The following is a 144,179-nucleotide window of genomic DNA, read 5'->3' as shown; positions in this document are numbered from 1 at the left end:
AGCTCTTCTCTGGGCTGGCCGAGGCTGGAGGCGGCTCCCTCCCCTTGTGGGAGGTATGGAGGGGGAGGCACGGCGGGGGGAACCGGGGCTGCACCCGGCGCTTGCGGGCCCGCTTGAGTTCCGGGTGGGTGTGGGCTTGGCAGGCCCGCACTCAGAGCAGCCAGCCAGCCGGCCCTGCTGTACCCAGGCAGTGAGGTGCTTAGCACCCAGGCCAGCAGCTGTGAGGGTGCACCGGGTCCCCCAGCACGGCTGGCCCACTGGTGCTGCCCTCGATTTCTCGCCGGGCCTTAGCTGCCTCCCCGCGGGGTAGGGCTCCGGACGTGCAGTCCCCCATGCCTGAGGCTCCACACCCCTACCCCCGCCCGCCCTCCGCCGCTGTCCTCACAAAACCGCCCCCCCCAACCGCTCCCACCTACCCAATCCCTCCTGCCACCCCCCTCTGTCCCCGCCATCACCCCCCCTCCCCACCATGGGTTCCTGCCTGGCCTGAGCCTCCCCAGTGAGCACCGCCCCCTGTTCAATGGCACCCGGTCCCATTGACCACTCAAGGGCTGAGGAGTGTGGGCGCATGGTGAGGGACTGGTGGGCAGCTCCACCTGCCTCCCGGTGTGAAATCCACTGGGTGAGGCCAGCTGGGCTCCTGAATCTAGTGGGGACTTGGAGAACCTTTGTGTCTAGCTAAGGGATTGTGAGTGCGCCAATGAGCACTCTGTGTCTAGCTCAAGGTTTGTGAACACACCAATCAGCACCCTTTGTCTAGCTCAGGGTTTGTGGATGCACCAACCGGCACTCTGTATCTAGCTAATCTGGTGGGCACTTGGAGCATCTTTATGTCCAGCTAAGGGATTGTGAATGCACCAGTCCGCACTCTGTGTCTAGCTCAAGGTTTGTAAATGCACCAATCAGAGCTCTGTGTCTAGCTAATCTGGTGGGGACTTGGGGAATCTTTATGTCTAGCTAAGGGATTGTGAATGCACCAGTTGGCTCCCTGTATCTAGCTCAAGGTTTGTAAATGCACCAATCAGCACTCTGTGTCTAGCTCAGGATTGTAAATACACCAATCGACACTCTCTATGTAGCTAATCTAGTGGGGATGTGGAGAACCTTTTTGTCTAGCTCAGGGATTGTAAATGCACCAGTCAGCATCCTGTCAAAACAGACCATTCAGCTCTCTGTAAAACAGACCAATCGGCTCTCTCTAAAATGGACCAATCATTTGTCCAGGATGTGGGTGGGGCCAGATAAGAGAATAATAACCATGGAAATATTTTGAAAACTGTTGTGCAGATGTAGGTAGTCATTCTTGTTGACACATTGATGAAGATGCTAATAACCCATGAGACCATCTTAAAAGGGGCTGGTTGGTAGGAAGGAAAGCCTGAATTAGTGCAAGGTCTGAATAATTGGGTTTCTTCTTACTTTTAAAAAAAAATCAAACTTAATTGTTCACAGCAGTTTAGAAATACATTTCAAGGGCTGCCACTTAGAGGCGAATTTTAACAAAGAAAGGCCAGGCACAGGGGATCGTGCCAGTAATCCCAGTACTATGGGTGACTGTGATGGAAAGATAACTTGAGGCTAGAAGTTTGAGCCAGGGCAACACAGTGAGCCCCTGTCTCTACAAAAATTAAAAATTAAAAAATTGCCAGATATGGTGGCATGTATCTGTAGTCCTGACTATCTGAGAGGCTGAGATGAGAGGATTGCTGGAGCCTGAGATTTGGAGGCTGCAGTGAGATTTGATCATGTCACTGCACTCCAGCCTGGATGACAGAGCAAGACCCTCTCTAAAAAAAAGAAAGAGAGAGAGAGAGCCAAAATTTCAGTCCCAGTAGCTCACTTACTTAGGTGGTTTGAGTATCATTAAATTCATCAGGGTCACCAAACAGTTAATTAAGTAGATAAAGAGTCCTCCATTTTATTGATACCTTTTGTTTATTAAAAATTTCCTTTTTCTTTTTCAACATTACTGTTAAGCTCTATTCCTTCCCCGGGAGAGTTCTTGCAATATTAAATTGGTAGGATCTGAATTCATACCTGTTTTGGATAAATCTATCAAATTTAAGAAGGAACCTAGGAAAGAACAACTTGAGAGGTGGCCGTAGAGCAGACAGGAGCCCTGTATGACATTGATCATTTGGAGGCCACCTGGCCTCCACTTCTCTCTGTGACTGCCTCCTCTTGAGGGATTTTCCATTGTGTGGGGCTTTGGGAGGTGAGAACACAGCTGGGGAAGAAGACTCTACCACTTGGGCTCAACTTTTCCTGAAGACTCTGAATCCTGTAAACACGGGGCAAGCAGTGGCCTTGGGTACATCTCGGACTGAGGAGAAGCTCAGATCGGGTAGTTCCTACGACAAGGCCCTCTTCAGGAGCTCCCTGATTCTGGGACCCCCCTGGCCTAAAATCCAGTTAGTAAGCCCCAGGTATCCTCCAATTACCCTTCTTTTCATTCAGGAGAGCCAAAAATCGGCTTTTATTTGTAAGTAGATAACATGGCTAATAAGGTGTCCTTTTCCAAACAATTTTTCACCTACAAACAATTTTTGTGTGTGTGTGCTAATCTGTAATGTTGCTGAATGAATTGTTTAACAAGAAGCACATCAGAGTGATTTTAGCAACAAGAGCACTCATTCCTGTCTCGGTCTAGAACTCCTGAGATTTAAGATGGATCTGAAAAATTCTGTGTTCTCTTAAAGTGTAGTCACGTTTTCATAATCGGTGTGTTGTGCCTTTTTCATATTCTTTATCGGCATGCAGCTGTTCAAATTTAAAGGAAAGTTTCTGTCCCAAAAGCGTAATTCCTCGACAGAAAGTTGTTTGTTGGTTTTTGTTTGTTTGTTTGTTTGTAAGTCATAATCATGTTTTTGAGAATGTTTATTTCACTTTACCGTAGCATCATACAATTCAACCTCATGGGCATTCTTTATTCTGACACTTATAACTCTGAGTAAGAACACCATCTCTCTTGGGAGAAAAAGCAAAAGAAAATGTTTCTTTAATAAATATGCTTAATGTTCAATTAAAGTGTGTCTGTGGTGGAGAAGAGGGACAATAGATTTTTTCTTGAAATTTGTAAAAGGCTAAATTATTCAACACAGACAGTCTACCTTGAATAAACTTTATCATCTAAAAACATTAAGAATTTGGGCCTCTGGGCCTCTCAACAACAACAACAACAACAACAACAAAAAAAAAAAAAAGAAGAAGAAGAAGAATTTGGACCTCTGGATGCTGACATTCTTAACCTTGGATACAAACCCAAGGGAAGTGATTGCAACACCAATTGTTATAATTTGGCTGTGATATTCAGTCTGAAGAGACTAATTGTGAATGCAACTCTGCCTTTTTGTGTGTAAAATTATTTAGCTTACTATCATAATTTTCGATTCAGCTCTCTTTGCTAACCACCCAGTTTAATCCATTCTCTCAAGTGATTTTCTTCTCTCTGCACCGTATTGGTTGAGGCTGCCTCATCTCCTGCTCATAGTAACATGGCACATTTTTATCTGATTCTGTCACTCTCTTCTCACTCCAACTCGTCTTCTCCAGTCCATTTTCAATAGCTACAGAGACCTGTTAAAACACAAATCTGGTCACTTTATCTTCTGCCAAAGATTAATGTGCTCCCATTGTTCTTAGGATGAAAACCGAAGTCATTAATTAATATGCTAAGGCCAGCATTATCACTTTATTTTTAACATTAAACAAAACCTAAAAGGTTTGTCATATAATTGATATCTACCATATCCTATAGTCAATTATTTCAAACAAATTAACCAGAGATGGATTTTGAAACTTGAAATCTGCCACAGCTTCATCTTTCCATAACTCTATCAGTAAATAATTGGTCAAATTTCATGCTTTTGGTGGAGAAAAACTGCAAAGCCACAGAAACATCTAGTTTTGCCCCAAAACTAAGCAAAAACATGTAATTTGCCAAAAATTTGAGCCAAGAAACCATGGAGAAAACAGCCAAGCCCATCCATCAGGAAAGGCTTGGTTAGTGCCCATATCTGGACTGGAATATACAATCCCAAGAGTTGAAAAATGTGTGGGCAAAATGTAAGTTTGAGCAATAGTCACTTTCTTTTTCTTTTTTTTTTTTTATTTAAAGAGGTATGTGCTTGTCAGTGGGAATAAAAATAAAATGACATGATTTTGGGATAAAATTGCTATGGCTGCAATATCTTCCTTAGTGGGTAATTGGCCATGCATCATAAAGAATGCGGCACCAGAAGGAGATCTTTAATACCACATCTTTAGTATCATGGCCCTATTAACCTTGACTTCAGATGGATTGGCCATGGGGTTCACTTACTCCAGAGACCCAGCCTACAGAAAAAGACTTATGCAAAGCTAGGTTTATTTTTTATTACTCTAGAGGGAAGGGATGTGTCGAATGTATAAAGATCCACTGCTTTCTCTAGGTAGAGGTTCAGAACTGCAAAATGGTGTGGTTGGAGCTGCAAGATCATTGATCTGTGCTAGGATGTAAAATTCAGAGAGAGCTGAATCAAAAATTAAGATGATAAGCTAAAATTATTTAGCTACAATTATTTAAAATTATTATATATTAGGGACTTCCCATAAGCCACACTGTGCTGTTTTATCTCATTAAATTTTCACAATGTAGCCACAGTTTTCCCCCACTTTACAGGTGACAAGATACAGTCCCAAAGAGAGAAGAGACATCTCTGTCCTCCCCATGCTCAGCATCCTTCGCCCTTTTTCTGGTGCCAGCATCCTGGCTTTCTTTGAGGGACGTGCTTCCTTCCCCTGTGTCGGTAGACAGATGCCTGGAAGCTACCACTCACGGTATCCTGCTCTCCCCTGGCCAGCCGTACCCTCTTCCCAAAGAACCCAATCATGATTAAATAACAGGCAGGGATAAAAGGTTTGAGAAAGATCCATCTCTCCCACAAGTACCTTCTGCCACCATCCCCCTTCTTCCCTTTCTGTCTTCTGGTTCTTCAGTTTATCTTCCTTTTGGCTTAGGTTGCCCAGAGTGGATTTCTGTTGCTTGCAGTGAGCTAACTGTGGCTGACATAAGAGGGTTAGTAGTTTTTCTGCACACACACATTCCAACTGCTACTTTCCTCACCCTTTCTGCCTCATCTCCCTGCTGCCTGTGGTAGTGATTGCTGGGCAGTGGGTGCTTGATGCATGTGCATCCTGACCCTCCTTCCCACACTAGGATAGTGGAGGAGGTGGTATGCTTTGGTCTCTGGGCACAAGCAACCCCAACCCAAGACTTTGGGTTGCTGTTTCTCTGTACTGCTGGACTGCACAAAAACCGAGCTTCCGTCTCAGTGTGGTTTGAAGGTGGCCAAATGGCCATTAACTGGGTGCTGGGTCCAGCAGTATCACTCAATTCCACATGTAGAAAAAGTTAGCCAAGGGATAAGAGCTAAAACACCTACAGAATGGGATGAAAATATGTCAAAATACCCTCTGTGGCTCTGGCACAGGCAGGACAGTAGCATCATCAGGCTGCTGGGCCCACCAGTATGCAATAATTCCCTCTTTATTCAGTGTCGTAGCAGAAGTGTAACATCCTCTGTGCGCAAATCGTCAAAATTTTTCTTTGTGGGCATGGTTCAGATAAAAACAGGAGAGTCACATGACCTAAATGCTGTGCTCAGCAATATGTCACAATTCCACCATTTGAAAGGCCCAGGCAGGGAAAGAGAGTCATGTCAGTTAGGTTATGGCCTCAGAGATATGTCCCAGTGTCCCCATTAGGCAGGACTCAGGCAGAAAAGGAGAGTCTTATCACCTAGGTTCTTCTTTAGGTATACGTCACAGTATAAGACATAGACAGAAACCAAGCAGAAGAACCACATCAACCGGGTGTTGGGTCCTGAGATATGTTGCAAGGCTCCCTTAGGACAGAATCAAGGTGAAAGAGTTACATCACCTTGGTGTAGGTTCAACTTTTATGTCACAATGCCTTATGTGGGTGAGGCCCAAGCTTTGAGTCACATCACTTCGGTAATATGCCCAAAGATATGTCACAATGCCCTGTTTAAAACACAGCCCTGGCAAAAGAGTACCGTCACTTGTGTGCCTGGGCCTAGCAATATGTTACTACCACCTGCTGTGTTCAGGGTCCTTTCCAGAGAGGAGAGTTACATTTCCTAAGTGGTGGACACAGTGATATGTTACAATGATGTCTGCGGAAATGGCACAGGCAAGAATGTAACATCATCTGGGTGTTAGATCTGGTAATATTTCACAATCCTTAGAGAATGGCAAAGGCAGGATGGTCACATCCTCTAGAAGCTGTAACATCACCTGGGTTTTACATCCAGTGATATGTCACAATCCTGAGAGGACATCCAAGGGAGGAGAGTCATATCATCTAGAAGTTGGCCCAGGTAGAGATCACAATCCCTTATGTGGGCTGAAACCAATCTAGAGGGTCAAATCACACAGATGCTTGCAAATATTTGTATCACATTCACACTGGTAGAATATACCAGAGATGAGATTTATAATACCACACATGTCCCGTTTTCATGAGTGACAATGTGAGATCTGACAGTCCTTACTTTAAGGTGGGTGTGCATGTGAAACTTACAATTTCATCCTTCTGGGTTCTGTTAAGACACTCTCTGTACAAGTCATGGGCTTTATAAAATATCTGAGGCTGTTATAATCTTCTGTGGCCTTTTTACCAGAAAGAGATCTAAGACATCACTCGTGTTTCTAGAGCAAGTTACAAAAGTCAAATTAACTCCTGTTTCTGGGGTCCGCATATCAGAGTCATTATGATGCCTGTGAGCTGTGCCAAGTCATATGTCAAAATTTACTCTGTGGTAATGAAACAGGCACGACAGCCATATAACCTAAATGCCGAGGCAGAAATATTCCAATATTCTCTTTTCAGGCAAGTTCCTGGCAGAAATGTCACATAACTTTGGGGCTACGCCTAACTCTGTGGCACAATGGCCCTTGTAGGCAGTTTCCAGGCAGAAGAGGAGAGTCATATCACCTAAATAATAGGCCCAGAGATATGTCACAATGCCTCCTGTTGAAAGTGGCAGGAACGTATTAACGTATTATTTCTGATTATATCCATCTGAACTGGAGTAATCTGGTATCTTATTGTGGCTTTAATTTGCATTTTTCTAATAATTAATAGTGTTGACCATCTTTGCAGGTACTTGGCCATTTGTATGTCTTCCTTGGAGAAATTTCACTTAAGGTCTCTCATGTATTACTAAATTCTGGTTATTTTTGCTTTTGTGTTTGTTATATATTTTGTGTGATTATCCCTTGTCGTATGTATATTTTGCAAATATATCCTCCCACACTGTAAGTTGTCTCTACTCTATTAATTTATTTTTGCTATGTAATATTTTTCAGATTCTGTTAAATTCACTTGCCTGCTTTTGCTTTTGTTGCCTATGCTTTTGAGTTCTTATTTACATTTTTTTCCTGTCCTATTTTGTAAATCATTTCCCTATGTTTTATTCAAATAGTTTTTAAGATTGAGTTGTACCTTTAAGTCTTCTAATTATATATAATTAAGTTGTTTTAATATGGTAGGTAACCAGTTGGCATCTAGTTATATTCGTTTAAATAATCAATTTTCCTAGCACCATTCATTGAAAAGATTGTCGTTTCTTAAGTGCGTATTCCAAACAGCTTAAAAATTACTTGGCCCTAGGTTTCTGAATTTATTATTGGGATCGCTGCATACTTTGGTCTATGTGTCTGTTTTCTATGCCAGTGTCATGCTCTTTTGCTTGTTGTAGCTTTGTAGGATATTTTAAAGTCAGGTGCTTTGATGCTTTCAGGTTGTTCTTTTTTCATAGGATTACTTTGGCTATTTGGAGAGGTTTTCTTTTGTTTTCTATGAATTTTTGGCCTGTTTTTTCCATTTCTGTGAAAAAAATGTCATTTGGTATTTTATAGAGTTTGCATTGAATCTGTAGATGCCCTTGAGTGGCAAAGCCATTTTAACAATATGTTTTATAACTAATGAGCAAAAATATCTCTCAAACTTTTCATGTCTTACTTTCTTTATAAGTGTTTTATGATTTACAGTGTGGACAGTGTTTATTTTTTAATTAGTTTTACTGCTAGGCACCTTTATTTTTTATTCCAGATGCAAAAAAAAAGTATTTGGAAAAGTTTAACATGCCTTTGTGATTAAAGCAACAGAAGAAATTAGGTATAGATGCTATCTACCTGAATACAATTAAGGCAAAATATGAAATTCATTAGCTGATATCACACTGAACAGGAAAATAGGAAAGTTTTTCATTTGAGATCTGGAGCAAGACAATGATGTCTACTTTTACCACTTTCATTCAACAGAGTACTGGAATTCTCAGCCTGATCATTTTGCAAGAGAAAGAAATAAAAGACATCCAAATGAAAAAGGAGAAAGTCAGATTGTCTCTGATCGCAGATCATACAATTTTTTATATAGCAGAACTAAATAGTACACTAAAAATCTTGAGAATTAATAAAGAAATTCAGTAAAGTGGCATTATATCAAATTCACATACAAAATTAGGAGCATGTTTACATGCCAAGAATGAGCCATCTGAAAGAAAAGTTCAAGAAAAAAATTATTTACAACAGCTATAAAAATAAGTCCTGTTTCATTTTAAGTTCATCCTTCTGGTAAGGTTCAAAAATTGTTTTTTTGTTTGCGTATTCAGTATTCTCTACCTCATTTGTTAAATAAACTGTTCTTTTTTCATGTGAAGTCATAGAGACCAGAGATAGCCAAGGGACCTTTTCTCATTTTGAGTAATAGAGACAGGAGACAGTCAAGAGTCCTGGCCAAAACTCCACTTTTAAGCCTAAAACAGCCTAAAGGCTGATAAATTGAACTGCTGATTTCAGATAAAATCGGCCCTTTCCTGACTGTTTCTCTCTGAGTAATGCCCACACGCGCACTGGGAAAAGGAGGTGGAGCCATGGAAATGTCAAGGAAGGGGAACAAGCAAAGAAAAAAATGGGTGCATGAGAGGCCAGTAATTCAATCAGGAAATTGGCAAATTTAAAATCTTATAGGTACCGGGTTTTTCTTCTGCCTGTATGTGTGTAAAAGAGCTCCAATAAATTTACTGAAAAAATGATAAGCACTTGGATCAAATATTTCTGAAGGAAAGACGAAAGATGTGTATGTTTTAGTTCACATGACTTTAATGCTTGAGAAATAAAAACAGCCTTAAGATTATCAGTAAAACACAAATGTCATCAATATGTGAGTAGGTGGACTAAATTATGCAGGTCAGATACTAGGTTTGCTGAATGTTTTAAGGTTATAACTGCTTTTTTGGTTTTTGAAAACAGTTCAACTTTGCTTCACAATTGGTCAAGCCTGAGGAAAAATGGAACTAAACACACCCTTAATTATGGCTGCTCCTAGCACATAATTAGGACAATTTACCTGGCTTTACATTAAAGGTAAAATTGCTAAAATTTACCATGATAATATGTAATTGAAACCACTGGAAGTACATTTCCAGACAAGGTGTGTAAGGACGGTAAAATGTGTTTTTAATACAAGATTATAAGAAGGCATGCAAATATAAATTCTTGCCTAGGATCAAACAACCCTTTTGAATTACAGATGATAAAGCTGAAAGTTCAAACAAGTTATGGAAGAATTGTAAAAATAAATCTTTCCAAGAAATTCTGTGTGTGAACATCAATTAAATTCAAGAGGATATTATATGTTTTTTTGTTTTTGTTTTTTGTTTTTTGTAAATTGAGCATTGAAATGAAAGCACAAAAAGTACTCTTAAGGCACTAATCTGCTCTGAAGGAAAATTTTTAAATAATGTAAAAGTTTCTGCCTTTTTATTTATAGGTCATTATTTTTGTTAAATAAATAATTTATGGTAATCTGGAATTTTATTTTATAACATCAAGCATTTTAAACTCCTAACATGTAATATCCTTCTCAAAATCAAACTTTGATTACAAAATGGTCTTTCCTAATTCCTGGTTTTTGAATGCTAAAGAGGGTGCCTGGAGTATCCACGAGAGCTTTATACAGGATCATACAACGTGTTTAGTTACAAGGAATCCCAAAAATGGTTTTCAATATTCTTTAGATGGCATTTTCGTGAATAATACTAATACATGTTCCTAAATTGTATGGAATTTCTAAAATTCTAATGTCTGACGTATATGCTATCAACCACAATTAATGCTGTTATGTTAAGTTATTGCAAACCATAGACGTAACCAAAATTTTTGTCAATCATCTTTCTGACTGTAACTACTCTGGATGTTTTGTTAAACACAGACAATTGTCATCTGGTTTTGACATTTTTCCAAAAATGTTTTTAAATCAGCTATAGAACTTTGACTGGTGCTCACAAATGGAGGCTTCTGAAAACTTTGGAGCTGTGACAGGAATACAAGAAAAACCTACCAGGACCCATGAAGAGCTAAAATGTTTATGAATATTAAACAAAACAAGAGTTAACTGAATGGACTGGACTGATAGAAACATGAAGTAATCTTTCCTATTTTTGCTTGTAACATTACTGACTCATGTATTGTTTACCATAGTCAAGGAAACTTATTTTGAGCTGTTTACAGCCTTTAATATTTGAGTAAGGTGTACTCCTGTGAAGAAAATTTGAATCATGTTTATCTCTCTCTTCCTGGCTTCTTCAGAATTTGAAAAATAGTTATGAGTGTTCTTAACTTATGGCAATATAGCTCTTTGAATCAGTGTAATAATAGTCTATTTTATTTGCAACAGGACACAGTTAGAGAAACTGGTTGCTTTATCAAGGCCTTGATTGAAAAGTTCTGCTTCCCTTTAAGCAGTCAAGCTCAACTTGCAGAGCCAATAATAGCCCCTTGGATAAACTGGCCTTATACCTTATCTACAGAGTCCTTGTGCGGGGTTCCAGATCTGTGGTAAGTAAAGAATGACACTTTGGACAGGCCCAGGAGCTCCAAGTTTATTTTGGGACCATAAGAGAAGAGGATCACCCAACTCATAGCTAACTGATGGTACAAAACCATGGCTGGGTTTGACTTCAGAAAGTCCTCTCTGAAATTTCTTGTGGAAGAGTTCTATTAAAGCCAATGTAAAATACCTATGTAGGAATAATTTTTCTTGCTGCGCTTTATGTAAATAATGAATCCAAGCATACGACTAAAGCTGATTTCACAAAGAACTCAGTTCTATCATTATTTGTTTCTAACAACAACAACAAAAGAACTGAATGGAAAAGATTATTTGTCAAAACTAATTATATGGTTGTCATTAAATCCTAAACTCATTAGATTTGCATTTTTCCTACATTTTCGAACAAACCGGCTTATTCTTGTAAGCCAATTAGTGATATTCAACTGCAGCTCAGAAGAAATGAAACTGGTAAAAATCTGGATTAATATTCTAGTTCTGGGCAATTATCCTGCAAACCCTGCATTGTTATGGGAATAAATAGTGTGCCCACCCAAATCTTAGCAAGCATAACTAGAGCCACTAGATATCTGGGTGTGTTACAAGACATTATTTCTCTCCCTCGTGGAAAGAGGACTCAATCCCACAGCTTCATCTAAAAATTCAGCTAATTATATGGAGTCCATGCAAATCCCTGAGCCACATTTTTGTCCCAACCTCAATTTCAAGCTTCAGGTTGAAGCCCTAGGAAATAACACCGGATCTGAGAAATCCAGAAGGAGATGATAATGGAGGATAAAAGGCACAGTGCAGGTGAGCATGACAAATTCCAGACAATTAAGCCAAGCCTCCCATTTCATCGATAAAGATTATGCTAGTGTCCTTGGCATAAATAAAGTCTAGTGAACCCCAGAACTACTGACAGCAGAGTAGATAAGGCATACCTGGGTAAGAGCAGACATTTCAACCACCCTAGTTCTCTCCGTTAACATGGGTGAAAGCTGCTTTGACACCCATGGATGGACCTTGTTACAATCGCTGGGACTCGGGGATAGAAGAATAGGAGCAGGAAAGAGAAGATTTTTTCTCCTATCCCTCAACATACCCTGGAAATTTGCAAGAAAGAGAACGGAACCAGGGACAACTGCTTCTCTCTTTCTAGATGAGTAGCCATTTGTCTTCAGTCTATGTGCCTTTTGAATGCAAACTAAACCCTTGGGACTTCTCTGAAAATAATGTTTTTTTGTTTTTTCTTTCTCCTCTGTCCTCTATTTACAGATAGGTAATCATGTCTTCATACTATGGGACACTTTCCTCAGATGCATCCTCGAAGCCTGGAAGAGTTAATTTCCCAAAATTTAGACTGGTTTGCTTAGGATCGAACTCAAGGCAAAAGAACCCAGAAGACTGACATGCTGGCCAAACAATTTTTTTTTTTTTCCATTTGAGTTTTTGTCCTTCCTCTTTCTAGGGGAAAAGACCTTCCCTTTTCAAGGGAAAAGACCTTGGAAATTTTGAGCTGACCTTGCCATTTGCTCCTTGTGTCATTTCAGTACATGTTTTTTAATAACCCAGTTTGATTCTTTTTATTTTCAGCCTACCAAAGTTCAAAAAGTCACTCAACCAGAGCCTTGAACAGTGGCCCATTTCACTGGGGACAATTAGATAGGCCTCTTAGTGAGATCTGATTGCCATTTTTTTCCACAAAAAAAGTGCCCCCTCTCAGCAGGAAGCACTTAAAAGTGGTTTTTGTCCTAATCCTTATCCTTATTCTAATGGCAGTCAGATGTACTCATTTAAAGGGGGCAAATAACGAGTTAGAAAAGAGCCAAGGGTCCTTGGCAAAACCACACATTCAAGCTTAAAACAGCCTGAAGTCTGAAAAATCAGACTGTTGGCCCCAGATAAAGCCTTCCTTTTTCCAACTGATTTTCTCTCGGTAATATCCACCTGCACAACTGGGGAAGAGAGTGGATCCATGGGAAGTTCACCCCTTGTGCAGGGAGGAGAAGCCTGGACTCTTCAGTTTCCTGTGATGGTCTGGTGTTCATCAATTTGGGCGGTGGGGGCCTGTAAACAGGACTCCAACTCATTTTGTTAAAAGTTTTCTTCTTCTTCTTCTTCTTCTTTTTTTTTTTTTTCCATTTTCCCCAATCAACTCTACTCCTCATCCTTCAGAGTGTCCCTGACTTAATATTTTCTAGTCATGTGACCAGAACCCAATTTTTTTGATGTAAGGACAGTGTTCTGCAACATGGGGATTTGCAACCCTCGTTTAAGATAAGCTGAGTTAATGCATGTGGGTTACTTTCTGGCTTCTCTTACCTCTTTCAACATTTATTTTTCTGTCTTTTTCCCAGCACCACACTGTTTGATTACTGTAACTTTGCAATATGTTTTAAAGTAAAAAATATATGACTCTGACTTTATTATATTTTCCCAGGTTGTTTGTCTACTTGTGGTTTTTGAGCATTTATAAAAATTATAGGGCAATATTTGGTGGCTCACTCCTGTGATCCCAGAACTTTGGGAAGTCAAGGCAGGTGGATTGCTTGAGTCCAGAAAGTTTGAGACCAGCATTGGCAATATGGTGAAACCCTGTCTCTACAAAAACCCCCAAATCTTGCTGACTGTGGTGGCATGCACCTGCAGGCCCAGCTACTTGTGAGGCAGAGGTGGGAGGATCAATTGAACTTCAGAGCTCAAGGCTACATGCAGTGAGCCATGATTAGGACACTGCACTCTAGCCTGGGTGACACAGCCAAATATTGATGCCAACACTTCAGAATATTTTAGTACTTCTGGAAAAACTACCATTGGTTTTTTGAAAGAGGTCTCATTGATCTGTAGATCATTTTGAATACCATAAACGTCTAAAGAAACGTGCATGTTCTAACTCTTTTAAAATAGCGTGCGGAAGAATTTGTCTACTTTTCATATACATGCAGACATGCTAGCTTTCTTTTGGTTTTGGACCTCCAGTTATATTTTACTGTAGTCAGAAGTAATACTTTCTTATAACCATTTGTTCAAATATGCTAAAACTTGCATGCTAGCTAAGAAGTTTGCCTATCTTAGGAAATAAACTGTATGTAATTAGAAATATTATGTATTATGCTATCGTTGCGTGAAATGTTTTGTAGATTATCCCTAGATCTTATTTTCCTTTTTAATCTTTTATTTTTCTGTACATTTGTCTTTGTTTTTATCTTGTTTCTCTTTATTTTTATTTACTTTCATTTTTTTCTATTAATTTAATTTTATTTCATTTTTTATTTTTTGTTTTTTCATTATAGTCTCAATTTCAAATTTTCTAGATTTTTGTCATTTGTAATTTTATTCAATTTCTTGTTTCTTTTATTTATTTCCATGCATATCTCTTTGTTATTTTATTTTTTCTCTGCATTTCTTTTTTACTTTCACTTGTCTCTTCTTATTCTTAAAATTTTCTTATTTCTCAATTTTATTGTATTTACTGTTTATCTTCATCTTGATTTTATTTTCACTAATCTTAGTTATATTTTTCTTTACTTTTCTCTATTTTGTTTCAGTTTATTTTATTTGCCCTTACTATTTTCCAATCGCTTTAAATTTATTTTTAAATTTTATTTCTCTTGAATTATTTTTTCTTTATCTGTCTACATTTTGCTGAGGCAGGGTATAGTCAGGGGCTCCTATCAGAACTGCTGTTATCCCTGGACAGATCTTTTATTGTTACAAGCCCATCTAGCATTCAGTTTTACGGGCCATTTCCACTGCTTTCGAAAGCCCCCTGCAAGCCTCAGTATTGCTAGGCTGAAGCCCTGATTGCCTCTTTATTTGTGTACCAATGGATTCCCTACACACAATCCAGGGCACTGATTGCTCTTCCTACTTTACAAGGACAGAGCCACACCCACTCCACTCCAACAAGTAATGTCTGCACCATATGTGAATCTTTTTGCCGTTAAAAAATAAAATTTTGAGACAGAGTCTTGCTGTGTCACCCAGGCTGGAGTGCAGTGACGTGATCTCAGCTCACTGCAACCTCTGCCTTTCAGTTTCAAGTGATTCTCCTGCCTCAGCCTCCAAAGTAGCTGGGATTACAGATGCCAGGAATTTTTTTTTTCTTTTTTGTATTTTTAGTAGGGACGGGATTTCACCACGTTGGCCAAGCTGCTTTCAAACACCTGACCTCAATGATCTACCCTCCTCAATCCCCCAAAGTGCTGGGATTGCAGGTGTGAGCCACTGCACCCAGTCAAAAAAAATTTTTTTAAGTTTTAACTTGACATATATTTGATTTATTTTGAATATATTAGCTTTATGGGTAGATACACATTCATATATGTACAAAAATGCAATTGATGTGAGAAGATGAATATTTCTACATTTTATCTTATGATTTCATGGAGTTGCTATTTTACCTTTTCCTTTCTTTATCTTTATATGTTTAATGGGAAGATCCTCAGTGAAGACCCCTCACTGTGATAGACAAAATATTGTACAATAAATCATGGATAGATGCAGTGAAGTAACTTCTGGTTTTTATTTGGAGATCTCATAGCTGGGATTAAAAACTCTTGGTGGTAAAAATCACCTGATGAGGACTTTTAATATGCTGTCTTCTTCTGCACATTTTCCCACCATCACAATTTTTTGAATTTCCCAAGAAAAAATGTGGAAAATTATTTCCCTCATACCTACTCATCTCCCTTTTATAGGTTTTCAGGTTATGCTTTGTGCAGATTGCTTAGAAGCTCACGATCACGGACATCATATTTGTCAAGAGAAAGCTTTGTTGAACCAGGATTAAGTGTAGGTGTTTACCTCCTAAGGGCCCATGGTTCCTCTAGAGGTTGGATGGATCTTCAAAACCATTACTGAATCCAGGAACTGAAGACAGAATTTGAGGGCAGTGAAAAATGCTCCCTTTTGATTTCCAAGTGGTCACTGCTTATTCTGGCATTAATCTTGATTGTGACCACGATGTTTCTCTTAGTCATCTTTCCTGGTACACTACTGATTGTGCATCTAAGGAAAAGAGGCCTGAATGAGAGTGGTAAAGAGAACAACAGCATCTTTCTTAGCTGATGCCTCGGTGAGCTTTGAAGCACATTGAGCAGAGTCTGAAATCCTTCCTTAATATGGGATAAGTTGCATCAAATTCAACTCCCATAGAAATGGCACCAGGTTCAAGATGTCAAAGAAGAGACTTAGAACCAGTGAATGAGATACGGAGTTTTACTGGGGACTTAAAAAGAGGGGAAAAGGTCCACTGTCAGTGGGCTTAGCATGATAACCATTCCCACTTACAAAAAGCATGCAGTTTGTATAGCATTGTTATTTAGCACTTTTTTCAACAACTTTTCACCTGTCAGCATTTATTTAACAAAAAAGGAGTGGCCTCAGTCCCCTGTGTGGCCTGTATTCCATGCCACAGGATGGAACAGACCTGGTACTGAGATATTCCTCATAAATAAAGAATAATTTTCAGGTCAGCCACTACTAGGTTTTTTATCTTGGATCTCTGGGCACTCAGAAGCTTTTTTTTTTTTTTTAATACAAGGTCAGTCTCCAGGTATGCCCAAGTCAAGTTAACACTGTCAGTTTCATCCATCATACAGGCTGGTTAAGGCAGTGGAGGGTCTTCTTCCTGAGACTCTAAATTCAAAATGGTTTGATTTTTCTTAAATCCTTGAGTTGACAGTTTACCAAAAGGCCCATTGTGTGTGCACATTGCTGGTATGGTTGTCTAAGATAATGAGATGGCTTCTTAGTTGGTAGGGTGTGTTTCTGTTACAGGTGTGACTGGGTTTGTACAGGCTGCTGAGGTGCCCCTTCTCCAGACTGTCATTGGATCATGACATTCTGGGGTCCCAGTTCCACTATTTTCCAAGGTGGGACACGCTGACGCAGAACCTGAAATTGTGATTCACGGTGACTAGGCTGAGGCTGGCCCTTAAAAGGCAGAACTGCCAGGTCTGTGTCTTAATTTCTTTGTCATTCTAATTTATCTTTTGGTATGGAGAGCAGAAAACAGTCTGACGATGTGACAGCCCTCCTCCTAGAGTTGGCACTATTTATGCATGGTTCTTAAGTGTCAAGGTAGGTTGAGAGATCTCTCTTCCTGGCACAGCCTGAGTGGGCTAGAGTGCTGTGACCCTTAAGTCTAGTCATGCAGCCTTCAGAGGAATTTCAAAAACCACAGGATGTGGGGGATAGAGAAAGAGCTGGTACAAATGACAAGTTGTAGGTAAAATAATTGGAGACAGGAAGAGAATGGGACCTGCTTGGGTCAGTACACACACTGCATGGGTACAGCTTAACAGTCAATCCATTTCTCTGATTTGGCCCTTGTGTCATGGAATTAACATGTCCACTTCTGCTCTGGCCTCGGAGCTGAACTCTTTGTTTCTAGAACCAAATTTAAATTCTCATCTCTGGAATTACATTTGGGTTTCACAGGCCACTGGAGTGGGGAGGCCCAGGTGCGCCCACAAAAGAGGCTGTTGTTGGGCTTTCCTCACATGACTTTTGTGCCTACGCTCACAAGGATAAGGGATCTTCTTCCTCAAGGCATGCCAGGAAGGCTTATGGGAGCCAGTGAAGAAAAAAGGTGATGCCTCAGCCGAGTGCTCTTGCCCCTCCTGGCTTGTGGCTTTGGGCTCTCAATCATGCTCACCAGAAAAATGAGCAATGAAAGCCCCTCAGTGACTGACTGCTTACCCCACCTTTACCATGCCACAGGACAGTGCCACCCCTGAAGCTCCAAGTACAGCCTGTGCTTCAAAAAACTGAAGAATCTGTTCAGGGCCCTAAGAGGGTTCTCCCCTGCAGGGAACTCTGATGCCTACCCCTCCTTGCCCAACTGACAGCTAAGCATGTCTGCTGTGTTGCACCCTTGTTGCCTGCTCTTATCAAGCCCGTGTCTCCATGAATTGACTAGGGGCACAGGCTCACTGAAGCCCAAGTGACCTGTCTAACACTCCTTCAACGCACAGCCTCAGGCATGTGCCATACAGGTTTCTCCTAGAATGTAATCTTAGGGTGTCACACCACCAAATTCTGCTCTAACTTTTGGACTAGCTAATCAGTAAGTCACTTAATGTTCCAAGATGGGTGTGAGCCTTGACTCTCTTTATCTCCTTCCTCTAGTGGGGCTGCATTGTGGGTTGCCATCCTGATTTCTTTGTGGAAAAAGATAGCAGATGAGGCAGGACCCAAGGGCCAGGGACAGGACAGAACACCTAGGCTGGCCTCCCCTAATGCCCTCTGAGGTCCCTGCAGGAGAGAGGGCTCAATGGAGTTCCAGGCCCCTTTTCTAGGATGGTGGGAATAGCCCCTTCCTGGACCACCAAGAAAAGCCTACTGTTTCTGCAACCTGCACCTACTTGTCTCTAGGAGATGAGCATCCGTTTATCTTTGTGGTCATGGCCTTCTGCTTCATTTCCATAAGATATTCTCCTGGAAGAAATGCCTAGGGAATCCTGGGCCTATAGTGAAGGTTCTCAAAGTGCTAAAGTCCATAAGATTCTCAAAAACAGAATTAATAGTATTTTCTACACATTGCTATCTCAGGGTTGATTTTGCCAAATAATGTGTAAAAACAAATATTAAAATTTTTATCCTTTACATTATTTTAATTAGATCATCATACAAAGCTTTTATTTTCTGAAATTTATTGTTATACCAATCATTGAATTTTTCTTTTCTTCTTTGTCCAAATCGTTACCTGTTTTAGACACCAAATCTTAAAAAAAATGCTGCACAAATGCTAATAGGTGACAGCAATTTATTTAAAATTTAATCAAGTTTCTTAAATAAGTAAATAATTTCAGTAAACTTAGTTTATGTTATTTACATAAATTATTTTTCATCTTATCCTCAATCTTAAAATAAGGTTATCTTGGTATGCAATTCAAAATCAACAGATTTTTTTAAATAGGCAAATTAAAAACATTTTTTGGACATGTTGGGTAATATAATTCTCAAATAGCTTATCTTTCTCAAGTAAAAAAAGAAATCAATGCACTTGAAAATTGATATTCATAGTATCTTTTAAAGTTACATTATGAATATGCTTTTATAGTTGCCAAAAACTTAGTAAACCTAAATCTAGTCTTCCACAGTAAAACTTAAAGATTATACAAAGGAGATTAAATTTACAGGCTAAATTTCCCACAAAAAATTAAACAGATTCTTTGCTTTATCTTTCAGTATCTGATAATAAGCAGATTTTATGACATTCAGAATCTGCTTGAGTAAAGAAATAAGGCTAAAGAGCTCTTGTGAAAGAATCATTAAAAAATATACAGAGCAAACCTATTATGTGTATTATTTTTAAAAATCACCCAATTCATATTTCAAACAAATACTAATTTTACTGGGTTTTACTACTTGCAGAAGGTGGATTGACTTAGAACCTGATGGAATGTAACCGCTCTTTATATACCCCCCCAATTGCCCATAATCTACCCAGAATTGAAGGCTGATCCTTCCAGTTCCTAAGAAGACAAACTTGACGCACACGGAATTCTCATTTAGGCTTGTTTCCCACTTCTGCCTTCCAGTAATGTCTGCCAGCCCTACACTTCTGAGAATCCAGGACAGCAGGGCACAAACAAAATCTCCTTGAACTGTAATAAATGTTTGGCTTTGTTCTTCCATATTACACAGCTTTTCTATCTGCAGAAACATTAAGTTGAAAATGTGCTGTGTCAAGATCTAGAATCCAGTCTGGGCATGGTGGCTCATGCCTGTACTCCCAGCACTTTGGGAGATCAAAGAGGGAAGATCATAAGGTCAAAATATCTAGACCCTCCTGGCTAACATGGTAAAACCCAGCCTCTGCTAAACATATAAAAAATTAGCCAGGCGTGATGACACACACCTGTAGTCCCAGCTACTAAGGAGGCTGATGCAGGAGAAGCACTTGAACCTGGGAGGTGGAGGTTGCAGTGAGCCAAGATCATGCCACTGCACTGCAGTCTGGGTGACAGAGTGAGACTCTATCTCAAAAAGTAAGTAAGTAAGTAAGTAAGTAAATAAGTAAATAAATAAATAAATAAATAAATAAATAATCTAGAATCAAATCTACATGAAATGGCTTGATAATTCTGTCTAAGCCAGAATTTAGAGGACGAAGACAAAAACAATACTTTGTTAATCTAAATGAAAAGAGTTCAGGGCATTTTAGGTGTCAATACCTGTGGTGAATACTGTTAACATGTGTCAGCCATTTCAAGTTTGACTGGATAGACTTGTGCACTACTTCTCTCACTAAATGTTTAAATGCAGAAACATAATCTGAAAATTTTACAACGTTTTCACTTAGTTTTGCTAAAACGTCCATCTCTTAATCTTGTTTCAATTGTGAGATTCACTAGTGCAGCATTGGTTACAATTATGCTCTCCTCGTATGCAGAATTAATGTCATTTATTTACTATAGATATTTTAAATTTCTCACTGGAGACCACAGGCTAATTTTAAAAGGAATATTTATTTCTAATTACATAGCTTGCATTACGTACCTAGTATTGTATTTGTTTACTTCATGTGTATGTCAAAAAGACCTCGTGACTTACTAAACGTTCTATTGTTTACTTAAATATATTGGCCCAATAAAATTAATAAACTCAATTCTGTCAACTTTATAGAGTAAAATAGTCAATAAGTAAACAAAAATTGGATTAATAGAATTCTAAAATTGAAAAAATACAAAATATACTAAATAAATAGCATACCATGCACGCACTGTAAAATTACTCACATGTAAAAATTATTTTCCGAATAGCATTACATTTTATCAAAGTCACTTTCATAATTTCTGAGGGGATTGTACAGAGAATGCCTTTTCGTTTGTTTGTTTGTTTTGAGATGAAGTTTTGCTTTGTTGCTCAGGCTGGAGTGCAATGGCACCATCTTGGCTCACTGTAATGTTCATGCCCTGGGTTAAAGTGATTCTCCTGCCTCAGCCTCCTGAGTAGCTGGGATTACAGGAGCCCGCCATCATGCCCACCTAATTTTTGTATTTTTAGTAAAGACAGCATTTCACCGTGTTGGCCAGGCCGGTCTGAAACTCCTGATCTCTGGAGATCCACCTGCTTCAGCCACGCAAAGTGCTGGGATTTCAGGCGTGAGCCACCAAGCACAGTCCAAAGAAAGTGTTATGAACTTTGATGAAAAGAAAATTATATATTATGTCTAGGGTGAGCAACAGGCAAACCTACAAAAAAAGAAAAATTTGCGGAAGATGATTCTAAGCCACTAGCAATCACATTTTAAATCAAGGAGCTTAATACAAAGCAGAGAAAATAGATTTGCTTTGAAAATCTTTGAAGTTTCTGGCTTGCTGGTAAGATGTCAACACTTGTAAAAGGATTTGTTTCATTTTAATATTTTTATTTTCTTCTCAATGTAACCAACCATAAATAAATATGATTATTTTCTATAAGTTTGTTACATACCTAGAGTTTATTTTACAGTAATATATTTCTTATATTTAAATTCATGTAAATCAAAACTAAAGGTCTGTGTGTGTTTATCAGAGCAGAGCAGTCATACCTTTAATAGAGAAAAAGTAGGATCAAATTTTATAAATAGTTGTTCAGTATTCAGAAACATAGAGCTCCATTATACTAATATGATCTTCATTACAACCATCATAATAACCTGTAGTTACAAGGAAAAAAAAATGTAAGTTGTAAAAACCACACTTTCCAAATTATTTCATTTTAAAAACCACTGACAAAGGAATCACTACAGATGTTATTCCACTGTCTCTCAGTAGTATATTGTTACCATCAGTTACCTACAGCCTTGGTTAAGATGGGATAACTTATCATCAGTTGCAAGATACACATTCAATGTCAAATAGCTTTAACAAAATAACAATATTGATTTACTAAAAGAAATTAAGTCCACACATTTTCATTAAAAAAGCATTTTGGAATTCACTTTATTCCAATTACCTTAATTTGCAAATGGTAAAGCAATGTCCAACTAAAAATCAAATTGTTTCTCTCACTATGCAGAATGTTGCCCTTACTCCACTCCTACCATCCTGTCATTTATGATACTGTCGTAAACCAACAACTAAGTTGCCTTTGTACATAGAAATTCTTCAGGTATCTTAGATTTCTGTTTTCTTAATCTTCCATGGAAAAGTGTATAAATCTGTCCTTGTAATATAGAAGAAGCTCTCATAATCCTGGTGCAGCAGCTATTGACCATGCTCTTTCACATAAATTCTAGAAATAAAGATATATCACCAAAGGTAAGAGATGAATTACATCAATATTTGCTTTTGAAAATATATGTTCTCAAAAAATATTAAATTCTTTTAATATAAAAAGTAAATTCCTTTTAGAGGAAGGTGATCAAGATTGCTGACTAGAAAGAGGCAGCTAGACTCTGTAGTTCTCATAGACAGGAATGCAAGGTGTGCATAAATACGTGACTTTCAGCTGAAACACCAGGTAATTGCATTGAGACTAATCAAAGAAGCAACTTAACATAAGGAGAATGGAGTAAAGCAAGGCAGGACACTGGGACACCTGAAAGCAACATGGAGCCAGGGACACCTTCACAGCCAGTAAGGCAGTAAGTGAATGCATGATCCTGGGAACCCATGATTCTTCCACAGATCTTTGCAACCCTCAGGTAAGGTGATCCCCTAATAAACCCACTTCACCGGGGCCTTTTGTATAATGCACATAGCTACAGGGAGTCTCAGCAGAGCAGCCACTCAAGACTGCAGTGATTCAAGAGCCTTAGATTCGCTGACTTTCTAGCCTTCCCAGAAAAATTCGCTGGAACTCCAGCAAAGCAGGAGGTTACAATCTTGAACATATCCATAGGAAAAAGGCAGAATTCAGGGTGCTTAGCACTGATGGTCTGTAGGACGCATTTTCTCAGTGCCTCACAGGGTAAGATGTACTGGCTTAGAATTCCAGCCAACCATTGGTAGCAGCACTGCATCTCCCTGGGATGGAACTACCAGAAAGAGGAGTGGGCCGTCATCTTTGCTGCCTGGGAAACTTAGCCATTTCAGCCATCAGGCTTTGAAGAGCCCAAGCTGACTAGAATCACAAAGCATAATACAGGTGCTCTAGAAAGACATGGCTAGACTAGACTGCCTGTTAAAGCAGGTCCCCAATCTCCTTCTTCCTCACTGGAAAGTACTTCCTGATGAGTTTCTCCAGCTAACACCACTGGTACTCTTTGGTTGATGGAATTTTGAAAATTTTTTGGGCTGTAGTTCCTAGAGCAAAGAGTGAGCTGCAATTTTTCCTGTTCGTGTCACTTACCTGTTCCATCCTTCTGGCTTTGGAGAATCCAAATAAACTGGATGGAAGTGGTACCTCTGCACAGCAGACCTGTTCTACAAAAGATGGTTACAGTCCTTCCTCCCTTCCTTCCTTCCTTCCTTCCTTCCTTTCTTTTTCTTTCCTTCCTTCCTTCTTTCTTTCTTCCTTCCTTCCTTCCTTTTCTTTCATTTTCTTTCTTTCTCTCTTTCTTTCTTTCTCTCTCTCTTTCTTTCTTTCTTTCTTTCTTTCTTTCTTTCTTTCTTTCTTTCTTGTCTTTCTTTCTTTCTCTCCTTCCTTCCTTCCTTCCTTCCTTCCTTCCTTCCTTCCTTCCTTCCTTCCTTCTTTCTTGAGACAGAGTGTCACTTTTGTTGCCCAGGCTGGAATGCAATAAAGCAATGTCAGATCACCACAACCTTTGCCTCTTGAGTCCAAATGATTCTCCTGCCTCAGCCTCCAGACTAGCTGGGATTACAGGCGTACACAAACACACCTGGCTAATTTTGTATTTTTAGTAGAGATGGGGTTTCACCATGTTGGTTCAGGCTGGTCTCCAACTCCGGACCTCAGGTTGATCCGCCCACCTCAGCCTCCCAAAGTGCTGAGACTACAGGCAAGAGCTGCTGCACCCAGTAGGCTGCTTTCTTAAGTGGATCCCCAGTCATTTTCTTTTCACTGGGGAAGACCTTTCCACAGGCATTTCCGGCTACTTCCTACAAGTGCTTTTGGGCTGAAAACAGGTCTATACCTCCCTGGGATGGAGCTCCCAGAGAAAAGGGCATGTGCCATTGTTGCTTTTTTTGCACACTCACTGGTGATAACTTCAGGTACCGGAAAATCTGAGGTGACTAGATACTGTAGTGGACACCCAGCGTATTGCAGATGCAGCAGCTTTTCACAAAAGGGGTCAGACTGTTACATGTGTTCCTGTTCTTATATATTCTCACTGGGCAGGTCCTCCAGGCCTGGGCCACTAGCCAATCATTGCCAGATCTATTGAGCCAGCAAAAACTTAGGAACTCCATGGACACAGCTTCCAGGGGCAACTGAATATATTTCATCATTGCCTGTGCAGAAGAGCTGTCCCTGCTACCCTCAAACTAATGAAATATCCCAAACCCTAATTGCCTTATTCACACCTCAAACGAGCTGCATTATACCCAAGGAGAGGAGGTTAGACCATCCTCCATGGGGCTCACAAACTCCCCGGTGCTCCTCACCAGACAGCGAGCCCCTAACTTGGCCGAAAGCACATATTTTCCATCCAGGGCTGACTGCACCGAGGGATTGATGACCTACATCTCTCTCAAGTGCAGCCCCCCAGAAGACCAGCAAAGAGGTGGGGCAGTAAGCCAGCTCATATGGTTTCCAGAGGGTTTGGTGCAAGAGCATCTATAGTAAAATAAGGCCAGTGATGGCCATTTCTATAGACTAAACTTGCTCCCATAAGAGACTTTAGCCTGAGGGGAACTAATTTCTACAGGATAATGTTGCAAATCAGAAGGGGTGGTCCAACCGAGCACTCCTTGGTCTTCGGGCCTCTCCCAGGATCCCAGTCTAGCTACAGTTGCTTACAGGGCAGTCTCAGTTACCCTGGAAGATAATACCACAGCATCGGCAATGGTAATCCATGCCTGACCCCTGAAGAACTACAGCAAGGCAGACCCTATCACTGCAGCTTACATGTATCTTCCCCATTCTGCAGCCCACTTGTATCTTCCTCATACTGTAGCTTCCCCTGATACCATGGCAACTCTCCATATTACTTTCCTGGCATATGTCTGCAAAGGTGGGTTTGGCTTTGCTTGCCCCAGCAGCAAGTGGGAATGCAGTATGCCTCTGCCACCCTCAGCAACTTCTACTGTAGATAAAGCTCTGGTGGGTAGAGAACCAGAAAGCCTCACCCCTGCTTTTCTGCTAACACTGTGTGGTGAGCAGTGTATCCTCCCACACTATGAACAATTAGAACTTCATGAGGGGGCACAAATAAGGCATCAAAACATTCACTGGCCAGCATCCTGCCCAACGCAACACCAACTTTAGTGCAACAGCACACACAGTCTCCAGCAGATACAGCCTACTCCCCTCTTAGCTGCTTTGTTCCTGCCACTGAGGTGAATGCCCAAAGACAGGCAGAAACCCCATATCCACTAACACTCTTCTGAAGCTGTGACACATTAGTCACAAAGAGTGGTGGACTCTAAATATCAAGGAGCCAGAGAAGACAGCTGGAGCTCAATACAGGTTCCTAAGAGTATGAAGCCTCCGAGCAGTGAGCTGAGCATAGCCGCTCCACCACCAAAAAAAAAAAAAAAAAAAAAAAAGAAAAAAAAATCTCCCAGGAACAAAGCCTGTTAGTTGCAAACACCTTATTCCACATCAAATACTCAAGACCATTAAATAGGATCAAAAAAAAAAAAAAAAAAAAAAACCCAAAACCCCATTCAAAGGTCAGCAATCTCAAAGATACACACACAAAGATTAGACAAAATCAGTGCAAAAATGTTGAAAACACAAAAAGCCACAGTGACATCTCTCATCCAAATGAAAAAATTACATGTCCACCGAGGCCTAAGATGACAGAAGTATAATTCAGAATACGGAAATGAATAAACTTCATTGAGCTACAAATGGAGTTGCAACCCAATGCAATGAAGGGAAGAAAATTGCAGGAATGGATAGAAAAAACTGCCAATCAGGAGGAAAATGTGACCAATCTGATAGAGCTGAAAAAACACAATACGAAAACTTTGTAATGTAATCACAAGTATTAACAGCAGAATAGGCCAAGTAGAGGAAAGAATCTCAGAGCTTCAATACTGGCTTTCTTAAATAAGACAGACAAGACGAGTGAAAAAAAAAAAAAAGAGGAATAAACAAAACCTCTAAGAAATATGGGATTATGTAATGAAACCAAATCTATGATTAAAAAGAGTGCCTGAAAGTGATGGGGAGAATAAAAACAACTTGAAATACTTATTTTCAGATATCATTCAAGAGAGCTTTCCCAGCCTATAGAGAGAGGCAAACATTCACATGCAGGAAATGGGGAAAATCCCAGTAAGATACCTCACAAGAAGGTCATTTTCAAGACACGTAATCATGAGATTCTCCAAGGTCAAAATGAAAGAAAAAAAATGTATTAAAGGCAGCTAGACTAAAAAGCCAGGTCGCCTCTAAAAGAAGGCCATCAGGCAAACAACAAACCTTTCAGTTGAAATGCTACACGTCAAAAGAGATTAGGGACCAATATTCAACATTCTTAAAAAAAAGAATTCCAAATCAAAAATTTATATCCAACCAAAGTAAGCTTCAGAAGTGAAAAATAAATGTGATCCTATTCAGATATGCAAATGCTGAGGAAATCTTTTAGCACAGACCTGCCTTACAAGAGCTTCTAAAGAAAACATTAAATAAGAAAAAGACTATAACGGTCACTACAAAAACACACTAAAAATCGTAAATTGATGACACTATAAAGCAACCACATAAACGTGCAAAATAGCCAGCTAAGATCATAGTGACAGAATCAAATCCACACATATGAATACTAACCTTAAATGAAAATGGGCTAAGTTCCTCAATTACAAAACAAAGTGGCAAGCTGAATAAAATATCAATATCTAATGATGTGCTATAATCAAGACACCCATCTCAAATAAGCTCGAAAAAAGGAAAAAAGAAAAATCTACCAAGCAAATAGAAAACAGAAAAAAAGTAGGGGCTGCAATCCTAGTTTCTGGCAAAACAGACTTTATGTCAACATAGGTTTTAAAAAAGACAAAGAATGGCATTACATAATAGTAAACACTTATATATGTACCCAACAAAAAAGCACTCAGATTATGAAGCAACTTCCTAGAGACTCCCCAGGACCATAAGTTAAATGTTCTTAAACAGTCACTAACTTTATACCGCATTGGTTCAGTATAAAGTCTCTGATGTTGAACCCAAAATGAGGATTTATTGAAGGCTTTTCCACATTTTGAACACTTGTGGAGCTTCTCTCTATATGAATTATCTTATGTCTAATGAGGTGTGAGAATGAGCTCAATGCTTTGCCACATTCTTCACATTTGTGGGGTTTCTCGCCAGTGTGAATTGTCTTATGACTAGTAAGGTCTGAGAAGCACTTAAAGGTTTTGCCACATTCTTTGTATTTGTAAGGTCTCTCTTCCATACGAATTCTCTTGTGGTTAATAAGGGTTGAGGAGCGGGTAAAGGCTTTGCCACATTCTTCATGGATGTGGGGTTTCTCTCCAGTATGAACTATTTTATGTTTACTAAGGACAAAGAACTACATAATACCTCTTCCATGTACATTACATTTGTAGAGTATGACTCTCTAGTATGAATTGTCTTATGTTTACTAAGGTCTGAGAACCACCTATAGGGTTTATTACATTCTTCACCTTTGTAGGTTTTCTCTGCGGTATGAATTATCTTATGTTTATGAAGGTCTGAGAACTACCTATAGGCTTTGTTACATTCTTCACATTTGTAGGATTTCTCAGCAGTATGAATTCTCTTCTAATTAGTAAGGTCTGAGAAGCACTTAAAGGATTTGCCACATCCTTCACATCTGTAGGGTCTGTCTCCAGTATAATTTCTCTTGTGTTTAATAAGGGTTGAGCATCAGGAAAAAGTTTTGTCTCATTCTTTACATTTGTAGGGTTTCTCTCCATTTTAAACTCAAATTTATGTTCAGCAAGGTTTGAGAAATATTGAAGGCTTTGACACATTCTTCACATTTGTACCATCTATCTGCCGTATGAATTCTCTTTTTTATAGTAAAATCTGAGAACAACCTACAGTCTTTGCCACATTCTTCACATTTTCAGCACTTGTCTCCACCAAAACTTTTTTTATGTTCAGTGAAGTTTGAGCACAACTCAAAAGCTTTGCCTTATTTATTAGGTTGACAGGTTTTGCTAAAGGTAATTAACAAACATTGATAAAGCCCATCATAACTGCTTTCTGCACATTGGAATTGCCCACACTTTGGTAGTCTTTCCTTAAATATAAACCATTAAGGTCACAGCTACCATATTTTCTCAGGATCACTTTTTGAAATGATTCTTTTATGTCATACTCCAGCAATAGCTCTACAGTAAAATAAAAAGAGAAAGCTAAGAAAAAAAAAGGACTATAAATCTCTCCCTCGTTAGACTCAGGTGAATACACCTTACAAATATATAATTAAACAAAGCACATTAACAAGGTGACAATAAAATATCACAGGCTCTAATTCCTTAATACAAATTTAAACTTAACAGAAATATACCGATCAAAATGCCTTTGTGAGAAATCTAATAACCAGGTAAAAATTTGCAGCACCCGAAGGGAGCAAAATGCAAAAAACCACATAGTGGTTTAATAAAAGTATTTTGTGTTTACCCACGGAAGCCATTCTTCATCCTATGATGACTTTAAATATCGACTCCCAACTCCTGTCTCCACCGTCCAGTAATAAATAAAATAGTGACACCTGTGTCCATGCTTCTGGGTTTTTGAGACCTTACAATAAACTAAGTTCTATATTCCATGGCAGTGTTGAAAGGAAAGTTGGTAACTGACAGTTTTGGATAGCTGAGACCAAAGTTAAATGACTGTTTCAAGTGAAGGCAGAAAAGGGGTATAGCAACTGACTATAGGATCTCGATAAGAAACATGGAGAATGCCGGGAGCGGTTGCTCGCACCTGTAATATCAGCAATTTGGGAGCCTGAAACAGGCATATCACCAGAGGTGAGAAGTTCAAGACAAGCCAGGTCAACATGGTGAAACCTTGTCTCTACTAAAAATGCAAAAATTAGCTTGGTGTGGTGGCAGGCTCCTGTAATTCCTGCTATTCAGGAGGCTGAGGATGGCGAATTGCTTGAACCCAGGAGCTGGAGGTTGCAGTGAGCCAAGATTGTGCCATTGTACTCCAGCCTGGGTAACAACAGTGAAGCTCCCACTCAAAACAGAAAGAAATACCATTTGACCCAGCCATCCCATTACTGGGTATATACCCACAGGATTATAAATCATGCTGCTATAAAGACACATGCACATGTATGTTTATAGCGGCACTATTCACAATAGCAAAGACTTGGAACCAACTTAAATGTCCAACAACGATAGACTGGATTAAGAAAATATGGCACATATACACCATGGAATACTATGCAGCCATAAAAAATGATAAGTTCATGTCCTTTGTAGGGACATGGATGAAACTGGAAACCATCATTCTCAGCAAACTATCGCAAGGACAAAAAACCAAACACCCCACGTTCTCAATCACTGGTGGGAATTGAACAATGAGAATACTTGGACACAGGAAGGGGATCATCACACACCGGGGACGGTTGTGGGGTGGGGGGAGGGGGAGGGATAGCATTAGGAGATATACCTAATGCTAAATGACGAGTTAATGGGTGCAGCACACAAACATGGCACATGTATACATATGTAACAAACCTGCACGTTGTGCACAGGTACCCTAAAACTTAAAGAATAATAATAATAATAATAATAATAATAATAAGAAGAAGAAGAAGAAGAAGAAGAAGAAGAAGAAGAAGAAGAAAAGGAAGAAAGAAGGAAGGAAGGAAGGAAGGAAAAGGAAAGAAGATAGGTAGGAAGGAAGGAATGAAGGAAAGAAAGAAACAGAGAGAAAGAAAGAAAGAGAGAAGAAGGAAGGAAGGAAAAGAAGAAAAGAAAAGAAAAAAGAAAAATATGGGAAAAACTTTTAAACTAAAAAACACACAAGCCCAGAGAAAACATTTACAGAATAAGCTTTAGAGACCCAAGAATATCTAGCCTAAAAAATGTGTATTTTATTCCCCCAGACAAAAGAAACTTAATACAGATTTTGACATGTCACATTTTATTATACAAATTGCAACCTAAGATTACAACATATATGAAACATCAAGATAATATGGCTCGATCAAAGATAAAAATAAACATCCAGAAATCAATTATTAAAAAACGGGGATGTAAAAATTAACAGAGACAATATGAGTTATAGTCTAGATATATTCTTAAAAAAATTAATTACCCTTAAAAGTTAACATTGCCGATTTAGTGATGCTCCGTGAGTAAAATGGAAATAAATAAATTAAGAAAAAGGAAATAAATGAAATAACAAAAATTAAACCAACAAAAAATAAAAAGCACAAAAAGAAATAAAAATTGTGGAGTGGAAATACAGAAAAAGACTAGTATGTACTTCACCATTAGTAAAAAAAAAATGAGAAAATCAATAAGCTCAGCAAATTTCAAATAAAATTAACATTAAGAGATTTACAACAAGACACAAGTTAAGCAACGTTTTGGAAGTCACATAAAAGAGAATGAAGAATGCAGAAAGAAAAAAAAAACAAATGTATTATTTATATTCACGCTTCTGCAAAATTACCAGTAAATTTATAAACATAAATCTTTCAAGCAAGAAGCGGGTAGGATGACATTGGTAAAACCCTGAAAAAAAAAAGTTCTAAACAAGAATACTATATTTTGCAAAAGTATCCTTCAAAATGAAAAAAAAAAGACCTCTATCACTATCTATAAGAACATCTAACTATGTCATGTCTTCAAAAGACTCATTTCGTATCTAATTTTAAAAGACTGAAAATCACAGGATAAAAATACATTTCATGCAAGTGTTATCCAAATGAGAGGAGAAGAGGCAACAATTCCTTAAGATGAAAACTGCCATATTTCATATAATTTACTTTATGTGAAAATTAACAAGAGACAAAGTAGGACATTCAATTATAGTAAGAGGGTTTATTCACTAAGAACTTATAAATAGATGACAATTTTCCCAAATACATAAAGCAAACATTGACAGAATTGAAGAAAAAATAGACAACCATATAATAATGGACATACATCAATATTTCACTTTCAGTAGTAAATAAATAATGAGAGGCTATCAACGAGGGAACAAAAAACCTGAATGCATTACACAATAGTTACACCTAACAAATGTATGCAGACAACAGAATCACATTCTTTTCAATACCTCAGAAAACATTTTTCTACATGGACCACATGTGACACCACAACAGAAGCCTTAATAATTTTTTAACTAAAATTTTACAATTATTTACAGCCCAAATGGAATGAAACTAGGAATCAGTAACAGGAGAAAAGCTGAAAAATTCAAAACTTATAAAGATTAAGCAACACAATTTCCTGTTTTGTTTTGTTTTGAGATGGAGTATCTCTTTCACTAGGCTGAAGCGCAGTCGTGCAATATCAGCTCACTGCAACCTCCACCTCCGGGTTCAAGCGATTCTTCTGCCTCAGTCTCTGAGTAGCTGGGATTATAGGCATGCACCACCTCACCCAGCTAATTTTATGTATTTTAGCAGAGACGGGGCTTCACCATGTTGGCTAGGATGATCTCGATCTCCTGAACTAGCCATGCATCCTCCTGGCCTCTCTCAAAGTTCTGGGTTAGAGGCATGAGCCACTACCCCCAGCTACAACACACTTTTTATTATGCTCTTTTTCAATGGTGGGAAGACCTAATATTGTGAAGATACCCATGCTGTTTAAAGTGACCAACACATTCAACACACCCTGTTTCAATTTTCAATTATACTTTTGCAAAAATAGAAAAAAACCCCACACAGTTATGTAAGATCTCAAGGCACCATGAAAAGCCTGGCAATCTTTAAAAAGAATTAAAATATTGGAAGCATTATACTTAACAATTTCCAAACACAAAACAAACCTGTAGTAATCAAAGCACTCTGGTACTGGTATAAAAATAGAGCACCAAAGTAATAAAACAGAATGCAGCACAGATATAAACTGTTGAAGAGAGAGTAGAGGCATACCACCTAGGTTTTACATTCAGCCATATGTCACAATTCCTTTGGTAAGCAGGACCCAAGGCAGGAGAGAAGAGTTACATTACATAGATGCTAGTTTCAGTGATATTTAAAACTGTCCTCTGGGAGCAAAGCACAGGCTGGAGAGACACATCACCTAGCTGATAGACCCAGAGATATGTGATAATATTCCCTGTTTACAGGGCCCAGGCAGAGGAGTCAAATTATTATGATTCTAACCCATCGATATGTAACAATGCACCCACAGAAAGGGATTTGAGACAAAAAGTCTCAACACCAGGGTACTAGGCCCAGTGATATGACACAATCCCATCATCTTCGAGGATGACATTTTTAACCTTTAGCTGAGCATGTATATTAGAGTCACAATCTCACATGTATGCTCAGACAATATATAACTTTCTCTACAATATTCGAGGGCTTTATGAAACCTGTATGAGAGTTGCAAACCTCTCTGTGGCCTGCCTGCTCCTATGGACTCACAATCTTGCATATTGCTCTAAACCACGTTTGATAGTCAACAGCTATAGGCAGGGTTAAGGGAGAAGACTCATTATTATGCCTGTGGGCTGGGTCCAGAAATGAATCACCATCTCCCCTGTGGCCAAAGCCACATGTAAATGTCACAATTTTAACTGTGTACTGTATTGTTTTGTTAGACTCAGGACCTCAATAGTGGGAATTATAAATATGGAATGGTGACAACTCTTAATTGCACCTGGGTGTGCAACCAAGAGTCCCATTCTGAACCTTTTGCTGGTCCCTGTTATGAAACTCTTTACCACCAAAGAGTTTATACAATATAAGTTAGTGTTGTAAGCTTATGTGTGTTAGTACAAATATGCAACCCAGGACCTTAAATATTGCCTTAAGCCAAACAATGAGAGGAAAAATATCTCCTATTGGCTGTATCCCAATATAAGTTTGATCTTTGTGCCTGTGAACTAAAGCAAGGTATATGTCATAATTCCATATGTGGGCAAAAAACAAGACAGGAGGGTAACATTACATAGATCATGTACCAAGCAATATGTCGCAATGCCTTCTCTAGGCAGGGTATAAAAATTTGGGTCACATTAACCTGGTGCTGGACCAAGCATTGGACAACATTTCACATGTGGAAAATACCAAACCAAGTTATGAGAGCCAAAACCCCTACATAATGGGCCCAAGATATGTCAAGGTATATTCGGTGGCTCCAGCATGGGCAGGAGAGTCACAGTCATAAGGGTGCTGGGCCTAGCAATATGCAATATGCCTTAATTTCCTCTTTATGCATAATCCAGGAAGAAGCAAAAAATCACCTTGGTGTTGAGCCATTCAGTAGGTCAAAATTTCTTCTTTGTGGGTATAATTCAGGAAAAATAGGAGAGTTACATGTTTTGAGTGCTTGGGCTTAGCAATATGCCAAAATCCACCTATTGTGAAGGCCCAGGCAACAAAAGAGCCACATCACTTAGGTCAAGGGCTCAGAGATATTACAAGGTGTCCCAAGTAGTCAGGGCTCAGGCAGATGTGGAGAGTCATATCACCTAGATGCTGCCCTAGGAATATGTCACAGTGGAACATGAGAGCAGCATGCAGGCAGAAGGTCCACATCACTTGAGTGCTGGGTTCTGAGGTATTTCATAAGGATCTCTTCACATAGCACCCAGCAAAGAGAGTTTCATCAACTAATTGAAGGTCCTCTGCTCATGTCACAATGCTCCATGTGGGTAGGGTCCAAGGAGGGACTCACATCTCCTAGGTGATAGGCCCAGAGATGTGTCACAATATCCTCTATGGAACATAGCCCTGGCAAAAGAGTACCATCACCTGTGTGCCTTGCCTAGAAATATGTCACACTCCAGGTTGACAGGACCCCAACAAGAGTCCCACATAGCCTAGGTAGCAGGCCCAGAGATATGTCATGATTCCCTTCTTTGGGCATGGCTGTGGCAAAATAGTTCTCTTGCCTGTGTGCCTGGCCTTGCAATATGTCTCTATATTTCCTTTGTGCAGGGCCCATTCCAGACAGGAGAGTTATATAACCTATGAGGCGAATACAGGGATATGTCCTAATAATTTTGGTGGGCATGGCACAGGCAAAAATGTAACATCACCTGGGTGCTAGATCCAGTGATAAGACAATCCTTACGGAGAGAAGGGCCCTGGCAGGAGAGTCACACCACCTTGAGGCTGGCGTAAGTAGATATCACAATCCCATATATGAGCTGAAACAAGTCTAGAGAGTCAGATTACACAAGTGCTTGGCAATAATTTATATCACAATCACACTGTCAGAAAATTCCAAAGGTGAGATTTTAAATACCAATCATTTCTTATTTTCATCTTTGACAATTGACTTCATCCATGTGAGGTAATGATAATTCTTACTGTCAGCTGGGTGTGAGTACAAGACTCACAATTTTACCTGTGTGCTGAGCCCGGCTTTGACTCCCTCTGTGTAACCCAAAGACTTGGTAAAATATGTGTGAGTGTTGTAATCTTTTGCAACCTTTGTATAAAAGATGGTCCACGGTATCAGTCATGTCCCTAAAACTAGTTATCTAGTTATAAAAGTCAAAATAGCCTCTATTGCCTGAGTCCACATATGACAGTCATTATCATTCCTGTTAGCCATGCCTAGATACAGGATTTAATTCCCTCTGCAATTATGAAACAGGCAGAACAGGCACATCACCTAAATGCTGGGCCAGAAATATTCCAGTATTCTTTTTGTAGGCAGGGTTCTGTCACAAATATCATGTATTTGTGTGCTCAATTCAGCTCTGTGTCACAATGTTTCTTGTGGGCAGTCTCCAGGCAGGAGAGGAGAGTCATATCACCAAAATGATGGGCCCAAAAATATGTCACAGTGCTTCCTGTGACAGAGCCCAGGCAAGAGATTTATATCATTTGGATGCAGTGTTTAGAAATGCTACAATTACTAAAGGAAGCCAGGTACAGGCAGGAGAGGAGAGTTATGCAACCTAGATGATGGGTCCAGAAATATGTTACAGATCCCCTTGAGGACATTGTTAAGATAGCACAGTCAAATCACCAAGTTACTTGGCTCAGGTACTTATGAAACTATTGTTTTTGGGCTATACCTATGCAGAATCATTAAATCACTTAGGAGCTGGACAAAGGTATAAGACACAATTACACTTGTGGAAAGGCTTAAGAATAAGGGTCACCATCCTGCATATGTCCTGGCTCCACTCATATGAGTTGTTATTAGACTTTTGCTATGGTTTGTGGTATATGGCACAATATTACCTGGCCAGAAGGAAAGCAAGAAATTCATATAACCTATGAGGGTTTGGCTCCAGTGTGATATCACAACTTACTTTGTGGACAGGACACTGGCTGAAGGGTCACATCACCTGAATGCTGATTTCAGTGACATATGAAAACTTTGTGTGTAGGCAAGACTTTGGCAAGGAAGAGACTTACTTCACCTAGGCAATTGGCCTAGATTTACGTCACAATGTCTGTTCTGGGCAGTACAAAAGCTGGAGAGTGACCTCACATTGGTGCTGGGACCAGCAATATGTCACAATCTCCATGTGGTTAGGGTACAGGAAAAGTGAACCAACGTCACCTAGGTGCTCAGCCAAGCGTTATGTTTCAATGCTTTCTGTTGGCAGAATCCCCCCAAAAGAATCACATCACCTGGATGCAGTTATGTGTCACAATGCATTGTAAGTGCAGGGCTAAAGGAGTAGAAGGGAGTCACATCACTTATGTGATGGACCTAGTTATAAAACACAATTCCCTTTGTAGCCATGTTTTAGGCAGATAATTCACATCACCAGGGTGACGATACGAGTGATAAATAAAAGTGCCCTTTGTAGGAGAGACATGGTAGATGCTATATATTGCAAAGGTGTTTGTTATACTTATGGCGCAATTTTATCTGTGGTCTGGGCCTAGAAAAAGAGTCAAATCATTCATGTGCTGGGAAAAGTTACCTGACCCAATCACACTCTCAGAAAAGTTTGCAAATAAGTTTCGCATTCCACATAAGTTCTGGTTTCCTGTATGTAAGTCGTCAACTCTTTCTATGAGTTTGGTGGAAGTAGAGGAGTCAAAATCTCAACAATGGTCAAGATCCATGTATAGGAGCTCCAGTCCCATCGGAAGATTGTGTTCCAGTAGGGGAGACACAGCACCGCAGGCATGCTGAACCATGGTTCAAATGTTGCCAAAACACCTGTGAATCTAATCCCCACATGAGAGTAATGATTTCAATCTTTGATGACTTTTATGTGTGAGATTTAGTATCTCATTACTAGGCCCTGTTTACGCGTGAGAATCACAATTGTATCAACTAGGTGTGCATAGAGAGTCACATTCTTGTCTGGTTGCTGGGGATAGTGACTTATGGCTCAACCATATGTCACTATCCCCAACTGTGTTCAGGGCCCATTCTGAGGAGAGTTATATTGCCTAAGTGGTTGACACAGTGATGAGTCACAATAATTTATGTGGGCATGGCTCAGCTGATTCTTACTGAGAGTGGGGCCCAGGCAGAAGGGTCAAACCACCTAGAGATTGGCCCTCATAGATTTCAAAATAACATCACTCGGCTGGAACCAGTCTGGAGAGTCAAATCACACAGATGCTCGGAAAAGATTTATATCACAGTCAGACTGGCAGAAAATTCCCAGGATGAGACTAACAATACCACATATGTCCCATTTTTATCAGTGACAGTTGGCTTTATATATATGAGACGGTTACAGTCTTTAACTGTCAGCTGGGTGTTCATATGAGACTCACAATTTCACCTTAGTGATAGGTCCTGTTATGACACCCTCTGTACAAGATGAAGGCTTTTTAAAATCACTTATGCTGTTACAATCTTCTGCAATCTTTTTACCATAAAGAAACTTAATCACTTAAATAACTCTAAAGCAAGTTATGAGATTAAAAATTACTCCTATTTGAGGGTTCTACATATGGGAGTCCTTATCATGCCTGTGAGCTGTGCTTAGATATATGTCACAATTTACACCGTGGTAATGAAACAGGCATGAGAGCCCTATAATCTAAATGCTGAGGCAGAAATCTTCCAATATTATTCTTTTTGGCAAATTCCTAGAAGAAAAATCACATAACTTTGGGGCTATGCCCAACTGTATGGCACAACACCCCTTGTGGGCAGTGGTCCAGAAGAGAGGAGAGTCATATCATGTAAATGATAGGTCCAGAGGTAAGTCATAATGTCTCTTGTTGAAAGGATCAGGCAAGAAATTCATATAATTTGAATGCAGTGTTTAAAAATGCTACAATACCCAGTGGAAGCAGAATTCAGGCAGGAGAGGGGACTGAGGTAACCTAGATGATGGATCCAGAGACATACTACAAACGTGCCTGAGGATAATGTTAAGACAGGAGAATCAAATCACCAAAGTGCTCAGCTGAGATATATGTCCAAATCTCAATTGTGCGCTATACCTAGGCAAGATTACTAAATTACTGAGGAACTGGGCAGAAGTATATGTCACAATAACACTGGTAGAAAGTTCCAGGAGTGGGAGCCACCATCATGCATATAACCTGGCTCCAGGTTTAAGAGTCACGATTAGTCCTCTTATCTGGTCTCAGTTGTATGGCACAATATCCCCATGGGCAGACAGCAAGCAAAAAGGTCACATCACCTGGGTGGGTACTGGTCCAGTGAGCTGTCACAATCTTTATTGTGGGCAGACTTCTGGAAGAAGCATCACATCACCTGAATGCTGGTTTAAATGATGTATCAAAATCTCCCTTTTGGGCTTGGCTTAGAAAGGAGAGGAGACTTACTTCACCTAGGCAATTGGTATAGATAAATGTCACAATGGCCACTATGTGCAGGACCAAAGTTTGAAAGTGACCTTAACTTGGCGCTGGATTTAGCAATGTGTCACCATCTCCCCTGTGGTCAGGGCAGGGCAAGAGAGGAGAAACATCATCTAGGTGCTGAGCCAAGTTACATGTTACAAAGCTTTCTGATGGCAGAAACCAAAATGGAGAGTCCCATCACTTGTGAGCAGTACCCAGTTATGTGTCACAATGCACCGTTAGTGCAGGGCCAAGGCAGTAGAATTGAGTAACATCACTACATGATGAACCCAGATATAAGCCACAGTGCTTTTCATAGGCAGGCATTAGGCAAATAATCCACGTTACCTGGGAGCTGTTCCCAGTGACATGTAAAAGTGACCTTTGTATACAGGCCCAGGCACCTACGCTTAGGTGTATGGTCCATGTATATCACAATTTCATCTGTGGTCATGGGCCTAAAGAAGAGAGTCAAATTATTCAGGAGCTGGACTAACTTTTATGTCCTAATCACACAGTAGGAAATATTCAGAAATGTTTCACAGTCACAGAAGTCCTGGCTTCACGTACGTACAGGAGGAGTCAACACCTCCTCTGAGTTGTGTCAAAGCAGAGGAGTCCCAATCTCAACAATGGGCAAAGATCCATGTATAAGATGCCCAGTCCCACTTGAAGATTGTGTTCCAGTAGGGGAGTCACGGCCTCAGAGTTGTGCTGAATCATGTATCACCAAACCACCTGTGTGTCAGATTTGTGTATGAGAGAAACAATTTCAACCTTCAACTGATCTTTTTTGTAACAATTTAGTACCTTATTTGTAGATCATATTTTTGTGAGGGAATGACAATCGTGTCAGCTAGGCATGCATCCAAGAGTCACAATCGCACCTGGTTACTGTTCCCTGTTATGACAGTTTGTGTACCACTCAGACTTTATATGATATGCTTGAGTGTCATAATCCTTTGTGAACTTTATGCAATTAGGAGACTCATTTCTTTACTTATGGCCATGAGACTGACCATGAGAGTAAAAATATGTCTCCCTTCTGGGTAAAGATATGATAGTTATATTTGTGTATGTAAGCTGAACTCAGGTATATGTTAAAATTTCACCTGTGGGCAGAAACAAGGCAGCATAATTGCCTTACTTGGATTCCAAGCACAGAATTCATTATAATCTCCTTCATAGGCAGGCCAAGTCAGAAGAGTCATGTCAACTGAGAACAGCCTCAATGAATATGACACCATGTCGACTGTAGACAAGGTTGAAGAAAAAGAGGAGAGTCACACCTCCTAGGTGCTTAGCTCAGCAATACGTAATAATTTCCTCTATTGGCTGCCTCCAGAATAAAGAGGATGGTTACATTACCTAGGTTTTGCGCTCAGTAGTATGTCACAATTCCTTTTGTGGGCAGAACCTAGGCAAGAGACGAGAGTCACATTTCCTAGATGCTATGACCACTGATGTCACAATGTGCCTAGGGGCAAAAGTACAGGAAAAACAGGCAAATCACCTAGCTGATAGGCTCAGAGAAATGTGATAATATCCCTTGCTGTCAGGGTCCAGGCAAAAGAGTCACACTGTTATGATTCTTATGCAATGATATGTCAAAATACACACACGGGAAACAATTAAAGCAAAAGTTTTAACACCTGCGTACTCGGCACAGTGATATGACACAAGCTCCTCATGTGTGAGGGTGACACCTTTAACTGTCAGCTTGGCATCTGTAACAAAGTCACACTGTCACGTGTGTGTTGGGCCACCGAATGACACCCTCTACAACATCCAAGGGCTTCAAACGGCATCCATTATATTTGCAAACTTCTCTGAGGCCCATAGGCTCATATGGACTCACAATCTTATATATTGTCTTAAATTCAGGTATGATAGTCAATATCTCTAATTTAGGCCACATTCAGGAATGAGAACCATTTTTATGCCTGTGAGCTGGGCCCAAAAATGAGTCACGATTACACCTGTGGCCAGATCCACATGTGAGAGTCACAACTCCATTTTTGTACTGTTTTCTCATGTTAGACTCAGTAACTCCATAGTGTACTTTGTAAATGTGGGATGGTGACAACTTTTACTTTCACCTGGGTGTGAAACTGAGAGTCACAATTTTAACTTTTTGCTGGGCCTTGTTATAAAATGCTCTGTACCACCCATAAAGTTTATACCACAGGAATTTGTGTCGTAAACTTCTGTGAGCTTTGTAGAAATATTCAACCAAGAGTTTTTTCTATTGCCGTAAGCCTAGTGATGAGAGGCAAAATATCTTCCATTGACTGAATCCCAGTATAAGTTTGCTCATCATGCCTGTGAACTGAAGCAAGATATAAGCCATAATCCCATTTGTGGGCAAAAAATTAGAAAAAAAAAGTGTAACATTACTTAGGAGATGTGGCAATTAACATGTCACAATATTCTCTCTACACAGAGTCTAGGAAAGAGGGCCACATTAACTGGATACTGGACCCAGCAATATGACACAATTCCACATGTGGAAAAACATAATGAAGAGATGAGAGCCAAAACACTTACAGAATAAGCCAAAGATGTGTCAAAACACCCTGTGTGGCTCTGGCACAGGCAGGACAGTAGCATCATCAGGGTGCTGGACTTACCACTATGCAATAGTTATCTCTTTATTCAGGATTCTGGCAGAAGAGTAACATCATCTGGGTGCAATAGGTCAAAATTTCCCTTTGTGGGCATGGTTCAAAAAAAAGAGTAGAGTCACACAACCTAAATGCTGGGCTCAGCAATATGTCATAATCCCACTATTTTAAAAGCCCACGCAGGGGACGAGAGTCATATCACTTAGGTCATGGGCTCAGAGATATGTCCCAGTGTCCCCAGTAGGCAGGACTCAGGCAGAAAATGTGGGTCATATCACGTAGGTGCTTCTTTATAACACATGGGGAGAACCCAGGCAGAAGAGCCACATCACCTGGGTGCTGGGTGCTGAGATATGTCACAAGTTTCCCTAGGACAGCACTAGATTGAAAGAGTTACATCATCTTGATGCAGGTCTAACTTTTACGTTGCAACGATCTATGTAGGTGAGGCCCAAGCGTTCGGTCACATCACTTAGGTGACAGGCCCAGAGATATGTCACAATGACCTCCTTGAAATATATCCCTGGCAAAAGAGTATCATCACCTGTATGCCCTGGCCTGCCAATATGGCACTACCATTCTCTGTGTTCAGGGTCCATTCCAGAGAGGGGAGTTACATCACCTAAGTGGTGGACACAGTAATATGTCACAATGATGCCTGTGAATATGGTCCAGGCAACAATGTAACATCACCTGAATGTTAGATCCAGTGGTATGTCACAATCCTTACTGAAAAAAGGGTCCAGGCAGGAGAATCACATCACCTAGACGCTGGCTCAGGTAGAGATCACAATCTCATATACATGCTGGATGGAACCTGTCTGGAGAGTCAAATCACACAGATGCTTGGCAAAGATGTGTATGACATTCACACTGGGAGAATATTGCAGAGATGAGATTTACAATAACATACATGTCCTGTTTTCATGTTTCACAGTAGGCTTCATATACATGAGATGCTGACAGTACTTCCTGTCACCTGGGTGTGCATATGAGACTCACAATTTCATCTTTCATTTGGGTTTTGTTATGGCATTATCTGTACAAGCCAAGGGCTGTAAAATATCTGAGGGTGTTCTAATCTTCGGTGACCCTTTTACCAGAAAGAGATCTAAGACATCACTTGCATTGCTAAAGCGAGTTACAAGAGTCAAACTTACTCCTATTTGGGAGGTCCACATATGAGTCATTATCATGCCTAGTGATTTGTCAGAATATTGAGCTGTGCCTAATTATTTGTCAAAATTTACTCTGCAGTAATGAAACAGGCATGACAGCCACATAACCTAAATGCTGAGGCAGAAATCTTCCCATATTCTCCTTGTAGGCAGGCTCCTGGCAGAAAAATCATATAACTTTGGGGCTGTGCCCAACTGTATGGCACAATGCCCCTTATGGGTAGTGTCCAGGCAGAAGAGGAGAGTATATCACTTAAATAATAGGCCCAGAGATATGTCACAATGCCTCCTGTTGAAAGGGCCAGGCACGTATTATTTATAATTGTAGCCGTTTTAACTGGAGTCATTTGGTATCTTATGGTAGCTTTAATTTGCATTTTTCTAATGATAATGTTGAGCATCTTTACATGTACTTGGCCATTTGCATGTCTTCTTTGGAGAAGTGTCACATAGTGTATCTTGCCTATTGCTAAATTGTGAGTTAGTTTTGCTGTTACGTTTCTTATATATCTTTATGTTTTTCCATTGTGACATGTATATTTTGCCAATATATTCTCCCACACTGTAAGTTGTCCTTTCACTCTGTTAATTTATTTTTGCTATGTAAATTTTTTTTTAGATTCTGTTAATTTTATTTGTCTGCTTTTGCTTTTCTTGCCTGTGGTTTTGAGATCTTATTTAAAATTTTTTTCCTGTCCTGTTTAGTAAAGAATTTCTCTATGTCTTATTCAAATAGTTTTATAAGTTTGAGTTTACATTTCAATCTTCTATTTATTTTTATTTAAATTGTTTTAATATGGTAACAGGTAGGCAACTAGTTGTATTCCTCTGTATTTAAATAATCAATTTTCTTAGCACCATTCATTGAAAAGATTGTCTTTTCTTCAATGTATGTTCTAAGCAACTTAAAAATTACTTGGCTCTAGGTTTATGAATTTTGTTACTGGGATCGTTGGATACTTTGGTCTATGTGTCTGTTTTCTATGCCAGTATCATGCTGTTTTGCTTGTTATAGCTTTGCAGTATGTTTTGGAGTCAGGTAGTTTGATATTTTCAGATTTGTTCTTTTTTCACAGCTATTTGGGGAGTGTTTTTTTGGTTCCCCATAAATTTTATGCCTCTTAATTTCATTTTTGTTCAAAAATGTTCTTGGCATTTTATAGAGTTTTCACTGAATTTGTAGATTTCCTTGTGTAGCATAGCCATTTTAGCAATATTTTTAATAACTCATGAGCAAAAATATCTTTTTTTTACTTTTTTCATCAATGTTTTATAATTTATAGTGTAGAGAGTGTTTCTCTTTTTAATTAAGTTTACTGCTACACATCTTTATTTTTTATTCTAGATAAACAAAAAGTATTTGGAAAATTTTACATGACTTTGTAATTAAAAACAACTGAACAAATTAGGTATAGATGATATGTACTTCAACACAGCTAAGGCAAAATACGACAAATCAATAAACAAATTAAATATTGTTACCGGCAGGTCTTCATGATTTTTTTTTTTTTTTAATTAGAGGACTGGATAGAGAAAGATCATGTATCAAAACTTATACATTTGTCATTAAATTTTAAAACCATGAAGTTTGAATTTTTGCCTACATTTTAGACCAACCATGCTTATTCCTATGAAAAAACTTGCAGTCTTCAACCGCAGCTCAGAAGAAACAAAAAGGGATGAGTGATGAAAAATCTGTTTTAATATTCTAGTTCTGGGCAATTATCCTGCAAATTTTTCAGTGATGAAAATAAATAGGGTGGCCCCCAAATCTTAGCAAAGTTAACTATTGCCACTAGTTATCTGGGTCTGTCACAAGCATTTTTTTCTCTTCCTTGTGGAAAGAGGACTCAATTCCACAGCTTTATCTTAGCATTTAGCTGCTAATGAGGAGTCCATGCAATCCCCTGAGAAACATTTTTGTCCCAACCTCAATTCCAAGCCTCAGGTTGAAGCCCTAAGAAAGAATACTGGATCTGAGAAATCCAGAGGCAGATGATTATGGTGGTTAAAATTCACCGTGGAAGTGAGCATGACTAATTCCAGTGGATTAAGCCAAGCCTCACATTTCACGGATAAAGGCCATGATAGTATCTGTTGTATAAATGAAGTCTAATGAACTCCAGAACTACTGAGAGCAGGGAAGATAGGACATATGTAGGTAAGAGCAGATATTTCCACCCCCAACAGGCCTTCCTGTTAACGTGAGTGAAAGCTGCTTTGACATCCATGGGTTGCAACCTATCACAATCCCTGGAACTCGGGGATACAAGGATGCGAGGGGGAAAGACAACATTCTTTCTTCTATCCCTCAACATACACTGGATATTTCCTAGAAAGATAAAGGAATCAGGGATACATGGTCTTCACTCTCCTTCTAGATGAGTAGCCATTCATTATCAGTCTATATTCCTTTTAAATGCATCCTGAAATTTTGGGCCTCCTTTGAAAAAATGCTTACTTTTTACCTTGTTTTCTCCTGTCTTCTTTTTACAGACAGGTAATCATGTCTTCATACTATGGGACAGTCACCTCAGATGCATTCTCCAACCTTAGACTGGTTGGCTTAACTTAGGATTGGACTCAGGGCAAAAGAACACAGAAGCCAGACATGCTGGCAAAAGGGTGAAAGAAAATTTTCAAGTTGTGCTTTTGTCCTTCTCCTTCCTATGTAAACTGGAAAAATACCTTGGAATTTTTGAGCCGTCCTTGCCACCTTCCCCTTGTTTTATTTTACTTTATTTTAATACATGATTTTTAATAACCCAGTTTGATTCTTCTCTCATTTAGGTTACCAAATTCATGCCACCAGAGCCTCAGACAAGGCCCCTTTCACTGGAGACACTTAGGTAGGCCTCTTAGGAAAATCTGACTGCCAGTTTTCCAAAACAGTGCCCCCTGTCAATAGGAAGCTCTTAAAAGTGGTGTTGGTCCTGATCCTTCTCCTCATTCTAATGGCAGTTAGATGTACTTCTTTATATGGGGAAATAACAGAGTTAGAAAACAGCCAATGGTCCTGGGTGAAACCCCATCTTCAAGCCTAAAACAGCATAAAGACTGAAAAATCAGACTGCTTCTCCCAGATGAAGCCTGCCTTTTTTCAACTGATTCTCTCTGAATAGTATCCATGTCCACACTGGGGGAAGTGATTGGAGCCAGGGAAACTTCACTCCTTGGGCAGGGAGAAGGAGACTGGCCTCTGCAGTTCTTACGTGATGGTTTAGTGTTAATCTACCCAGGAGGTGGGACTTGTAAAAAGGACTCCCACTCACTCTGTTGACAGTTTTTCTTTTCTTCTTTTTACCCAATCAACTCTACCCTTCATCCTTCAGAGTATCCCTGGGCCTAATCTTTCCTAGTCATGTGAGAAGAACCCAATTTTGCTGAAGTAAGGAGAAAGTTCTGCAACATGAGGATTGGGAACCCTCATTTATGATAAGCTGAGTATATGCATGTGGATTTATTTTTGCCTTCTCTTATCAGTTTCAACATTTATTTTTCTGTCTTTATGCCAGCACCACACTGTTTTGATTAATGTAACTTTGCAATATATTTTGAAATACAAAACAATTATTCCTCTGAGTTTATTTATTTTTTTACAGGTTGTTTGGTTACTTGTGGTTTTTTGAGTGTTTATAGAAATCATAGGGCAATATGTGTTGGCTCACTCCTGTAATCCTAGAACTTTGGGGAGCCAAGCCAAGGTAGGTGGGTTGCTTGAGCCTAGGAGTTTGAGACCAGCCTGGGAAATATGGTGAAACCCTGTCTCTAAAAAAAAAAAAAAAAAAAAAAAAAAAAAAAAACTTTCTGAGCATGCCGACATGCACCTGCAGTTTCAGCACTTGTGAGGCTGAGGTAGGAGGATCAACTGAGCTTTGGAGGTCAAAGATACAGTAAGTCATGATTATGATATTATACTGCAGCCTGAGTTACACAGGTAAATATTGACTCAAACATTTTAGAATAATTTAGTACTTCTGCAAAAACTATCACCATTTTTAAACATCTCATTGATCCATATATCACCTGGTATACCATTAACATCTAAAAAACTTGCACGTTCTAACACTTGAAAAATAGTATACTCAAGAATATGTCCAGTTTTCAAATATATGCAAACATGATGGTTTTGTTTTAACTTTCAGTTGTATTTTATTGTAGTCAGAAATAATACTTTTTGTGATTACCATCAGTTTAAATATGCTAAAACTAGCATGCTATCTCACAAGTTTGCCTATCTTAGAAAATGTGTCATATAAAATTAGAAGTATTATGTATTATGCTGTTGTTGGGTGAAATGTTTTGTAGATTAACCTGACGTCTTATTTCTCTATTTAACTTTTTATTTTTGTGCATTCTCTTTATCTTTATTTTGTTTCTCTTTATTTTTTATTTTATCTATTAATTTAATTTAATTTTATTTCTATTTTTCTTTTTTCTCGTTACATTCTCTTCATTTCAAATATACTTCAACTTGTATCTTGTTTTTAGCAGTTTATTTGATTTTATATTTTTTCTGTTATTTGTTTCTAGTCATATTCCTTCATATTATCTTATTTTTTTATCCATATTTCTTTTTTATTTTTTCTCCTTATTCTGAAATTTTTTATTGGAAATTATTTCATTTCTGTTTATTTCTTTTATTTTTTGTACTTATTGTTTATCTTCATTTTATTTTCACTTATCTTAATTGCATTTCTCTATTTTTCTCTATTTTGGTTTATTTTATTTGTCCTTACTATTTTTCACTTGCTTTAAATTTATTTTTACATTAAACCTGAACCTTAAACCTACATCAGGCTTTCCAGAATATTGCTTTTGTCATGATACACAAGGTTCCTAGCTCATCTTCATTGAAATCAGAAATCTATGAATAAAGAGTCCACAGACAATGGGGTTGCGAGGAGATAACTAACAGAGGTACTAATAAGTCAAACACAGTGAGGCAATTTCTTTTTAGCCTAAAACAAAAAAGTTATTGTATAAGTGATATGGTCATGCATTATAGAAGTGAATTTGGACAGATAAACTTCCAGCAATGCAATTATGGGATAATGAATTATAGGACATGAGAAGAGGCAGGCACAAACTTACATGTTCCTGACACAGTGGGCAGCTGTGAGAATCCAAGAGCTGCCAACTATGGAACCACTGCAGATCTGACTGCCACAGATGATGATGACAGCCTTCCAAGGCATGGCATATCGCAGATAAATCTGATCTGCCAAAGCCAAGGGGAAAATTCACACAATTAATTTGAGTAGAATTGCCACATGTAGACCATTTAAAAAAAAATTTAGATCCCTCCTATTTCTGCTAACCAGGTCAGCATTGTTAAATATGACTAGCAAACACAAACTTCTACCTCTTTTCTGTTTTTCCTTTGTTTTTGTTTTTACATTTTTCTGAAAAAAAAAGTTTTCCTCTTACTATTTTTCTAAGTTCCCAGTTTCTTTATGTCCTAACTTAAATTTCTTCAGTCAAAGTACTGGGAGTCATTCCAGCTTTCTCCCCATTGCAACCTTTATATAGCTATGATTTTAGCTACTTAAAAGTTATCAAAGTAGATGGGCAACAAAAAATTATTTGATTTGGAGATATTAGATAAACAAGGAAAAATTTGGAGATAAGGCTCCTGTCTCTAAATTGGAGGGGGCTTATCTTCCTGAACTTACAATCTTAGTGTGATATCAGAATGACAGTTTAAATAGAACATTCAAGTTTTGGGTTAAGGAAATAGCTCATATTTTAAAAAACATTTGAGAGTTTCTCAGAAAACTGAGTTGAAGCAATGCTGGTTAATGCCTATATAGATATAAAAACGATGAAGATAGGCTCTCTCTAGAAGAGGTGAGGAAATATAGATGAAATTAGAAGCATAACTATGATCTTAAGTGTAGTTGTCTTTGAATCAGACTTTGCAGAATGTGAGCAAATAATTGTGGCCTCCTTTGTGTTTTAATGTGTTATTCACTGTAGCTATGACAATAGGTGTTAGCTATAATATAGCTGTGGTTAAGTGCACATTTAGTACATGACACCAAAAGAGATCCCTCAGTTTCTAAGGAAATAAGTGGAAGTACAGTAATGTGAAATAGCCATTGCTAATATTGTGATAGGTTTTCTGATAGCCAAGGGAAGGAGGAAACTGATAATCACAATGTAATACAGTCTAGTACACCAGCACCTAAAACACATTACTTACCAACTGCTATGCTGTTTCCAAACATCATAATGTCTTTAACTTAAAATATATTCAATTCAAAATAATTCTATTACACATGTAAGATACTGTGTGGTAGAAATGACTTTGTGTTAGGAGAGTGTGTCTTAATGTTAGTCCTATTCATCTTTTGCCATAAGAACTTGAACAATCCATTCTACTTATCTAGTATAAGAGTAAGCAATTAACATAACTATAGTAATCATATTTCATGACCTGTATTATACAGTAATCTATATCATACAGGGATACAATGGAAATTGAATCATAGATCAAGTGTGAAATACCTTTGTAAACCACAAGAAAAATAATTTCTGTGATTTGGTAGATAAAAAACTCATATATTTTTCAGGAAGAGCTTTCTTTCCTCTCTGCTTCCCTCTCTTCTTTTCTAATTCCATTCTCTTCTTCCTTTATTACCTCTACCAAGTTTTTGAGCCTTACTCTGAGGCTGTGGCAGAGAGAAGTGTGGCCAAATAGAAGCAGGGGTGGAGGTAAAAGCTGAAGCATTTGTAGAGGTAGAGACTGAATGGGACATAGAAGCAGAGGTAGTCATGGGCCCTTGCTTGTACCAGGGAGCATAGCTAGACTGTGTCACTCCCTGGAGTCAGAAAAGGAAAGGGTGCACTTGACCGAAGACTTAGGGCTTTGTGCAATGGTCCTCAAAGTGACTCAAGATTCCCACTTGCACCCAAGTGTCCTTTTGCTGTAGATGGCATACGAAAGGTGCTCCCAAGTCACCTTGCAAGAAACAAGAGACAAGATATCAAACAATATTTTAAAGGAGGGCCAGAAGTAACTTTTGGTTTTCAAGATATTCCTCTTTCTCCCTGATATTTATACCCCATGAATTTGTCACCTGACAGTCAGCCTCCCACATGGCTTTCTTGGCCTCCACCCAGAAAGTGAGTTCATTCAGCTTGAGCCAAAATTGGGCACAAGTGCTGACTTGTAGGATGCTCAGGTGCCGTTTTTGCACAATTCCAGGACTTTCTGATAGAAAACAGAGAAGAGGTATTGTGTTTGTCTTCAAATTTTAGCCCACATTAGAGGGAGAAGTATGGTGAAGGGAAAGACAAATCATTTATTATTCATGAGAGGATACTATTCTCTTCCTAAATATGCTTCTCTTTCATTCCAGTGTCTTCTTCTTTACTCACCCCCTCATAAGGGACCAACTACGTAGCCAACAGTCATATAGTTGTATATTTTCTCTTGTTCCAGACATTGCTCCAGGCGTATAGGAAGGAACCTGGGTTGAAAATGTAGTGGTTGCTTCAGGAAGATCAACCCAGGTCCTAGAGGTCCTTTGGGACCTAAATAGGGCATGGCATGCTCAAAGGTGACAATCTCAGCTTGGGCAGGATCCTGGAGGTCAATAAGCCCCACTCGGACCACAGCCAGGGCTTCTGCATTTTTTCTGGGGAAAAAAAAATCGAGGAAAAAATCTTATTATTTCCACATTTCAGTGTGAAAAAATCCTGGAGTTCACGTGAATCACATGAAGTCCAGGTAAGCACTCAGTTGCAAATAGTACTTTAGAAACTATTTTCAAAGATCATTTGAGACCAATTGGTCAACATGATGAGAATTTTTCCTTACCAACAGCAAGAACAACAACAACAAAATTATCCAGATGCAGTAGCGTGTGCCTGCGGTCCCAGGTACTCAGATGGCTGAGGTGGGAGCATCCCTTAATATTGGGAGTTTGAGGCTAATGTGAGTCACACCACTGCATTTTAGCCTGGACAATAGAGGGAGAGTCTCTTTCTCTCTCTCTCTCTCTCTCTCTCTCTCTCTCTCTCTCTGTCTCTGTCTCTGTCTCTCTCTCTTTCCCTATCTCTGTCTCACACACACAAACAAAAATAAATAAATAAATAGAAAAGAAACATATTCAGTAACAATCTCAATGTTTTACTTGCTTTATAATGATATCATAATCTTGAAATGAATTGCTCAGACTTACATAAAATTGACACATCTAGCTGTGCTAATGATCCACTGTTCATGTAGTATGGAGCCAGCACAAAAATGGGAGAAAAACATTTGTGCAGAAATCACCCAAGAGATTTCACCAATTTCTGCCTCCCAGCAGTTAGGACAGACAGGGATAATGCCAGGGCATAATCCACACTCTGCAGAGGAACCCACACATGGTATAGAGTGATTAGTGTTACTACCCTTCCTTTTCTAAAATCTAAATTTAGACTTTTAGAAAAATGCTTGGAAATTCATTATCTTCAATTCTGAGAAAATACATAGAAATATACATTATTCATCCCACAATTTTAAATATAGTACAGAGGTTATCTTCATACTTCCCCTTCTAACAATAAAGCGTATATATATATATATATATACACACACATATATACACACACACAGTTACATATATACTACATATATACACATATATACTATATAGATGCTATATATAAATATATGTATATATAGTTTATATATGTAGTATATCATTATTTATATCTGATACTAGTATCCAAGATGTTATACTATTATCCAATAGTGTGTGTATATATGTATATACCTCAAGTGAAAATAATAAAACCTTTCTAAGGAGTAAGGCTATCTTTAAAATACTGCTCTCTGAATAGAATTGTGTTCATAACACATAGCTCATACATCCTGTTTGGCAAAAAAAAAAAAAAAAAAAAAAAGATATTCTCTCAATATTTACACATCTCTGCTGATTCACACAATAACCTAAATTTTGGTTTTGCAACGGTCTGAGAACATAACCTCTGTTGCTACAAACTCTGGTTTTAGGGTTCAACAAGAGTCTTCATACCAAGTACATTAACTCAAATATCTGACTCAACTAAAGCTGCCTGTGGTTTCATGGGAAATAACAGCTGTCCTGAAGAGCCAGAAAGCCTGGAAACTTTCTTTCCAAATCACAGCTAGTTGACACTCATCCAGGGAAACATTGAGTTCTGAATGCCTAAGAGGTTGTTGTCCAGGCTTGGGTCCAGACTGACACCCAGGCATCAGGAGAGGTTGTTTTGTTAAAAGTGCGGCTGGAGCAGTATGCAAGGATGAAAAAGAATGAGAAAGAATTGACTCTTTAGTAAATGCTGAGGGAAATATATTCTGAGGAGGATTAGCAAAAGAGCCTATGGATAGCAGAATAGGAGAGGAGACCAGAGGAGAAATACCTGAGCAAGATGGGAAATACAGAATGAAGGGAAAGTACAAGAAGAAAAGACAGAACAAGAAGGGGTCAGTGTACGTACAGATGGAAGAGAACAAGAATGAATAAAGAAAAAGCATAAAGAGAGATAAGAGAGGTACTTGGGACATGAGGGCTTTCTTTTGTCTTGATAATTTTTAATTTCCTGCCATAGAGCTGGTAAACAACTCTTCCAGGAAGCCAAATGCTTGTAAACTGGCTTGGTTGGATAGAATTGATTTTATATTGGCTTTGTGTGGCAGTTATCTCAGTTGACAAAGCTATAAAATACCGATCTGGGGAATAAACGGTTTTTACTAGCAAAAAGGGTACACGTTTGGACAAGCAGCCAAAATGACTCGTTAATAGTGTTTCTCTGTTCGGCTCAATTTCAGGAGGAGAAAATGATGCAATTATAACAGCTTTATAGGGTTCTGGGTCTTAGTATTTCTGTTTCAGGCTGGATCCAGGTTCTCACTTTGCCGGCTTTAAAAACACCGAAGGATTCAATAAGATGAACTTCAGACTGGATCCAGTGTCTGCTCGGGTTACAGGCAGTATCCAAGATATGAGTGTTCTTCCTTTAAGCAAGATCCATGGTTTGACTACTGGAGATAGAACCTTGGGCCAGAATCTTAATAGGAAGGTTTCAGACTGGATAAAAGAGTGAATTACATCAAGTTCAGGCTGGATCCAGGCGCCGACTATTTGATATTTCAAATAAACCCATGGTCTGCCTTTATTCATTTGAATGTAAAACGAAGATCTGTCTCTATCTTCAGTTTCTGCTTGATCCAGAGTCTCTCTGCTTGGGTTTCAGGGCGGGTCCACGAACGATTTGTAGTACTCTTTGCTGAGTCCAGGGCTGAAATATACAAACTGTCTCACGTGTCCGTGTGAAGAGACCCCCAAACAGGCTTTGTGTGAGCAACATGGCTGTTTATTTCAGCTGGTGGCAGGCAGGCTGAGTCCAAAAAGAGAGTCAGCAAAGGGTGATGGGATTATAATTAGTTCTTATAGGTTTTGGGATAGGCAGTGGAGTTAAGAGCAATATTTTGGGGACAGGGGGTGGATCTCACAAAGTACATTCTCAAGGGTGGGGAGAATAACAAAGAACCTTCTTAAGGGTGAGGGAGATTATAAAGAACCTTCTTAAGGGTGGGGGAGATTACAAAGTACATTGATCAGTTAGAGTGGGGCAGAAACAAATCACAATGTTGGAATGTCATCAGTTAAGGCTATTTTCACTTTTGTAGATCTTCAGTTGCTACAGGCCATCTGGATGTATACGTGCAGGTCACAAGGGATATGATGGCTTAGCTTGGGCTCAGAGGCCTGACACCAGCTTCAGTGTGGGGCCAAGGAGAGAGTGGCTGACTTTCAGGACGAACCCAGGGTCTAATTGTATCACACTGAGTCTGTAAGCGAGATGTGACTGTATCAATTTCAATGAAGTTTTGGGGTTTTATTACTTGGCTTACAGTCCAAATTTGGAATACTTCAGTTTCAGGTTGGTCCCAGGATTTAATGAACTCATTTGAGTCTGGAACCAGTATCTTATCACTGTATTGGCTTCAGGGTGGGTGCAGGGTTGAATTTCAGAGTAAGTCCATGGTCTGATTGCAGCAGGTACATGCTGAGTCCAAGGGTAATTTATACTAAGTTGATTCTGGGTCCAGGAGTGGGTCATTTGTGATTCCACTTGGGTCCATGGCCAAACTGCATCGTTTTGTGTTCGGGACCAAAGTGCGAACATATCCTCTTCAGGCCACATCCTAATTGCTTGAGATTCAGGCTCAGTACGTTGTTTTATTTTATCAGTTTCAGAATGGGCCCAGAGTCTGACTGTATTGCTTTCAGCATAGATCCAAGGTTGCAGAACATCACCTTCAGACTGGGTCCAGGGTCTGACTGCATTCTTTTCAGATTGGTTCCATGGGTGGATTATTTGCCATTCTGGCTGCATCCAGGTAGTACCTGCTCGAGAATGAGGTTGAGTAACATTTATTCTTACATTGTTTTGAGTCTGAAACCAAGAACTCACAGTATTAATGTCAGGCATGGTCAAGCATTTTGCAGCTTGCATTTCAGCCTGATACAACAGTGTATCAGACAAGGACAGGGTCCAGGGTCTGACTGCTTGAAATTCACATGAGTCAAAAGTCTGATTGTATTAGTTTTAGGTTGAGTCCAGGGGTGGATTGTGCCTGCTTCAGTCCAGTTCCATAGTTTTACTGTATCTTCTTCAGAAATGGTCTGGGATCTCATTGTACCTACTTCAGATTGGGTGCACGGGTAGAAGACATCAGTTTCGGATTAGATCCTTGTTTTCAATGTAGTAGTGTTATGTTTGGCCCAGGATTCTAGTTTACCAGGTCCAAATGGAGTAAATGTGCTCAGTGTTTGAAATTCTGGTTGAGCCCAAGGTTTCATTTTCTTCTGATCCAGTTTTAAACAAAGGTGTGCTAAGCAGAGCTTCAGGCTGGGGCCATGGTTCTGCTGCTTGTGGTACAAGCACTGTCCAAGATATAAGTGTTCCAAATTCAGACAACGTCTATTCATTGATATTTTCAATTTCATGATGTGTCCATAAAATAGATGCTTGATTTTCTTCATGAATCACAGGTCATGAGTATCAGGTTGAGGTGGTAATGAAACTCTAAATATTTTAGCTTCAGGCATTGTTCAGAGTTTCTTAGCTTCAGTGTTTTTTTTTTTTTGTTTGTTTGTTTGTTTGTTTTTTTTTGAGATGGAGTCTTGCTCTGTCACCCAGGCTGGAGTGCAGTGGCACAATCTCGGTTCACTGCAAGCTCCGCCTTCTGGGTTCAGGTCATTCTCCTGCCTCAGCCTCCCGAGTAGCTGGGACTACAGGTGCCCGCCACCACGCCCAGCTAATTTTTTGTACTTTTAGTAGAGATGGGGTTTCACTGGGTTAGCCAGGATGGTCTTGATCTCCTGACCTCGTGATCCGCCCGCCTCTGCCTCCCAAAGTGCTGGGATTACAGGTGTGAGCCACTGCGCCCGGCCTCTTAGCTTCAGTTTTACGCATTGTCCAGTATGTGCCCATTTCGCTCTGTGTATAAGCATTTGCATCTGGAAAATCATCATGAGTCCACTTTGAGAGTGTGGAAGCTGCAGCGTCTGTCCATGTGTTCTTTACTGGAGACTCAGACTGGGTCCGCGGGGTGATTGATTCTGACACAGGTAGATGTCCAGGTTTTTCCTGCTGAAGGGATAACTGGTTGCATGGTAACACGGTGGAAACTACAGCCCATGCCCCTGAATTTTCTGCTGAGATTCATCATTGTTCCATGATATAAGAAGATATAAGAAGATCAGATCAGTCTGTATCCAGGTAATTCCTACTGGAGGCCTGCAGCATGCAGCCACAGTATAGTTGTGTGAGATACTGCCTGTGTGGAGGTAATCACTGCAGAAGATTCAACCTGGGTCCACAGCATAAGTATATCAGATACAGGATGTGTCCAGGGTTTTGTTTCTAAAAGCAAAGCTTTGGTCCAAGGTATGACTATGGAAGCTATTGCCTTTATTCACAGATTGACTGCTAGAGATACAGGCTGGGTCCACAATGATAATATATTAGATATAGGCAGTCTCCAGGGATTCACTGGTGAAGATTCAGATTAGATCAATCCTATGTATGTATCAGATGCAGGCTGTATCCATGTAATTAATGCTGCAGATTCAGATTGGTTGTATTAAATACATAAGGTGGTTGTATTAAATGAAGGCTGTGGCCAGATCTTTACTGTTGAAAATACAGCCTGTGCCGAAATTGTTACCGTATGAGCAAAAGGCTCTGTCTAAGGATTTACTGCTGGAAATTCAGCCTGGGTCCAGGGTATAATTTTGGAAGCTACAGCCTCTGTCCAGGTATTTACTGGTAAGCATTCAGTTTGAGCCCATGCTTTCAGTGTACCATGAAAAGTTTGTGAAAAAACGATTAATGATGGAGTTACAGGCTGTGTACACAGTGTGAGTGTATCAGCAACAGGCTTTGTCCAGGGATTTACTGCCAAAGATTCAGTCTGGGTCCATGGTATGACTATATCAGTCTCCACCTATAACAGAGGACTTGGGGCTAGAGATTCAGACTCTGTTCAGATCTTTACAATTGGAGGCTAAGATTGTATCATGGGATTTCTAGCTGGAAATTCAGCCTGGTTCCAAGTGATAACTGGTGTATATTTTGCTTGGGTCCGTAGTTTGACTGTGCCAGGCAGAGGTTACAACCAGAAACTGATTGCTGGTGATTTTGTCTGTGTCCATATTATGACTGTATCAGCTAGAGCCTCTCTCCTGGGAATTATTACTAGAGATACAGCCATGTACTGCAGTGTGACTATACCAGTTACAGCCACTGTTAAGGGATTTATTGCTGGCAACAGATCCTGGGCCCATGATGTGACTATTTCAGTTTTAGACTGTCTCCATGGGTTTACTGCTACACAAACATTCTTAGCCAATGATGTCACTCTATCAAGTAGAGTATATGTATAGAGATTGTTGATTTTAGAATGAGCCTGGTTCCACAGTATGAGTATTTCTGTTTCAAGCTTTGTGGAGGGATTTACTCCTACAGATTCAGCTTGGTTCAGCGGTATAACTGTAGCAGGTATAGGATGTGTCCCCTCCTTTACTTTTGGAGATTCAACCTCAGTACACCATGTGAACATATTCGTTTCATATGTTTCCAGAGATTTACGGCAGGTGATTTGACTTGGTTCCACAGCTTGATTGTATAAGCTATTGCCTGTGTCAAATGCTTTAGTGCTGAAGACTCAGCCTGGGTCCATGGTATGAGTGTATCAGATACAGATTGGATCCAAGGCTTTACGGTTAAAAATTCAAACTGAGTCCATGGTGTGTATCAGCTACATGTTCTGTCCAGCAAACTACTGCTGGAGATTCAGCCTGAGGCCATGGTGTGTCTGTGTCATACACAGACTGTGTCCAAAGATTTCCTGCTGGAGATTCAGACTGTGCCCATAGTGTGACAGTAGCAGCCCAAGGCAGTATCCATTGATATCCTGCGGTTAATTCAGCCCCTATCCACAGTGTGATGGCATCAGCTATGGACGTTCTCCAGGTATTTACTGATGGACATTCAACCTGGGTCCAAGGTACGACTATGGAAAGTATAGGCTGTGTCCGTGGAATTACTGCTGGAGATACAGCCTGGGCCCATGGTGTCACTGTGGAAGTTACAGCCTCTGTGAATGGATTTACTGTTGGAGACTCAGCTTGTGTCCACAGGATAATGGTATCAGATTCAGGTAGTGTACAGAGATTTACGGCTGAAGAGTCATTTTGGGCTTATGGTTTGATCGTATAAGATACGTACTGTGTCCATGGATTTATTGCTGGAGACTCATCCTGTATCCATGGTATAGTACTATCAACTACAGACTTTGTCCAGGGATTTACTGCTGGAAATTCAGGTTTGGTCCACAGCTGGTCTGCATCAGCTATTGCCCATGTCCATGAATTTAGTGCTGGAGAATCACTCAGGATCCTCTTTGTGATTGTATAAGTTTCAGACGGTGTCCAGGCATTTCCTTCTACATAAATTCAGCCTGGTTCCAGGGTAGGACAATGTCAGCTGTAGCCTCTCTCCAGGGATTCATTGCTGGCATTCTACCCAGAATCCATGGTTGAATCCAAGATACTGCTGGACTTTCAGCCTGGGTCCATGGTAGGAACATATCATGTGCCCAGGGACTTAATCCTAGAGTTTCAGCCAGAATCCATGTTGTGAGTATATCAGTTTCAGAGTATGTCCAGTGATTTAATAACTGATTCAGCCTGGATACGTGTTGTGACCGTATCACATATAGAAGAATATATCCATGAATTCATCACTAGTGATTCAGCATGGGTCCCTAATGTGATTATATCAGTTCCCAACTGTTTCCAGGAAAGTATTGCTGGAGACTCAATGTGGGTTCACAGTGTTATTGTTTCAGTATGGAACTGTGTAGAGTAGTTTCCTACTGACAAATAAGCCAAGATCCACAATGAGACTGGGTTAAATTCAGATAGTGCCAGGTATTTACTGCTAAATATTCAGGCTGTATTTTTTCCAGGGATTTGTTGGTGGCATTTCATCGAGGATCCATGGTATGGCAGTTTCAGCTATAGTTTTTGCTCAGGGATTTATTGTTGGAATTCTATCCTGGATCTATGTTGTGACTGTCTTAGCGATAGGCTCTGTCAAGGGAAGTAAGGCTGGAAATTCTTCTTGGTTCCAAAGTGTGACTTTACCAGACACAGAATGTGTCCAGAGATTCACTGCTGCAGATTTGGCGATAGTCCACAGTATGATTAGATAATCCTCTGGACAGACTGGGGTGAAGTGACAAGATCATAAGTTACAGCAACATCAAACTCCCTGGTTCAAACAATTCTTTCACCTCAGCCTCCCAAGTAGCTAGGGCTGTAGGCACACTGCAAAATAAGCAGCTAATTTTTAAATTTTATTTATTTTTTCTAGAGACAGCATCTCACTCTGTTTGCCAGCCTCCTCTGGAATTCCTGGCCTCAAGTGAGGCCCTGTCTCAGTTTCCCAAAATACTGAGATAACAGGCAAGAGCCACTGTGGCTTCAAAGGCTTCTTAAGTTCCCTATTTCTTAATTTTTTTAAATCACTGAAAATGCTTCTGGTTTATTTGTGATTAAGGAAAATGCATGTCTTTATGTGTATTTACAGAACTGTTAACGTGTTTCTACAACTGCCCCCCCAACCCAAAAATGCTAGCTTTGCCTTTATGTAGTAAGTACTCAGCAGTCTACTTGTGGCTGATTCTAGATACATAAATTATTATTTCTAGTCATGTGACTATGTTGATGGTGGCAGATGGAGGGATCTAGAAGCTTAACTGACAACGTCTCGATATTGCTGCCAAAGCTACTGTGATCTGAAGGAATAGAGATGAGAAGGATATGAGATATGCATTACTCCATCAGGCAATTGATAGCATGTTTTTCCTAAGAGATTTTATAGCATAGCTTTCAATCATTAAAAAATATCCCTGAGATAGTTCAAATTCTCCTTTCCTTCCATCCTATCTCATACAAACTTACTTCATAGACTCTTGGATTGTGGCAAATCACCTTACACCAAGTAACAGAATACAGAATAATTTCAATGCCTGATATTGTGACTTTACTTCCATTTTTACCCATATAAAGTTGAGTAATGTGGGCTCATTTGTTTATACATTTTTTATAAACTTCTGCTTTTATTTCTCCATTAATTTTCTTTTTATTGTCCACCTCTAAATTATATTAATGATATAGAGGACATGACTTTTGTGGCTTACTTTGATATTGGTATATAGCCAGCAGTGAGATTGCTGGATCATATGGTAGCTCAAATTTCAGATTTTTGGAAAAAATAAAAGATTTGGAAGCAACCTAAATGTCCATCAGCAGATCAAGCGATAAAGAAAATGGGGGAGGGATAGCATTGGGAGATATACCTAATGCTAAATGACGAGTTAGTGGGTGCAGCGCACCAGCATGGCACATGTATACATATGTAACTAACATGCACAATGTGCACATGTACCCTAAAACTTAAAGTATAATAAAAAAAAAACAAAAGAAAATGTGGTACACATACACAATGGAGTATTATTCAGCCGTACAAAAAGAATGAGATCCAGTGATTTCCAACAGCATGGTGGAACCGAGATCATTATGTTAAGTGAAATAAGCCAGGCACAGAAAGACAAACATTGCACGTTCTCACTTATTTGTGGGACAAGAAATAAAAATAATTGAACTCATGGACATAAACAGTAGAAGGATGGTTACCAGAAGCTGGGAAGGGTAATGGGGGCCTGGTAGGGAGATGGGGATAGTCAATGGTTTTAAGAAAACATAGAAACAATGATTGTGACCTACAATTTGATAGCACACCAAGATGACTGTAGTCAATAATAACTTAATTACACATTTTAAAATAATTACAGAGTGTAATTGTATTGTTTGTAGTTCAAGTGATGGGTGTTGAAGGAATGGATACCCCATTCTTCATGATTGGCTTATTCCAGATTGTATGCCTGCATCAAAACATCGCATGTACCCCATAAATATACACACCTACTATGTCCCCCCCAAAAAAATAAAAAAAAATAATATTGTGAAGAGGCTATACCAAGAGGGAAATAAGCCCTATCTTCCAAAGCATAATTTTTCTTTTACCAGGTTTGTTTTATTTATTTTTTTTTATTTCTCTATCTTTCTCTCTGCTACAAACACACACACACACCCCTTCATACACACACTCCTTCACACACACACATACACAAGATGATAATCTGGCCAAATGTAAGTTTGGAGATATTGAATTACAGTTTACCATCCAGATTGTCAGGTCTGAAAGCTATTAGAAAATGAAGTATCAATCATCTAATATTTGGAAAAAATTTGTAAGCACATATCATGGAAGTTATTGATATTATGATCTTTAAGTACTGTAGATTTTAATGCTGCTTTTAATGTTGGTTAAGTGGGAATTTTTATAATCTTGCTATTTTATAAGAACAGTTAAATCAGAGATAAAATATAATGTATTGCTGCACTAATTTAGAAGGTGTCATGAATACCATACATATGTATGGATGGATATATAGACATAGACCCTTTTTTTACAAACTTCACTGAATTATAGCATTTATTTTTGATGTTCTTTTACTCCAAGTGGGAAAATTACCTTTTTAAAAAATCACTAATTATGGTAAGTAAATACACTGTAGCCCAAATGTAGGCCCAGCACATTGCTGGTGTCTAGGCAAATTATTCCCCAAAGTTAGTAATTAGTAGAAGTAGCTTTAGACTTTTACTAGGATAAATGCAACTTTGATTTTATGATGAGATTTATATTTAGTGTTGAAGACTTGTTTGATTAACGAGACTGGTGAGTCTATTAGGAAAAATAACCAAGACCCTCAGGGAGAACTACAAGCCTGAAGATCTAGATCAGCATAATTAGGGAATCCAAATGAGCCTCCAGCCCTAAGTGGGAATCCAAATGAGCCTCAAGCCCTAAGTTAGACGATATTGCTCCCAGACTTTTATCACTGCCTTCATATTCATCTCTGGACTAGTCATTTTCAATGCATGGAAAAAAAATAGGTGCATGTATTTTTAAATTATTGAGGACAGTATCCTACTTAAGCACAATACTGTATTCATGCATTTAAGTGTCATGTAAGGATTAATATTTTGATTTACTCCAAAACAATAAGTTACTGAACTCCTAGAGGCCCATCCTAAATAATATAAATAAGATACAGTCACTATCTGTTGTTCACCTAATAAGTACCTGACACTATGCTAGGAAATAGGAGGTGGGTGGTGGGACTTAATGAGTCTGTCAGTCCATTGTTTTTATATATTTTATATAAATATATATATATTTATATATGTGTGTGTGTATAATTGCTGTTATAATTATTGAGCATCTGCTATGTGTCAAGCACTGTAATGGACACGACAGACTCAGTAGTATGCAAAACTAGCACACACTTTGACCCCATGGAGTTTGCAATGTAACTAGGAAAGTATATGTGAAACTGAATATTACAAAGAAGAATGCCAGAAGAGCAGGAAATATTTCAGGAAAAAAGAATTATTTCAGATGTTTATGAACTTCACCTACAGTTTCAATCTTGTAAATATAAACATGCTGTTCTTTATACAAAATCCCACTGTGGACTCACAAGCACAGATAGGGTACACGCAGGGATTGTTTTCCCAAAGCTGAGATAAATTGAGATTGAATAATAGCCACCCTCAGCTAATCTCTTAAATAGACACGCATACTTAAGGAATACTTGGACTAAGTAAGCCTATGACACAGGGTGAAGACAATTTAACCCAAAATTAAATCAGCAACTTGTTCCCCCTTGGTTCACTTTAATTGTGCTAATTATCAAAAACCCGAATATGTGGTCAAGCTGGGCACAGAAGGCGTTAGAGAACTTCCACATATTATTATTTACTTTTCAAGTCTCTACACCTGAAAAGCAGAAAAGGCAGGTGCTATTAATACCATTTTATGGATGAAGACACCAAGACTTATAGCCAATAGCCCACCCAAGATCAAAAATACATAACAAGAGCTATTTCCAAACCTCAAAGCACAAATCTCTTGGGTATGAACTCTTGTCTCTTTGCTGAGTCAGATTACTTACTATTCATATACTTTGCATCATTACATAAAAGAAAATTGCTCAGTTACATGCACTTTAAGCCTATTAGGTATATTCTATCAAAAACACAAGATCAATTCAAAAATAAAAATTGCTTTAAAATTTATAAATTTGAGCTATTTACTTGGTAGTATTCATGTATTCATGACTCAGCAGGTAGCAATATAATGTATGCTTGTCAGATATTATTCACTATAAAATAATAAAATAGTGCATCCCTGGGTAAAATTAAGAGCAAGACTCCATCTCAAAAAAAAAAAAAAAAAAATTCTACTCCCACGTCTACAGAAAAAACGCCAGTTTAAATTAAATTCTGCTTGCTCCCATAGAATAAAATAGCCCTGTGTATTTAAATTACAAAAACAGCAGCCTTTCTGTTATATAAATTTATGTCCCGAATGAGTGTACTAGATAGTGCATATACCACCACTGATATTTGTAGCTGGGCAATTAGAAACATGTAACTTGCAAACATCTATAATATTTATATTTATAATATCAAATATCTATAATACAGAAAGCCAAACAAGAAGTATAGGTTGACCAAAAAAAAAAAAAAAAAAAGAATAAACAGGCCATATGCACAACGGCAGCTCAATAAAACATGCTGCTGTCATTTTGTGGTAGATTATAGTTTTACTGTAACTAAGAACCAAACAACTCTAGAAGAAGTAGGTGTGCATTCATGTATGAGTGCACACACACATATTTTTGTTTTCTCATTTTTACTGATAATAACAGTAATAATTATTGCAGAAAATTCAGAAATGGAGTTTTTAAAACTCTAAAAATTGTACAACCATTCAGAAGTAAATGCTACTACCTTTTCCCCACATTTTCTTGCAGATCACCAATTATACATCAGATTTTTTTGTGTATTTATAATGATTATTTCCTCACTGCCATCTATTCTTTAGAATGTACTTGAATCACTCTACTATAATTCATTTAAGTATTCCCTTTTTAAAGGAGGTTATGAATTTGCCAGCTGTTTTTCTTTTAAATGTTTGCAAATTTGATAGTTTGAAATAATAACTCAACGATTTATTTGCATTGTATTTATTTGATTACTAGTGACAGTGAACAAGAATCTCAATGTTGACTATTTTTATCCGTTTATTAGTTCGTTATTTGAGCATGCTCTTTATTTTATTGAGAACAGTATCTTCTTTCTCTAAAAACAACAACAACTACACAAATTCAAAAGTACATTACTGAGGAAACATATTCATATTTGGCAAATAAAATAACGTGATGGTCTCATAACAACCCTTTCAATGTGATAACTTAGAAATAGTTTTTTTTTTTTTTCTAAGTTGTCTTAAGTAACAAATGTTGTCTTTCCAAACCTAGCTTCAGGGGTAAAATAATAATAAAAATGCATTTGAATCCAAAATATGCAAGAATCATTGTGTCTAGCTCCTGTAGGTAGACAATATAAGCTACTGAAATCTGTCTGATGCATAAAACGGGTCCTTTTTCCTCCTTAATGATTCAGTCTGCTGGATTTCCATATTCATATTAACAGCTAAATATTTCTAAGTCATCCAGACAGGACTTATGAACCAGAATGTGATCTTTGTACCAGCGATTCATTTAATACAATTATTTATGGCACTACTGAATTGATATTTTGAAAAAGTATGAAAAAAATCTTAGCATATATAAAAAATCTTTAAATGATATGAAATACTCCATTTTACCATTATTACTTCTAATAATAACACCAAAATTTGCATTTATGTTATTTGATCCTCACTGCAATCCACAGACCTAGAAAGAAGAGGCATTTTCATCCTATTTTTATAAAGAAAGAAAGCAAGGTGCAAAAGACATTGAGTAAAAACCCAAGGTGATATGTTTAATTTGTAGCAAGGAAGAGGCTGAAAATTTACCCTTCAGTTTCTAAATCCTTTACTCCCTTTTCCTTAACACTACTGACCCTCCTTCCGCATAATTGTAGCATCATTGTCAGAGTTCTAGGTTTCTGTTAATACCCTATTTGGTCTACAGGTGATGTTCAACTACACCTCTCTGTTTACCACCAAACTATGAAAGCGGAAGACAGGAGCTTTCCAGTGAAAACTTCTTAAGGAAACTTAGAGGGTGAACTGTCCTTTCAAATAATGTCTGCTAAGGATAAGTCTCTGGGTTAGCCTGATCTATTTTGTACTCTCATTCACCTGTAGCATTATTCATACAATTCTCTGAGCCTGGAAGCCTGGAAACCTGGAATGAATGCGTTTGTTCATTCTTTCTCTCTCCTTTCTTGCTTTTCTCTCTCCCTCTCTCTCTCTCCCTCCCTCCCTCCATCTCCCCTCATCTTTCTCATCTGTCTCCACCCACCCCATTCTCCAAAGCCCACCTCGTATGCCATCAATCTTTCTCATTATCTTCCACAAATTGAATGTGATAATTCTTGCCTCTGAACCAATACTACTAAGTAAACTTATCTTTTAATTCAAACCTATACAAGTTGTCGTACTCCCTTATCTGACAATAAAATGCTTTATGGTTTTGCCTCACATACGAAAGTGTTCAATATCATTAAGAAAAATAATGTACAGATACACATCTGAGGAGGTATTGGCATATACAATTGATATAGGCATAGAAGTCTCGAAAATGGGTTTATATCACAGAACAAGAACTACCCATTAGTATTAAAGTACAACCTACTTGCCTAATTGTAGCATGTAGCTGAGAACAACCTCCAACGATGTGAATAGTTTGCACTAGGGCCCTTCAGAAACTGATTACCCTTCCAAAATGCATCCAGCTTTGACTTTAATGACAAGTTCAATTATTTTTTCTCTAAATTCATTGATGGCAATGTGTGTTATTGCCACCTTCTAATTGTAGCTTTCTGCCTCTTTGAATATGTCCCATGGCATAAGTTATGTGCATTTCAGCAATAGAAGCAAAAAACACTTGTGCCCAAATGACATTTGGGACTGACTTCACAATCTGCTCCAGGATTTACTCTAGGTGTTGTTTCCCTAATGTAGATCTTCCAAACTGAACCGCTTCAATCTCTTTTAGTACATAGTGCTGGAGTTGTAAATAACTGCTCAAAAGTCAACTGTGGTATGATCGAGACCCTAAGCAAGAAATTATGTGTAAAGAAAAGATTTCTTCTCTTTCCTAGGCCTGTTAATTCATCAGCAAAAGTAAGGAATTATAAAATAGGAGAGGTTTCCAAGTCTTACTGTGCAGAATCACCTGGGAAGTTTTTATTTGTATAAAAAGCACAGTTTTTTTATCCTCATCCCAGTCCTATAGAATGAAAATTTCCAGGGATCATTCTAATATATCTAGTCCATAGATCCCCGTTGAGATACAATAGATTATATGGTCTCTAAGGTCTCAGGCATCACTAGACTTTTATAATCCATGAATATTTATGAAATCCAAATGATAATAAGAAAATGCTTTTTTATCCATCTAGACGCATCAGGCAAGGCAAAGAATGCTCAACTGAGTATCAGGAGACTTGGAATAAATCGTGGCTTTTTCATGACTTTGTAATCTCAGAAAAGTCCTTTCCTCTTAGGGCTTCAGTTTTCTCATGTGTAAAATAAAATAATTGGATCAAAGCATAATCTAATCTGTGATGCCTTGTGAGTTGTGCCTGCAGAAGTTCAAATAAGATAGATGAGGATAAGGCTAACACAAAGACTTGTGCCACCAGGGGAAAGGCTGTTGACCATCTCACACGGTTATATTCATTATCATGATGCCAAGGCCTCAGATCTACTCTGCAGCCTTTTTGACTCAGTGATCTAAGTTATCAGCACTCAGAGAGTGGGTAGATTCACATTGTGCTGGCTCACAAGACTGATCAGAAATACAAATAATTAGTTTGCAGTGAAAAACAGGACTATGATAATAACTGTAGGAACTGTAGATGAGGCATCTTTTTTTCTATCGACTGTATGTAAAAGATACAGCATGGAAAGCTACCTGTAATGAAAAGGCCAGGAACTTATTTATAATGAAAAAAAACATAACTGAAAGAGAAATAGGCAATATATTACTTTGGTGAGAGCAATCTCTTTTTGAAAGTAAGATCTACCTAGAAGGACCCATAACTGACAGTATTCTTTTGGTGAGCCTAGAGCCATAGCAAAGGGAGTTAGGGGAATTAGCAAAAAAATTTGAATACATCTCTTACTGTTTTGATTTCAACTCCCTTTACCCTTTCCCAAATTCACTCAGAAACTTCCACGAGCCTAGACTTGCAGGAAGTATTCAATAAGGATCTGCCTTTCAGAAGCTGAAAAAGACAAATAGGGCAGCAATGAGGTAGGGTGAAGTAGTAATGAGAAATAAGTTTAAGGACAAATCGTGGAGAACTCCAAATTCCATAACAATGAGTATAAACAGAATTCGTAGGTATGAAGAGTGATAGAACCTCAAATTTCAGTTAAGTGACATGTCTGACATAGAATTGAATTGGAGTTAATTGGTGATATCTTGAAAAGTTAGAATGAATATTGAACACTATCCAATATGTGGCTAGTGATTAGAGGTTCAAATGTATTCATGTGATATTCCGTCAAAGTCTTGTAGCAACATATAGTATTTTAAAAGGGAGAGATGTTGGGAGTGAGTATAATTCAAAGAGGCATCTCAATTTCAAGTTAAGCAAAATATTAACATACATGTTAACTTAGTGAACTCCCACTGGACAGAAAAAGACATAATTTGAGCAATAACTTCAATCGTCAAAAACACATCACATGTATAAAAGTAAATAAATTCAGAATGATAAAAACTTATTAGATATCATTGGAAGTTGCTAAGACATCGACCCATTTTTCTGAAAAGAGATGAAGGGGAAATTTTAAAGCATTCATCGTCCCTTTCCAGATGAAGAGCATTTTAAGATAAGCTGATAATTATGGAGAGAAAGTTATTCTTTGTTGAATTGATAGATTCAAAAGGAATGATAGAAGAAGAAAATCTCCATTTTGTGTCCCCTAAAAGCGTAATGTAACTTGACAACAATAATCAATTAATTCTAAAAACCTTAGTTGAAGTGTTGGTGAGAAATTTGATGATGGAAGGGTCAGGTTGACATCATCTGAACCCACAGTGACAGTTTCCATTACTGGAAGTAGGACAATCAGACATTATATGCCTCCAAGGCAGTGTAATGGAAAGTATACACCACCACTCACTAAATATTATTGCCTAAAATTGGAACAAAATACAATTAAGGCTCTGGAGCTACACACAATTTTAAGGGAAATACCAGAAAAAGAGGAGTATATTAAATGAAGTCATAAGGAACCAATCTGTGATATTCAGAATGTGGGATGGTCTATAGGACAAACGGTCCGGTTTCTCTCTCAATCAATCGCATGATCTGAGGGATTTTTGAGTATAGATGATATTAGATGGTGTTAAAGAATTTAATTAATTTTCTTAGCATAATAGGTTAATGTTATTAAGTATGCCAGTGACATGGTGATATGTAAAATCTATTTAAAATATTATTGTCAGAGATGTGTATTTAAGTATTTTCTGGTAAAATAACATAATGCTGTAATATTTTATAAACCCCTCTCAAATAAAATTAAAAAGAGTAGTTGGGCGATAGAAGCCTCAATATTCCAAAGTAATGATGGTTGTTGACTGTACATGATGGATACATCGCAACTAATTACTGTTCTCTTTGCTTTCATATGGAATTCAAAAATTTGCATAATAAAATGCTTTTTAAAATTACTGAATATGAATTGATCTGACTAGAGCAGAATTGGTGGACAACACCTGTCCAAGAGGTACACTGCAGAGTAGCAAATCAGGGATGCCCCTTCTAAAAGTTGTAATGCCATGCAGAACTTCCTCTAACATAGCACTTATCACTCTATATAATACTTACCTACTTAAATGCCAGTTTCCATATATTGTGTGCTGCTTATTCTTTAGTTTTTGCTACAGATTGATTCTCTATCTGTTTCCATGTTGTACTATTTTCCATAAATCTGGCTTGCTTGGGCTTCTTTACCCTCTGGCTTCCAACTAGATTTGGCCAAAGGAAAATACTGGCTAGATATCTGCTGTAGATTGATTCTCTATCTAGTTTCATATTGTAGTATTTTCCATGAAGCTGGCCTGCTTGGGTTTCTTTACCCTCTGGATTCCAACTAGATTTGGCCAAAGGAAACTACTGGCAAGATATCTGAGGGTGGAAGGAGAGAATGAAGTACTAATTCCTTTGTTTCCTTCCCTTAGAGACTGCAAGTTGTCTGGGCTGATTTGTCTATCTGTTAATAGCTCGTGTGGTCAAATCTTTCATACAGATAGAACTTTCACTGTGGGTTCCAGAAAGGATTTCCTCCCCTTGACCCTTTAGGCCTAGGAGTAGTAGTAACTTTTGAGTATGCCATCTGTTATTTGCTAAGACCCTGACTGATAAAGACTATAAGCTTCATTAAAGCTTACAAATTATCTCACTGTCTTTTGTTCATTGTGATACCTACAATATATGACTGCCTGTCATCTAGGAGACAAAAAATTAATACTAGCTAAAGGAAAAGAAAAATAGAAGGATATGAATAAAATCCCACATTAATTTCCAATTTTAAAAAAAGTAACTGAGAAATAGAAAATACATGCTTATTGTTTTCTTTTAAAAAGAGTCCATTCATTAGTCAGTTTCATATACAATGAATTGGCCATGCAGACGGCCAGTGCTGAAGAGAAATGTTTGAAATGCCTGCTCCTGTAACTACCAAACCTTTAAATTTATTTTCCTGAATACGTATTTCACAGGTAGGACAATTATCAGTAATTTGATTTACCCAATAGGCAGCTTTGCCTTGTTTATTTGTGCTTCCAAATCCTCCTCTTCATTTAATTTCACTTTTTCCCATTCCCAAATACAGCACAATCAGGAGCTGTGCTATATACTCTCCTGGCTCTGCTTTCCAGCGAACAGAAGTAGATATAACAATTTGAATTTCCCCATTGTAGTCTGAATCAATGACTCCTGTATGTATTTGTACCTCTTTTAAACTTAAACTAGACCTTCCTAAAAGTGATCCTATTGTTCCCAGTGGCAAGGGTCCACAGACTCCTGTTGGGACCTTATGTGGGTGTTCCCCAGGCGGAAGGCTCACAGCTTTTGTGCAGCATAAATCTACTGCCACACTACTGGCTGTGGCAGGGGACAGATATTGTACAGAGGTGAAGGAATGGCCTGAGCTGGAAATGCCCCAGTCTGGAGTGGGGGCTGGGATGGGCTGGCACCTCATGGCATTTCCTGAAATTGGGTTCCCATCTTTATCAAACTTAGAGTGACACTGACTAGCTCAATGTTTTCCTTTTTTACATTTTGGACACATTTCAGACTCAGCAGTTACTTTTTCCTGCTATCTGGCAGGCTGACTCACTGATTTTTTCTACATTCTTTTTTAGTATGAATAGCTTGTTTAAATTCTTGAGTAATTTAAAAGGAAAAGCCTCAAATATTTCCCTGCTGATCTGGGAGTGTATTCTAACAGAGTACTGCCAAGCCTCTAAATCACCCTGTCTTCTAGCTTGCTGAATTACTGCCTGTATAGAACTGAGAGCACTCAAGGCACTGCTTGAACACTCACTGGGGCAAAAAGTTTTCACCCAGGGTCCTCTGGAAAAGAAAGATCTGGAGGGCCTTTTTCTTCAGTATAATAATGAGGGGGTGCAGAAGGATAGGGATGAACCTCTCCCTCCTTTGCCGCTTTAGCTTTAGTTGGCAAATAAACCTGCTCTGAAACCTCCTGTGTTACTTTCGTTATACTCTCCTTCCTCCCCATCATCAGTGTGAAAAAGTTCCAAGGTGGAACTAACCACAGCCCTCACTGGTCCCATTGTTACCCTGATGCTTCTGAACTCCCCTTCTTACTCACCAAGGGGATTGCTTTAAGAGTCCTCGGGTGTCCTCCAGCTGGTTCCACATTCTCCAACCATCACTCCAGTGATCCTTTGACCTGGATTCAACCCCTTGCGTATGGGTGCCCCTTGCCGAGACAAGCTCAGCTGGGGAAACCCTAACCCAGCGGTGCTAGAGGAATTAAACCACACACACACACACACACACACACACGCACACAAATATAGAAGTGTAAAGTGGGAAATCAGGGGTCTCACAGCCTTCAGAGCTGATGGCCCTGAACAGAGATTTACCCACTTATTTACTAACAGCAAGCCAGTCATTAGAATTGTTTCTATAGATATTCGATTAATTGAAAGTATCCCTTATGGGAAATGAAGGGATGAGCCAAAATAAAGGGATGGGTTTGGCTATTTATCTGCAGCAGGGGCATGTCCTTAAGGCACAGATTGCTCACGCTATTGTTTGTGGTTTAAGAATGCCATTAAGCAGTTTTCCACCGAGGGTGGGCCAGGTGTTTTTTGCCCTCATTCTGGTAAACCCACAACCTTCCAGTGTGGGTGTTATGGCCATCATGAACATGTCACAGTGCTGCAGAGATTTTATTTATGGCCAGTTTGGGGCCAGTTTATGGCCAGATTTTGGGGGACTGTTCCCAACAGGTGGCATTTACAAATATTTTACTGTGTACCTATTTCCTGCAGCTATTAGTAGGTTGGCTCAAGATCCAGGAATGAGATGATACAATTGAGGTAACAAGGCCCCAGAAGAGCAATAGGAACTGGGGTCAAGATTGCAAAGAAAAAGGAGCATGGGCCTTGAAACGTAAACACATTTGCTTCCTCTGGGACAAGTAGAAAAGGAAGAATGTCAGAGGTAAACAGTCAAGTTGGGATAATGAGAAACACACTCTAAATAAGCTCCATCTTCTCAGGCAGATTAGAGGGTTAGATCATGGGTTTTAGGAGCAGCTCAGAGGTACAGAGCAGCTCAAGTGTGTAACGGAAGAACAGCTCTTTAAGGCACAGAGGACTGATCACCTGTATTGAGGGCCCAGCTATAGTTGGGGGAGCCTGAAATTAAGTACGCCCAAACCATGTGCTTGTAGGGGAGTTTATTTTTCATTTTTATTTTTACTTTTGGTAGGTCTGTGGAGGAATTCTAAGCATCCATCTCTTCTTCACCTTTCAGTGAGGGTGGAAAGATGAAGATGTTTAAGGATTGGAGGTTTGCAGAGCCTACCTTATTTGATGTGAGAATGGCAGCCTATTTAACTGAAGATTCTGGGCTTATCTTGCATAGTGAAGGGAAGCAGAGGAGAGGGCAAGTGGCAGCTAACCCAGGGGGAAAGGGAGGGTGGATTAGCGGTCTCAGGGATCAAGGACTAGATCTGGAGAGACTGGCAGGTGGAATTATAACAATTGTCCAAGAGTACAGAATTGCAGGATTAGGTTTCAGGTGGATACTGGAAAGCAAATGCACTGTGCTGCCATTGGATGGAGTCATGGAAATGAACAAAGTTCAAGGTCCCTGGGGTGAAGGAGTCACCAGGGCTGCAAAGGTCATCCATGTGGCCATTTGATCTGGTCATCTGGGAAGTAACTGGACAAGAGAAAGTGAGGATGAGGAGTGGCAGGGAGTCTATTTCAGCAAGTGGGATTGAATCTATTTTTTAAGAACTCATATTCTGTTTCTAAGTGTATGTCTTAGACCACACTGGATTTACAGCAGTATTTTTGGCCTACATCGTGAACTGCTGCTGCCAGATGTTAAAAGTAGCAAGGCTTTACCCTAGCATTAAGTCTTGCTTTGGGCTTCTCAATGAGACCTACTTGTTTAATGTTAAGTGCACACCCTTTACAATTTTGTATAGCATTGCTGGGAATTGGGCTTGCTCCAGCTATAAAAATGAATGTTGGAAGCACAGTTTTTTGAGATGTTTGGATTGTGTTTAGACTAATAACTTCATCTGCAAGATACGGGAGTGGCTAGATTCCTGTTTATTTAACTGTGAGTTTCTGAAGGCTTTGAGGAAGATTGTCATCCTCACACAAACCGCCATGGCTGTATTTCCTCACCTGGAATGTCAATCCTTTTCTCTTCCTGATAAAACCATACTGTCTTTCAAGACACAGCTGGACTGTCACCCTGGTGATATCTTCCCTGACTCCCACTGAGCAAATGATTTAGGTCTCATTCCTGCATGCAGTCTTTATTTACCTCAGTTATGAAGTTATACCTTATTGTGATTATTTCTCCCTGATTAAATTGTGAGGTCTTTAGAGACAGTGACTATATCTGTCTACATTTGTCTAACTTGTTCCCAGTATGCTGCTTGATATGTGTTAAGTAGTTAGTAAATTCTTGCTCTGTGAAAACATAAATGGAAGGATGGCCCATTCATTTAGGAGTTCATAAGAGCTTGCTAACTCTGGGTCAGAATGACCCATGAACTGAAACATACAGAGAGCACCATCACTAAAAACTGTGGGATTATATTCTTTTGCAGTTTTATTGCTGAATGCACATTTTGTTCAATGGTTCTTCCTGAAGAACTCATCAATTTTTAGTTAACGGGACCAGGTGTGGTGGCTTATGCCTGCAGTCCCAGCATTTTGAGAGGCTGAGGTGGGCATGTCATTTGAACCCAGAGGTTCAAGAGCAGTCTGCGCAGCTTGACAAAGCCCATCTCTATAAAAAACACAAAAAATTAGCCGGACTTGGTGATGTGTGCTTGTAGTCCCAGCTACTCGAGGGGCTGAGGTAGGAGGATCACTTGAGGCCAAGAGGCAGAGGTTGTAGTGGGTCAAGACCACACCAGTGCACTACAGCCTAGGCAATAGGGCAGGAACCTGTCAAAAAATCTTTTTTAGATAAAGGACTGGAGATTTTAAAGCACTAAGTAGCATATATTACATAAGGGATGTTAGGAACATATGAAAATACAGGTAAACAGTAATTAGGAGAGTCAATTTGTATGCAGCTAGAATATCTAGTTGTATAAGTTTGAAACTTTGCTTTCCAATAGGTTGAAAAAATTCAAACTCAAGTCTGGAATTTTTTTTTTTTTAGATGGAGTCTCACTCTGTCACCATGGCTGAAGTTCCATGGTAATTATCAGGTCACCACAACCACCTTTGTCTCCCAGGTTCAGGTGATTCCCTTGCCTCAGCCTCCTGAGTAGCAGAAACTACAGGTTCCCGCCATGATGCCTGGCTAATTTTTGCATTTTGTTAGAGATGTGGTTTTACAATGCTACACAGGCTGGCCTTGAACTCCTGACCTCAGGTGATCCTACCACATTGGCCTCCCAAAGTGCTAAGATAACAGTTGTGAGCCACAGTAACCAGCCAAGTTGGAGTCTCTTGAAGGTGAAATTGTTGCTTTGTGGAATTTAGAAAACAGTATATTCATTTACATCAGTTTGGCTTTCATCAGTTTTCTTGTGAAAAATTAATAATTTTCTATGTAGATTGACATAAAAGAAATTTATGGCCAAAGGCAACTTTAAGTAAAAGCCATGGATTTGCTAAGAGGAAGAGAAGTAGTGCTGAAGCACTGGGTTGAAGCTTTTGAATTTTAAGTATGCATGTTTATTTTTGAAATTCAGAATTATGAGATTAAAAAAATTACTATATATATGCATATATATGTATATATGTATACACAGTAACCATGATAAATATATATATATATAATCACAATATTCTAATGTTTATTGCCAAGTAGAGTTCTTCTTGATAAAGGTGATATCACCTATAATTAGAAAATACAAATTAAGAGGAAAAAACACTAGGGTTTTGCTTTTGACATATTAAATATTAAGATGAAAAAGAGACTGAGATGCTATCACCAGCTTACAGTAAGACCAGACAGAAAATTTTGAGAGGCCACCAATACTTGAACAGATCATACATTTTGCAGTTAATTTCAATCCTTCAGTTCTGATAGTTTTGTTTATGTCCAGTAACTGAGTTCCATATGTCCAGAACTGAGTTCTACACCTGCAGCTTTTACCAGCTCTATGCTCAACAAAGAAAGTATGGTAGTCTGACTTTATTTGCATTGGGTGAAACTATTTCTTTTGTGTTATTCACCTTTTTTAAGTGCTCACAAATATTTCATTCTTCAGATCTTACCTGGGATTGACTGAAAGCTCATCTGTCTGTAGTTTGTGCAATAAGCCTTATTTTCCACTGGGAATGTTTTGTTAATTGACAAAAATAGATATGCCAGGAATCTTCGTTCATTAAAAAATGTGCCTCCATATTCTTTAATATTGTTTTCTCCCTTCTTTAGATTTGATTTGTTTGATTCTAACCTCTGCCTACCTTACTCTTCTTTTGGCAATAATGAAAAAGTAAGTTAATCAAGAGAGACAGAAAAAAAATAAGGAACAACATTTTGGCAGACAGTTTATCACTTCCCTACCTCAATTTTCTCTACTGCTATTTCCTCTCTCTCAGGATACATACAAAATAAATGTAGTTTTTACCTCTCCATGGCCTTCCAGATTGCCAGCAGAGGGAGCTAATACCTAGCGCCTTTAACTTTCCTTAGAGTAGTCAGTGCTAATAGAGTTGCCCTGTTACTATGTAAGGGAACTTCCCCAACATTTGTGGGCATGCTGCATAAGTCACCCTTTATTAAAGGACTCTTAGATGACTTTGTCTGTGGGAGCCATCTGCTTTCTGCCTGGATCCCAACTGCTGCTGACAGATGCACAGATTATTTTGGATGTTGGGGATGTCATCAACAGGTAGACGAGACAGAGAGCTCCTTCTGTTCATGGTATAGAAGAGAAACAGCTATTTAGGTTAATCTGAGGATTTGAAAGAGTTCTTTTACTTGGAGTAGGACTCCAAGAGTAATAACGTTTGCAATAAAATGCACTAAATACTTTTGTTCTGAAATTTGAGTGTCAGGACTACTCTGAGCTCATTAAATAGAATTAATATTATATTTATTGCATGAGTACCAAGAAAAGAAACAACAATGTAAAACCTGCTTAAATGTTTCTGTTAAATGAAATAAGAAAACTTAAGGTAGATAATGACTAGGATTTCTTTTGACCTTCTTATATCTGGCTCCACTGGCTCGTGAAATTGTGGTATTTCAGAAAGAACTGCAGAAAGCAGGAAATGCTATCATAGCTGAGCATGAGGAGTTCGAAAACCACAGGCCAGCTCTGCAGTACAACTGCAAGATGCAGTGAGTCTTGCTCCTTGCCAGTTCCACTTTGATACAAATACACTTCTTCAATATGTAGACTTGGCCCAAGTCACACCTGTGCAAATCAGATTTATTTTAATATCAAACATTACTCTCCCAAATATAGTAAAGTTCCTCTTTGTCATCTGAGAAAATTCTCTAGTGATAATATGATCTTACGTTCATAATAGCAATAACATGGAGAAGAAAGCAAACACACCTAAACGTAAAATTTTCAGAGTGCCAGATTTTTTCCACTATTATCTCTGGATTCTCACCCTAAGGATTACAAACATTCACCGTGTCTTCTGCCCACATGCCCTAGAATGTTTTGATATGACTGAAAAAGATGGTGAAATCTGTTAAACCCACCTAGTTTGTGTTCTGTTTGTCATTTTTAAAATAGGGACCCTGTTGTTTACTGGCATACATATTCTCAATTAAAAGAGTACAAACAGGATAAGAAAACGTCTCCTTGTGAAGCAAGCCGTGATTTGTTTTGCGATAATTTCTTTTCTGATTCCGAATCTTTTCAGAATGAGCATTCTGCATGGCTGAAGGCCCAGATACTAGATTACAAACTTCCATAAAAAGTTAAGTATTCAGGTAGCCGATTTTGTATTGCAACTGAAGCAAACTCAGACAGGTTAGAGACATTTTAAATCTATGAATATTTTTCTGTGTGTAAAGCTTCTGATGCTTGTGAAAATGGAATGACCCTAATTTATTGAATATTAAGTAATTGTTATGTTAGAGGAAAAGCCACAGAAACGTGTGTCATCTTAGAAGTAAAACTCCCTATCCACTTTGGTAATACCATCTGGATCATCAGCAAAAGTCACTTGTTTCATAGGTGCCTCATGGCTTGGGAGAGCCTTGTGTCTCAAATGGGAAAGGCGTGGTGGTGACATAGAAGTCTCCAGGTTTATCTTAGAATTTTCTTTTCTATTTGTTACCTCAATGTTAACAGCAGTTCAGTAGTTTCATGGATTCCTTGATAGATATATGCACACACAGGAGGAGCAAGGCGGTTTAGCAAAGAGAACATTGCTCTCAGAATCAGACAACTGTTCTTTTGGATCCCTGTTTTGAAGTTAGTTGTTTAATCTTGGACATGTTACCTTAACTTCGTTGGGCCTCAGTTTCCTCATTTTTAATGGGGAAAATAATGCCTATTGAGCCATGATGAAAGTGATGAAAGGAGATGGGTTACAACGCAGTGCCTGGGACATAAGAAAACACTCAATAAATGGTGATTGGTATGATTGGTATGATTTTATTATTGTGTGTTCACTGTGGATACATCTGCGCCCCTTCCTACTTCATAATAAGGATATTGAAGCTTAGATTCTTTCTTCTTCAGTTGCTTTCAAGGTCAAAGAAAGTGTGTTTGTGTTACCAGTTAACTGGTTTCTCAAACTTGTTCTCAGCCTTCCTCGTTCCCCTTTGCACTTTTTCCTCACAAGTTCCTTGCTCTCTTCTACCAGCACTTGACTTATTTTTAACTCTTTACACATTTCTTCTCCTTTCTGGTCTCATTTTCCTTTCAGTTCTGTTTGTGAAACTTCTCACAGCTGAAACCATAGTCTCATGTTAATAAAAATAGTTGAATGGGAATAGAACTTTTGCACTTGCATGCAATGAGGAGGGCAAGCTTCTTTCTCACAGCTTCATTGGAAGGCATTTCAGGACAGTGAGACACATGCACTGGCTTTGCCTTAGGAAAGTCCAGTAGCTCTTGAACCTGCTAATGGTGTGACCCAGGGTCAATAAGCTTTAGTCTCCCGTCTATAAAATGGAAGCTGTGAGAATTCCTTGACCACAGTGGTGTTGTGAATGCAGGTTCTTACTTTTTGTCTGAAACTCATGCCGTATGCTGTGGATTTCACAGCACACGAAATCCACAGCATGTGAATTCTGTAGGACCTGCTGTAGTGAAATGCATTAGTTATTTTCCAGTCAACTGTATGAATATTCATGCCGGGGCAAATAAAGATAATAAATGGGTTCACGTCAGTTCAGGTCATAGTATTTAACCAAATGAGTTCATGTCTGGCTAGGCTATGCCCCTAAGTTATGAATAAATTTTCAATTTTCGGAGCTGTGGGGATGTGGAAATTGAGCATAATGGATTCTGAAGTTGTACCGTGTTACAAAAGACACATGAAGCTGTAGCTGGTACAATAAGCCCTCAATAAATGTTAGTGGTTATCACTACCATGGCATCAGAAACTGTTTAATGTGGAAGTTTGTCCTTATTATTGCTCTCTTCAACTTTTCAAAACAATAATATTCTCAATTATACGAATTTTCTTCTCTTCTGTGTCCACTCACTTTTGAAATTAGCATTTTGTACTCTGCAGCCCTAGAGAATAAAGTGTACTGTAATCCAAAGCAGCATCTGATCCATCATTCTGTCAGTGGATTAATAAATGGCAATATGGTGCCTTGCAATGGTGCTATACATGAGGATTTCTTGAACGAATCTCTTAAACAGAAAAGAGGTATGGTTACATCAAGGATCCCAAATTATCCAAATGGAGCTGTGGAGGGTAGTCCTTCCAATTCTGACCTTGAGTTTGTAGTTAATACTAAGCAAGGGTCAAAGAGCTTAAGCAAGAGGCAAAGAGCTTAAGCTAGAGGCAAAGAGCTTAAGTAAGAGGACAGACCCTTGGAAAAGGCTTTCAGAAGTTGCTATCTGAGAGTCGTTAACATCATACCAAAAGCCCACTACCAGCAAAGAGCTCACCATCTCTGCACTTGCTGAAAGCTTTCAAAAACATTACTTCCAGTTCTCTAGAAAGCCGTATGTTTGCAGAGGACAGAGTTGTCTCCGAGCAGCCTCAAGTGAAAAAACTTAAAGATTAAAGGAATGGCACCTGGAAGCACTCATGGGCAGTGCAGTGTTGAGGCTACACAGTGGCAGTTCCTCCAGACAAGTCTTCTCTACCCCTTTTCCGAAAGCAAAAAGGAACCTTAAAGTGAAATGTATCTGGAAGGTTAGCCACCTGGACAAAGCGTTTTGTGCTGCTCTGGAGTTGGGTAGCTACCCTCCATCTCTCCACCCATGATAGAGGGTTGCTGTGAGAGTCAGCAGGACAGACTGGCAAGGTCTAGTGTCTCCTTTACACACAGAGGTGTTTAGATACTAAGAGCTGTCTTTCCTTTGCTGCCTGTTACTTTCATGCATTTTATTATTGCCAGTGCAATTAACTTAGGTGTTTGAATCATTAGTTTTGTGGATCTTATGCATCATAATTTGCTATTTGCAAGGATAACAATTTATTTTTGAACTAATAGAGCTCTTTAGAAACCTCTTGGTATCTTCATGCACCTGGTAATATTCTTGCCTTGGTTCCTTCTGAACCTTAGGTCTGGATAGATTACATGTGGTTTCCCCAGTCCTTGTTCCGACAGAATGCCCCAGCAACCACCCACTGAGTCAAGGCACAGCCTCTCCATCCCTCCAGACCAAAAGTTTCGGTAAGTACAACTTTCTGATTGACTAGCTTCAGCTGAATCACGTTACTTACTCTGTCAGCCTTCACTGATTTTGTTCGTTTTTTTTTTTTTAGATTAATTCTGCAGACCATTTGGCAGTATAGAAGTTAGAATCAGATTGCAAAATGATGTGTGATATTTGAGAATCATCTAAATTATGAAGAGAAAAAAGGATGGCTTTTAGCAAATAAGTGGATAATGCATATTTGCTACACTGGACATGTAGAACATGAGATATGGTATAAATAAGCATCTTCATAGTTCTGTCAATAGACTCAGTTTATTAAGAAAAAAACAAATGTACAAAATATGTGAAAACAAACAAATGGAGGTTATTTCTAAACTTGGAAAAATTATACGCATCATTAAAAAGTCATTTAAAATATTTTGGCATTGAAATATAAACAGATACATTTTTGTTTTTTGTTTTTGTTTATGTTTTTGTTTTTTGGTGAGTGAGGGCAGAGTCTTACTCTGTCACCCAGACTGGAGTGCAGAGACATGATCTCCACTCATTGCAACCTCTGCCTCCTGAGTTCAAGTGTTTCTCCTACCTCAGCCTCCCAGGTAGCCTGGACTACTGGAGTAGGCCACAACACTCGGCTAATTTTTGTATATTTAGTAGAAATGGTACTACACTACGTTGGCCAGGCTAGTCTCAAGCTCCTGATCTCAGTTAATCTGCCCAGCTCTGCCTCCAAAAGTGCTGAGATGACAGGTGTGAGCCACAGTGCCAGGCCTAGATAAAGTTCTCATTTCCATAACATTGCAATAAATTCAAACGTGGCAGTGGACTCTAGAGCATGATTCTTGAAACACTAAGGAGTGGGTGTTTTTAGGAACTGGACCAGTGGGTTACCAAGGCTGTGATTTGAGTCATGAGGAGACTTCTACCCATACATGGGCCCCACAGCAGAGAGAACTGACTCCACAATTCCAGGCTCAAGCTTCAGTGTCTGCACTGAAAAGAAAAGAAAAATAAATATCTATAACGTCTCTTCTTCTCTGAAACATTAATTATGACTATGTTTCCCAATGCTTGTATTTAGTAAGATTTGAAGCTTACTGTTTTTTTTTTCTTTTCAATGCAGCTACAAGGCTACAAGCTCTGCAAGGCGAAAGTTATGCTAACTCAACAGTTATGCTATAAATTATGTAACCTGTCATTGTCAAATTAGCTTCTGTAGTTCTGCTTTTGTAATTTGGCTTACAAATATCCCCCTCAGTCTTTGTTCAATGCTCAGCATTTTTGGATATAAGTCTGCTGAGCCAGGGCACCTAAATACATCCTCCTATTTCCCCATATTAATCTCTGTGGTCCTCTGCTTCCCACAACATTATTGGCCAGTCAGCCAGGAGTGGAGATGACAGGTTTCCTGTCTCCTTTGCCCCTGGGGCTTAAGCCCTGGGTCTCAGGAGTCCTGTGACCCAAGGAGCACCATTGGGAGAACTTCAGCCTGGAGGGGAGATCAGCCGTTTTGTGACCTCGTGCCCCTACCAAGCAGTGCAATGGTACCTAATGGGTTATAGGACAATTCCAGGAACAGCTCACTTCAGAAACCACAGTAAGGTATTGGGACCCAAGGCAGGACACATCCCACAAGGACCAAAAGGGAGCCTAATCACCTCCTAGGATATAACTGGTAATCCAACCCAGAGGTGCTGCAGGCCGCAAGAGTGGTTCACCAATTCAGAAGAAACTTACACCTCAACCAACACAGCATGTGACAGTGGCTCACTAAATCAGCTCAGAAGGAAACTGGAGGTGGTGAAAGTGACTCGCCACCCCAATCAGGAACATGAGAACTGGTAGAAGGATGATGTGTGAGTGGTGAGGCCTAACTAGGCTAATCGGCCATAAAGTGAGGAACCACAAGTCTCTTAGTGAAGAATGTGTTCCAAGCCAAGTGTGGGGCTGATCAAGACTAGTGGTGATCCACATATGGCTAAAAGAAGCTACCCCACAACTTCAGCAATTGTGTTGGGCTTAAGAAACTCTCCAAAGCTAAGTAGTATCTAAAAGCCCCCATAATAGGAGATGGTCTAACTGGCTGGAAACAAAGGTAAAAAGTGAGCACGAGTACACTGCATCATAACTGAAAAGAAATGGGAAGAGAGTTGTCACAACATACATCATTCAAATATATGCTAAAAAAAAAACTTTAAGAAAAGGTTTACAGGTAACTATAAAATTAAGCTAACCCTGCAAAGGTAAAAAACTCTCTGTAAACTAAATGGCCCCCTTTTGGTATTAAATAGGTGACCCAAAAAACTATACACACAGAAAGAATTGGTCATGAATTTGAGGTAATGACAGGGGTCTGAGGATAGCCAGGGTACCCAGACCAATTTTCTTATATTAACTCATAATTAAATATAATACAAACAAGAACAACATGAATCCAGCCCTGCTTCACAGCTTATTGCAAAACACTTGTAGCGCAGGCCGAGCCAAAAGTGAAAATAGAAGCAGCTTCACCAGCAAACACTGAGTTAAAAGGAAAGTCCCAAGGACAGAAAGGAAACCCAGTTTTAAAAAACTACAAAAGGAAAAAAAAATTCTGCTCCATATTTCACAGCCTACCTCCCTTTGCTGAGGCAAACAGCCCCCCAGGAGCTAGGTTCCATTGCCAGTACACCCCAGGTTTCACCCCAGAGGGAAGAATTGGAGCCTTGAGAGGCCAGTGATGGAATTCAGGATAGTGAACCAGGCTGCCTCAAATCTGATCATGGTCAAGCTATATAAATACCTCTCAGGGAAATGCAAGGACTCAACTGTTATAATGACCAGTACCACATCCTGGTGTGGGGGGCAGCAAACCTTCATCTATCAGCCCTTTTCAACCACTGATCTCCTAAATGTAAATCAACACACTACCTCCTACAAGGAAAAGCCCCAAGCTCTCATAAATCTAACACAGTCCACCTTTCTAACACACAATCCAACCTGGCTAAATTGAAGATAACTTATGTTAACATTGTTTAACATGGAGGAGTGCCAGAGGATAACTCAGGCAGCCCATCAAGGGCTAGAAGCCAGTGCACCAGTTGCAAAATATACATGGTTTTGCAGGCACGAATACAATCCAGCTTACAGAAATGGCCACCAAAATGTAGGTTAACCATCACCAGGAAGCAAAGAAAAAAAAAAAAAAAGCAAATCAGAGGTTTAAAAAAGGCCAATCTCTTAGCAGCAGCTCTCATTAAAAAAATGACTAGCAATATACAAGAATGTGGACGTGCACGTGCATGTGAAAGTCAATTTAGTCAAAAATTTAAAAGCCAGCCGAGGCTAGAGAGAAAACAATGTGTGTGATGGAAAAGAAAAATACTGAAAGAATAAATGTCCAGAAGGTAATAAAAAGTATAATCAGGACTGTGGTATAAAAGAGTCCGGCTAAGGGCTGCCTCACTGTGGGAAAACCAAATACGAATCTAAACAGGCTGGCTGGCACTAAAGGATATGGGTACTAGGACAGACCAGGCTTTTTCTTATTACAACTCCATTGGCCCATGGTCACATTAAAAGTTGAAGGCCAGCTGATGGACTTTATGTAAACACCAGGGCTACACATTCAGTACTGACTGAACCCTTAGGGCCACTATCTGAAGCTATAAAACTATTATAAAAGCCACAGGAATCTCAGAGAAAAAAGCTGTTCTGGTAAGGAGGTGTGTCATCAAAGGATTGGAAGTTCAACATAAATTCCTATACCTCCTGAATTGTCCAGTTCCCTTGTTAAGGAAAAAAAATTACTCCAAAAACTGAAAGCACCAATTACATTTCAGCTGCAAAAACACAACAACAACAACAACAACAACAAAAAACTTTCTTTCTGACTCTCCAAAAAAGCATGGTGCTAACCCTTATCATCCTGCAGGCTAAGGAATGGAAAATTTATAGAAAGAAAGTGCAAGCAGCAAATTAGAATTGCAGGTGGGATAAAAAAATTCTTTCACTTAGTTAATAACATTCCTGGAGTATGGGTTAAAGGCAACCCACTTGGATTAGCTGTACATCATGCACAGGTGGTAGTCATGTTAAAACCAAAAGAAACTCTGATTTGGGTTCATCAGTACCCAGTCCCCTGATAAGCTATTCCAGGTATCTGTAAATATTTAAACTGGCCTTACCAACATGAAATCTTAGCTCGATGTCAATTGCTCTAAAACACTCCACTTTTGGAACATGTGTATTTTAATAAATCTCATTCCAGCAAGTGCTACCTGATTTGCAGTCCTAAATTTAAAGAATGTATTCTTTTATATCGGCTTAGCCCCAGTTAGTCACCCTATATTTGCATTTCAATAAAACAAATAAGTTGTTCAACTCACCTGGACCAGGCTCCCGCAAGTTCAAAGACTCTCCCACAGTCTTTAAGGAAGCATTGACTTTGAAGCCTACAACCTGCCAAATGTTAACTGTTCCTTGTTGCAGTATGTGGATGACCTTCCTCTAGCAGACCCAACCCAGGATGACTGTTATCAAAAAACTCAAGACCTCCTCCATCTCCTATGAAAAACAGGCTAAAATTATCTTTTAAAAAAGGACTAATCATTCTTAAAAATGTCAAATATGTAGGTTTCATAGTAAGCCATGTGGAATGCCAGCTTGGCCATAAGCAGAAACAGGCCGTTTGTGCACTCCTGACACAAACCACTAGGCATTACATTAAAAAATTCTTAAAAGAAGAAAAATTCCACCATATCTAAATCACAAATTTTTCACGGATGGCTAAGCCATTATATAATATTACAAAAGGGGTAAAAACGAAACCCTCCTCTGGCAAACTAAACAGCAAATATCATTTAAAAAAATCAAAAAAAACCCTTAACTCAAGTCCCAGCCTTTGGTCTGCCAAATGTAACTTAGCCTTTCTTTCTGTACCTGCATAAATGAAAAGAAATGGCTATATGGTTCTTCACTGAAATTATAAAATTATAGCATTGTCCAGTCAAATACTTATCTAAACAATTAGACTCTGTGGCACTAGGATGGCCTCCTTTCCTTAAGGCATTAGCCACCACTGCCTTGCTAATGCAAGAGGATAACACACTTACTTTGAGACAGCAGCTAACAGTCCATGTGCCACACTCAGTCAAAACTTTGATGAACAAATAAGGCATCACTAGTTGTCAAATCTGAGAATAACGCAGTACCAAGGACTTCTATATGAAAACCCTTACATTACTTAAAATACAGCAAACAACTTAAGCCCGACCACCCTTCTCCCAGTCAAATTTGATGCTCCCCTCCATAACTGTGTCTAAACAGTGGATCACGTATTTTCTGAACCAGGAGATCTTACAGATCAATCCCTCAAAAACCCAGATGTTGAATATTTCATAACTGAAAGAGTTTTGAGCTAGAAAAAAATCCAACAAGCCGAGTATGCAGTGGTAACATTAAACTCAATGATAGAAGCTCGATCTTTGCCTACTGGAACATGAGACCAAAAGGCAAAATTAATAGACCTAACAAGAGCCCTTTTGCTGCAAAAGAAAAAAAGGTCAATATTTAAACACATTCTAAATATGCTTTTACCACACTACATGTTCATAGAACTATATATAAAAAGAAAATTTCTTAACAACTGGAGGCAAATAAATAAAGTGGACAGAAAAAATCCTACAGCTCTTAGCAGCTGTATATGCTCCAGAAAAAGTGGCAATAGTGCATTATCTGGAACACCAAAAGGCAGGGACATCAAAAGCCAAAAGAAACAGGAAAGCTAACACTTTCCCCACATAACCTTGATATAAAAAAGCACCCAAAAAATGATGCCCACCCTCTACTCATACTACATAGCCCCAAAACAACATAGCCAGGCCCACTGCTACTCAGTTAATAGCTCTAACTAAATGTCAACCTGTGCCAAAAGAAGAAAACATGCTTTCCCATAAAGAATAAAATGATACTAATGCCTTCGATTAAATTTATCCTATAAAATGATTTTTTAAAAAAACAGAAAAATTTGGCAAGACAAGGGTTCAAATGAAAAGAAAACATGTTTTTCTCTGTGTAGCTATCTCACTCCAAGGACAGTTATAAAATAACACTGTCTAAAAAGTTGAGGCCAAGGGAATGGGTCACAAATACCCCACACTGAAGCAAAGTTCAAAAGGAAAGCAAATTACTTTACTGTCTCTCCTTCTCTGAAGCATTAATTATGACTATGTTTACCAATGCTTGTATTTTGTAAAATCTGTATGTTCCTGTTTCTCTTTCAACCTAGGTGCAAAACCCAGCTATGCAAGGCAAGAAGTTATGCAAGTCAACAATTATGCTGTGAATTACATAACTGTTCATTGTATAATTAGGTGCTTTAGGTCTGCTTCTGTAAGTTTGCTCATAAAAACCCTGCTCAGTCTTTATTCAATACTCAGCCTTTTTGGATATAAGCTCACTGAGCTGGTGCACCTAAATAAATCCTCCTGTTTCCCCATATCAGCCTCACTCATAATACTCTGTTTCCATCAACACCAGTCATATTTCCAAAGTTTTTATCTTTTTTTGAGACAGAGTCTTGCTCTGTCACCCAGGCTGGGGTGCAGTCTCACCTTACTGCAGCCACTGCCTCCTGGGATGAAGGAATTCTCCTGCCTCAGCCTCCTGAATAGCTGGGACTACACACACACCACCATGCTTGACTAATTTTTGTATTTTTATTTATTTATTTTTTCTTTTTTTATTATACTTGAAGGTTTAGGGTACATGTGCACAACGTGCAGGTTAGTTACATATGAATACATGTGCCATGTTGGTGTGCTGCACTCATTAACTCATCATTTAACATTAGGTATATCTCCTAATGTTATCCCTCCCCTCTCTCCCCACCCAACAACAGGCCCCAGTGTGTGATGTTCCTCTTCCTGTGTCTGTATATTCTCATTGGTCAATTCCCACCTGTGAGTGAGAACATGCCGTGTTTGGGTTTTTGTCCTTGCCATAGTTTGCTGAGAATGATGGTTTCCAGCTTCATGCATGTCCCTACAAAGGACATGAATTCAACATGTTTTCTGGCTGCATGGTATTCCATGGTGTATATGTGCCACATTCTCTTGATCCGGTCTACCATTGTTGGACATTTGGGTTGGTTCCAAGTCTTTGCTATTGTGAATAGTGCCGCAATAAACATACGTGTACATGTGTCTTTACAGCAGCATGTATTGTAATCTTTTGTGTGTATACCCAGTAATAGGGATGGCTGGGTCAAATGGTATTTCTAGTTCTAGATCCCCGAGGACTTGCCACACTGACATTCACAATGGTTGAACTAGTTCACAGTCCCACCAACAGTGTAAAAGTGTTCCTATTTCTCCACATCCTCTCCAGCACCTGTTGTTTCCTGACTTTTAATGATTGCCATTCTAACTAGTGTGAGATGGTATCTCATTGTGGTTTTGATTTACATTTCTCTGATGGCCAGTGATGATGAGTATTTTTTCATGTGTCTTTTGGCTGGATAAATGTCTTCTTTTAAGAAGCGTCTGTTCGTATCCTTCATCCACGTTTTGATGAGGTTGTTTCTTTTTTTTCTTGTAAATATGTTGGATTTCATTGTGGCTTCTGGATATTAGCTCTTTGTCAGATAAGTAGGTTGCAAAAATTTTCTCCCATTTTGTAGGTTGCCTGTTCTCTCTGATGGTAGTTTCTTTTGCTGTGCAGATGCTCTTTAGTTAAATTAGATCCCATTTGTCAATTTTGGCTTTTGTTGCCATTGCTTTTGGTGTTTTAGACATGAAGTTCTTGCCCATGCCTATGTCCTGAATGGTATTGCCTACATTTTCTTCTAGGGTTTTTATGGTTTTAGGTCTAACATTTAAGTCTTTAATCCATCTAGAATTAATTTTTGTGTAAGGTGTAAGGAAGAGATCCAGTTTCAGCTTTCTGCATATGGCTAGCCAGTTTTCCCAGCACCGTTTATTAAATAGGGAATCCTTTCCCCATTTCTTGTTTTTGTCAGGTTTGTCAAATATCAGATGGTTGTAGATATGTGGCATTATTTCTGAGGTCTCTGTTCTGTTCCATTGGTCTATATCTCTGTTTTGGTACCAGTACCCTGTTGTTTTGGTTACTGTAGCCTTGTAGTGTAGTTTGAAGTCAGGTAGCGTGATGCCTCCAGCTTTGTTATTTTGGCTTAGGATTGACTTGGAAATGCGGGCTCTTTTTGGGCCCCATATGAACTTTAAAGTAGTTTTTTCCAATTCTGTGAAGAAAGTCATTGGTAGCTTGATGGGGATGGCATCGAATCTATAAATTACCTTGGGCAGTATGGCCATTTTCACGATATTGATTATTCCTACCTATGAGCATGGAATGTTCTTCCATTTGTTTGTATCCTATTTTAATTCATTAAGCAGTGGTTTGTGGTTCTCCTTGAAGAGGTCCTTCACGTCCCTTGTAAGTTGGATTCCTAGGTATTTTATTCTCTTGGAAGCCATTGTGAATGGGAGTTCACTCATGATTTGGCTCTCTATTTGTCTGTTATTGGCGTCTAAGAATGCTTGTGATTTTTGCACATTGATTTTGAATCCTGAGACTCTGCTGAAGTTGTCTGTCAGCTTAAGGAGATTTTGGGCTGAGACAATGGGGTTTTCTAGATATGCAATCATGTCATTTGCAAACAGGGACAATTTGACTTCCACTTTTCCTAATTAAATACCATTTTTTCCTTCTGCCTGATTGCCCCGGCCAGAACTTCCAACACTATATTGAATAGGAGTGGTGAGAGGGGGTATCCCTGTCTTGTGCCAGTTTTCAAAGGGAATGCTTCCAGTTTTTGCCCATTTAGTATGATATTGGCTGTGGGTTTGTCATAGATAGCTCTTATTATTTTGAGATATTCCCATCAATACCTAATTTATTGAGAGTTTTTAGCATGAAGCATTGTTGAATTTTGTGAAAGGCCTTTTCTGCATCTATTGAGATAATCATACGGTTTTTGTTATTGGTTCTCTTTATATGCTGGATTATGTTTATTGATTTGTGTATATTGTACCAGCCTTGCATTCCAGAGATGAAGCCCACTTGATCATGGTGGATACGCTTTTTGATGTGCTGCTGGATTTGGTTTGCCAATATTTTATTGAGGATTTTTGCATCGATGTTCATCAGGGTTATTGGTCTAAAATTCTCTCTTTTTTGTTGTGTCTCTGCCAGGCTTTGGTATCAGGATGATGCTGGCCTCATAAAATGAGTTAGGGAGGATTCCCTCTTTTTCTATTGATTGGAATACTTTCGGAAGGAAAGGTACCATCTCTTCCTTGTACCTCTGGTAGAATTTGGCTGTGAATCCATCTTGTTCTGGACTTTTTTTGTTTGGTAAGCTATTAATTATTGCCTGAATTTCAGAGCCTCTTATTGGTCTCTTCAGAGATTCAACTTCTTCCTGGTTTAGTCTTGGGAGGGGGTATGTGTTGAGGAATTTATCCATTTCTTCTAGATTTTCTAGTTGATTTGCATAGAGGTGTTTACAGTATTCTCTGATGGTAGTTTGTATTTCTGTTGGATCGTAGTGATATCCCCTTTTTCATTTTTTATTGCATCTGTTTGATTCTTTTCTCTTTTCTTCTTTATTAGTCTTGCTAGATGTCTATCAATTTTGTTGATGTTTTCAAAACACCAGCTCCTGGATTCATTGATTTTTTGAAGGGTTTTTGTGTCTCTATTTCCTTCAGTTCTGCTCTGATCTTAGTTATTTCTTGCCTTCTGCTAGCTTCTGAATGTGTTTACTCTTGCTTCACCCACTTTCCGACACTCCCCAGTGAGATGAACCCGGTACCTCAGTTGGAAATGCAGAAATCACCCATCTTCTGCTTCACTCACACTGGGAGCTGCAGGCTGGAGCTGTTCCTATTCGCAATCTTGGCTCCACCCCCAGTGTGGTTTCTTTTTCTGTGTCAGGTGTTCTCAATGTTCAGCTCTGATTCATGAGTGAGGAAATGTAGTGTTTGGTTTTCTGTTCCTGTGTTACTTTGCTGAGGATGATGGTTCCATCTTTATCCATGTCCTTGCAAGGGACATGATCTAATTGATTTTTGAAGCTGCAAAGTATTTCTTTGTGTATATATACTACATTTTCTGTATCTAGTTGATAATGTTCTCTGAGTAAAGTCGGCATTTGAGTTGATTCTATGTCTTTGCTACTGTTAATTGTACTGCAATAAACATACACGTGCAGGTATCTTTCAAATATGAAACATTTGTATTTTGGGGGTAGATAGCCAGTAATGACATTGCTCGGTCAATGGTGTTTCTAGATCCTTGAACAAATTACCACGCTGTCTTCCACAGCGTTGACACTAATTTACTTTCCCTCCAACAGTTTAGAAGTCTTCCTGTCTCTCCACAGACTTTCCAGCATCTGTTATTTCTTGACGTTTTAATAGTCACCATTCTGACAGGCCTGAGGTGGTATCTCATTGTGACTGTGATTTGTATTTCTCTACTGATTAATGATGTTGAGCTTTCTGAGTTAAAAAAAAACCTTTTAAGAGAAAATAGGTCAAGAAAACAATCAAGATGATTACTCAAAGACACCACATACAGGGTTTAATTAGATAGATTTGATAACAAACATTTATAAGGCCATGAGCAATAGTGTTAGTGCCAAAGCTAAGAACTTTTTAAAATAAGATTAGCACCTGTTTTACAGTACATGTGTCATATTCCTCTGAAGTTTGAAGGACCAATAACTCTTTTCTTACTCTAACCTGGTCTTCCAATATTAGCTCTTCAGTAGCCATTTCACCTGAGTTTTTAACACTGTTCTGGAGAAAGAAAAATATTATTTGCCCAACTTATAAGATGGAGATACAAAGGGGCTGGAAACTAGAACAGGAAACAGTTGGTGAAAAATCAGCACTTCTGTAAAATTTCCACCAACCTTTCTTTTCAAGCGGTTTCTTATTTCTTCTTCAGAACACTCCAGAATAGGAAATTTTAAAGTATTTTCATCGACAAGACACAAAGATATTTGCTCTCATTTTAGGCTGTTTCAATTTTTATGTCTTCAGATTTACTGAAGCTCAATCTGTTGTTAAAGTTATTTAATAGTTTTTTTTTTAATCCAAGTAATTGTGCTTCTTATCTCTAGATTTTTCAGGTTTTCTTTTTTAATTTGTCTTCTGGCAGGACTTTTTTAAGGAATCAGAGGGACTGATGGGGTTGAGGAGGATACTTATTATGTAGATGCACCGGCCCACTCAGATTAACTTCTGAAGGACTGAGCCCTGAACAAAGAGTTAAGTTACCTTTTGAGCATTCTGCCTTTTCCCATCAGGCAATACAAGACTTTCCAATTATGGAGATTTGCAACAAGCAAACACTGGCTGAGGCTGCTGGCTTATTGGTAGGGTTTGGCGAAGTGAAGTTATCTTGTGGCATTAATTCCTTTGCCCCCCATGGCCACTGGTCCCCCGTATTAGTTCCTACACTTACATAGCATGAGGAAATTCCTCAGCCGCCAGCTATGTTTTCAGCTAGTTGAACAAACACATTTTTGGTTGATGGGGAAAGCTCAGGCATTGACTGATCAAAATGCTTACTTCTAGCCTTTTTGACAGTTAGCAGCAGAATTCCAGGGCCGGCTCCTTGTCTATCAACTCGTAATAGTGCTGTGCATCCTTTAGACCAAAAAGGTAGCTCTGGTTTTAAGGAGCTGTGTTAGTATAGATCACTGAATGTTACAGTCTGGGTATCCGATTTGTGGTCTCCATCTAGATGTTTGAGACTGCTGCTGTTAAACCTTTCTTGTGTCAAACCACCGCGGACTGCTTCTGTTTTTGTTTTGTTTTGCTTTGTTTTAAGATTATGATCATCCCCGCCCTGGCAGGCATCAAAGTACAAGAGAATAGGCCCTTTATAGGAGGGAGGGGCTTCTTCATGTTGATCTATAAACTCTCCTTCTTTTTCTCCCTCTGATTTAATATATACCTCAAACCAGAATTCACAGGGTAAGCACTTAGGGTCATAATATACGTATAGCTGATTATTTCCTGGGTCACAGACTGAATAAGGGGTGATTGGTTTTCTTACATACAACTGAGTTTCTGCTTACACATTCTTTAATTTCTTTTAATTCCTGTTCCAATCTCACTGATATTCCCATGTTGATCTTTTATCTTTCATCTGTCATTTTTTATTTGTTCATACTTAAAACTGCAGGTTTAAAGTTTTTGTCTAAAAAGTTTAGGACAGTTTCAGTTTGTGTTTTTACTTCACATTAGCCATAATTTTGTGGGATTTTTTGTGCTTTTATTTTTTAGAACACTATATTTAAAATATTATAAGATGTTAACTCTGATAGTCAGGTATTCTTTATTTATTCAAGATGTGCCCTTTGTTGTTTAAGGCTTAGCTGGAATTCCAACAGCGTTTTGACAGAGTGTAATATAAAAAGATCAATTTTTAAAATTGGGTCTGTATTAACACTCCCCGTTATCATGTAGGGAGATAGCTTAAAATTCTGCGTTAGCCTTCACCTTCTTCTCACATTAAAACTATAGCTAATTTTCTGAATTAATGCTTAGAGTTTTGTGCATTTTTGAAAATATCTTCTGTTATGTTTATGTAACTAAGTTTTTAAATACCTCAGGTTATTTTAATACTTTTGAACATCAAGATTTTTTTTTGAAATAAAGATCTATTCATCTTTTACTTTATTTTACACGTTGTCTATTTTATACATCAACTGTATCCTTTGCTCCCAGGACTTAAATGTTAGTTTCCTGTGCTTAACATTTTTAACCATAAATCAGTTCTGCATCAGACAAAACAGAGAAAAGTGTGCCTCATCAATAATTTATGTAACCCCTAAAGGGTAGAACAAACTCATTAAATTAGCACAGATGTTATTCTTCACACCTTCCTAGATCAGAAATCCCAGCCTCACTGTGCGAATGTGGAATTTAACTTTTGAAACGTCATCTGTGCCTGGATGGTTGAATGGGAAGACTGCAAAAAATTTCCCAGCAGTTTCAACTTGTCTTTCTTGATTAACTCTTTGATTGGTTGATATAAATAATTATTGGTTTCCAAGGTCTAGACAATTTTTTAATTACTTGTTATTTATGAAGCGATAATTGTATTTTCACATGAGTTTATTTATATTTAGAAGATTTATAATTTTACCTGTTACTAACATTGAGTAAAGTAAGTCAATCTACTAATTTGGATTCCTGAATATTAGGTGGTAATAGTATAAAGTCGGTTTTGTTTTGTTTTTGCTTTGTTCTTAAATAAGGTTATCAATTCCATATAAAATACATTAGGCAGGATTCTATATTACCAAGTACGTTTTGGTTGTATATAAAAAACTTATAAAATAATTTGCTTACATGGAGACTGTCAATATCTAAATGAAAGAACAAGAGAATAAGCCTGTAATTATGCAGTAGGATCAAAAAGTATAAAGACTCCTGGCATAAGCCTGCTTATCTTGTTAGGAAAAATGGCAAGATCACCATGGCTGAAGCATAGTGTGGAAGGGGAACAATTATTGATGAGCTCATGGAGCTGACACACATTCCTTGTGATTTTCTAGGGTTTTCTATAGATCAATAGATTTTACTCTAAGCCTGATTCATGACTGGGAGTGGAATTCTTAAGGTTGCTTTTAACATCTAGTGGTTAGATGCTAGAAATGAAGATAAATATTCTAAAATCTAAGTATTTTAATATCTAGAGTCTCAGGTGCCTATAAAAAATTGATAGCGTTGGACTATATCTTCTGAAAATTGTAAAGAAAGGCATACGTGTAGAACTTTCTGATATTATATTTTCAAGGTTTCTTAACCCAATCTGTGTTTTTTATAAATCACAGAGATGTTAAGAAGCTTTTGAAAAATTTGGTTGTTCAAGTTGAGATAAATGGGGTGAAGTCAATTATGTTGATTTATGATTAGAAGCTAAACCATAGAGTTTATATTTCTCCCCTTTTCTTTCTCATTACATTTTTATAATTTCTGTGCAACGCTAATATAGCAAATGAAACTCTAGACAATCTAAGTTTCTGGGGTCCCAAGAAAGAAAATTCAGTCACTGATGATTGGTGAAGAGCTAAATTTCACTACAGCTGGAAGGCATACACAATACACATCAACATATGTATATTGGCACACCACATTATGCATACATATTATGCATAACGTTTTTATAAGACAGATACTGAATGTGTCTTTTTGTGTGTGTGCGTGTGTGTGAACATTTTTCTTTTTTTTATTATTATACTTTAAGTTTTAGGGTACATGTGCACATTGTGCAGGTTAGTTACATGTGTATACATGTGCCATGCTGGTGCACTGCACCCACTAACTCGTCATCTAGCGTTACGTATATCTCCCAATGCTATCCCTCCCCACTCGCCCCACCCCTCAACAGCCCCCAGAGTGTGATATTCCTCTTTGTGTGTCCATGTGATCTCATTGTTCAATTCCCACCTATGAGTGAGAATATGCAGTGTTTGTTTTTTTGTTCTTGTGATAGTTTACTGAGAATGATGATTTCCAATTTCATCCATGTCCCTACAAAGGACATGAACTCATCATTTTTTATGGCTGCATAGTATTCCATGGTGTATATGTGCCATATGCAGCCAAAAAACACATGAAAAAATGCTCATCATCACTGGCCACTAGAGAAATGCAAATCAAAACCACAATGAGATACCATCTCACACCACTTAGAATGGCAATCATTAAAAAGTCAGGAAACAACAGGTGCTGGAAAGGTTGTGGAGGAATAGGAACACTTTTACACTGTTGGTGGGACTGTAAACTAGTTCAACCATTGTGGAAGTCAGTGTGGCGATTCCTCAGGGATCTAGAACTAGAAATACCATTTGACCCAGCCATCCTATTACTGGGTATATACCCAAAGGACTATAAATCATGCTGCTATAAAGGCACATGTACACGTATGTTTATTGCAGCATTATTCACAATAGCAAAGACTTGGAACCAACCCAAATGTCCAACAATGATAGACTGGATTAAGTAAATGAATGTGTCTTATGATACAAAAGTTGCTAGAATCTTGTAATAAAGAAGCCAAGCAAATACCAGGTTTTCAAGAATTATAGTTGGGGCTAGATAATTCTTCTTTTGCAGAAGCTGTTAAACAGAAATAACCATCAAGTACTCTCTACTGTTTAAGAAAGATATTTGATAGATGATTTTAAAGTAGACATCTAGGATTCAATATATTTATGCTCTTTCTTGTTTTAAAAGAATCCAAACAAATAAGCACCTGACGTACAGATTCTCTTCTTAATGCTAGAGAGTAATCCACAAAGCAAAACCCCTACAGAGACAGACTTTGCTTTCTCCCTGAGATTAAAAGATTGCTGCTCAATACAAAAAAAAAAAAGTCATTTAATATATGAAGGAAAAGCTATGCTAGTTAGGCACATTCTTGGGACCAGGCAGACAATGTGAAATCTAGACATTAGCAGACTTTAAGTGGTGTATGTGGGCTGGCATTATCGATAGAATTCAAGTTATTCCGGGCTAAATTGTATGTAGAGAAACATATTTGTTGGAGTTTTTACTTGGCTCAGTAATTTTTCAATGAGTCAGAGATCCAGATATTGGTAAATTTTAACTGGTGTAAGTGCATTGGCATTATTTATGGAAATCAAGTTATTCAAATGAAACTTGTAGCTAGGGAGGTGTATTTCTTAATGTGTGTCATTTTCCTATTCCTGTGTCCCTGTGTTCTCATCGTTCAATTCCCACCTATGAGTGAGAATATGCAGTGTTTGGGTATTTCTCCTTGTTATAGTTTTCTGAGAATGATGGTTTCCAGCTTCATCTATGTCCCTACAAAGGACATGAATTCAACATTTTTTATGGCTGCATAGTATTCCATGGTGTATATATGCCACATTTTCTTGATCCAGTCTATCATTGTTGGACATTTGGGTTGGTTCCAAGTCTTTGCTATTGTGAACAGTGCCACAATAAACATACGTGTGCATGTGTCTTTATAGCAGCATGTTTTGTAATCTTTTGTGTATATACCCAGTAATAGGGATGGCTGGGTCAAATGGTATTTCTAGTTCTAGATCCCTGAGGACTTGCCACACTGACATTCACAATGGTTGAACTAGTTCACAGTCCCACCAACAGTGTAAAAGTGTTCCTATTTCTCCACATCCTCTCCAGCATCTGTTGTTTCCTGACTTTTAATGATTGCCATTCTAACTAGTGTGAGATGGTATCTCACTGAGGTTTTGATTTACATTTCTCTGATGGCTAGTGATCATGAGCATTTTTTCATGTGTCTTTTGGCTGCATAAATGTCTTCTTTTAAGAAGTGTCTCTTCATATCCTTAGTCCACTTTTTGATGGGTTTTTTTTTTGGTTTTTCTTGTAAATTTGTTGGAGTTCATTGTGGCTTCTGGATATTAGCCCTTTGTCAGATAAGTAGATTGCAAAAATTTTCTCCCATTCTGTAAGTTGCCTGTTCACTCTGATGGTAGTTTCTTTTGCTGTGCAGAAGCTCTTTAGTTTCTTTAGATCCCATTTTTCCATTTTGGCTTTTGTTTTGTTTTGCGTGAATTTGATCCTTTCATTAGGATATTAGCTGGTTATTTTTCTTGTTAGTTGATGCAGTTTCTTCCTAGCCTCAATGGTCTTTACAATTTGGTATGTTTTTGCAGTGGCTGGTACTGGTTGTTCCTTTCCATGTTTAGTGCTTCCTTCAAGAGCTCTTTTGGGGCAGGCCTGGTGTGACAAAATCTCTCAGCATTTGCTTCTTTGTAAAGGATTTTATTTCTCCTTCACTTATGAAGCTTCATTTGGCTGGATATGAAATTCTGGGTTGAAAATTCATTTCTTTAAGAATGTTGAATATTGGCCCCCACTCTCTTCTGGCTTGTAGAGTTTATGCTGAGAGATCAGCTGTTAGTGTGATGGGCTTCCCTTTGTGGGTAACCCAACCTTTCTCTCTGACTGTCCTTAACATTTTTTCCTTGTTTTCAACTTTGGTGAATCTGCCAATTATGTGTCTTGGAGTTGTTCTTCTTGAGGAGTATCTTTGTGGCGTTCTCTGTATTTCCTGAATCTGAATGTTGGCCTGCCTTGCTAGATTGGGGAAGTTCTCCTGGATAATATCCTGCAGAGTGTTTTCCAACTTGGTTCCATTCTCCCTGTCACTTTCAGATACACCAATCAGACGTAGATTTGGTCTTTTCACATATTCCCATATTTCCTGGAGGCTTTCTTTGTTTCTTTTTATTCCTTTTTCTCTAAACTTCTCTTCTCCACTTCATTCATTTCATCTTCCATCACTGAGACCCTTTCTTCCAGTTGATCCAGTAGCAGATTCAGTACAGATCCAGTAGTAGCTGTATCTCATACAGCAGTGGTCATCCAGCAAATTCCAACTGATCTGCTACTGAGGCTTGTGCATTCATCACATAGTTCTCTTGCCTTGGTTTTCAGTTCCATCAGGTCCTTGAAGGACTTCTCTGCATTGGTTATTCTAGTTAGCCATTCGTCTAATTTTTTTGTCAAGGATTTTAACTTCTTTGCCATGGGTTTGAACTTTCTCATTTAGCTTGGAGTAATTTGATTGTCTGAAGACTTCTTGTCTCAATTGGTCAAAGTCATTCTCCATTCAGCTTTGTTCCATTGCTGGTGAGGAGCTGCATTCCTTTGGAGGAGGAGAGGTGCTCTGATTTTTAGAGTTTTCAGTTTTTCTGCTCTGTTTTTTCCCCCATCTTTGTGGTTTCGTCTACGTTTGGTCTTTGATGATGGTGACATACAGATGGGGTTTTGGTGGGGATGTCCTTTCTGTTTGTTAGTTTCCCTTCTAACAGTCAGGACACTCAGCTGCAGGTCAGTTGGAATTTGCTGGATGACCACTCCAGACCCTGTTTGCCTGAATATCAGCAGCAGAGGCTGCAGAACAGCGGATATTGGTGAACAGCAAATATTGCTGCCTGATCGTTCCTCTGGAAGTTTTGTTTCAGAGGAGTACCCTGCTGTATGAGGTGTCAGTCAGCCCCCAGTGGCGGAATGTCTCCCAGTTAGGCACTCGGGGGTCAGGGACCCACTTGAAGATGCAGTCTTTCCATTCTCAGATCTCCAGCTGCATGCTGGGAGAACCACTATTCTCTTCAAGCTGTCAGATAGGGACATTTAAGTCAGCAGAGATTTCTGCTGCGTTTTGTTTGGTTATGCCTTGCCCACAGAGATGGAGTCTACACAGGCAAGCAGGCCTCCTTGAGTTGCGGTGGGCTCCACCCAGTTCGAGGTTCCCAGCCTCTTTGTTTACCTACTCAAGCCTCAGCAATCATGGGCGTCCCTTCCCCAGCCTCGCTGCCCCCTTGGAGTTTAATCTCAGACTGCTGTGCTAGCAATGAGTGAGGCTCCTTGGGCATAAGACCCTCTGAGCCAGGCACAGGATATAATCTTCTGGTATGCCATTTGCTAAGACCGTTGGAAAAGTGCAGTATTAGAGTGGGAGTGACCCGATTTTCCAGGTGCCGTCTGTCACCACTTTCTTTGACTAGGAAAGGAATTCCCTGACCCTTTGCACTTCCCAGGTGAGGTGATACCACACCCTGCTTTGGGTCATGCTCACTATGCTGCATCCACTGTCCTGCACCCACTTTCCAACACTCCGCAGGGAGATGAACCCGGTACCTCAGTTGGAAATGCAGAAATCATCCGTCTTCTGCATCGCTCTTGCTGGGAGCTGTAGACTGGAGCTGTTCCTATTTGGCCATCTTGGCTCCACCTAATTTTTATATTTTTAGTAGAGACGGGTTTTCACCATGTTGGCCAGGATGGTCTCAAGCTCCTGACCAAGATATCTGCAAGCCTCAGCCTTCTAAAGTGCTAGGATTACAAGCATGATCCACCACACATGGCCAGGTTATTTTTTTTTTTTTGTACTTGTGATAAGTGAAAAGGAAGGATAAGATGCACACATATGCTAAGTAGGGCACTCTGGTCACTCAATTTTCTGCTAATGCCTCCTCATCTGGCTCATGCTGATTATATGCAGAAATTGTTTTGGAAATGTTTTATTATTATTGAAAAAGTAACTCCTAGGAGTAGCATTCAGAGTCCAACATTATTCTTCCTTAACAACTGTAGTACCCACTTCACAGCATAACATAGTTACAGTGAGTAACTGAGTAAGCAGGTATTAATTGCTGAGAACAGTGCCTCATGATGGTGGTGAGGTGGAGTAATCTTTACAAAAAAAAGAGAAAAGAAATTTTTCAGAGCATTTTCTTGAGTAACAGAAGGCTTTTTGCCACCTGATGCTCTTGGGTATTCCATTATTAGAACTTCATATTCATGAATTTTATTTTTCCAATCTAGCCTTTACCACAGACAGAGGGAACTTCAAGACAAAAGTGAATTTTCAGTTGTCAACAAGCTAAATTTTAAGGACAATGACGAATTTGACTCACCTTTTAAAGGTAAGTTTCAACATAAGTACCAGTTTTTATAAGTTGAAGATGTAGAAAAATTAGTTTTGGTGAAACATATCTATTGGTATTAAAAAAAAAGCAGCTACAAATTGGAACATTTTTATTCTGTGATAAAACTGCAAGTACAGCTGTATCACCTATTTTCCTATCATGAAACTTTTTATGGTTGTGTCTGTTTACTTTTAAAAATCTCAGCATGACAAATTTCAGAGTTTGGGCTAAGCTCATAAATACATCATTAACTTATCAGATTTAAAATGAGTGATTTTAGAGAACGTATTTCTTCTGAGGTGGGCAGATCATGAGTCAGGAGATTGAGATTATCCTGGCTAACACAGTGAAACCCCATCTCTACTAAAAATACAAAATATTAGCCGGGCATGGTGGCAGGCACCTGTAGTCCCAGCTACTCTGGAGGCTGAGTCAGGAGAATGGCATGAACCTGTGAGGTGGAGCTCGCAGTGAGCCAGGATCACACCACGGCACTCCAGCCTGGGCTACAGGGTAAGATTCCATCTCAAAAAAAAAAAAAAAGGAAATAAAGGGTATTCAATAAGGAAAAGAGGATGTCAAATTGTCCCTGTTTGTAGACTACATGATTGTATATCTAGAAAACCCCACTGTCTCAGCCCAAAATCTCCTTAAGCTGATAAGCAACTTCAGCAAAGTCTCAGGATACAAAATCAATGTACAAAAATCACAAGCATTCTTATACACCAACAACAGACAAACAGAGAGCCAAATCATGAGTGAACTCCCATTCACAATTGCTTCAAAGAGAATAAAATACCTAGGAATCCAACTTACACGGGATGTGAAGGACCTCTTCAAGGAGAACTACAAACCACTGCTCAATGAAATAAAAGAGGATACAAACAAAAGGAAGAACATTTCATGCTCATGGGTAGGAAGAATCAATATCCTGAAAATGGCCATACTGCCCAAGGTAATTTACAGATTCAATGCCATCCCCATCAAGCTACCAATGCCTTTCTTCACAGAATTGGAAAAAACTACTTTAAAGTTCATATGGAACCAAAAAAGAGCCCGCATCGCCAAGTCAACCCTAAGCCAAAAGAACAAAGCTGGAGGCATCACACTACCTGACTTCAAACTATACTACAAGGCTACAGTAACCAAAACAGCATGGTACTGGTACCAAAACAGAGATATAGATCAATGGAACAGAAAACAGCCCTCAGAAATAGTGCCGCATATCTACAACTATCTGATCTTTGACAAAACTGAGAAAAACAAGCAATGGGGAAAGGATTCCCTATTTAATAAATGGTGCTGGGAAAACTGGCTAGCCATATGTAGAAAGCTGAAACTGGATCCCTTCCTTACACCTTATATAAAAATCAATTCAAGATGGATTAAAGACTTAAACCTTAGACCTAAAACCATAGAAACCCTGGAAGAAAACCTAGGCATTACCATTCAGGACATAGGCATGGACAAGGACTTCATGTCTAAAACACCAAAAGCAATGGCAACAAAAGTCAAAATTGACAAATGGGATCTAATTAAACTAAAGAGATTCTGCACAGTGAAAGAAACTACCATCAGAGTGAACAGGCAACCTACGAAATGGGAGAAAATGTTCACAACCTACTCATCTGACAAAGGGCTAATATCCAGAATGTACAATGAACTCAAACAAATTTACAAGAAAAAAACAAACAACCGCATCAAAAAGTGGGCGAAGGACATGAACAGACACTTCTCAAAAGAAGACATTTATGCAGCCAAAAAACACATGAAAAAATGCTCATCATCACTGGCCATTAGAGAAATGCAAATCAAAACCACAATGAGATACCATCTCACACCAGTTAGAATGGCGATCATTAAAAAGTCAGGAAACAACAGGTGCTGGAGAGGATGTGGAGAAATAGGGACACTTTTGCACTGTTGGTGGGACTGTGAACTAGTTCAACCATTGTGAATGTCAGTGTGGCAAGTCCTCAGGGATCTAGAACTAGAAATACCGTTTGACCCAGTCATCCTATTACTGGGTATATACCCAAAGGACTATAAATCATGCTGCTATAAAGACACATGCACACGTATGTTTATTGCGGCATTATTCACAATAGCAAAGACTTGGAACCAACCCAAATGTCCAACAATGATAGACTGGATTAAGAAAATGTGGCACATACACACCATGGAATCCTATGCAGCCATAAAAAATGAAGAGTTCATGTCCTTTGTAGGGACATGAATGAAATTGGAAATCATCATTCTCAGTAAACTATTGCAAGAACAAAAAACCAAACACCACATATTCTCACTTATAGGTGGGAATTGAACAATGAGATCACATGGACACAGGAAGGGGAACATCAAACTCTGGGGACAGTTGTGGAGTTGGGGGAGAGGGGAGGGATAGCATTGGGAGATATATCTAATGCTAGATGACGAGTTAGTGGGTGCAGTGCACCAGCATGGCACATGTATACCTATGTAACTAACCTGCACAATGTGCACATGTATCATAAAACTTAAAGTATAATAATAAAAAAAGAAGGCACCTCTCAAGTTTTAATATGTACAATAAACTGAAGATCTTGTGCAGAAAAAATATATATGTATATATATATATATATATATATCTTCCTTTATATGGAATATAAGGGTGTTATTTTTCTTTAAATTTACTGATTATGTTGATTTCCTCAGATTTAGAAAACCTCATTTTTTAGTGAAAGAGTGGAGATAAAAGAATATTAAGAGTCCAGAATCTGGTGTCCTGGCTATGGCCCTGCTTTAGACTGTTTCTCTTTGTCATCACTTTGTAAGTGTAAAATAAGCATGTAGAGCTCACCATCTCTAAGATTCTTTCCAGCTTGAGAAATCTTTTGAGAAATCTATATTTGTATGTAACCCACTGGTTAGTCTTGTAAAAGTTATCTTCAAATCTGGAAGTATAATATTTTGCAAAGTTAAATGAGCGGGCTTAGTAAATTTTGTGAATGTTTGTTAAAGTCTTTGGTTAAATCACTGTCATTTCAATAGAATTCTAATGATTATCAACAAGCCATTTGAATTCTTCACCGGCACTGAGTTGACTTTCCTGTTGAACAATCCAGTTCTGTAAACAAAGTTAATTATTTCAAGTACAAGAACACTCTGACAAGCAAGTACTTTGGCAAGTGGTTATGTGTGGAACTTCACAAAATCCTCTTAGGAAAAGGTGCACCTAACTACTTTGGCTGCAATTCCCATGCTCTAGCTAGTTGCCTCCCCATGTCACTGCTCTCCTTTTTCTTGCTATTATTGTTAAGGAAGGACTCATGGGAGAACCATTTATGCCTCATGTAGATGCAGGAAACATGCCCAGGTGTCTTGAAATGGATGAGTTCTCTTCTGGAGGTATGCCTCATGTGGATGCATATCTGGAGGTATGTCTCATGTGGGCACTGCTGCAGCTGCTGTGCCAATCTCATATCAGCACCCAAGTAAGGTCTTTATTTTAACAAAAAAATCAGCAGGGTCAGGACTGTGTACTCTGTGTACTGTGTATTCTGTGAATATTTCATGTATCCCTGAAGGTCTTTTTGTAGGTGTAAATTAGTCAAAGTATTGACTTGGGTCTTATAGTGTCATTATATTGTTAATGACATTTCTGAAGTAATTTCTGTGTTAACACGTAAAGACCCTGCTGAGGAAGGGACACATTGCATGAAGGAATTCTCATTTTGGCTTCTGAGATCAGTTGCCTAAAATTATTTTCATTAACTATTCAGTGTCTAGCATACTAGGTGGACTTTTCCCCAAAACTCTTCTGCAAAAACTATCCCATGTGGGCCTATGATCTGGAGAAGTCATTATGAAACATTGAAATAATAGTTAAGGCCCATTATATAACTTTAGTGTGATGGAAATATTTAAATATTATTTCTTTTTCCATCTATATGCTTCCTTCGTGTCTTAAGAAATCAGGGGAAAAGAGGTTGTGGTTCCAAGATGGCCGAAAAGGAACAGGTCCAGTCCACGTTTTCCAGCGTGAACAGTGCAGAAGAGGGGTGATTTCTGCATTACCACCTGAGCAAATGGCACACAAGGAGACTATATCCCATGCCTGGCTCACAGGGTCCCATGCCAATGGAGCCTCACTCATTGCTAGCACCGTAGTCTGAAATCAAACTGCAACACAGCAGCGAGACTGGGGGAAGGGCTCCCTCCATTGCTGAGGCTTGAGTGGGTAAACAAAGTGGCCTGGAAGCTGGAACTGGGTGGAGTCCACCACAGCTCAAGGAGGCCTTCCTGCCTCTGTAGACTCCACCTCTGGGGGCAGGACATAACAGAACAAAGGGCATCAGATACCACTGCAGAATTAAATATCCTTGTCTCACCGGTTTGAAGAGAGTAGTGGCTCTCCCAGCATGGAGTTTGAGATCTGAGAACAGACAGACTTCCTCCTCAAGTGGGTTCCTGAAACCCAAGTAGCCTAACTGGGAGGCACACCCCAGTAGGGGCAGACTGACACCTCACATGGCTGGGTAACCTTCTGTGATGAAACTTCCAGAGGAATGAGCAGGCAGCAACATTTGCTGTTCAGCAATATTCGCTGTTCTGCACCCTCTGCGGTTGATAACCAGGCAAACAGGTCTGGAGTGGTCGTCCAGCAAACTCCAACAGACCAGCAGCTAAGGGTCCCAACTGTTAGAAGGAAAACTAACAAACAGAAAGGCATCCACATCGAAACCCCATATGTATGTCACCATCATCAAAGACTAAAAGGTAGATAAAACCACAAAGATGGGGAAAAAACAGAGCAGAAAAGCTGAAAATTCTAAAAATCAGAACACCTCTCATCCTCCAGAGGGACACAGCTTCTCCCCAGCAACAGAACAAAGCTGGATAGAGAATGACTTTGATGAGCTGAGAGAAGAAGGCTTCAGATGATCAAACTTCTCTGCGCTATAGGAGGAAATTCAAACCCATCACAAAGAAGCTAAAAACCTGGAAAAAAGATTAGAGGAATGGGTTACTAGAATAATCACTGTAGAGAAGTCTTTAAATGACCTGCTGGAGCTGAAAACCATGGTGTGAGAAGTAGGTGATGATTGCACAATCTTCAGTAGTTGATTCCATCAATTGGAAGAAACGGTATAAATGACTGAAGATCAAATTAGTAAAATGAAGTGAGAAGAGAACTTTTGGGAAAAAAGAATAGAAAGAAAAGTACAAAGCCTCCAAGAAATATGGGAATATGTGAAAAGACCAAATATACATCTGAGTGGTGTACCTGGAAGTGACAGGGAGAATGGAACCAAGTTGGAAAACACTCTGCAGAATATTATCCAGGAGAACTTCCCCAATCTAGCAAGGCAGGCTAACATTTAAATTCAGGAAACACACAGAATGCAACAAAGATATTCCTCGAGAAGAGCAACTCCAAGACACATAATTGGCAGATTCACCAAAGTTGAAAACAAGGAAAAAAATGTTAAGGACATTTCACACTAACAGCTGATCTCTCAGCATAAACTCTACAAGCCAGAAGAGAGTGGGCACCAATATTCAACATTCTTAAAGAAAAGAATTTTCAACCCAGAATTTCATATCTAGCCAAATGAAGCTTCATAAGTGAAGGAGAAATAAAATCCTTTACAGAGAAGGAAATGCTGAGAGATTTTGTTACCACAAGGCCTGCCCTAAAAGAGCTTCTGAAGGAAATACTAAACATGGAAAAGAACAACTGGTACCAGCAACTGCAAAAACATGCCAAATTTTAAAGACCATCAGGGCTAGGAAGAAACTGCATCAACTAACGAGCAAAATAACAAGCTAACATCATAATGACAGGATCAAATTCACACATAATAATATTAACATTAAACATAAATGGGCTAAATGCTCCAATTAAAAGACACAGACTGGCAAATTGGATAAAGAATCAAGACCCATCAGTGTGCTGTATTCAGGAAACCCACCTCATATGGAGAGACACACATAGGCTCAAAATAAAGGGATGGAGGAAAATCTATGAAGCAAATGGAAAACAAAAAAAGGCAAGGGTTGCAATCTTAGTCTCTGACAAAACGGACTTAAGCCAACAAACATCAAAAAGAAAAAGAAGGCCATTACATAATAGTAAAGGGATCAACTCAACAAGAAGAACTAACTGTCTTAAATATACATGCACCCAACACAGGAGCACCCAGATTCATAAAGCAATCTTTAGAGACATACAGAGAGACTTAGACTTCCAAAGAATAATAATGGGAGACTTTAACACCCCACTCTCAATACTAGACAGATCAACGAGACAGAAAGTTAACAATGACATCCAGGATTTGAACTCAGCTCTGCACCAAGCAGATCTAATAGACATCTGCAGAACTCTTCACCCCAAATCAACAGAATATACATTCTTCTCAGCACCACACCACACTTATTCCAAAATTGACCACATAGTTGGAAGTAAAGCACTCCTCAGCAAATGTAAAAGAACAGGAATTATAACAAACTGTGTCTCAGACCACAGTGTAATCAAACTAGAACTCAGGTTTAAGAAACTCACTCAAAACCTCTCAACTACATGGAAACTGAACAACCTGCTCCGGTATGACTACTGGGTACATAACGAAATGAAGGTAGAAATAAAGATGTTCTTTGAAACCAATGAGAACAAAGACACAACATACCAGAATCCCTGGGACATATTTAAAGCAATAAGTACAGGAAAATTTATAGCACTAAATGCCCACAAGATAAAGCAGGAAAGATGTGCAATTGACACCTTAACATCACAATTAAAAGAACTAGAGAAGCAAGATCAAACACATTCAAAAGCTAGCAGAAGGCAAGAAATAACTAAGATCAGAGCATAACTGAAGGAGATAGAGAGAAAAACAACAGTTCAAAAAATCAATGAATCTAGGAGCTGGTTTTTGAAAATATCAACAAAATTGATAGATCCCTAGGAAGACTAATGAAGAAGAAAAGAGAGAGGAATCAAATAGACACAATGAAAGATGATAAAGAGGATATCACCACCAATCCCACAGAAATACAAATCTGCAATCAGAGAATACAATAAACTAGAAAAACTAGAAGAAATGCATAAATTCCTGGACACATACACCCTCCCAAGACTAAACAAGGAAGAAGCTGAATCTCTGAATAGACGAATAACAGGTTCTGAAATTGAGGCAATAATTAATAGCTCATCAACCAAAAAAAAAGTCCAGACCAGACAGATTCACAGCCGAACTCCACCAGAGGTACAAAGAGGATTTACTACCATTCCTTCTGAAACTATTTCAATCAATAGAAAAAGAGGGAATCCTCCCTAACTCATTTTATGAGGCCAGCATCATCCTGATACCAAAGCCTGGCAGAGACACAACAAAAAAGAGAATTTTAGCCATTACCCCTGATGAACATCGATGCAAAAATCCTCAATAAAATACTGGCAAACAGAATCCAACAGCACATCAAAAACTTATCCACCATGATCAAGTCGACTTCATCCCTGGGATGCAAGGCTGGTTCAACAAATGCAAATCAATAAATGTAATGCATTACATAAACAGAGCCAATGACAAAAACCACATGGTTATCTCAATAGATGCAGAAAAGGCCTTTGACAAAATTCAACAACGCTTCATGATAAAATATCTCAGTAAATTAGATACTGATGGCATGTATCTCAAAATAATAAGAGCTATTTATGACAAACCCACTGCCAATATCATACTGAATGGGCAAAATCTGGAAGTATTCCCTTTGAAAACTGGCACAAGACAGGGATGCCCTCTCTCACCACTCCTATTCAACATAGTGTTGGAAGTTCTGGCCAGGGCAATCAGTCAAGAGAAAGAAATAAATGGTATTCAATTAGCAAAAAAGGAAGTCAAATTGTCCATGTTTGCAGATGACATGATTGTATATCTAGAAAACCCCATCGTCTCAGCCCAAAATCTCCTTAAGCTGATAAGCAACTTCAGCAAAGTCTCAGGATACAAAATCAATGTGCAAAAATCACAAGCATTCTTAGACACCAATAACAAACAGAGAGCCAAATCATGAGTGAACTCCCATTCACAATTGCTTCAAAGAGAAGAAAATACCTGGGAATCCAACTTACAATGGATGTGAAGGACCTCTTCAAGGAGAACTACAAACCACTGTTCAATGAAATAAAAGAGGATACAAACAAATGGAAGAACATTCCATGCTCATGGGTAGGAAGAATCAATATAGTGAAAATGGCCATACTGCCCAAGGTAATTTATAGATTCAGTGCCATCCCCATTGAGCTACCAATGACTTTCTTCACAGAATTGGAAAAAACTACTTTAAAGTTCATATGGAACCAAAAAAGAGCCCACATTTCCAAGTCAATCCTAAGCCAAAAGAACAAAGCTGGAGGCATCACGCTACCTGACTTCAAACTACACTACAAGGCCACAGTAACCAAAACAGCATGGTACTGGTACCAAAACAGAGATATAGATGAATGGAACAGAACAGAGCCCTGAGAAATGATACCACACATCTACAACCATCTGATTTTTTACAAATCTGACAAAAACAAGAAGTGGGGAAAAGATTCCCTATTTAATAAATGGTGCTGGGAAAACTGGCTAGCCATATGTAGAAAGCTGAAACTGGATCCCTTCCTTACCCCTTATACAAAAATTAATTTAAGATGGATTAAAGACTTAAATGTTAGACCTAAAATCATAAAAACCCTGGAAGAAAACCTAGGCAAAACCATTCAGGACATACGCATGAGCAAGGACTTCATGCCTAAAACACCAAAAGCAATGGCAACAAAAGCCAAAATTGACAAATGGTGTCTAATTAAACTAAAGAGCTTCTTCACAGCAAAAGAAACTACCATCAGAGTGAACAGGCAACCTACAGAATGGGAGAAAATGTTCGAAATCTACTCATCTGACAAAGGGCTAATATCCAGAATTTACAAAGAACCCAAACGAATTTACAAGAAAAAAAACAAGCAACCCCATCCAAAAGTGGGTGAAGGATATGAACAGAAACTTCTCAAAAGAAGACATTTATGCAACAATCAGATATATGAAAAAAATGCTCATCATCACTGGCCATCAGAGAAATGCAAATCAAAACCACAATGAGATAGCATCTCACACCAGTTAGAATGGCGATCATTAAAAAGTCAGGAAACAACAGGTGCTGGAGAGGATGTGGAGAAATAGGAACACTTTTACACTGTTGGTGGGACAGTAAATTAGTTCAACCATTGTGGAAGACCGTGTGGCTATTCCTCAAGGATCTAGAACTAGAAATATCATTTGACCCAGCCATCCCTATTACTGGGTATATAGGCAAAGGATTATAAATCATGCTGCTATAAAGACATATGCACACGTATGTTTATTGCGGCACTATTCACAATAGCAAAGACTTAGAACCAACCCAGATGTCCATCAGTGATAGACTGGATTAAGGAAATGTGGCATATATACATCACGGAATACTATGCAACCATAGAAAAAGATGAGTTCATGTCTTTGTGGGGATATGGATGAAACTGGAAACCATCATTCTCAGCAAACTATCACAAGGACAAAAAGCAAACACCACATGTTCTCACTCATAGGTGTGACTTGAACAATGAGAACAGTTTGACACAGGAAGGGGACTATCACACAGCAGGTCCTGTCTTGGGGTGTGGGGAGCGGGGAGGGATAGCATTAGGAGACTTACCTAATGTAAATGATGAGTTAATGGGTGCAACACACCAACATGGCACATGTATACATATGTAACAAACCTGCACATTATGCACATGTACTGTAGAACTTAAAGTATAATATTTTAAAAAAGTAAAAAAAAATAAGGAATTGGGGAAATAGATTTCGTATTTCAATTTTTGGAAAAGCTGTAACACTGGTTTAACTTAGCACTATAAAAAAACTGGCCATCAGACTTCTCTTGTCTGTCCCACTTTCTTATTCCAGCCTTCTTTAAGATTACCAACTTTCCTTGCTGGAGGTGGAGGGAGATGGGAAGAGAGATGTTGGAGCTTTGCACTTTGTTCCAGGGCTGAGCAAACATCCAGGATCCTTTCTTTTGGGATCAATGTGTTTAATCCTCAAATATGAAAGATAATTTCTCAAGTTAAGCCACCTCTTTGTCCCCCACAAATATTGAAAATACATCTTCTTCAAAACATTACCAAAATGTCTGGTTAGCAGTTTTTTGGGTGTAGTCATGGCACTCAGGAACACATAGAATTACTTAAATAGGCAAGGGATTTTGAGAAATTGTGTTTTGCTGATTCCAGAGTAAATCTGCTTTGGAAAGCACTCAGTGAGACTTGATCTAGAGCCTCTGTCTGCTGGGCACTTTCCTTGGGGCTGAACATGCAACAGTGAACCAAACCAAACCTTTGTCTTCCTGATTTCTAGACATTGAGGCAGATGGTCAGCAAGCCATTACCCAGGACTGCAGAAGAAATGGGCTGCAGCTGATGCACAGGGGACATGGCCACAAGAGGGAGTTTCTGACAGGCAGCCATTTTTCACAGGCCTGAGCAAGGGAATAAAAATAACATGTTAGAATAAACGAAATCAACTGAGTAACAAGGTGTTCTACCTCTGAGGGAGAATGTACATTATAATATTTGCCTTAAAATTTTTAAGCAGCATAGCGAGTAACATAGTTGTTATTGAGAAACTTTTATATTCATCATTTCACCTCTGCATCTGGGCACAGATGATATGGAAAAGGCTGAAATTTGTTGTCTCTGATATGAGGTACCCAATAAACATACTTTATTTATTTGCCTTTGTGTCCAAAGACATTTCTGTATTCCACCATACAGGTGCAAAATACACACCAGAGTAGAAAAGTAGTTTGTTCTTCCCATTTATTTCTCAATATAAATGTGCTTAAACAACATTGCTATTTTGAGAATACTATTCCACGTAAGAAAGCAATCTCACTTTAGAGTAACTTTTGTTTCTTCTTTAAACAAGGAGGAAGTTGCATTTCTGTCTGCAGAAGTGATCAAGTGTCCCTTTTTGTATTTTAATTTCATCAGAAGTATTGAGAAGAGATGGGTGGTGATGAGAGAAAAAATTGTGTTGCTTCTCTCTTATTCGTGAAACTAACTAACTCCCTGCTGATGACTTTAAAATAAGGAAGAGCAAAAGGGTGCAGAATCCTCCAGTAAGCCTATGAATTTTTCTTGTTATTAGCATTGCTAGCTTTATAAAAAAATAAGTTACGTGTCAGAACTTGAAGAGAAAGGTCAGTAAAATTGTTTCTGAGCATGAGATGTAATTAAACATGTGAGATGCAGAGATCTGTGCCAAGATGCAAAGGGAAGAGACAATTTATTAAAACATGGGCACTCCATGGATAAAATAGAAGTGGATGAAACAAGTATCTGTAGGTTTTCAAGAAGCAGGTGCAAGATATCATGCAAGTAAGGTGCTGGACTGGTTTGGTTACTTGTCCCTTCAGAAATAAGGAGGAGATGACATTTCAGTTAGGTCTTGAATAGCATATCAGGCTTTATGACAGCATGGGATTAATACAGGCTCAGGATACAGTAAAGGCAAATGCCAAGCAAGGAAGACACAGCCATGGCCAGGCCCCAGTGAGTGGGTTGAGAGAGATGAAATATTTCTAGTACAAAGCTGGTGGTGTTACAGGAAATTGATATGGAAAGATAAAGGCAGATTATTGGAGCCCAGACTACCATGGTGTTGAATTCTACCAGAGCACAGACACTGCACAGCAGATACACACCTTCCCCTCAGGAAATGCCTGGTGGAAATGACCACAAGTTACTAGAAGGTACAGACTGACTTCAAGGAGAGTCCTGACTGGGCTGTTTAAGTATTTCAGGGAGATGGTGTGGAAGACACCTGTTGCAGCTGAAATACAGGGAATATGAATGTGCCAGTGCTGGTTGCTGGGCAGATGGAGGATGGAAAGAGCATGACCGAAAAAAAAAAAAAAAAAAAGAACTAGAATGATCACGCCCATGATGAAGCTGGTGTTGTGGGGATTTCACATGTCTATAGTAGAAAACTCTCAGAACTGTGGATGCGAGGGTAGGTGAAGAGAGCAGGAATAGAGGAAACGATATGGAAAGGATCCACATCTGAATAATAGTGAAAACCCCAGGAAGGGCTGCCGTCCATTTGGAGGAAGTGGGAAATGAACAGTGAGATGGCTAGAATGGCTGGGGGAGTACAGGGGTTTGATGTCTGTTCTGTTTTTCAGAGTAGAACAGACTTGAGCATCTTTATGGGAGTAAGAATTATAAAACTGCTCTGTATAGAAATAGGGATCAGTGGCTCAGTCAGGGTCATACAGATAGGAGAGGTATTATAATGAAAGGCAGAGGTTGAAATGTAGGCTTTGCTTTCAAGAAGAGAAAGGAGATCTGTGTAAAGGACAAGAACCTGTGACATGGAGGGAGGCTATGTCAGTTGGAGTCGGCCATGATGAGGGTGACTTGTATTCATCTCAGCCAAGTGAAGTGGAATGCAGTGGCAAGGAGTTGGGAATGGGGGCCTGAAGTCAATGAACAGGGAAGAGCAACTTGAAGCAGGTCACATGTCAACCAAAAGCCCAGCAGAGTCTCTCTGGATCTTGGCAAGGACTCCTGCAGAATGGTCCTGCATTCATTTGAACAATGTGATACGGGCAGCAATTCTTTATTTTCTGTTCTATTAGATCTAGATCAGAAAGAAATTGAAGAACAAAAGGAAGAAGAAAAAAATGTGGAAACAGCAAGTGAAAGAATGAAGGCAGAGAGAAGAAAAAAAGGCAGAGTAACCTACATTTTAGAAAGGGAACAGAGGGAACTACAAAAACTGGATCAAGAAAGGGTAATAATTATGACCTAATTCTCTGTACAAGTTGCTGCATTGTTCACCTTTAGTAACTACATTGAGGTGAGTGAAGGGAGTCAATTAGTGTCCAAATTCAGAGGAGTGGCAGGTGCCCAAAAAGGAATCCCTGTCCTCTTCTTGTCTTACAAGCAGTGAGAAATGCTGTGTAGAATACGCAGCTTAGGAGTTTGGTAGTAAATGGTTGTTTTTGAAGGTAATTTTTGTGCATTCTCATCTGATCCTTAAATAAGGCTGTAAAAAAGTAGATTGTGCTTTGCTTCAGAATGTTGCTTTGAAATCAGAGTTTAAGGAAGAGGCTGTCAGTGTCAGCTAGCTGGTACTAGAAGAACCCAAAGGTGGAGATGGCTGCCAGTCCAAGTTTGCTTCCAGGGGCGTATGCTGCACCCCCTTTTCCTCAGGTTCTCTTCTTCCCATCTGTATTCTGATTCTTGTCCTATCAGATGGATTACTCTGTCCACTTAACACCCTTGTTAAGTCTTGCTTGAATTACTGTAACATAAGAATGTTCCCTGGATTCCTGGTTAATTCAAAACTAAAGCTCATGACACTTGAGGGAAATTAATGGCTTCCTTCATTGAGATGATCTATTTGTTTTCCATTGATGATAGGAATGACTTCCATTATGAAAAATTAGTTCACTGGCACACACACTGTGGGCGGGGACACACAGGGCTTCTGTGGTTTATTTTTACTTCTCGAAACAAGAATGCACATCCAAGTAATCGTTCTTCTCCGTTGAAGACAAAAAGGTGAAAAGCATAAAAAATCGAAAGTTCAGATGGAACCTCGAGTCTTTTAAAGGTGTTACTCTTTTGATAAACATTTAAGATAAAATATTTCATTCTTAAGACAAAATATTTAAGAGATTTTAGTTTGTCAAAATTTGTAAGGTAGGGTGGTTCACTGATTTAGGACCAAGAGAAAAAAGCTATTATCATATAACAAGGACATTAGTACTGACATTAATATTTTATATGTCAGAAGCATCATGGTGTTAAATGCATACCTTATGGTTTATTTTGATGTGCTTGCTAAATTTTGTGTTTATAAGTCACTGCTTTTTTAGGCTTTCAAATTACATATATGTTTCAAAAATGGTTCTTAGCCAAGTATTTCATAAAATTAATGCATACCTAATTTCAAAATTCTTCCCTTTCCCCCAGGTAATCAGAGCTCAAGAAAGGTGGTTCAGGAAGGCTCCCTAAAGACGTGCTTCAATCTAGTGACAAAGTTGAAATGGACTTGGTTTCCCCACACTGTGTTTTATATGTGAACGGTTAATTGCTTATTTTTTCAGCCAAAAGAAATGGTTAGAAATTTGAGGTTGCCTGTAAGAAGTTATTGAATCAGTCAGAATTACTGACTATAAAAAGAAAGGATTGGATTTTCTAACTTGTGAAATTGATCCTAATATAATTGATAAGCAAGACCAGAAACTCCCCAGAAAATAAATTGAGAACATTACAAAGAAACCAAATAAATCTGACACAAATTTTCAAAATTTTTACATTTTAATTTTTGTCTCCCCTTTGGTAATTGAACAGGATTTTCTCATGAAGGACCAGATGACTCTTGAAAACCAGGTTTGCTCTCCAGCTTCTATTGCAATATAATGAGAAGATACATAACATTTACCCCTTTGTAAATGTTTCTCTGTCATCAGACAAAACTCTCGATAGAAATCACTGTGTAATCCAGTGTATTTGTTTTTTCCTAATTGTATTTGATACTATAGTGTATGAACCAAGCATAATCAAGTCAAGTGAAACCCCTTTTCCAGTCATAAAATGTCTCATTCATTACACTAAAAGGAGCTGTTCTTTTTAAAAAACATTCTTATTTTGGTCTCAAATTTTTAAATGTGTTTAACCTATCTTATTTGTCAAATCTAGGCCTATATTTGGGAAGGGTAAGCTGTGTTCTTTCCTCTGAAGAGCTGGGCTGCCTTCTGTAAAACAAGAGGCCATTTTTCCCAGCGCATTTCTGTTTTCTACCTGAACATTAAAATACAGATTTTTCTAGGCATTAGAAATAGTACAATATTGCCTCTGGTCTTTGCATTTGATGCCTGTGGCTTTAGTAATTGTGTCCCTCCAGAATTTATATGTTGGAATTTAAACACCCCAGAATGGTAGAAGTAAAAATTCAAGATTTTGGGAGGCAAATAAGAGAGCAATTAGCGACCTTATAAAAGAACTCAATGGAACTAACAAAGCTTTTTAGCCCTTCCACCATTAGAGGAGACACTGTATTTGTCCTCTCTAGAGAACGCAGCAACAAAGGGCCATCTTGGAAGCAGAGACCAGGCCTTCACCAGACATGGAGACCATCAATGCCTTGATCTTGGACTTCTCAGTCTCTAAAACTGTAAGAAATTTATTTCTGGTTTTATAAGTTACCCAGTCCAATGTATTGTGTTATAGCAGCAGGAATGTACTGAGATAGCATCTTTATTGTGGAACCATTGGTCCTCATACTTAATGAATGGGCTTCAAGTGTTTCATTAATTTTAAAACACATGGCTCCTTCTTTACAATTGATTTCATTTTTATTTTCTAAAAATCAACGTTTACAATGCAGAACTGGAAAAAAAAATCTCTACTGAAACCTGTAGATTGTCCTAGGTTTTTTGGCAGAATCACTGTGGATAATTTAGAGGCTGCCTGTGATCACATCTATGTATTATTTAGTTTCCTGTCTATTCATGTGACTTAAATAATTGCACAAAATGCTACTTAAAAGTAGGCAGAAAGGAAGGTGACAAATAGCACACTAATTGAACTGCTGACTGTTTTTCTGTCATGTATGAATAAAGGATGGTGATCCAGAGTCAGCACCTCAATTAGGAGTGGGCATGTGTCAATAGTGACAAAGGCTAGGCCTCTCTAAAAAAGGTCAGATGCAGACAATCCAAATTCAGAATTATACTGACAAATAAGGAGTTGAAAAACATTATATAATAAAACTCTGAGTAACATATTTAGCTCTGCAACTCTAGAGAGTAATTGTTAGAACTGGTTGCTCTATATTTCTGAGTACATCTTTCAATTTTTATACCATCGATTTGAAAAATAAACAACTACACATGGGCACTGATTGCTTGTAATTTGCACAGGTTTAAGCCTTGTTAATCTCATAGGTAGGTGGCTTTTATTTGTTTCAAAACTAGTCAGGAAAGTACTTACTATATACAGAAAACTACGGAGGTGCTTTTGGCACTTTTATACCCAGTACAGCCCGGTAGATTATAATATTTTCTTAAATGGCTGAAGAAAATTTTCCAGAAATAAACCAAGTAGCACTCACAGACTTGACTACCACACCAGTGTGAAATCTTTACTATGCACATTATTCAAAAGTCACAGCATACTGGGGAAAAAGAAAGATAAGATTTGTATAAAGTAAAAAGGCAAGTGAATGAAGCTATACTTTCATTTCATTTCTCTTAATATATCCACAACTATTTTCACCAATATAGATCTTTAAAATAAGCATAGACAAGTATTAACTATTATCTACAAATACTTATTGTAACACTTGAGTAGAACAATAGGAAGCCCTTGACACTGATTGACAATGTGGATTAACTGTTAGATTACAAAAAATTATACATAGCAAAATTTAATTCTCTTTACATAAAAAATAAGGCTACATAAACAAAGCTTTCAAAAGTTTCTGACAATAGCTACCAGAATTAGAAAGTTAAAATTAGGCTTGAGGCACTACATCTTCTGCAATACTGGACTCTGAAGGCACCACCATTGCTGGAAATAATAGTTAATTTTGTCATGCAACAGGAAAACAAAACACGTAACTATTTTGGAATATTTGTTCTATACAGAAGAGAGCTTCTCTCAGTTAAAATAAAAAAATCCCAAACAGGCATTTTTATAGAGTAACCACAAAAAAAAAAAAAAAAAGAAAAACCCACTGATACATGTGATACTTGATGTTCAAATTTAATAGCATCCATATAAAATTGTATTTCCTTTCTTAATTTTGAGTACATTTCTGCACATGTGGTGCTCTCAAATCCAGGAAACAGCCAAATCACAAGTTAAATTTTAAGGTGAATATACACAATGGATCCTGTATTAAGCAGCCCATTTGAAAAACACTGATGTACCTAACAGTTATATAGAGTATTTCATAAAGAACTGCACAGAGTTTACCATCACTAACACACAGTAACTATAGTCACTGAATATCTGGAATACAATAAGGCAGAAGGCAAATTTCTTTTGAAAATGTCTTAAACTCAGGAAGTTTTCTTATGCAACACCAAACTTTGTTATTCCAAGGAATTAAGATTTAGATAAGAAGAAAATGAAATACCAACCCTAATTTAAATTACTTACATCTTCAAGTCTATAGAAGTCAAAGGTTACAGGTCTTTGGCCAATTTGAAATTAGGTTTTAGATAGTGGATGTGAAACTGTTTACCCAGACCACTAAAAAATAGTTTAAACTGGTGGTTGTTTTGGTGAGGTAAAAATTCTTAATTTAAAAAAATACATAGAACGAAATTCTGTGAAAGATACTTAGGTCATTGGTTTTGACATAAATTCTGAAAAATGTATACCAAATACTCTTTAAGGCAGAGATGACATTTATTTCTCAAGGATAATAAAAACTAGATCAGTATTTTGTTGAAATAAAACCTATTATAAAAGTGCTTCTGGAATTCTTGTCAATTAGTCTGAATCTAGATTTTTTAGAGTATCTAGTAGAGTCAGCAGAATTGTACCTACTTTTAGGATTAGTGAAAAATATTTTCTTCTTGGCTGAGGAAATTAATGGGACACGGACTTGGGAGAGAAAGCTAATTTAAAAAGTCATGAGATGAATCACGTTACTTATGAGCCAAAGTTTAATAAGTGCCAGCTGTCAGAATTGAAACTTCACACCAATTTCACTTTATTTCCTATGTAGGTAACACTTATTTGAGAATAGATAGCATATATATGAATTTATCGTCTCAATTTTTGATGCTGGCATGTCACAGGTCCTTATCAAAGAGTATCACATATTCCATTGAGTGTCTTGAGAGAAATGTTCTAGCAGCAAATGTGAATGTGCCACAAATTTCCAGAGTGAAAGGTCATTTTGTCAAAGTGTTACCTTTTAAAATTGCTAACATATAACCTGCAATATTTGCTCTAAAGAAAAAGATGTACTCACTGGAAGGTATTCCAGGAGCTACATCTCAGCAGCTTGAAACAGAAAGGTGTTTGAACGTCTACTTTAGTTTGGTGGGATACACATCTGTAATGCAGAGCAGTTGTCTGATAATTTGTCAGAGCTGTCAATGCGTTGGCTGAAACACTCTGGCAAACATTTATGTGTAAGAAGTGAGTTACTCCTTTTAGAGAAACCGGATATCTTGCAGTTTGTGTTCTTTCTTTGCTTTGATACCCTGGTAAGCCTGTATTTTGCTGGCATCCATGTAAGCCAGTTAGAAGACAGTATCATGAGAAAGTGGATCTGGAAAAGAAGGTTGAGCATGATGACTAGTGAGCATGTCAGAAGGTAAAGCAAGGTGCTACTTAGATTAGAGAGACTTGATGTTAAAGGGGATGAGGGTTATTCTGTATTAATTCTTTCTCTACTAGCAGAGCTGTCAAATCCTGAAAATGTGCTCTACTACTAGGCTTCACTTTAAAAACCTGAAGAAAAGTAAGTACATAAACATTGCAAAGTATATCTATTAACTATTAAATTTCTGTATACTCATCAGTCTAAGTGAGTAATATATTAAACACCTCTCACTACAATCGGGATTTGTCTACATAAATAGATATTCATAAAATTTGCCTCAGGTGTAGGTTGAGACAATGCTGCTGAGACATTTAAATTTGTGACTGTTATATTATCTTTAAAAGATATTTTCATATTTTGATATTTCTTATTTTGTCTGTTACCTCATAAATTATTTTATTATCCCTCTTTATTGTTTGTATTTTCCTTAAAACTCTCCTTTGCCTTGTATAATATCAGTGACCTTACTTTTTTGATAAATACCTGTTGATTTTCTCTAAACCTTTATTTTCAATATTTCAGGGTGATTATTTCTAGGTAAAAGCAATTTTTTCTCAATCTAATATTAGAGTACTTTATATTTTAACACAGAAATATAAACTGTTTACATCTAATATGGTTACTCTCATATCTCTCTAACTAATATCTGATTAGAGAGTTGTTCTACCCTAGATTTTCTTTGTCTCTGCTTTGGCATATCTGCCTTAGTTCTTCTCTCCCCTTCCCCACCTGCCACCTATTTTCCTAATTGTGTTGATTTAATTTTCTTACTCATATTTATTTCTTTTCCTGCTTTTGACATTTGTCACGATATTTCTAAACTTTGTTAGCTAATCAGTAGAACCCAGTTAACTTTTTTCTAACAAAGTAAAACATTTATTAGCCTCATAAAAAATTCTTGTAATACCTCTTTCATTTGGATATTTATTCTTCTTGCTAAAAAAAGGAAACAAGGAAACTTTTATTCTTCTTTTCCTTGGTGTTTTGATAGGTCTTTGATATTTGCATAGTCTTCATAAGTTGAAAAATGTATCTCTAAGTAACAAAAACATATGTGGAATAATATTCTGTGTAGAGATTATTTTTGTATTCTGCCTGTTGCCCTTTCTAAACATTTTTGTCTCATGGTGTTTTTTTTAAATGCAGATGAAAGTTTCCTAATCTGAGCTCAACTTTCATAACTTCCCTTTCATGTATGGTCACCAGATAAAATGAAGGATTCCCAGTTACATTTTCATTTTAAATAAACAACAAACAGCATTTTAGTATAATTCTCAATAGCTTTGTAATTTAGTAATATTCTCAATATTGCATGGACAGACTTACACTGAAATATAATTCTTTGTTGTTTGTCAATACATTGCCAAATTTCAAATTAAAATGTGATATTTAAATTCCTGTATTTTCCCCCTACATCTGGCAACCTTACTTTCACATCTACTTAGGAAATTACTTATTCTTGCTATATTTATGCTGAATCTTCTGTATAAAAAACAAACAGGCCAGGCGCGGTGGCTCACGCCTGTAATCCCAGCACTTTGGGAGGCCAAGGCGGGCGGATCACAAGATCAGGAGATCAAGACCATCCTGGCTAACACGGTGAAACCCCGTCTCTACTAAAAATACAAAAACCATTAGTCAGGCATAGTGGCGGGCGCCTGTAGTCCCAGCTACTTGGGAGGCTGAGGCAAGAGAATGGCATGAACCCGGGAGGCGGAGCTTGCAGTGAGCCGAGATCGTGCCACTGTACTCCAGCCTGGGTGACTGAACGAGACTCCACGTCAAAAAAAAAAAAAAAAATTATTTGATTTCCCTTAATATATGCTTCATTTAGACAATGATGAATAATTGTCTATTTAAAAAATTTGTATCCTGTTACCCACTTGTTTTTCCCTTAGATTCCATTTCTTCATCCCCCAAAACACCTAACCCTAGTTATTATGAAGACTCTTTTGATTTAACTTTTCATTTTTGAGGGTGACCCCTAAGCATCTTGACTATCTCTTAGGGCATGGAACTTCCAACATTGATTTTGCAATGTTGTCTTTGAAGTGGTAAATAAAAGTTAACCTTTTAAATGTAAAGTTATTATTGGTGGGTGGGCAGTTTTATATTAATCTTTTCAGGTTTTTAAGAACTTAATTGTTCAATCTAGTATTTTATTCCAGTTTCTTATTTTAAGGTGGTTGTATATGTCAGGTAATATGAAAATCATCTCTTCAGTCTAGAATATCACACTGGATAGAGGTTGAGATATGAAATTTTATGTCATGGCTTTGAGTAAAAACCTCATTCTGTGTTAGATCCCAGTATCTGTGGGCATGGCTTTCAGTATTGACTCAAATGTTCCCACTAAATGTCTGAGCAATACGAACTTTCACCAATGATTTAGGCAGGGGGTCCAGCCCTCTTGAACAAAGAAATGGTTTCTTTCCTGGGAGTATATCCAACTTTACTCCTCAATTGACTACTTCAACAAACTACTAAGGTTAATCTCAACCAATATTATTGGAGTCCAAACCTCAGAAATGATGTTTTTCTTGATAGTGAGTTTGAATTTTTAAAAAATAATTTTGTCTTACACTTATAGTCTCTGGCTGTCATGAGAGTTGCTTTTGCAAATTTTCACTTTGCTCCAGAGAGCTAGAAATAAGTGCTTGATTTCTATCAAATCACTTGTTACTTAACAAAGAAAACCTCTGAGAAAGGTGTTATTACTATATCCCTTCTGCAGTTTAGGCAAGACATATTTTTGCTTACATTTTCTGAAAGCATTGCCAACGATATTATTTTTCCAAGTGTATGGAAGGTATTCTATCTTTTCTTCACTGTCCTATATTATTTATATGCTATAAATCATTGGCTATTTCACATATATTTCACATATATTATAAAGACTTCTTTGAGATTATTTAATTTTGGCGAAAACTTTATTTTATACAATCAGTTCATTGTAGGTAAATCTAATCATGCCATTCTCTGTAATATTATCTTCCTATGATTTCTTTGCATGATACTTTAAAAGCCTTTCTATAACTTTCACTTTTTAGAATTCCCAGTTACACTGCAACATACCAATGTTTCTGACATAATGTCAGAAGGGAAACACAGACTCTGAAAAGTAGAAAGAGGAAGACATTTTCTCTAGGGACTTCACAACTTGAAGAGTGACAGTATGTAAATTTACTGGGATTTTTAGGTCTTTCATGTATCCCAGATGATGGACTGTAGAAGCTTCTAATTGACAAAGTCCAATAGGCACAGATAAAAAGGGCTTCAAGGAAATACTGTTTTCTCCCAGTCAATGAACCAGAAGAGGATGACCTACCAACACACAAATCCAAAGAACACTTCTAGAGAGAATATCCAAGCTACTCAAAAGTCAGGCCCTGTCTTTGTTTGGGGCTCAGTGTTTAAACGTTAATCTGCTAAATCAGGGTGCACACAATACAATTCTTCTTTTCCACCCACTGGTCTCTACTATTCCTTAATTCCTGCAACATTTTCTGGGAGCTCATCCAGGATTGGAGACAACAGGTATGCTGTTTCTTTTGCCTGTCAGACTGGAGCCCCAGGCCAGGAAAGACCTGTGACCCCAGGTGCACCATCAGAAGAACTTCAACCTGAAAGAGAGGCCAGATGTCCTGTGACCCTATGCAGCCCCCGAAAGCACAATGGAACTTAAGGGGCTACAGGACAATTCCAGGGACAGCATGCAGCTGAACCATGGGAAGGTTTGGGGCCCAAGGAAGGACCCATACCATAAAGATGGAATGGGAGTCTGATCACCTCCCAGTGTGTATCTAGTTATCCAAACCAGGACACAAGATTTGCTCTCTAATTCAGATGAAACCTACGCCACAACCTCGGAAGAGGAACTGAGAGTGGAAACTGTGTGAATGCATGTGCAAGAGTAGGGTGATGTATGTGGGGCTGCAAATCTCTTAGCATAGACCATATGTCCCAAGTGAAGTGTGGGACCAACCGGGATTACTGGCAAATGTCCTCCGGAACTACCACATATGGCTTAGTCAGGCACCACACAATTTAGTGATTGTGGTGGTCTGGGTTCAGGGGCTATACAAACCATCCATTAAAGCTAAGCATCATCTGAAATACTCCCACAAGAGAGGTTGTCTAATCATTCTGAAGCAAAAGTAAAAGAGTAAGTGTATGACACTATAACTGGGAGGAAATGTGAGGGAAGTGGTCAAAACCCACCATATTAGAATACACGTTAAAAAGTTTAAGAAATGTTACACTGGGAATTGTAGTATCAAGTCGACTCCCCAGAGGTAAAAGAGTCTTTGTAAAATAGAGTAGCCCTATTTTAGTGTTGGGTGGCCAGCTGAAGGAACAATAGATGGGGAATAATTGGCCATGCACATCAAGTGGTGACTGGGGTCAGAGAATAGCCAGGGTATCCAGACCAATTTTTTTATATTGACTTATGGCTAAATATCATCCCAACCAGCATGGCTACAGTCCTTCCTGATGGCTTACTGCAAAACGCTTGTTGCTCAAGCTGAGCCTAAAGTGAAAGAGGAATCAGCTTCACCAGCAGCAATGGAGAAAAAGGGAAAGCCATAAGAAGGGCAAGAAAAACTGGCTTTGTGGAAACCACCAGAAGAGACAGAAATCCCTCCTCCTATACCCCAATTAGCCCCCTTTTACCAAGGCCAATGGCCCATGAGGAGTCAAATTCAGATGGTGACACACCCCGGGTTTCACCCCAAAGGGAGAAATCAGAGCCCCTGCCCCAGGAGGTCAAGGAGGAGTGTCAGAATAATCAAGTGAGCTGCCTCTGCTATGGCCATGCCCTGGTTCTGCAGATGCCTTTCAAGGAGACTTGGGGAGGCCTCTACTTTGATGAATATGGCCATACGTAAGGGGGAAATGGACCCTTATCTACCAGCCTATTTCAATCACTGATCCCCTAACTGGAAACACCATATTCTCTCCTACATGGAGAAGCCCCTGGCCCTCATAGATCTGATACAGTCCATTTTCCAGACACATAATTCAATTTGTCCAGATAGTAAACATCTTCTCCTGATGCTGTTTAACACCAAAGAGCACAGAAGGATGGCTCATTCAGCCCTCAACTGGCCAGAAGCCCCTGTGCCAGAAGGCACATTTAATTTCCGGGCATACTCTCAGGTCCAGTTCCCAGAAGCGCACTCCCACTGGGACCCAAATGATTTGACCAGTTTCAGCATCTGCAGGCATACTGAAAACCACTCTTGCAAAGGCTAAAGGAAGGCAGAAAACAGGTAATCAATACAGAAAAAATCTCAGAAGTGCTTCAAGAAACTGACGAGAGCCCTAGCAAGTTTTATTAAAAACTGTTTGAGGCATTCTGGCTTTACACTCCATTTGACCCCAAGGATAAGAACCAGCAGATAGTAAATGCAGCATTTGTAGGACAAGCCCAGGGGGACATAAGATGAAAACTGCAAAAGCTAGATGGTTTTGCAGGCATGAATGCCACCCAGCTTTCAGAATTGGCCACCAAGGTGTACGTTAACTGTGACCAGAAAGCACAAAGTGAGGCTGATTGGAGACTCAGGAAGAAGGCCGATCTGCTAGTGGCAGCGCTCATGGAAAGGGAAGCTATCATCACAAGCAGATGCAGATGCAGACACAGATGTGGAAGGGGCCAAGCAGGGCAGAGACCCAAAAGTCAGCTGAGACTAGATAGGGATCAATATTTGCACTGCAAAAAAAGGGGGTCCCTGGAAAAATAAGTGTTTAGAGGGTAGTAAAAGAAATAACAGAGGACACAAAACTATCAAACAGCCAGCCAATGACCACCACACCATGAGGGAGCCAGGCATCAACTTAATTGGGCTGGCAGAGACCGAAAAATAGGAAGACTATGCAAGACCGGGCTCCATCTCCCAAGTCCCCAGGAGCCCATGATCACAGTAGAAGTAGGGGAGCAACAGATGGACTTTATGGTGAACACCAGTAGTGACACAGCCCATAGGGCCACTATCTAAACATGATACAACTATTATTGGGGCTACAAGGGATCCAGAAAGGAGGCCATCTTGCTGGCCTAGAAGGTATGTCATAGAGGGACAAGAAGTCCAACATGAATTCCTATACCTCCCAAGTTGCTCAGATCCCCTACTTGGAAGAGATCTGCTCCAGAAACTGACAGCACAGATTTCTTTTGGGCCACACGAGGCTATAACTTTAAGCCTAACTCACCCAAAGGTCATGGTGTTAACCCTCATTATTCTGCAGGCTGAGGAATGAAGAATATAGACAAAACAGTCACCAGAACTGTCTCATAAGCCAGGGCTGGAGAAAGTGTTTACACTACTGAGTAAAAATTTTGGAATATGGGCTAACAATAACCCACTGAGCCTGGCTGTAAAGGCTGTAAATCAGGCACTGATAATAGTAAAGCTAAAACCAGGAGCAACTCCAGTTCAGGTTCACCAATACCTATTTCTCTGAGAAGACACGTGGGGTATTCACAAACATTTAAAGTGACCCTTCAAACACAGAATCTTAGTCTGGTGTGAGTCACCCTGGAACACTCCACTGCTGCCAAAACAAAATACAGAGTCTGGTAAATCTAAACCAGTGCAAAACTTACATGAAATGAACCAGGCTGCTGTAACCTTCCACCTGGTGATACCAAATCCGTACATGCTAATAAGATTCATTCTGGCAAGTGCTGCCTAATTTACTTGACTAGACTTAAAGAATATTTTCTTCTGTCTTTGCCTGGCACCAATTAGTCAGTCCATCTTTGCATTTCAATGGGATGATTGAGTCACAGGCACAGGGGAGCAGCTCACATGGACTACCACAAAGATTCAAAAACACTCCTACAATCTTTGGAGACACACTGGCCTCAGACATCAAGGCCTTCACCACACCAAATGACAACTACACCTTGCTACAATACATAAACGACCTTCTCCTAGCAGCCCCAACCCCAGGGGGCAGCTACCAAGGAATCCAAGACTTCCTCCATCTCCTTTATGAAAAACTGGTTATAAGGTATTCAGAAAGAAGGCCAAATTTGCCAAGAAAGTGTCAAATATCTGGACTTCATAGTAAGCCAATGGGAACACCAGCTCAGCAGTGAGCAAAAGCCATGTCTTTATGCACTCTCAACTCAAACCACCCAGTGCCAAATGAGAAAATTCTTGGGGAATGCAGGGTTCTGCTGTATCTGGATCCCAAATTTCTCACTAATTGCCAAGCCCTTATATAAAGGCACAAAGAGAGGGGAAAGGAAACCCCTCCTTTGAGAGGCTGTCCAGGAAAAGAAGGTGTTTAAACAAGCCAAAGAAGCCTTAACACAGGCCCAAGCCACAAGACTGCCAAATATAAGTAAGCCTTTCTTTCCACATGTCCATGAATAAAAGGGATTGGCTATAGGTGTCCTGACCCAAGTTGTGAAATCATGAATTCGCCCAGTGATGTACTTATCCACACAATTGAACTCCTTGGCCCTAGCATAGTCTCCTTGCCTTAGGGCACTAGCTGCCACCACCCTATTGGAACAACAAGATAGAAAACTAGCTCTAAGACAACAACTGACCATCTGGGTATACCACAGTCAGTTCTAACTTTACTGGATTAGACAGCGCACTATTAGTTATCAAATCCAAGAGTGACTCAGTACCAGGGGCTCATAAGCAAAAATCCCGACATAACTTTGGAAATAATAAACATCTTAACCTGGCTACCTTAGTCCCAATCAAAGCGGGGGTCCTCCTTCATGACTCTGTGGAAACAGTAGATGATGTATTCTCAAGCCAGAAAGACCTTATAGAGCAACCCCTCTGGGACCCAGATGGTAAATACTATATACTGAAAGGGGTCCATGAAACTGGGTATGCAGTAATAACATTAGATTCAGTAGTAGAAGCTCAGCCCACCAGAACATCAGCCCAAAAGGCAGAGCTAATAGCCCCAATGAGAGCGTTCTGCTGACAAAATGTAAAATGGCCAATGTTTATACTGATTCCAAATATACTTTTGCCACGCTGCCTGATAATGGGGCTATATATAAAGAAAAAGGATTCTTAACTGCGGTGGGCCAAAAAAAAAAAAAAGTACAAAGAAAAACTTCTGCAACTCTTAGATGCTGTATGGACTCCAAAGAAGACAGCTGCTATGCACTGCAAGGGGCACCAAAAGCCAGGATCACTGGAAGCCAAAAGGAACAAAAAGGTAGACAGGAATGCAAAAGGGGCAGCAATGACTACCCATAGACAGACAGACAGCCATAGCTGACTCTCCTCCCAAATATGCACCTCTCAGAGGTTTCAAGTTACCTCCAAATGAGAAGCTCTGCTTTTCCCAAGGGTCTGGAAAATATATAAAAAGGGATGGTGAAAATTCTCCAATAGGAGGCTAGCCAACCACGAAATGCTGGCCCCAAAATTTGTGAAACAATTCCATCAAGGAACCCACATGGGAAAAATGGCACTGAAAACACTGTTAGGACACCATTTCTATGTGCCACAGCTCACTGTCATCACTTGATCTGTCTGCAAACAATGTCTAACTTGTGCCCAGAACATTCCATGACAAGGGCCCACTTGGCGCCTGGGAATTCAGGAAATGGGAGCCACACCCTGTGAAAACCTTCTTAGAAACTTCACTGAGATGCCCCAATCAGTGGGCTGTAAGTACATACTGGTGATTTTCTGTACCTTTTCAGGATGAGTTGAGGCTTTGCCCACCCTAACAGAGAAATCATGAGAAGTAACAGAAGTACTGTTAAGAGACGATATCCCCAGATTGAGAATGCCTCTAACTCTAGGGTCAGAAAATGGACTGAAATTTGTGACCGAGACAGTTCAGGGACTATTTTCCACTGGCCATCCCCAATCATAGCTCAAATTAGGGGTGAACTTTGCAAACTAGGGAATTAACTTTAAGAAGGCAAATGCAGGTGTTAAAGAGAGCCATGCAAGAGGTCCATGGCTGGGTATGGGAAAGATTGTCCATAAGCCCAACAAACACAGCACACCACTTTAGACCTGGGGACTCTGTGTAGGTCAGAAATAAAATCCAACCACTCTAGAACCCATATGGGATGGGCCCCATCCTGCAACCTTGTCCACTTCCACTGCTGTTAACATTGCAGAAATTGTGCGTTGGATCCACCACAGTCAACTAAAACTTGCAGCCCAAGACAAGTGGACCAGCAAACATGACCCAGACCATCTGAGCTGGCTAATCCTATGACCAAGTTGCCATGAGAAATGATGAAGTCCTACTCTGGTCATTCCGAAAGCTGACTAGTCTGTTCTCAGCTAAAACTTGAGGAGTCAACAGCCCTGCTCTAGTCATCCTGGAAGCTGACTACTCTACATACGTTTGAAGCTGGAGTAAAATATAATAAAATAGTGATAAAAATCTTAAATCCAATCATTGTTTTACTATTGTTCTGTCACTTTGCTCAACCTCCTCCCCCGTGTAAAAACTTCTTCTTTTCCTCCCTGGTATAAACATGTTACTCTTTACTTATTTCCTATTCCAGGCACAAGGAAAGCTAAGCCCACTTCTTTTCCTCCTAACTATAATACTCCCCTTATTTGTTTCAGAAAAGGAGACCAGAGAAGAGTGCTCACACTGAACTAACAATATGGTCAGGGAGCACCATAACCAAAACCCTGTTATGTCACACTTATTAAAAGTGTACAGGGACCCGCCTAGAAACTTGTACTCACAATGAAACTACTCAGTCTGTGACCCAGGAAATGGCTAGACTTATACATGTTATAGCCCCAAATTCCTACCTGAGACCTCTTTTAAAATTCACGGGTCAATAGAAGGAAACCTGCTACACCAAACCAAGGTCTCATCCTCCTATTGGGGAGTTATGTCCTTATCCTTTAATATATGCCAGTTAACATCCATGGGCTCAACCTTTCCCATAATCTCTAATTCCGAAGAGCACTGTAATAGTTGCCACAAAAATATATGTTCACCCCTTGCTTTCTTTGCCAGTTTCTCAGAGACAATTTGCTGGAACTGCATAATTCAGTCCTGTAACCTGCAATCACTGGGGTGAGTCATACTTACATCAAAAACAAACTGTAAGGCAAGCACTTGCTACCTGGAAAATCTCAGTACCTTAAAACCGTATCTGGCTGTATGGACTACAAGTTTAAAGGCTCCTCTAGGAATACAAGTTAGTGGCCAGAAAACAGACTCAAAAGCCTATTTACATATTATCAAGAAATCTCGGATGGTTACACTTGAAAATTCTGTTTTAAAATCATTCTGTAAAAATTTCAACCAGGAACTGTTTGAACCCTCTCTCTTAGCCAGAAGCCTATTCAGCTGAAGTATATGGAAGCCTATTCAGTTGATGTATATTCAACTGGCTGAAAACATAGCCAGCAGCCTACATATCTCCTCATGCTATGTTTGTGGTTGGACCAACATGGGACACCAATGGCCATGGGAGGCAAGAAAGCTAATGCCCCAAGATAACTTCACTCTTACTGTCTCTTCTCCTGAACCTGTGTTCACAAGCCAGAGCATCTGATTCTTAAAGACCTCCATTATCATAATATTATGCATTTCTTGTTGGAGAAAAAACCTTACAGGCCCAGTAGGAAAGTCAACTTGCCTAGAACAATAATATTACAATAAAAGCGTAGGAAAAACTGTATGTTGGGGTAAAAATAATTCCAAACTGCCCCAACCAGGCCCATTCTCCTGATTCCCTTCTTTAAAGCATTGTTTGTACCAACTTAACTCTCCTAATACCCGTCAGGTGCCCTCTGAGCTCTACTGGATCTGTGGGCCATGGGCATATTGCCTATTGCTGGCTAAATGGTCAGGGGCCAGTGTACTGGAAAAAATTAGGCTGTCTCCTTTCTAATCGCCTTAGGACAGGGAGGACCTTTATGGTATCCGGTCTATTATAAAACAAATACAGAACAAACAAACAAAAGACATAACCATAAGAAATTGGTAAAACAATAAATGACCCCCTAAAAATTCCAACACCATGGCTCAGCCACCTGGACAGAAAATGGAATTTGGGGATACTGCACTCCCATTTACATATTCTACCACAACATAAGGTTACAGGCAGTGCTGAAAATTATTACTAATAACACTGCAAAGACCCTAAATCTGCAGGCCCAACAAGCCACAAAAATGAAGAATGCTATTCATCAAAATAGACTGTCTTTAAACTACTTCCTAGTCCAGGAAGGAAGGGTATGTGGAAAGTTCAATCTAACTAAATGCTGCCTAGGAATTAATACCAACAGAAAGATCATTAAGAATACAACTTCCAAAATCCAAAAATTGGCCCATGTTACAGTCCAGCCTTTTAAAGGGTAGTCTCCAGTTTCCCTCTTTGGGGGCTTGTTTTCATCCTTTGAAGAATTTAAGATCTTAGTAAAAATAGTTCTAGGCATACTAGGATTCTGCCTTGTTCTAATTTGTCTCTTACCCTCCTTGTTAAAAACATTCAAGCAGCCATAGAGGCTCTTGTAAACAAACACACGACTACTCAACTAATGGCTCTAACTAAACATCAACCCCTGCCAAATAGGGAACTGCTCCCCCTTGAAGAATTACTATGTGATTCTCTCTATTAATCCTCATTTACAAAAAGCATGAAAGGTGGAAATGAAACAGGGAATGTTAAAAGAAAAAAACATATTCTGTGTACTGAGCTGACTCACTCCAAAAACCCAGGGATAAGCCAAGCCCTGTTGGGGCTCTGATAGCACTATCAGCAGAGATGTAAAGAATGGGTTCCAGGAGCAGGAGTGAAAATAACACGTTCTTATCTGTTTCCCCTCTATAGTACTCTCACCCAATACCGTTATTCTTTGATCTGCTCTCACATATATTTTTATAACTACTTCTGGAAGTTGACAAAAATTTTGTAGGTTTCTGTTTTCCCATCCATATATTATTGAAAGTCATGATACATGCCTGAGTTATAACACCTGTCACTTTTAAAAAAACTCTCTTCATTCTACTTCTATAAGCTTGCTTGCCCATCCTGCAGATTTCATGCCATTAGCTGGCCAACCCTCTTCAGTTGCATGTATGAAAGTCAAGCCCTATCTTTGTTCAGGGCTCAGTCTTTAAATGTTATTCCGCTAAGTCAACGTACGCCCAATAAAATCCTCCTGTTCCACCCATTGGTCTCTCCTGTCCCTTAATTCCCACAAGAGTGGGAGCTTTGTCCTTTGTTTCAGGGATGAGCAAACAGCCAGGCTCTTTTCTTTTGGGACCAAAGTGTTTCATCGTCAAATATGAAAGTAATTTTCTCAAGTAAAGCCACCTCTTAGTCCCTCCCAAACTTTGGAAATACATCTTAAAAATATTTCCAAAATGTCTGGTTAGCTGTTTCTTGGGTATAGTCATGGCATTCAGTAACATATAGAATTACTTAAAGAGGCAAGTGATTTTGAGAAGTTTGATTTTGCTTATTCCAGAATAAATGCGTTTTGGAAACCACTCTGTAAGACCTGATCTACAGCCTGTCTCTGCTGGGCAGTTTCCTTGGGGCTGATGATACAACAGTGAATCAAACCAAGCTCGTGTCATCCTGAATTTCTAGACACTGAGGCAGATGGTCAGCAAACCATTACCCAAGACTGCAGTAGAGTTGGGCTGAAGCAGATGAGTAGGGGCCATGGCTACAAGAGGGAGTTTTGACCGGCAGCCATTTCTCACAGACCTGGGAAAGGGACTAAAACAAGGTAATAAGATAAAGGAATTCAACTGAATAACTTGGTGTTCTGCCTCTGAGGTGGAATGTAGATTATAATACTGGATTTAGAAATTATTTACTGGGTGCAGTGGCTCTTTTGGAGGCTGAGATGAGTGCATCACGAGGTCAGGAGATTGAGACCATCCTGGCTAACGTGGTGAAACACCATCTCTACTAAAAATACAAAAATTAGCCAGGCATGGTGTCACAGGCTTGTAATCCCACCTACTTGTGAGGCTGAGGCAGGAGAATCAATTGAACCCAGGGGGTGGAGGTTGCATTAAGCTGACTGCTCAACTGCACTCCAGCCTAGGTGAAAGAGTGAGATTCAATAATAATAATAATAATAATAATAATAATAATAATAATAATAAATTATTAAGCAGCATAGTGAGTAACATTGGTGTTACTGAGAATGTTTTATATTCATCATTTCACTTCTTCTAGGCTCAATGGAAATGGAAAAGGCTGAAATATGCTCTCTCTGATGCAAGGGGCACAATGGACATACTTCATTTCTTTCCATTGTGTCCAAAGAGGTTTCAGTATTCCACCACGTAGGTACAAAATATAAACAGAGCAGTGAAGTAGTTTTGCTTCCTTTCTTCCTTAATAAAGAGGTGCTTAAATAATATTACTATCTTGAAATTACTATTTCATATAAGAAAGCAATCTCATTTATAAGTAACTTTTTTCCTCTTGTTCTTCTAGCACACAGAAAGTTGCATTTCTACTTGCAGAAATGATCAACTGTCTCTTAAGGTATTTTAATTTCGTGAGAAGGATTGAGAAGGGATGGCGGGTGGAGACAGAGAAAAAACTGTGTTGCTTTTCTCCTGTTTTTGAAACTAACTCAGTCTCTGCTGATGACTTTAGAACAAGGCAGAGCAAAAAGGTTCATGACCCTCTGGTGAATCTATAAATTCTTCTGTATATTTGCATTGCTTACTCATAAACAAATAGGTTATGGGTAGAACTGGAAGAGAAAGGTCAGCATAATTGTTTCGAGAATGAGGTCTATTTAAACATTTGAGATGTAGGGACCCATGCCATGATGCAGAGGGAACAGACAATTTGTTGAAATATGGGCCTTCCCTGGAAGAAATAGAAATAGAAATAGAAGAAACAAGTATGTGTATATTTTCAAGAAGCAAGTACAAGATATTGCACAATTAATGTGCTGGAGTGATTACTTTTCACTTCAGAAATAAGGAAGAGTTGGAATTTCAGTTTGGTCTCCAACAGCATATCACCCTTTATGTCAGAATGGAAATGTCACCAGCTGAGGAGATAGTGAAGGCAAATGCCAAGCAAGGAAGCTACAGCCATAGTCAGACCCCAGAAAATGGGTTGGTACAGATGAAACATTTGTAGTACAATGTTGGTGGTGTTATGTGAAATCAATCTGGAAAGAAAAAGGCAGATTATCAGAGCCCAGAATACCATGGCATTGGACTCTACCAGAGTAGAGACACTGTACATGAGATACAATCTTCCCCTCAGGGAATGCCTGGTGCAGATGAGCACAGGTTTCTCACAGGCAGAGACTGAATTCACAGAGAGCCTTGACAGGGCTGTTTCAGTATTCCAGGCAGATGATGAGGAAGACCCCTCTTGCAGCCACAGGACAGAGAGTGTGAATGTGCCAGGGCTAGTTACTGGGTGGATGGAAGATGGCTCATGAGCGAAGGACTGGGATGATCACTCCTGGGATGAAGCTGGTGCTGTGGAGTTTCTACATGTGTATGGAAGGAAACTCTCAGAAATGTGGATGGGAGGCTAGGTATAGAGATCAGGAGTAGAGTAAAAGATATGGAAAGGATCCACATCAGAGTAATCGCTGAAACTCTAAGAAGGGCTGCCATCCATTTGCAAGACTCAGTTTCAACACAAACAAAAAATTAAGAATAATAATAAATTAAAAAAAGAGCTGAAATAAGAGGCTGTCAATGTCAGCTAGTTGGCTGTAGAAGAACCAAACTGTGAAGGTGGCTGCCAGTCCAAGGTTGCTTCCAGGGGCATACATTGCCTCCCTCCTTCCTCTGGTTCTCTGCTTCCCTTCCATATTCTGATTCTGGCCTAGCAGATAAATTTATCTGTCCAATTAATAGACCTGCTAAGTCTTGCTTGAATTACAGCAACATATGAATGTTCCTTAGATTCCTGGTTAATTCAAATCTGAAGCACAGGACACTTGAGGGAAACTAATCACTTCCTTCATTGAGATGACCTATTTGTTTTCCATTGATGATAGCAATGATTCCAATTTTAAAAATTAGTTCACTGGCATACACGTTGGAATTATAGTACTGCATTTTTAAACACTTAAAAGGTTTTATAAATGTGTTTGTGTATTTTGTGCTTTCATGCCCATCTGTTTTAGAGACGATGATTCTGGAATCAATGAAGATGTTCGACAGCTTCTCCAGTCACAGAATTTCTCATTCATTACACTAAAAAGAGCTGTTTTTGTAAGCTTATATTTCCTAAATTTTAAATGAGTATAACCTATCATATTGATCAACTCCAGGCCTACTCTTTAAAGATTAAGCTATTTTCTTTCCTCTCCAGTGAAGGACCGCCATCTGTAAAATGAGGTCATCTTTTGCCAGCACATTTCAGTTTTCTCCCGGAACATAAAAACACACAGAAATTCCTAGGCTTTATGAATAGTACAATATTGCCTCTGATCTTTACATTTAATACCTGTGGTTTGAATGTGTGTGTCCCTCCAGAGTTCATATGTTGGAATTTAAACCCTCCAGTGTGATAGAATTAAAAGGTGGGGGCTTCTGGAGGCAATTAAGAGTGCAATTAGCAACCCTATAAAAGGGCTCAATGGAAATAACTAGGCCCTTTTGCCCTTCCACCATTTAAGGACACTTTATTTGTCCTCTCTGGAGAACACAGCAACAAGATACCATCTTGGAAGCAGAAACTAGGCCTACGCCAGGCATTGAACCTGCCAGTGCCTTTACCTTGGGCTTCCCAACCTTTAAAACGGTAAGAAACATATTTCTGGTTTCGTAACTTACCCAGTCTAAGGTATTGTGTTATAGGAACAGGAAGATACTGAGATAGCATCTCTATTGTGGAAACTTTGGTCATAATATTTCATGAATTGGCTTCAAGTATTTCATTAGTTTATAAATATAGGGTTCCTTCCCAGGTGGCAAGATCACTTTTGACAATTTAGAGACTTCTGGTGATCCTATCTATTACTTACACTTTCCTCTGTTGATTTGTTTGAATTAAATAATTGCACAAATTGTTACTTAAACAGAAGGTAGTATGTAGTGTAACAAATAGTACACCAATTGAACTGTGGACTCTTCTCCTGCCATGCATGAATGAAAGGAGATGATCCAGAGTCAGAACCTGAATTAGAGATGGCCATGTGTCAATAGTGATAAAGACTATGAGGCACTAAGAAATGTCAGATGCAGAGAACCCAAATTTAGAATCATGTTGACAGATAAGGAGTTCAAACAGATTATTAAATAAAATCCTGAGTAACATATTTAGCTCTGCTACTCTAGAGAGTAACTGTTAGAACCAGGTTTTTTTCTTTTTTATATTCCTGAGTAAACCTTTCCATAGAATTTTGTACTATTGATTTGAAAAAATAACCAACTACACAGGGAACCTTATTGTTGTACTTTGCCCAAGTTTAAGCCTTGTTAATCTTACTGGTAGATAGATTTTATTTGTTGCAAAACTGGTCATAAAATGTATAACTTTATACAGAGAACTACAGAAGTGTTAGTGGCACTTTTATGCCCAATACAGCCCAGTGGATTATAATATTTTCTTAAATTGCTGAAGAGATTTTTGCCAAAAATAAAACAAGTAGCACTCACAGACTTGATTTTTATAACAACATGAAATCTTTACTATGCACATTATTCAAATGTGACACCATACTGGGGACAAAGATAGATTTATATATAGTAAAAAGGCAAGTAAATGAAGCTATAATATTACTTCATTACTCTTAGTACATCTACAACTATTTCCACCTATGGATGTCAGTAAAATAAGCATGCATAAATATTGACTATTTTCTACAAGTATTTATTGTAACGCTTGATTAGGACTATAGGAAGCGCTTGGCACTTGGGCACTGACGGAAGTTTTTTCTTTTTTCTTCTTTTTTTTTGAGATGGAGTCTGCCCTGTTGCCCAGGCTGGAGAGAATTGGTGCAATCTTGGCTCACTGCAAGCTTTGCCTCCCGGGTTCATGCCATCCTCTGGCCTCAGCGTCTGGAGTAGCTGGGACTACAGGCGCCTGCCACAACGCCCGGCTAATTTTTTGTATTTTTAGTAGAGACTGCGTTTTACCGTGTTAGTCAGGATGGGCTCAATCTCCTGATCTCATGATCCACATGCCTCGGCCTCCCAAAAGTTCTAGGATTCAAGGATTGAAAATGTTGATTCACTTTTAGATTATGACAATTTATACACAGCAAAATTTAATGCTCTTTACATAAAAAATATTAGACTACTTAAACAAAACTTTCAAAAATTCCTGCAGCTACCAGAATTAGAAAAGTAAAATTAGGGTTGAGACACTCCCCTTCTAGAAAACTGGACTTCGATGCATCACCACTGCTGGAAAAAATAGTCATGGAACAGGAAAACAAACAGTGATATATTTTGAAATAGCCGTTCTGCACAGAAGAGAGCTTCTCTCAATTAAAAAAAAATCCCAAATAATAAAAAAAAACCCAAAACTCTACCGATATATGATACTTGATGTTCAAGTTTAATAGCACGCTGATAGAGGTGTGCTTCCTTACTCAACTTTGAATACATTTCTGCACATGTATATTATAAAATTCAGGAAACAGCCAAATCACAAGTTAATTCTTGACATGAATTTACACAGTTAATCCTATTCTAAGCAGCAGCACATTTGAAAGCACTGATATACCCAACAGTTACACAGATTATTTCATAATGAAAAACACAAAGTTTACCATCACTAATACCCAGTAACTGTAGTCACTTAATGTCTGCTACTCAATAATAATGCAGAAGGCAAGCTTGTATTGAAACTGGCTTAAACTCAAGTACTTTTCTTGCTAAACATCAAACTTTATTATTCCAGGAAACTAAGATTTAGATTAAACAAATAAATACTAAACCTAATTTAAATTCTGTCTTCAAGTCTATAAAAGTAAGAGATTAGTGGCCTATGGTCAGTTTGAATTTAGGTTTTAGAGAGTTGGTATGAAACTGTTTAACTAGACCACTGAAATGGTTAAAACTGGGGGGTCATTTTAATAAAGTAACATTTTCTATTTAAGAAAAATATTTATGGAGCAAAATTACATGAAGCATATTTGGGTCTGTGGTTGTGATACAAATTCTTAGAAATTTAAACATATCCTCCTTAAGATGGAGCTGACATTTTTATCCCAAGGATAATGAAAAATGGATGAGTATGTTGTTGGAATATAACCTATTATAAAATTGCTTTTGGAAATCTTGTGAATGAGTCTTAATCCAGATCTGTTAGGAGTAGATTATAAAATTGCATTTGGAAAGCTAATCAATGAGTCAGAATCCAAATTCTTCTGTAGTGGAGTCAGCATAATTGTTGCTAATTTTTGCATTTTTGAAAAATATTTTCTTATTGGCTGAGAAAATTAAGGGAGCCTGGACTTGGGAAGAAAAGCTAATTTGAAAAGTCAGTCATAAAAATCACATTATCTTTGAAGCAAAGTTTAATAGATGCCAGCTGTAAGAATTGAAACTTCACCCCTATTCCATTTTATTTCCTATGTAGATAGCAGTTATTTGAGGATAGATGGCATATATGTGAATTCGTGGTTTCATCCCTTGAAAGCTGGCATGTTACAGGTCCCTATCAAGAAGCATCACATATTCCAATGAGTGTCTTAGAACTGCTCTAGCAACAAATGTGAACATGCCACAAATTTCCAAAGTATGAACAATCATTTTAACAAAGGGTTGCCTTTTAAAATTGCTAACTTAAAACCTCTCATATTTTTTCTGAATAAAAAGATTTAACCACTGGGAAGTTTTCCTTGGAGATACATCCCAGTAGCTTGAGACAGAAAGTGAGGTATTTGAACATTTACATTAGTTTGGTGGAATACATATGTTTACTGCAGAGCAGCCGTGTGATGATTTGTCAGAGCTGTAAATGCTTCAGCTGAAACACTCTGCCAAATATTTATGTGTAAGAATTGAGTTATTCATTTTACTACGACTTGATATCTTGCAGTTCCTGTTCCTTCTTTGCTTGGATATCTTCACAAGCCTGCGTTGTGTTGCCATCCAAGTAAGCTCTGTTAGAAGACAGTATCATGAGAATGTGGATCTAGAAAAGAAGGGTGAGTAGGATGTCTAGAGAGCATGTGAGAAGGCAAAGCATCATGCTAGTTAGGTTAGATGGAGTTGACGTTGAAGGGGAAAAGTGTTATTCTGTATTAATATTTGCTCTATTGCAGAGCTGTGAAATTCAGAAAACATGCTGTACTACTTGGCTTCACATTTTGAAACTGAAGAAAAGTAAGCACACAAACATTGCAAAGTGTTTCTATTGATGACTAAATGTCTGTATACTCATTAGTCTAGATGAGTCACATGTATAACACATCTCACTACAATTGGGGCTTGTCTATATAAATAGATATTCATAAAATTTGCCTCAGATGTATATTGTGATAATGCTACTGAGGAATTTATGTTTGTGACTGTTATATTATCTTTAAAATTTTTTAATATTTTGATGTTTCATATTTTGTCTGTTGCCTTGTGTCTATAGTTCTCCATCTTTATTCCTTGCATTTTTTCCAAAATTCTCATTTTCCTTATATAATAACAGTGGCCTAATTTTTTTGGATAAATACTTGTTAATTTTCTCTAAATCCTTATTTTCGATATTTCAGTGTGATTATTCCTAGGTGAAAGCAAATTTTTATCAATCTAACGCTAGAGTATTTTATATTTTAACACATGAGTTTAAACAGCTTACATCTAATATGGTTACTCTCTTATCTAAATAACTAACACCTGCTTAGTCAGTTTTTCATTTACCCTAGATTTTCTTTGGCTCTGCCTTTGCCTCCTATCTGCCTTTGTTCTTCTCTCCCTTTCCCCACCCGTCACCTGTTTTTCTAATTGTAGTCATTTACTTTTCTTACTCGTATTTTTTTCTTTTTGTGCTTTTGACATTAATCACCAAATTTCTACAGTTTCTGTAGTTAATCAAATTCAAAAATCAAATTTAAAAAATCAAAAAATTAAATTAAAAAAATTAAAGAATCAAATTAAAAAAATTCGATAGCATTTTTTAAACAAAGTAAAACCTATTTCTAGCTCCATTCGGAAAACAAAACAAACAAACAAACAAACAAAAACTTCCTGCCTATCTCTTTTATTTTGAGATTTATTTTTCTCTTTGCTAAAATAAAATAAGCTTTATGTTTCTTTCTCTTGGTCTTTTGATAAGTCTTTAATATTGGCATAATCTTTGAGAGTTAAAAATATGTTTCTAGTAAATGATAATTTATGTGGATAAATATTTCCCGTAGAGATTATTTTCATAATCTGTGTGTTTCCCTTTCTGTATATTTTTTGTCTTCTTTTGTTTCTTGTAAATGTATATAAAACCTTCCACCACTGAGTTCCACTTTCCTGACTTCTGTTTCATTTACGGTCACCAGATATTATACAGGATTACCAGTTATATTTTCATTTTAAATAAGCAAATAGCATTTTAGTATAATTCTCAATATTCTAGTAATTTACTAAAATTCTCATTATCTCATGGGACACGCTCATACTGAAAACAAATTCTTTATTGTTTGTCAAAAAGTAATCAAATTTTAAATTGAAATGTTATGTCCCTGCACCTGGCAAACTTACTACAGATCAACATAGGAAAGTACTTTTCCTACTGTACTTGTTTGGGGTCTACTGCAGAAGAAACAAACAAACAAAATATTATTTGAGTTCCTTTAATATACGGTTGATTTTTCAATAATGTATAATTGTCTATTTAAAAAAGATTATTTTTTTCCTCCTACCCACATCTTTTTTCCTTTAGATTCCATTTCTTCATCTCAGAGAACACCTAAACCTACTCATTATGAAGACTTTATTGATTCAACTTTTTATCCTTGAGTATGACCATTAAGTGTGTCTTCCTTGGCTACCCCTTAGGACATGGAACATCCATCTATGAATTGTTAATGTCGTCTGTGAAGTGATAAAGCAATCTTTAGTTCTTGAGTGTAAAGTGATTCTTAGTGGGGCAGTTTTGTGTTAACCTTTTTTAGGTTTTTAGGAACTTGATTGTTCAATCTAGTATTGTATACCCATTTCTGCCTTTGGGGACCTTATATTTTGTAGGCAACATGAAAAAATCTAACCTCAGTCTTGAATATACCACAGGATAGAGGTTGAGATATAAATCTTTCTCTCATGTATTTGAATACAAACCTCATTCTGTGTTAGATCCTAGTATCTGTGAGACATGACTCTCTGTACTGACTTAAGTATTTTACCAAAATGTCTGAATCATGCTTTCTTCCACCAATTATTTAGGCAGGGTGCCCAACCCCATTGGACACAGAAATGGTCTCTTTCCTGAAAATATATCTAAATTTACTCCTCAGTTTACTGTATCAATGAACTGTCAGGTTTAATCTCACACTAATATTGCTGGAGTCCAAACCTCAGGGATGTTTCTTTTCTTGATAGTCAGTGTGTTATTCTTTTTTAAAATTTTATCTTACACTTAGAAGCTCTGGCTTTCATAGGAGTTGTTTTTGCAGCTTTTAACTTTGCTCCAGTGAACTGAAAATAAATGCTTGATTTCTATTAAATCATTTGTCACTTAACAAATAAAATCTCTGAGAAAGGTCTTTCTACTATAACCCTTCACCATTTGAGGAAGAACACATTTTTGCTTATATTTTCTGGAAGTCTTCCCAATTTTGTTTTATTTTGAAGGGTAGGATATGTATTTTATAATTTTTTCATTTATCTATATTATTAATATGCTCTAAATCATTGGCTATTTTACATATATTATAAAGGCTTTGTTGGGAACAGGCCCCAAAATCTGGTCATAGATTAGCCCCAAAACTGGCCATAAGCAATATCTCTATAGCACTGTGACATTCTTCTGATTGCTATGATGACTACAATGAAGGTTGTTTATCACAATGAAGGCCAAGGACACCTGGCACACGCAGGGCAGAAAATCACTGAAGGTATTCCTGAACCACAAATAATACCATGAGCGATCTGTGCCTCAAAGACATGTTCCCACTGCAGATAACTAGCCAGAGCCCATCCTTTGTCTCCTGTTTTAGTTAATCTGTAATCTATGGAAACAATGCTTATCACTGGCTTGCTGTCAATAAATATGTGTGTTAAACTCTGTTTATGGCTCTCAGCTCTGAAGGCTGTTAGCCCCCTGATTCTCACTGTGCACACTATATTTGTGTGTGTGTGTGTGTGTGTGTGTGTCTTTAATGCCGCTAGTGCCATTGGGTTATGGTTTCCATGACCGAGCTGGCCTCGGCAAGTGGTGACTATATGGGGTCTCAAACCCAGGTCAAAGGTCACCGGAGCAATGGTTGGAGAATGTAGGACTACACTGGAGGACATCTGGCTACTCTTAAGCAATCCCCATAGTGAGTTAGAAGGGGAGTTTGGAAGCATCAGGTTAACAATGGGACAAGTCCAGGTTCTGGTTTGTTCCACCTTGAAACATTTTCACATTGATGATTAGGAGGAAGGAGAGTATAGCCAAGTAACAGAAGAGGTGACAGAACAGGTTTGTTTGCCAGCTAAAGCTAAAGTGGCAAAGGAGAGAGAGGTTTGTCTCTGCCCTTCTTCACTCCCTCACTATTTTGAAGAAAAAGAGTGGTCTGACCCTGTAGATCTTTCTTTTCTGGAACCCACTGACCAAAAACTAGTTGCCCCATGATTGTTCAAGCAGTGCCGTGAGCAATTGCTCTTTGTTCTATTCAGGCAGGAATTCAGCAACCTAGACGAGAGGGTGATATAGAGGCTTGGCAGCTCCCTGTTAGGATACATGCCCCAGGTCAACAGGGAAATATTATCACTACTTTTGAGCCTTTTCCTTTTAAATTACTCAAAGAATTTAAACCAGCTATTAATCAATATGGACCAGGTTCTTCTTTGGTAATGGTACTGTTAAAGAATGTTGCTGTCCCCAGTCAGATGATTCCTACTGAATGGGATGCTGTTACTTGAGCTTGCCTGACTCTCGCTCACTTTTTACAGTTTAAAACTTGGTGAGGAGAAGAAGCTTTTTTCAGCCTTCTCACAATGCACAGGCCCAACCTCAAATTAATATAACTACAGACCATCTTTTGGGGGTAGGCAGCTGCGTTGGTTTGGATGCACAAGTGGTCATGCTGGGTGATGCCATAGAACAGCTTAGAGGAGTATGCATTAGAGTTTGGAAAAATAACGTCAGGAGGAGAACAATATCTTTCCTTTAGTGCTATAAAACAGGGACCAAAGGAACCATATGCAGATTTTATAGCTTGGTGATAGGAGTCTTTTAAAAAATGACTGCAGATTTAGCTGCTGAGGATATAGTGTTGCAGTTATGAGCTTTCGACAATGAAAATCCATATTTCCAGGTGGCTCTGTGACCTATTAGAGGGAAAGCACATTTAGTTGACTATATCAAGGCCTGTGATGGTATCAGAGGTAATCTGCATAAAGCTACTTTGGTGGTGCAAGCCATGACAGGACTGAAAGTGGGTAAAGGAAATACTCCATTTCCTGGAGCTTGTTTTAACTGTGGGAAGCATGGACACACTGAAAAAGAATGTGAAAAAAATCAGTGACTCAGGCCACAAGTTGAGGGATAAAAGGAAAACTGCTGAGCCTGGAATATGTCCAAAATGCAAAAAGAAAATTACTCGGATAATAAGTGTCACTCTAAGTTTGATAAAGATGGAAACCTGATTTTGGGAAAAGCCATGAGGGGCTGTCCCAGGCCGCTTTCTAAACCAGGGCATTTCCAGCTCAGGAAATGCCCTATATTTCATCTCAAAAGGTGGAGTTTGCAGCTGTAATTGAGGTATGGACTTGTTTTTGTATGCCTATAAATGTGATTTCTGATTCTTCATATGTGGTTCATTCTACACAGTTACTTGAAAATGCTCAGCTATGACTCCACACAGATGAGCAACTGATGACTTTATTTACCTAATTACACACAGCAGCTAGAAGTAGAATGAACCCTTTTTGCATTACTCATATTAGAGCTCATAAACCTCCTCCAGGACATTTGACTGCAGGGAATCAAATGGCTGATCCGCCAGTTGCTACTACAATATCTAATGCCAGACACTTTCACAATTCAACCCATGTTAATGTTTTTGGTCTCAAACACATTACAGCATTATCTGGAAAGAAGTGAAAGCTATTATCCAGCGACACCCAACTTGCCAAATGGTGCGTTCCTCATCTTTTACAGGAGGAGTTAATCCTCGAGGATTGGGACCTAATTCTCTTTGGCAAATGAATGTCACACATTTTCCCTTGTTTGGGAGACTAGCTTATATACATGTATGTGTGGACACCTTTTCTCACTTTGTCTGAGCTACTTGCCAATCAAGAGAGTCTTCTGCCTGTGTTAAATGTCACCTTTTGCTGTGTTTTGTGGTGATGGGCATTCCAGCTTCTATTAAAAAGGACAGTGACCCAGGCTATAGTAGCCAAGTTCTAGCTACATTTTTCTCTATATGGAATATTAAACACATTACTGGTATCTCATATAATTTTCAAGGACAAGCCATAGTGGAAAGAATGAATCTCTCCCTTAAACAACAGTTGCAAAAGCAAAAGGTGGAAACAGGGACTGTGGGATACCACACATGAAATTGAATCTAGCATGATTTACTCTAAATTTTTTGAGGCTGTCTAGGACCAGATGCTATCTGCAGCCAAACAGCATCTACAGAAGCCAGCTGCAAAGACAGAAGCAGAAAAACTGGTTTGGTGGAGAGATCCAATAATGGAAAGTTGGGAAATAGGTAAAATAATAACATTGGGTGGAGGTTATGCTTGTGTTTCTCCAGTACCAAATCAACTGCCAATGTGCATGCCATTGAGACATCTAAAGCCCTGCTATGAGCCAGATACCAAGAAAGTGGTTTTGAGAGGATTCCAAAGACACATCGGTGGCAGTCTTCTCTAAGTTGACCCTGAGGAGGACCCCAAATATCATGAGCAACACCCATCAAAAGCAGCCACCCACCTGAGGACAGATCAAGAAGCTGTCACAGATGGCGGGCAAAAATCTGAGGTGGGACAACCAGTCCCAGTGAGTAATTTAATGATAGCTATCAAAGCGGTGATCACCATTGCCATGAGTATTTCTTTAACAGAACTGACACAGTCCTGTCCATGCTGACACACATGCTTTCTGGTCTCAGTATATTTCATAATAAATCTGCTCCTATAATTGAGGCATACCACCCTTAAAAACCTATTTGTAAACAGAGCTGGACGTGGCCAGAGAAAATGAATGTACTTGTTTGGGAAAATTGCATTGCAGAACAGACTGAGGTGCTGTGTAACAATTCCTAGGGAATCCTTATTGTTTGGCCCCCTCAGGGGATGTTTACCTTAAATTGCAACTCTCAGTCTGTGTGCCACGGCCACGTTATGTTCAGCTGGTCTGAACATAGCCATCAGATGGTAAAAATGGTAAGAAGTACCGCAAGAGTTCCTCTGGAAACATGGCAGTATAATGGCACCTCAACCTCAAATGATATGGCTCGCTCTAGGAGCTAAAAATAAGGATTTGTGGAAACTATTAATGGCTCTTCGTAGTATAAACATTTGGGAAAGAATAAAAAAGCATCTAGAAGGACACTCTACGAACATGTCTTTGGATATTGTAAATTAAAATAACAATTATTTGAAGTATCCCAGGCACACTTGACCTTAATGCCAGGAACAGGGGTACTTGAAGGAGCTGCAGATGGATTAGCAGCTACTAATCCAATAAAATGGATAAGAACTCTTGGAGGTTCTGTGATTTTAATGATGATTGTGCTTTTAGCCTCTGTTGTTTGTCTTTGTATAGTCTGCAGATGCAGATCCCGATTCCTGCGAGAAGTAGCTCAGAGTAGTAAAGCTGCATTTGCTTTTATTGTCTTAGAAAAACAAAAAAAGAAGACATGTTGGGAAAAGGCCCCCAAATTTGGCCATCGACAGGCCCCAAAACTGACCATAAGCAAAATCTCTGAAGCACTATGACATGCTCAAAATAGATATGACGTCTACACTGAAGGTTGTGGGTTTACCAGAATGTGGGCAAGGAACACCTGGCCCACCCAGGGCAGAAAACCGCTTAAGGCGTTCTTGAACCACAAATAATATCATGGGTGATCTGTGCCTCAACGACATGTTCCTGCTGCAGATAACTAAAGAGAACCCCTCCCTTTGTCTTCCATTTTACTGAATCTATAATCTATAGAAACAACGCTGATCTCTGGCTTGCTGTCAAGAAATATGTGGGTAAAACTCTGTTCATGGCTGTCAGCTCTGAAGGCTGTCAGCCCACTGATCCCACTCTGCACTTTAGATTTCTGTGTGTGTGTCTTTAATTCCTCTAGTGCCACTGGGTTAGGGTCTTCACGACCTAGCTGATCTCAGCAGACTTCTCTAAGAATATTTAATTTTGGTGAAGACTTTATTTTATAAAACCACTTTATTGTAGGTAAATCATATCATGTCATTCTCTATAATCATATCTTCCCATGTTTTGCGTTATGAGATTTGGTTTGCATGGAACTTTCAAAGCCGTTCTCAACCATTCACTTCCTAGGATTTCCAGTTACAATGCAACAGCCCAGTGTTTCCTCTAAACAACTAAAACACCATGGATATAATGAGAAAAAAAAACAAGGACAGGCTCTGAAAGGCAGAAAGAGGAAGGCAGTTTGTCTAGGGACTTTAGGACTTAAAGATTGATAACATTGTCACTTTACTGGGTTTTCCTATTTTCTTCCATATATCACAGATGATGGACTGTAGAAGCTTCCGACACAGAATCTCCAATAGGCACAGATAAAAAGGACTTCAAGCAAATCCTGTTCTCTCTCAGCCAAAGGACCAGGAGACGATGGCCTAACCATACACAATCACACAAAACATTTCTAGGGGTAATAACCAAGCTATTCCAGACAAACGCTACGAGAAAAAAAAAAAAAAGCTAGTATTGCCATTTGTGTGGAGCCATATACAAAGACAATCTTCTCACGGGGCAGTAATGCTTGATTCTCCATAAAGTCAAAGTAGGCAGCAATTTTTTTTTTTTTTTGAGCTGGAGTTTCTTTTTTGTTGACCAGGCTGGAGTGCAATGGTATGCAATCTCAGTTCACTGCAAGCTTCACCTCCTGGGTTGAAGCAATTCTCCTGCCTCAGCTCCCTGACTAGCTGAGATTACAGGAATGTGCCTCCACACTGAGCTAATTTTCCATTTTTTGTAGAGTCGGGGTTTCTCCATGTTAGTCAGCCTGGTTTTGAACTCCTGACCTCAGGTGATCCACCTGCCTCGTCCTCCCAGAATGCTGAGATTACAGGCGTGAGCCACCACGTCTGGCCAGAGGGAATCTTCTATCACCCTCCCGGAGAAAGCAGAGGAGAGCATTCCAATTCCCTTATGTCAGGAGTCTCTGGTAGCAAGCTGATCATCTAGGTTGACTCAACAACAACAATTTTTAAAGGGCTAGAGCTGATTAGGACTGATTGCACTGTGTGGTTTGACTGCCTCCGCACCACCCTCCTCTATTCTATCCTGTCAGTGGGCTTTAGTGGAGAGTTAACCATCTACTACCACCCACCCTCCTAGGAACTGAACAACTGAAGTAAATCTAAACTAATTAGCACTCTGCTATTTTCCCACACTGCAGGTCAACAGGACCCCAAATTAGCAACTGTATGATCTACAACTGCTCCAAAGAACATCAAATGTTTTGATATGCATTTAAACAAAAGAAAACATGTATGAGATCTATGTGCTGAAACATGTAAAACACTGTTGAAAGAAATCAAATAGAGATAATGAGAGATACACTATGTTCATGGATATGAAGACAATATATCCTGTTAATTTTCCCCAGCTTGATCTATATATTTGGTGAAATTCCTATCAGTATCTCAGCAAGAATTTTTGCAAACAAAGCAAACTTACTCACCATGATAGCTAAGACAATTATGAGTATACAAGTATATAGTGGGAGAAATTCATCAACATTTCTAAGACTTATTACACAGCTAAAATGAACATAACAGTTTGGTATTGGCATAGAAATAGATTCATATAAAAATGGAGCGGAAGAGAAGGCCCAGGAATAGAGCCACACTGGTGTGGATATGACCAAGTGATATGACACAAATCTGGCAAGCAGAAATCAGTGGAGGAAAAACAGCCTTTCAACAAATGGTGCCAGGGCACGTGGATATTTATAAATTTAAGAAATAAAGCTATAACATAAATCTTATACTACAGAAATTAACTCAAAATGTCTCATGAATTTCAATGTAATATAAAATTACAACACATTTTATAAAACGTTTTCAGAAAAAAAGAACGTAAAAAAATTCAAGCTTCTTAGTTGTAGCAAAACGTTATTATATTTGAT

At 38.8% G+C, this 144,179-nt stretch overlaps 1 pseudogene; it reads left to right on the top strand.

Moving 5' to 3' along the window:
* The first annotated feature begins 56,214 nt into the window (after nt 1-56,214).
* LOC100612923 (centriole and centriolar satellite protein OFD1-like) lies at nt 56,215-119,449 on the top strand (annotated as a pseudogene).
* The last annotated feature ends 24,730 nt before the right edge of the window (nt 119,450-144,179 follow it).

Source organism: Pan troglodytes, chromosome Y, assembly GCF_028858775.2.
Source record: "Pan troglodytes isolate AG18354 chromosome Y, NHGRI_mPanTro3-v2.0_pri, whole genome shotgun sequence".
Lineage (NCBI taxonomy): Eukaryota > Metazoa > Chordata > Mammalia > Primates > Hominidae > Pan > Pan troglodytes.
Note: the sequence above shows the minus strand (reverse complement) of the source record. Positions and strands in the feature narration are given on the sequence as shown.